Below are 144,179 nucleotides of genomic sequence, written 5' to 3'. Positions count from 1 at the left end.
ACCAGTGAAATCGAGGTCTTTTGTAAGACCTATTTATTTAAAAAAAATTCTTTTATTGATATATCTCATTAACGTGCGTCTAAAACGTTCATGAAATGGTTAAATTTAAACAAATATACTGAATAAAAGTGTCTAAAGGTGACCAAATATTTTTATCGAATCGAAAATTTTCAATGAATACGAGATATTCGGATAGCTTAATCTTACGGGGGTCTCAAACTCGCGGCCCGCGGGCCAATTGCGGCCCGCAAGACGATAGTTTGCGGCCCCCGCCTTGGTATGAAAGTTTAATGTTAGTGCGGCCCGTAAGTCACTCAGCTCAGTTAGAATGATTGATGCATTTAAAATATATGATCAGGACAAGTAGAGCAAAACAAAATATTTTGTAATCTATCCCCCGAAAGGAATATGCGGTACGGTAACCTACTAGTACCGTACCTGTAGGCATGATATTCGATAGACCTTTGACCCCAAAGAAAATTTTCTTATGCTTCACCATTGCAAATTCTTGGTGCTTATTTTAGAGGTGGCTTCGCGAGTTGAAGCCTATAATCTGGGGTATATGTTTCACCTTATCATTTTGATTCAAAACATTCAACCTGTTTTTCAACAGTACCGGTAGAGAAGTTTAGCCCAGTCTATCACAGCTATTTCTAGACTAATTTTTGATTACGGCAATTAAGCTACGACGCCCAAGCAATCAGAATGATCATTGAGTTCTTTGATTCATACTTGAATTTCTGAAACACAACCCAAAACTACCAAATAGCATGCAAAAACGAGGTAATGTTTACAAACATGCCTGAAAATCTTTCTGAGTGACAAGTGTCTGAACGTTTGCGAAAAAGTCTATTGTTACGTCACTTTTTGCGTCTTGCGGATTAGCCCATGTTACGGAATAGATGCTCGGGGAAAGGTCCATCGCGGAATTACATACATTAATGTTTTTGACATGTTTTGCGTATAGAAAAACAGTAAAAAAGATTTACCTTTTTTTATGTTTATTGCTTTTATCGTGAAAAACCGGATGCGGCCCGGACTCACTATAGCTCCGTCTCGGCGGCCCCCAGGTAAATTGAGTTTGAGACCCCTGATCTACAGTCTGATAAGAAGCCAGAGCACCGATCGATACTTACTTTAATTACTGTTGGTATTGGCGCAGCGATGGGGCCAGCCCAAAACTTAACATTTTCGGGAGACCTAGAAATTTGCTAATAAGTTAAACGAGAATATCGATCAGAGACCGAAGACTTATCGATCGAAAGTTAGGGGATCCCAAAACAGCGCTCTCGCTCCATAGTGACACCTTGTGTCCCATCACTAATTATTAACTCGCTAATTATACGACATAATTCATCCAAAATCAATAGGCTTCTGGTCCGACATATGCTGAATGCACATGCAAAATCTGGAGCAGATTCAATCTCGCTTTCGTGAGATATCGCGTGCATCTAACAGACGGACAGACAAATACCTATCAACAAACTTACCGATTAAAATCGATAAGTAATAAAAGTTGCTTGACGCGGGTATTTAGGCCGTTAACATCGTTATTATGTCGGTAAATTATCTCAAAAACTTGTTATTATGCGATCATCGGCATAGAGACGCTAAATATAATTGAGAGGGTGAATCTGCAACTAAAATTTTCCAACTGAAAACAAGGAAGTGAATATTAGGACTCCAAAATTGTGTTATAAAATATTAACAACACGCACGAACGGAATACATCGTAACTTTTTCTTTAGGATTCCGGACGTAAAAACGTTATAAGCTAATCAGTGCGTTCAGTCAAATTTTTTTTTTGTATCGAATTAAAATGTAATTTTGGGAATTTTATCATAGATCTTCGGATTTTTCTAACGTCGATAACGAATTAAGGTAAAAAGATTTAAAACTAAATGTAATTGGATAAATTTCCCACGTATACCAATGTCCGCTGATTGCCCTGCTATTTTACAGTAAAAAATAATGCTTTCATTTCAAGGTAGGTCGATGAAATCGGAAGTTATATCGAACACAATTAATTTTATATAGCAAGATATATTGAATGCTCGCGTTGGTCGTGGACTAAGTATTTTGCTCAACGTAAAAAATCATTATCCACGGAAAAAGCTGGCTCTTTCAACGAGTAGCGTCATCGCTATATCATGTTTCAGGAGCCGCCGTATGGAAATTTTTGATTCAGATTTTGACTGGCTTCGCATCTGGAATTTGAAATGATATGAAGATGTAAGAAATTTGACAGACTTCATTTCCGCCTTAGTGACATGGAGCGATGTTTACAACTGTTACAGTACTTTTTATAACCTCAGCACGGCCGCACATTTCGCCTTTGAAGGCCGCATGCAGCCGTACGGCTGCAGGCTGGGCACCCCTGCGTTTAGCACAGGGGTGACGAACAGCTTTTTAGTCATACTACCAGAATGGCTCTGATACTACCGCATGACGGTATGATACATGTTGATTTTCACCAACAAAACGAACAAATGCATCCATACAGCTGATGTTGTTATATATTGCAATATTAAATAAAAACATTCAATAAATATTTTGCTTTTTGTTTGTTTCACTAAGCGCTTTATATGAGGACAAACTTGCGATTTGTAAACTTCAATCTGATTCTGCATACTAAGATTCTCGCCAAAGTTCTGTTTTGGGTGTGTCGTCATCTCACTTGGCGCTAGCTCCGCTCGGATGTTATAGAACCGAATTTCGTATGAATACCGCAGCATTTTTGACACTAATTCTTTGGTCGACTACCGGGGTATCACTGTACAATCAAATTTTATTGTACTGAATGAAATAAATTGTATCCTTTATACAAACCCTGGCGCTTCCGTTTTCTTTGTGAAGTTCCTAAGAATTTATGACTTTACTACGACAAACACACTGAATCGCATGAATCCTTCGCGGGTCGCACGAAATTTCTTGGCGGGCCGCAGGTTTGTCATCTCTGGTTTAGCACATAAGTATTTCCTATAGGACCCGTGCAGAATATGTATATTTCAACACAGACCTGATAACTTTATTATCGGCCAACAAGGTATTTCTAATATTTTAGTAGATCTCAGTCGAAGAGATTTCAGTCAACCCTGGCCTAGTCTGATGATGTAGACGAAATTTCAAAGGACATTGCTAAACAGGATTTAACTTAGCAGTTAAGCGGGCGTCATGCAGGTCAATATAAAAAAATCGTGAGGACTAAATAATATTAAATAACATAACAGATTTGAGTAAATTCAAGGTCCCTCTCTTTATAGCACTTCAATGAAAAATATTTAAGCAGTCGCCACCTGTGGCGTATTCTGGGAAATTATCTGTTGTGGTTGCGGAGTTTGTGTAGAAATTTGGTGTGCAATGCACTGTTGAGTTTGATTGTCTATTTGTTGTCTGGCTATTGTGGCAATGTTATCAATTGTTGGCAGGTCTGTCGTTTGTCCCTCTACCACTTGGATATTTGTGCGGGTTTGAATATTGTTTGCTTGTTGCATGGACTCTGGTGTCTCCATTTGTTGAGATGATTGCTGTGAAAATGAATTCACATGTAACAATGATGACATGATTACACAATTACCCCATTTTTATATCTTTATCATCCAATTTCCAAGTTACCTGGGTTTCATTGAGCATCGCACTAGCTTGTTGCATATTTGCTATGTTTCGCATCATTGCTTTCGCATTGTCTATTTGGATTTGAGCTAGCTTATGTTTCACACTTGCTTTCTTGTCATAAAAATGAATATCCCTGAAAATAAATGCAATTACTCATCAATATTCTTGGAAACAATAAGTAGATCATGCACAGTCACTGCTGGGCATAAAATTTAATATACAACAAAATATAAGAGCTGAAAGACACTTAAGAAACAAGAGAGCAACGCTCAAATATATGGACACGTAGGCGAGAGCGAATCAGTCCTTACCAGTAACTTTGACACTACCGGCACCAGCAAGAAAATTCTAGATTTTCAGTAGCAGGAATTTTGCAGAATCAAAACATACAGCCTGTTACAAATACGAAATATCAAATTTAATAGAATTCATACAAAATTTAGAAATAAATAAAAGTAATAGCCTTCTAGAAAAAAATTCCATCTTCAACTACTGAAAATTTCAAAGCAATTGGTCCAGTAATCAAAGAGAAAAGCAACTTTTAAGATTTTCCACTAGGTGTCCAAAAAGTGTCAAAGAACAACAACATAATTTTGAAACGATCGCTAATGTCCCACTACGTGTCCAATAAGCACATGCTTTATAAAACAAGTGGGAAAATAATACCTTAGATGTCTTTTCAGCACACCCACATGTGCAAATCTTTTCCCACATTCTATACATTGGTGTGGTTTTTCCATCAAATGTACAGCTCTCACATGTTTATTCAAATTGCCCTGTAATCCAAAGCTTTTTCCACATAATGTGCATCGGTGAGGTTTCTCCTAGAAATGATAAAAGTGTTAATATCGATCTTCATAGCATAGAAGGTATCATGGAACTTTGATGTAGACTAGAATTTGATTCATGGGTCAACAGAAAAACAATGGTATGTATGTCATGAATCTTAAAATGTATTTTGTTACAAAAATATGAGGGAAAAATGGAGCTGGAAGACATTTTATACATAAGATGCTGTGTTACATAGTTTCATTTAGAGAACAAATTTGAAATGAAACGTTTCTGACAGCACCAGCACTATGGCGAGAATGCAGGCAAAATTTATCATTAAATTCATTTAATGCTCTGCTCACCATTTCATGAATTTAGAATTTTATTTCTAAAAATGGCAATGCCTTCGTGACAAATAAACAGATTTTGGGAAAGATTTTAACCAACTAGTTCAATTTTCATATACGACTTGCGATATCCTAACTAGAGGTACCACATCTATGTATGAGTTTGCCTTCATCATGAAGGAGTGTGTATTATGCATTGATGTAGAAAAATATAAATGATATTTTATAGGGTAGGATTTACCTATTTATCCGGAGGGAGGGAAAGATGATAAGACAAATTAATCATATAGTGACTAGCGAGACACCTCTACCGCCCCCCTGCCAAGTGTGTGATTAGTTGGCCATTTACTTGTTTCAATGTATGGACTTGAAGGGAGGAAGTCATACCTGGCTGATAATTTTTACATATATCAGTCTTAGTTAGGTCTATTGATTTAATTTGGCAAAGTCTAACAGAATCAGATCATGCTTGTTTCGGTAGGAGCATACCCCGCCCTACAAAAACTAAACTAGTGTTAATGAAGCGGTAATGGTTCTAAACAAATTATTAACTCAAGTGTGAAAAAAATGGGTGAATTAAAATTGCTGCGGTCATTATCCCGTTTGTCTCTCTAGTTTTGCCGAATCGACAAAACTATGGGGCCATGAATCACTTTATGTCACTCAGATTGATGACCGGGCTGTGGTGTAGCTTTTGAAATAAGACGTCGACATCGCCTAAGATAATAAAGGGCTTATCAGTTTTAAATAGGTCCCGGACAAACTAACAGCATGATAGTCCCAAAGTCAAATAACAGAGTGCTAGGATTGACAGACTAATAGGCGTCAAATATATGAAATAAGAGATATGGTTAACAAAGTAGACAAAATGTCTGAAAAGCTTCCCGGAAACCCGCTTAATGTATGGAAATTGGATATTTCTGCTGATCCCTGTGCTTAAATGCATATCAAGTATTGGAGCGCATTATGCAATGAGAAATACGGTTATTCTTTCGTTTCTGTGGTTCATACTCCTTATTCACTTGCATCAAGCAGTTACTTAAGCTTATTTGTATACCCACACCATGTATTTTGGTTTGGAAACAGCAAAAAAATAACATACCTTTAAATGAACGGCTTGTATGTGTCGCTCCAGATCAATCGGACGACCAAAATTTCTTTCACATTGAAAGCATTTGTGTACCTGAATGAGTAAACACAATGATATGATGGATGAAAAAAACGATTACATAATCGTTGGAAAATATTCTCATAATTATAGCAGAAGATTACAATCTTCAAAGATCATTCTGAACAATATTCCTGGAAATGCAAAGATTGCATCAATCGAGCATTGAAATTAACACGAATTAAAAATGCTGATTTCAGAGTAAGATCACCAAGTCAATCACTAAGAATTGATAAGTAATGTTTATAAGTCTGAGTGACTTACTGTTGGTTCATCACTGCTTTTTCCATGAGCAGCTCTGAGATGCCTCCTCAGCTGAGGCGCCATTTGAAATCGCTTTGCACAAACCGAACAAACATGTGGTCTTTCTTCTTCATGACAAATATGATTCTGGAATGATGCTTCATCAGCAAACCCTTCCTAAAAATGAAGCCAGATATTCAATAGTATGTTCCACACCCAAAAGCAATAGTTGGTGTGTTAGTCTCTGAGAGAAATAAATAAAGAGATATATAAAAAAACTGATTTTTCTCAGCGGATTCATTTTCAGAACAGACACATAATTGAGGAACAACTAGAACCAAGATTTTTTGAATACATTGTTATAGTTTTACTTAAGGATAATCATGAATTATCAGCAATGACTCAATATTTTACACTGTTTACATTCAGCTAGCTAGAGTATGATCCTGTCTTTTTTAATTACTTCATTAATTGCATTTAACTGGGGAAGATCTTTGCTTTGTATTTGCTGTAGAATTAGGGAAGAAGGAATTTATCGAAAAGGGTTAGCACCACTGCATCAATAGTTTCAGGCATGCAATGAGTAGAAGGACAACCAAGACGATGCCTAACCTGGCAATCAGCACATTTATAACTTGGCCTTCCACGAAGATGTTGTGTGTAAATATGTCTTTTTAGTTGGGATGTTTCTGCATATATTGCACCACATTCGGAACATTTTAAAGTAACAAAAACAGTGTTCTTTATATGCTTCAATCTGTGATGTACACCTCTGATGTGCCTGAATACACCAACATACAGAATTTCAAAATGAATAATGTGCACAAAGTAAAATTGTATTTTGTTATTGTGCATTCCATGAAATTATTTCTGAAGTGCCCTACAATAAATAATTTGTGACATTGTCAATGAAACCAGTGATTTTGAAAATTCAGCACAAAATGACAAATTAGGAATGTAGTACAGACTTAACTTTTCGCTAATCAATGGCTCAAAATATTCAAATCTCGATCAAGTGATTGTCTTTCAAATTTATTTCTTTACATCAGGGGTCGGCAACCTTTTGTCGCTCGCAGGTCAAAATTAAGAGTTGCAAGTCTTGGCACATATTTTTAGAAAGTTAAAAACCGAACAGATGCCCGATGAATCACAATTTGAAAGTTTAAATTTTGAGCAGCGTGCGAAGACAGCGACAACTCGTGAACTCAACATAGTCGTCTTACCCGAAGAAAAAAATTTACATATGACATTCAATGTGACACTTTTTGTTGCATCACGCAGGCCTTAGTTTGCCAACCCCTGCTTTACATGATCATACAAGAAAATTGGTCATAAAATATCTAATACAATTATTGTTCCTGGCGCTTATCAATTCATGAAGTATGAAAAAAAATTCTGTAATAACCTGTTCAAATCACTTGTTCGAGCAAAGCACTTTTCACATTGTGTACATTTGTGTGGTCGGTCTTTTGCATGAACACATCTTATATGTTGCTTCAAATGTGTTGTTGTTTTAAATCCTTTGCCACACTCACTACACAAATGCGGGCGATCTCCATGCATTGCTATTTCATTCACGATAACAGGATCAACTGCAGGATACTGGAGCAAAGGAACAAAAATAATAAAATGTTTCAATATATGATTATTTGACATTATATCATAATAGATTGGGAAGAGTCTAATGTGCCTCTAAGTTGACTTTATACTGTGTACAGGGAGGAAAAGTTTCAGGACTTTAAATTGAAGAGATTCTAATCAATTTGAATCAATTCAAAAGCTATTCAAGAAAATATGACCGGACTCTATTTCAGAAAACTTTATTCATCCAATAAACATTGCACTTATATCCCCAACTATAACTCAGAAATTTTTTTTCTGATTTTCAAACGGAGAAATTTCAATACTACTGAATATACACCAAATTTATATCTACTTGGCCCCTCGCTCAACCATATTAGTGTCATAAATCACCCGTACTCTAATAATGATATATTTATGCCTGTTTATATTTCACACTGTGCATTGAATTCATCATCTAGTAATAATAAGCCATTCTAAACTGGATGATAAGCAACACAGAAAATACTCAATGTCGATTATTTCATAATCTAAGTACAGGGTTAACTTAAGAAAACACTAGTTCATAACAACTAACCTTCTTCCAGCACATATGCTTATCGGGTGAGGAGTCATAAATCATTCCACATAGTGGGCATTTGTTTGTTTCAATGTTCACATGAGTCGGTTGAGAATCAGTCTCCAGATTATTCTGTTGTTGTGATTGCAGTCCTGTCTGGCAAGCCATAGATTGAGTAGATGTCAGTGGATCTTCTTGTATCTCCCATGACATTTTACCTAAAATAGAGCACATTTCCATGAAATATATTAGTTGAAATCAATAGATCACAATTTGGCAATTCATGCATGAGCCTGATGTTTGCATCACAGAACACAGCTGCTATAGAGCCAGAAATATTTGAATCCTTTGTTACATATACGGTTTAAGCTATTGTGAATGTTTTGAGAGTTCTCTGACATAAAGCTTTCTATACAGTTTAATATAGAATGACCCTTGATTGATCAGTTTGCAACCTTTTCGTAAGATAAAATTGCTGTATAAAATTTAAAATGAATTTTTCCAATCAAGCTAATTTAAAAAAAAAATTTCAAATAGATAGGTATGTTACACAGGATAGTATATCCATTTGATTATGTTTGTATAGTCTATTAACAAAAGCACATAGACATTAGACTGTTTGAATACACCAGAACATTGATGCCTATTCATACCATTGTTTTGCATATCAACATCTGGTACCGAAACATTGGTGCTGACTGGTGGTTCATTTGAAGTATGTCGTAGCTGAAGATGCATCTGAGAACAAGTTGATATTTTTAACGAATGATGAAGAAACTTAATCATGTAAAATAAATAACCATCAAATATAGTTAGAGGTGTGCAAAACAAATTCTTTTCAATATATAACTAAATCAATTTAGGCAAATGGCAGACAAATTTTGTAAGTCTAAGCACTAGCTCTAAAATTTATGTTTAGGATTTATTGCTTTTACAAAACTGCACAATATAATTTGTTGAATTTTTGATCTTTGAAAATCATTATTATACATTGTCGACTTAGTACAAATTGAAATTCCACAATGAATAATATTAATCAAATGTACCTGTAACTGAGATGCTAGAGAAAATCCTTCACCACACACTGTACACCAAAACGGTTGTGAATGTGTCGACATGACATGATTCTAAATTGAATTATGAAATAAAAATTATTGAATTTAGTTTAGTAGTACCAATTCAGTACAACACTACAACAAAGACAATAAAATTTTTTATAACAGCCGGATATGTAACTTATTAGTAATTCAAAGAACAACACATACCTGCAATGATTGGGCGTTACCAAATGACTGACCACATTCATAGCATCTAACAACGTGAGCTTGTGTATCAGCAACACTTATATGTAATGTTTGCAACGATATATTGTTAGGAGAAGCACTTGAAGTTGGAATCTCTATTACGGTTGGTTGTAGCTGCGGTTGACTTTCATGAGTCTGAATGGTCATCTGCGATGTCTCTCCTGCAACTTTAAAATATCCAAATTTGAACAATAGTATTATCTCAAATTTATCTCTGGTAAATAGTGTAAATTCCTTCACCACATTGCCTGGTTAATTTTTTGTGACAGATAAATTGCAGAGAAGACCAGGTGTCTTTTTTTAATGAAAATTCTGAGTGTTAGATTTTATTTGGTAGTAAACAGGCATCTCTCGTGCTAACAAGTTTGCAAAATTTTTCTAAATAAAGGTAATAACATTCTAAACCTCCCTTTTCTGCATAAATTACATTCAATCAAATTGAGAAATATGCATGAGTGCTATGAAAATGCTTCGTACAATAGACCAAAGGACATGTTTTATTGCATACGTTGGTGGCACTATCGTCTGCAAAAATCCAACAGCTCTTCCAATTTGGAAATTCATTTATCTACTAGGCAATATTCATTCAACAATACTCTTCCAAGTTGGCTCATGGATACAATCTTACCTTCAAGTAAATCTGAAGTTTTCATATTATCAAGATTAATATTGTGTAATCTTATTAGGTGTGTTCGCAAATATGATGACAATGAGAAAGTTTTGTCACAGTACATGCATCTGTAATTCTTTTCTTTGTGATGAACAGCCTGAATATGATGTTTCAGATTTCCTATCTCTGAGAATGTCCAACCACATTTGTCACATGTATGAGGTCGTTTTTTCATATGAACACCTCTCATGTGACGTTTCAAATCACTCTTGCGACCAAATCCCCGCTCACAAACAGAGCACTTCAATGGTTTATCCTGAAATTATTATTCAGATTTCAATTACAATGCACTGTGTGTGTACTTTGTAGCATTTTTGTTATTTAATTCCTCTATTACTTTCAATAATCCGATAAATTTCACAAGATATACACAACATTACCTAGTAACTTACGTGTACAGACATTATATGCTGTTTCATATAAGATTGTGCTTTGAATGCCTTCCCACATACTGGACACTTGCAATTTTTCGTTTCAATTGTGGCAGGTGTTGCTTGAACTTGATTCGGACCAACAAGTGCATATACTTGCCCACTATGAACATTGCGCATGTGTGCACTAAGAAGTGAAGACTTGATGAAGTTTTTCCCACATTCAAGACATCTGGAAAGAATAAATTTTTATTTTTTTTTATTTACTATTAAAAGTATCACCTTCAAATAGCAATAGCTTGTAAGCACAGAGTCTGTAATATTAACTGCCAGTGACTCTGTTGATTCTTTTATTCAAAGCCACAAAAATGTCCAGTATATATCAAGGACTGAGCATAAGCAATCAATTTATACAAAGTAGCCACATGAAGTAAGGACAGTTAATCATATCCGGCCTAACTACAGAGGTGGATGATGCAAAACATATTGAGTAAGGCCATATCTGGGTAGATATATAGCGATAATAATAGACAATAAAGAATTTGTAATAAAAAATGGACAAGTCTTCATATGTTACAGAGTACACACTGGAGATATACACGCTGACCAATACTTAATTATAACTGATTTTGGTTAAATTCAATATTTCACAGCAATGATTAACACGAGCCCTTTGAAATGTGGTATCCGCTGCGAGCTGGCCCTGCATCTATCTAATTAATCCTCAGTGGATGTGTTTTAGTACAGGCACCACTATCACATTAATAAAAATATAAGGCTTTTTCAATTTTTTTTTCTGAATTCCATCGTTTGCTATTGAAGTCTAAGTTTAGCATATCAGTATTGAGGATCACATAAAATCTGAACAATTCATGACAAAAAAATATTGTGAAAATTCTTTAATTTCATTATTTTATCAAATAAAATCCAATGCTCATTTTCAATTGAACACAGAGAGTAATACAATTTTGCTTTTTTAAATTTTAATCCAAAAATATGCTGGGGATTTCCCCCTTTTAAAATAGAATATGATTCGGTTTTCTGGATAATATTTAAGTATTCAAGAACAGTAAATTATTTCACATTATAAAACATCCCACAAAACTTGTTTCCTAAACTTAATCTACTTACGGATACTTTTGAATAGCCGGTTTTGACCCTTGAATTGTGTGGGCCATGTATAAATGAAAATTGAGATTTCCTCCATCTTCGAAAGACAGCATGCATTCACTACAAGTATATGGAGATCCTCCACCTTGCTCAGGAGGTAAGTGAATTGCTTTCATGTGATCCTGAATATATGAGGGAATAAATTAGAATCCAATGTCTGCTTAATATTTCAAATACTTTTGTTTTGAATATCAACAATATTTTACCCTCAAGTGATGATCCATGAGAAAACTCTCAGGACATGCTGTACATTTATGAGGTCTTGCTTGAAGTTCACCATGTGCAACAAATGTATGATACCCCAATTGTCCAGAGCTTTTAAAAGTTTTGTTGCATTCAGCTGTTGCGTGAAAACAAAATTTAACGATTTTTCAATTTCAAAACAATTTTGTGCGCTTGTTATATAATATTTTATTTAAAATAAGCAAATAAATGTTAGCCAACATCAAACGTCTGCTTTGTTTAATGCATAGCACATTGGTTCTAGTATGCTAAAAATTATTTAAACTAAAGAAAAGATTCGGCCACTTTTTTACTGAAGCACCTTACATGAATTGGAAAATCAAAAAGGCATTAAATTATTACAAACGATAACAGAATATGAGGTATAGCGATACCTAACTGCAATGAACTCAGTTTGCATTTGTAGCTAAAGATCAATTTCCACTAGTATTTATAACAATTTTCATATCTTTTCTATGAATGGTTGAATTTTGAGGATATATTCAACATTTTATAGTCAAAAGAATTATTTTAAAATGTTGTAAACTTTGAAACTTTTCTTCCCTATGGGATATTGAAATAGAGTAGATATCACCACCTACTAATGATTGCTTTTTATCGAAAATCACTGGATACAGGAAACAGTTTTTGAAAGTGTAAAATTTGAAGATAATCGTCTATAATTAATACTAAAAACGAATACTTACAACATTGATAAGATGCCTGAAGATCAGCAGATTGTTGGGGTACAGATAATGATGGGACAGGCATTGCAGCCTCTGATTGCTGAGGAGTGGTAGCCAAGGACGTTTCTACATAAAAACCAACAAAAAAAACTCAAGAGGAATGAGCAGTTCACCAAGTAATCAAAATCAAATATTTTGAACAAATTATTTTATTTTGTTACATTGCATGAATATGACTTTACTCAAATTCATTGTTTTATATGAGGCTACAGTCTCGGTAGCTAACGACTCGATACTCTAACAATCCTGTAGTCAACCAAAAAATTCCAGTCAAGATTCTGCAGTACTTGAACGGAAATTAGGTGCTCGAACATCCGAGTGCACCGCCAAGTGAGATGATGTCACCCAAACCATGCATCTAGGCTGCCTCTTGACCATTCAACAAGAGAGCAATGCTCAAATATATGGACAAGGTACAAAGTTCATAAATACCTTTCTGAGACTGTGATGAAATCAATATATTGTTGGTGACAGGAGAATGAACCTCGCCCGATGCAACGTTTAGGCCACTCGCTGCAGCAGCCTGTTGGATAAAGTTCTTTGGAATCTGGATTGGTTCAGATGGGAGAGGCAGTGTGTAAATTGTTGTTGTGAGAGGGGTAATATCTAAACAAATTTTGCAAAATGTGTGAATGAGTCTTGATTAGATTTACAATGATTTTTGAACAATGCTTCTATTCGAAAATATAGGGACTTTCAAGCGATACAATTTATTTGAAAAATACAATTTGTTATATTATATATAGTAGTGGGATTCAGGGGATTCACATGAACCTATTTCTGATTTTTGATTTAGACGTAAGACAACGACATTTGGTGTTTCAAACTTATGTATTAGATTCATGTATATTGTGTGATGTAGCAAGGAATAATATGCAAACAAAACTTACTGTTCAGTGAATTAACAACAGCACTAGAAGTTGATATAATCTGCGCTTGAGGAAGAGGTGTGAGTTGGTTTACAGTTGGCATACCTCGAAGATTTCCAATAGGAACAAGTGTTGTATGTTTGGAAGGTGAAACTCCAATCTGCGTGAGCGGTGGCACCCTTTGGCCATTCTGAGATATGGAAAACATGCCTTAACATTTGGCTATAGGCTGAATTCACCAAATAAAACATTCTGAATTTGAGTCGAGTAAGTAATAACTGAACATATCTCTACATACCAGCATATTCGCTGATCCAGATGAAGCAACTGCTGCAGTTGCTCCAGCAAAAATACTTGCAAAATTTATCATAGTTGACTGATTAAACATGGATGCCAGATCAGCATCTTTATTCTGTTGATCATTCAAGTCATTGATATTATCAGGAGTTCCTTCTGTGGTGGCTGGAGTAAGCCAGAATGTTGTGCTGTGTTCCATGGCACGTGTATTCTGCAGAGTCCGAACCGAAGATCCCAAGTTGACCTTAGAATATAAAAATGATAGTAAAAATGATATTAGCCTATAAGTAATTAAATTATTAAAAAAATTTGGGCAAATCATTCAATCTCATTCTAATGGTTTTGAAGCAATTCAATAATTCGGCTAAAGTAAGGGCTTAACAAAGCAGTAACTTCGGGTCTCCTGAAGTATGCGGCGTCAAGTACTAATGGGCGTAGCATAACAATTGTTCATAATTTAAGTTCAAATTTCTAAGAGAAATTCAGAAAGAGTAGAGTAGTGTTGCATACTACAACACTACCCACAGTCAGACAGTTTTTGTTTTTAAAATTGTGTTTTTATGAGTTCGGATCTACAGCAAGTCAAAAATCTCTCAACTAGGTACAAAGTCACAAGGAGTACCTATTACAGTATTAGGCTGTTGCATATAACAGTATAAAGTCACACTCCCGCAACTCATGTACCTTAATCAGACAAATTTTTAATCTTATTCATTGAATACTGGAATATGAAATCTTATCTACATTTAATGCTCACCACTACAAACGGTAGGGGTGCTACTTCTGTACGAGCCCTGCGAGGCAGCCATTTTTAATATTATCAGCCTTTTGCCATTACATGCAGCAGCGGGCGGATTACGTACCCCGGTACAGATACCGTACCGGTACCGGTATTGGGATCCAGGAACACAACTATTGCAAATGGGCACTGCCATCCATAACGCACACCTGCACACGCTAACTGCAAAATGAATCCAAATGCCAGCTACGCTGACAAAACCTTTTGGGTGAATGAGCGCAAAGGGGCTTCGACGCAAAAGTTGCATGCCTATGAAGCACACACCCTCGCTGTTTGAATTCATTTTTCTAAGTTCTCGCACACTCAAGCCACAAGTTATCGTTATGTACGGTATGCTTAGAATTTGTCGCCTTCGTCAACTTCTTGTTTGTATCTTATAAACAGCATCGCTGAATATATCTTTAGAGCACCTAAAATTTAACAAAAAAATAGAAACACGTTAGTCTATCGTACCTTATTATAGTAGGTTTGTTCAATTAACAGCGAGCAGGCACAAACACTGTCTGCGACCGCTCAATCATTTCCTTTGTGGTACTGCGTGCGCAGCACATCCACATCACGTGAACATACGTCATTAACATTACATGAGTCGAATTGCCAGAGCATAACATTCGGATCGGACCCTGGCCATGCCTGGACGCATGATGCACGATTCCTGGAATTCTGGTGGTACTTGACACCCTATGATTATAACTTTATTTCGACTCCAAAATCAGCAGAATAGACGATAAGATAATTGATGAAAACTAAATGAATAAAACTGATTACAGAATTAGCAGATCGAACAAATAGAGCTTTCGTAGTTTCGCTTGTTGCGATTTATTCAATTTGTCAAAAAACGTCAAAAAACACGTGAATAAAAAAAAAACATCAAAGAACACTAAAATCCTTGCTAAAACGTTCCAAAATTGTCAACAACTCAAACCTTGCTGAAACGTGCAAAGACCTTGAAAAATAGAATTTGGTTTTTAAATGTTCCTGTTTTATAACAGGAGCTAGTTTTAAACCAAATTTTTGACTCCCACTCCCAGCGCGTAACTTTATCGCCAAGGTATTACCTGCACCAAAATCATTAGATTTTAACATAAATGCTTATCCGAAAATACAAACATAAAAAGACAACGAGTCTCGGAGCCAGTCCAAAGATATTGTTGACTTATTATTTTACGCTGGCGATAAAGTAGATTGAAGCCGACACGAATGAAAGCAATCAGAATGAAAGTAATTTGCAAATTTAGGCTAAGAATTTATTCGTATAATTGCGCTCAGTGTTCCTCCCTAATGATCGCACAATATCTTTGGAGTTTTTCGCACAGTTCTACGAGAGATACAAAAAATCTAACGTCGATGTCCACCAGGGCGCAAGACTTGACACGTACGTGATAATAATAACAGGCATTTGGATATAGATAGATGGCAGGGATAATCGCACCAAAATCCCGAAAAATACTTAAGACTATATAGCAGTGGCGGCGCGTCAATAGGGCCAACCGAGGCAATGCCCCGGTTCAGTGATTTCCCAACACCCCCCCTATAGGGGGTGAACACCCCCCCTAAAATTTCAAACACCCCCCCTAATTTTGAGGTGCGATTCCACACTGAGGGGTTCTAAACCGCAGTCTGCGGGCCAACTACGGCCCGCGTGACGATTTAAAATGGCCCGCCGAACTTGAGTGAAATAGTTTAACCCTTCATGTGGTACCTTTCCAGTTTTAGATACCGTCTATTGTTACATCATTATCACAGTTTAAGCACGTTTATTTCGTAACAATTGGATTATTCCGGTATCTTATGTATAGGTATGGGTATTATGATTACACACTGCAGTATTTTAGATATCAGCCATATATTAAGAAAGCTTAAAGATGTCACAAAACGAAAACTAGGCACTGAAAACAGACGTTTTTTAGATGAATGACAGCGTTTTTATTTCTTTATTGAAAAGAATCAAACTTCAGCGATTTGTCTTCTTACAAAATATTTCAGTTCTGAAGGAATACAACATTATGCGACATTATGATCAGTTGACGAGCGTATTTCAAAATTTAATTCATACAAAAGTCAAACAAACATGTTCAAAAAAATTAGAAATGTGTAACAAAACAAGCCATAAGTAGCCATTCATACAATGCCAGATGAGCAAGTAACTTCATTAGTCACTATCAGTTGCAAATTACTTGTTGAAACGTAGTAGTATATATTTACGGTTGAAAGCCGTGCTTGTTATCTTTTCCTCGGGAATTCTATCAGCTAAATTTTATAAATATTGATTTTATTGCATAACAAACTGCGATGCTAGGTGTATCTAAAATCAAGCTTAGAGCCTATTTTGGTGCCTATTTCTCAAAATTTTCTCAGGGCGCTAAAGCGCGCCCTGAACCCCAGCCGTGTCGTCCCGCACTTTTCCTCGCTCCCCTTTTCTGGCCCTACAATTTCATTCTGCTGTGGATTCTGGCTGGCCGTCAATCAACTTGGGGGGCCCCCATGTACATCGTTTCTTAAATACATACCATTTTTTCAAGAATACAAATAGCCTAGTTTTATCTCTAATAGCAAATTATTTACCACCCCCTAAATTTTGAAACACCCCCCCTAAAGAGAAAAGCTTGGGAACATACTGCCCCGGTTGTTTTTTCGGTATAATAAAAAATATTCGAAAAATACCTCAATATCGGTTGCACAGACTGTCTACATACACTAGCCATATTCTCCCGACATGATTCATTTTTCGCTCGCAAAGCCTTCGCCGAACGTCGACGGGGCGACGCCGATTTTTCCCCGGTTGCTCATTGTATATCGTATTCTCTCTTTTATCTTCCACTCGCCGCGTTTGTCTCGTTTGTTTTCTGTTTCTTTTACTAAATCATCGGGGCCGATCGGGGCTAGCCCCGAAATTATGACGACACAATATCGACGTTTCTTACAACAACGTGTTGACATATTCACGCATTCCTTCTCGTTCGTTGGTTGCTTGAAGAGTTGATAGTTTCCTCGCCTTCGTTTTTGTCGCTTGTTTTGCTATTTGAATCAGTTAGAGACCTTTAGTCCATTTGCTTTCGATTTTCCACATTCCTTTTGAGCTCCTCACTTCTTTCCGGCTTCGCATTTCTTAGCCTTAGACCTCATAATGAATAAGGTTGATGCACTACTTCGCACTCCGTTTTCGCAGCTGCCGCTGGAACAAAAATTAGAGGTACAACGTCTTGGGCCTTATCAACCAAAAAATTGTTCACTGGAACAATCCCATGACGGAGGAAAGCGTCGGCGTACATTCTGCGCAGAAACTTGGTATAAAAAACACGAATGGTTGTGTTACAGCGAGGACAAAAATGCACTTTTTTGTTTTTATTGCCTACATTTTGCGACCGCCCGTGACTCACGTTGGGTGACTCCGTTTAGAGATCTTAAACATCTTTCCGAGCGTGCCAGGGATCATCAATCTTCTATGGAGCATCTGGACAATGCAGTAAAATACCGAACATTTAGAAATGTTAATATTGCAGCACAGTTGGATGAAGGACGCGCGGTTTCTATTCGTCGGCACAACCAAAACGTCGAGAAAAACCGCCATGTTCTCGGTCGATTGATAGATGTTTTGAAGTTCATTGGTTGTCACGAGCTGTCCCTCCGTGGGCACGATGAACGGGCTGGCTCTTCTAATAGAGGGGTATTTTTGGATATGGTGGAATACACCGCATCCCTAGATACAGTATTGAGAGATCATCTTGATGCCGCAACTGTTTCGAAAGGGATATCTAAGGATATCCAAAATGATTTGCTCGACTCAATGTATAAAATTTATTTACAACATTTGGCTCTGGAAATTGAGAATTGCCAGTTCCTTTCGATTCAGTCTGACGAGACAACTGACATCACGTGCGTTTCCCAACTGGCTGTGATTTTTCGGTTTGTGAAAGATGGTAAACCTACCGAGAGATTTCACAGCTTTGTACCAATCGTTGGTCGCACGGCTTGCGGGATATCGGCTGTACTGAAAGAAGTGTTACAGCCTTACAACGCGCAGTCAATATTGATAGCTCAAACTTATGACGGCGCGGCAGTCATGAGTGGGTCGAAACATGGTGTTCAAGTTTATATAAAAGAAGATTTTCTCATGCGCATTTTTTACATTGTTATGCACACCAATTTAACCTCGTTATTAAAAATATGTGTCTTGATACCCCTCTCGTCCGTATATTTTTTGCAAATGTTTCGGGGTTTTCTTCATTTCTTTCCGTTTCGCCGAAGCGCTCTGACCTCCTTCGCCAGATATGTAGCCGCCATCTCCCAGCTTGTGCACCAACACGTTGGAACTTCCAATCACGCGTGGTGCAGGGCGTGTCCGAAATTAGGTCTGAGCTCATTGAGTGTTTCAATGGCATTCAGAGCTCTCCGGTTTGGGACGAACGCTCTGTGAGGGAGGCGGCAGGTCTAAAGCGTCTGCTAGAGAATCGTGAGTTTTCATTTTTTTTCCACAATATTCTATCACGTGGATGTATTATACGGCGCATTGCAGTCAAGGCTAATGGATGGAGCGTCTGTGCAGTCGTGTATTTCAGACTTCTGCGATGCTGTATCTCGTATCCGGGAAACAATAAAATACGACGACACATGAAGTGCTTCTTTACGCCGCGGGCAAACAACGCAGCGTTTGATTTTGTCTGCAAAGGAATGCTGTGACATTCTGGTGAATCAAATAGGCGATCGTCTGCGCACTGAACACCTTGCCGCGTTCTCTTTGATGAACCCCGAAAATTTTTCAAAATTTGCACGTCAATTTCCCATCCATTTGTTGGCTACTGTCTCCAAATTTTACCCCATGATAAACGTGGGTGAATTGGAAAATGAATTGCGATGTATATACACCAATCAAACTTTTTTGAACATCACATCAACTTGCGCGCTCTATGGGTTCCTCATAGATAACACTCTAGTAACTACCTTTGCGGCGTCTGCAAAATTTCTGGACATCATTTTGACGACGCCTATTTCTTCCGCCGACGCAGAGCGAACATTCAGCACGCTGAAGCGTATTAAAACGTATCTCAGAAACACAATGAAGCAAGATAGATTAAATTCCTTGGCTGTTTTATCCATTCACAGAGACGTTATTTCTGGGATGCATGACTTTAATCAGCGCGTTATTGAGCATTTTGCTTCTAAGAAACCGCGGCGTGTTGCATATATGTTCAAGCAGTAGAAGTCTAGCAGCATATATATCTATGAGTGAGCGACGCATGTCCTTATCTTTGCATTACCTTTCCCTTATTCATAGTAACGTTTTAAACCTTATTTTAGGTTTTGTCTGCTTTCCCGAAGTTTCTGTTAATATGTCATTGTATTTATCTGGGTAAATATTGCCTTTCCTTTTGAAAGAGGTTTCAAAATAAACTATGTCTATATTTATTAATCCCTTGACTTGGACCGGTTTTAAAGACACTTTCTTGTCGTTAAAAATGGTCGCTTTTGCCGATTGGTTGTTACCGATGGAATGGTTTTTATACTCATAAAATGATGGGAGAACTTACAGCGCTCATCCTGTCCCCGTAGATGGGGGTGACTTGGTCCCGCAGTAGCTTGCCCCGGTTGTCAAAATGACCACGCGCCGCCACTGCTATATAGCATAGCAAAGATTTAAAAAGTCTGCTTGGTTCACGTAGTGGCTTATCGGTTGCATCTTTTTGGCCAACCACGTTTGCGGTCACAAAAAAGACCATACTATGCAATTCAAGAGTCCTGCAACAAGTTCTTTTCTTGTCATTGGCGCGGCGGTTTGGCTCATCGTGCTAAGCGTTAGGAATACGCTCTCCACCGCACCTCTGATTACTCTGCGTGGGTTTGAATCCCATGCGGGGATAGATTCAGATTCGGATATTTATTTTCGTCATGCAAAAAACAATGCGCGATATGAAAAATGAATAAATAATGTAACAAAATGACAAACAGTTATCGGCTTGTTGCAGTTGGCGCGGGGTCGCGAAAAGACTCGGAGAGTCATCTAGTCAGCGACAACTTGCAGCTGAAATTAAGTAGGAAATATAGCAAACAGGACACTCAATATTACACATTAACTTAATTGGAAACGATAGTTATTAACGGATAGTTATGTGCGAGAGGATTGCTGGACTTCTCGCCGGCGTAGGTTGGTTCACGTAACCGCTGGTCGGTTGCGGCTTCCTCCACCATTAAGTCCGAAAACAAAAAATAACTAAATAACCCCATATCCGACTTGTAATGATAACCGGACGAGAGGCCCTGTTTCGCCATATGTCTATGAATAAGCCGTCTTATCGGCTTTCTCTCCCCCGGGATAAATATGTAAATCCTATCCATTGTTGTAAACTGCTTGTCTGAGGAAGTCTGATTTTGGTCAGACGAAACATTAAAGAAATACATTTGTGTTAGTGTGCAGAATGACTCTTATCCTGCATTGTGGTATTTTTACTTGCGTATAACTAGATAAAAATTTGTTTAAATCGATAAGCTATCTTTTTGAAGTCATGTTTACAAATAACATATAAATCACTGCAGATTTATTGATTACTAAATTTTGCTATCAGTAGACATGTGATAGCCAACCTATGCTGATGGTATCCTCATTTGGTATTAAATTTTCTATTAGCGGATATTCCCGACAACCAAGTTAATTAACACTTTAGGCTAACCAAGCACACCATTTAACTCCGCTGGTTGTCTCAGTTCGCCATAGTACTAGCGACCTAGTCAACTCAATGACATCAGTGATGTACAAAATGCCAAAAGAATTTCAAAGACGAATCAACAGCAAATGCGATCTTTTTGTTGATTACTATTCAGCAAATGTGACGCGGGCCACAGATAATGATGCTGCGGGCCAGGTTTGAACCACCCTGGACTAGGCTATAGATAATAAATTAGACACAGGCATAGTAACCTTTGCAACTCAAACTGAGGACTGAACTTGCTCACACGTAACAAATTAAACTAAAATAAACTCTCGTTTCGCGGGCCGCACACCATTTAAAATTGGCACTTGTCTACGGGTCGCGCAATTTTCATTGCGGGACTGAATTGGCACGTGGGTTGCAGTTTGCATACCCCTGAGCTAAACCAAAGTTCAAGGATTCATCAAGCTTGAATTTAGTTTGGGGCACGAAACTTAGGGCCGTAGTTTGAAAGGCCACTTGAGTACCCAGTCGGACTTGACTTGGTCGTGAGTCGGACTTCGGTGTAAAATGGGTATTCAGAGACCAAACTCGAGTTTCGAGTTCGAGCAGGACTGAAGTCGATTGTTATTGTTGTCCACGTTTGCTTTTGTAAAACCGTTATTCATTAAACTTAACTTTTACGTCAAACTTACATGGCCCGCCCGTCCAAATGGGAAAACTTTTTTGGCCCTGATCCAAAAATATGGCTCATCCCTGATCTAGAGAGAGAGAGAGTGAAGGGATGCCGCTAACGGTCGCTGCTATTCCAACATATTTGGGCTTTGGCGCGTCTAGGGGAATTCCCCTTCTTTTATTTTGGCGCCTCGATCAAAATCGTGTGCAAATATCATGTTAGGTTACCAATATTTCACGACAATTTCGTATTCACTCAATATAGTTTATTTATGAACTAGAGGAATCCTGATAATTGGGAGATTTTGTTCAAAATTTGTGATGTCTAAAAAAGTATTGAGAAGTAATACTGGCAATGCTATGAAGAAACAAGGTAACGCACTCATCTTATCATGGTTCGTACAGGTATCGTGGGCTGGGGTAACTTTGGTGTATCAGGGTACGGTATAATCAGATAATGGTAGGCTACTACAGTTCTAATATATTGGATTCTGAACAGTACTTTGTTGCGATAATCGCTGAATTCAGAAATTTATTTGCAAAAGTCGGTCTGTTTAAAGTAGATCTCAATTTCTGTTGATGTATGGCAGTATGGCCAGGCTTGTCCAGTCATCGGATTCCTGGACATTTAGACATTTCTAGCCTATATCTCAAACTCGCTATTGTTATATTTAACTGGTTTTTCTCTTCTGTTTTCATATACTGATATACCTGCTGTAGTGCAGTAGTGTACACATATCAGCATATTGAATACAGGGATATCAAAATGAACAGTATTATCAAAATATCACCTTATTTAATATTCGCCTGATTGTTGCTGTGTTGATTCTGCAGAATAAATGTTAGCGAATGATTTTATATTTTGGTACTTCTGGAATATTTTATATATGCTGATATCTGTATATAGGTACAGAGGTATATGCAGATGTCTGGATGTTGTGATGTTTATATTCCATCATGGAGCAACCAGCATTCTTCATACAGTCATACAATAATATATTTTTAAAGTATGAAAGTAGAGTTATGTAAACAGGAACTTTCTTCACAGGAAGTATTTCTTCATTTGTTGTCAAGCAAACAGCATCTGATTTGTTGAGAAGTAAGGATGGTTTGAAGCAAGGAAGAATTGAATCATTTATGCAGAAAAAAAGGAAAATCGTGGCAAGTGATGATGGAGATCATAGGTTAGATAAAAATTGAACGTATTTATTTAAATCTTTCATTAATTTTCTGAAAGAATTATTAATTAACATTATTAATTTTTTTCAGCTCTCTGATCTCAAAGAAGCGAGTTCATGGTGATGATCAAAGTGTGAATAAAGTTTTCTCCGATACTACAATGCATAAGAAACCTTGCAGATCTCCATTAACCAATAACCTTGGGAGCAAAATAGAACCAATAGAGAAAATTGTTGATCTTACTGACAATGGTAATTTTAGCATTTTTGAAAATTGGATATAACCATGCTATATTTCAATGAATTCATAAATTGAATAGCTACTTCAGCTTTAGATATTGACATATATTTCAGTTATTGTCTAATATTATTACTGCATTAATTGCAAAAATTGTTAACTGGTTATTTTGTCATAAAATAAGACGCAAAATACAAATTAATTTGTTTCAAACTAAATATCTTACATTGTCATTCGTATCTTATATTCACCAGGTCGTATATTACTTTATGTAATTTCACAATATTCTCGTATCATTAAAAAGTATTTTTAATCATTTTAATTTTCAAGATAATACAGGTGATATCACTACTGATGCCTCTGTCAAACAGTTCAACAAAACTTGCAACTGCTTTCCGCTTATATCATTCATGTCCAAAACTTTGTTTGAAATTAATGACAAAATGTTTGGGATATTTATTGAGAAAATAGAAACTGGCCATTTTTTTAATAGAAATGCCTAATCCAGACGTAGAATTCAAGGAAAATGTCGAAAATTGTGAACCTAAAAATGATAACAATTTGTTACTGAATTGTGGTGTCACTGAAAATAATGCAAAATCAGATGAACTGAAGAATGATAATGAAACAAGTAATCAATCATTTGATGAAATGGGATTAAATGATAGCTTTTTCGATGCGGCTTTGGATGGAATGTCTCCTATGAAAGCACGGGATGATACAGTCAAAAAAGAACTATCTTGTTCCATACAATGCTCGAGGTAGTATATTGCAATCTTAAATCTGAAGGTTATTTTAGCATGAGCATACAAAAGTAGAATAATGATCATTGATGAACTACACTATAAAAAGACTGTGTAATTCTATGAATTCATGATGCTGTTATGAACATTTATCAATAGCCTCAAACATTTAATACATTATTGTAATTAGGACACATCTGTTTTTTTCTGTCTAGCTAGCACAACCTTGCTAGCATTGTCCAGTTATCGGATTCAGCCTCGCCGTAAAGTATAGAAAATCATTTTTTTATCACGAACATGGTTATGCAGTTTTTTAATAAAATCCTATTAATGTACTTTTGTTATATACGGTACCTACATATCGTATTATGGTAAATCTATTAAATCAGTGATTCTCAATCTTTTTCGTTAATTTCCTCCCTTTTCCTACTTTGGAACTCTTCATTCTATCACTTTTTATTTATGTGTGCATATATATTATAGTAATAATGATGAACTAAAGTCAAATAGTAATACCACAGCAAATACTAACCAAAATTCTTCCCCAACAACACCAATATGGGGAGAGATTTCTCCCCGGTCTGGAAATGTGGTATTAAATGTTTTAACGATTTTTTTTTATATTTTTGATGCAGCACTAAATTTGCTCTTGCAAAATATCGTTTTAATGTTATCGATGTTGAAGAAAGTAATGATGAGCATGGATTTCCTTCAAAGACACTCTCTTTAAAAAATGAATCGTCAAAAGCCGACATAACTTGTGAATTAAAAATGGGCTGGTATGAGGTTTTTGATTTGTATTTTTCACATAACCTAACCTGTTGTTGTTTACCTATACCTATATAGTTGCTGTGATATTCATATTTGATATTTATTGAAAGGGCTAACACGAAGATTTCTAAAGACGATATCATAAACATGATAATAGATGATGGATATGAAGCTAACAATCATAAAATAATAATTGATTCACAAAGCAATTTGATAGTTACACATCCTGATCTGTTAATCAGTGGGACAACAGTATCTAATGCAATTGGATGTAAGAGGAGAGCGATATTGAGTGAAAGATTTAAGGTTCGTTATTTCTCCATCTAAAATCTTATGGAGGAAATGGTGTTGGTGTATTAGAAATTTTTTGATGGTATAATAGAATTTATCTCTGAGTAAATGCTTAATATATTATGGACTTGGAACCATGTTAGACTGCTCCCTTTGTTAACTCCCCAAGTTCTTCTCAACCAAAGTCACACCCCACTACAAAGAGCATATGGTCACTTCACCTTAACAGCTGGTTGATCATGATCAGTCATCTGTAACAGGTCACTGGTCATGCTCAGCCATCATGGAAAATGCTCATTGTCAGAAATATACCGGTAATAAAAATACAGTTAATACCCATTCCCATACAAGTCAGGTTGCTTCACTGGATCAGCTGCTAAGTGTAAACCCCAAAGTGTAGAAATTTCAAATTTTTTCTCAAAAACATCTGCTTTTTGGATTTCCCCTTCAGCAATCTATTTTCCTGACAGTGAAGACTTGAATTTTCTCAAGCTTAACCATGATCTATCTGTCGTGTGTGTCTCTGATCTCAAGAAAAACTTACAGTATATAAGTAAGCAGTGTTCAAATTTTTTTTAAGGCACATGACCTTGGGTGATGAAGTCATATATGGGTGTTTTCACTGATTTGGATCATTTTAATGGATAAGGTGCCAGTACAACTATTCAAAATGTAACATTAAAACAAATAGTATAAGATTGTATTGTTTTAATATAGAATACAGAGAGTGGAGATTGTGAGAAGCCAGTAATGTTGATTGGTACAATTGTTCACACTTTGTTTCAAACCATTTCTCAATCAAATGATAAAATTACTTCAGAACAAATTGTAAAAATGGCAGAAAATATTATTGGTAAAACAAACTTTCTAAAGGACCTGTGAGTATCATTGATGTAAAAATTATTACATTAGTCCAAACTGATTTAGTATATTTTAATGAATGTTTGAGCCAATATGGTGAAACTTGGAAAAACTGTTATGCAACAGTGAGGAAAACATACATTTTCAATTTTAAACATCTTTGGTGAATACAGCCCCAAGCATTATTTAAAAAACAGCTCAAAAAGCAGGTTTTTCTTTGCAACTTTTCCAATAATTTTTTTTTAAGTATCAACCCTTTTTGTCTTGAACTATATTAAGTAGCGGGTATGGTTTTGTGTTTTGTGAAGTTAACATTTTGATATCCTGTTCTTTTGTTTGTTTCATTTGTCTCCTCTGAAGTTTTTTTGTTGCTCACCCCTCATGTTTCAGTGTATGCTCAACTTAGTGTAATTAGATAGGTTTTACTTAACATAATCTGTTCTCATTTTACTAAATAATCTCAATGATTGACTTTTAGTTTATCTGTTGGAACTACGCAAAAACAAGTTTTGGATGGAGTGAAAGAATTCATTCCTTCTCTTCTAACTTGGAAAGGAGATTTTATTCGAAACAATCCAACGATGGGAATTGGACGAGTTGATATGAATTTACCACCAGGATATGAAAACACTGAGATAGGACTTAATGGCAAAGGAGGAATCAAATTTTCTGCGAATCTTGCTCTGACCGAGGTAAAAATATTCGGATGAAAATGCCATTATAGCCTTATACCTGCTTTATTTTTAAAATCAATAAGGAGTAAGTCTTTGTAAAATTCAACACCTATTCTGGCGAGGCGGTGTGGCTCTTTATGCTAAGCAGTGTTCACTATTAGCGCACTTTTTTGCGAAAATTGCGAAGCACTTTCGCAACTTTTTTTAGGGACTGCGAAATAGCACTTTTTTCGATTTTGAAAAGAAATAGCACTTTTTTCCGATTTTGAATGGGATAAAAATTCAAAGTTAACAAATATTTTCGAGTATTAAGTTGACAAATAAGTAACATACTAGTACTTTTGTAACTCAATTCTGCATATCATAACGATATTTACCGGAATTCTAACCTATGAGATGCAGACATAGGAGATAAAGCTTTTGCATTAACGGCAAAATTCTTGTTTGTAATATGATTATTATACAAGCACACCGATTCCGCTTCTCCCGCAAAAAACGCTCTCGGGTGATTGAAACCAGATGTTGGAATAATACCCAGTGCGTTTCTTTGAAGAGAGTGGTCATGTGACTATCAATGATATCGATGTATTCAAAATGACTATAAAAGTGTTATGTGTTATAGTCACTTTGGATGAATTGTGACCAAACTGCAGATTTTCAAATCAGACGAAACTTTTAGCAGCATGTCACAGATTTGCAAAATCACCAAATTCACAAAATACCATTAAGTGCCATTTTATTGTAATCACAATGTTCAAAGGAGTGGCATTTTCGTAATTTTGCGATATTTACACAACTATTTCTCATTGATATGCGAGGACGTGTGGGCAAAATTCAATATTTTTTTGAATCGAATATTTTTAAGGAGTACCGAATAAACGTGGTGGAAACATTAAAGAATCGGCAACAAAGCCTTTTTACTGGTTAATTCCGTTGTAATCGCTAATTGTTCTTGTCACCGATCGTTTTGGCGGCGATATCCAGGTTTTGGGTAATCTATATTCCCGCCCTCTCTTTTTTACAAATATGAATTCTTGTGGGTCGGCGGACATCGAAGTTTTATATTTCGGGTTTACCCGTTGGTTCACATCGGCAACAGCTGTTGAAGACTTTGCGTTGGCTTTAATATTACCTATCAAGATTTGTAAGTCCCAATTTTATGCGAATGGTAATATTATTGTCCATACCGTGATGCAGATATTTATTATGACGATAATTAACTTTCCCATGTATTTCTATGATGATAAACTTCGCAAATCTGAAATTGTGCCAATCCTGAATGTTGATTTAAAATAGTGATTGAATAATTCGGCAATAAAGGCATTTCTGCGTGGTCATAAGAGGAGATGACGTTAATGAACAGCACTTCTTTTACAGGATATTTTAGGTATGCGACTTAATGCTAAAAAGATTGGGCTGGAGTGCTTTTTTTTCGAGTGCTCGAGTGCCTAATAGAGGTCAGGCGCTAATTGTAACTAATTTCCTCAAGTTTCAACGTGTTTTCAACAAAACAATACCCCGGCGATAATTATAGCTAAAATGTTACCGAGCAATTCACAATTTTATTTATGGAATTTGCAAATTCACCAGTTTCTTGACGATTTTGATATTGTCACGCCCTAATTATTAGCGCAAAAAATACTCCCCTTCTTCCGCGGCGGTTTGACGGGTTCTTTGTTCCATTCTTCAGAAAGTTCTGACAGGGGGGATATAGAATACTGAATCCGGAGGGTTGAATCCCTGTCCACTTACTGGTGATTTTCCGTTTTGAAATGCGTGAAACATTCTCTATTTTAAATTAAATGACGTTTCGCGGGCTAGAGTTCTCCCCGAAAATGATGTGTTCCAGACGTTAGTTAGACGATAGATAAAACATTAGATTAATAATTTTCGTGACGCCCCGTTTTCGAAAATACAAAGTTATATCGCAAAAAATGCGTTATGATACATTTGGAATGAAACATTATTTATGGTTAATTCAGATCATATTTTACTCTCCATGACACCCGGTATCCGAAAATACAGTTGTATCTCGAAAAATATGTTTTGTTACATTTAAAATAAAACATTTTTGCGATTAATTTAGATCACATTTTACTTTTCAGGACACCCGTTTCCGAAAATACAAGGTTATATCGCGAAAATGTGTTTTGTTACATTTAAAATAAAACATTTTTGCGATTAATTTAGATCAAATTTTACCTTTCACGGCAACCCGTTTCCGAAAATACAAAGTAATATCACAAAAAAATGCGTTTTGTTACATTTATTTTGCATTCCCAATAAAATACATATTTTCCCTAATTAAGGTCGTCGATGAATCTGTTCCTGTCGTTCAAGCTCGACACACGTTTGGATGAGTGTGGGGCGGTTTTTTGGTCGACGATAAATTAAAAAGTTGCCACACGTTATTTGTATAACGATAATAACTGAAAATTAAGATTTCATAATAGAAGTGAATTTGTCTCAAGATGGTATTTTACGATTCCTGCCAACAGAAAATAAACACGCTGACAGGCTTGGTTATAACTGATATTCGTTTAATTTATTTTACACTATTAATAAACGCGCCAGACAAATTGCGACCATATAAATTGCAGTCGCATCGGTATGGACTGTATGTTTTTGGCGCTCTCACATTAATAATAATTTTCAACAAAACAATACCCCGACGGTCATTAAACCTGAATTCGTTACCGAATAATTCACAATTTTATTTACGGAATTTGCAATTTCAAGATCTCACTTGACGATTTTGATGATGTCATGCCCTAATTATTACTGCTTAAATGCCTCAAAATACAACAAATGTAATCATTTTCGACGATAACAGGGCAACAATTCGTAAACGAGCCGTTATAACAAAATTTGCGATTGATTTTACCTCTCTCTTGTTTACAATTTGAACATCCCGCCGGCCACGTATGGTCGAATAAAATGTTCACATTTTCGAAACATGACTTGGCCAAGGATTGAAGGGATCACTAAAGAGCTAATAAAAAGTACATACGCGAGGGTATGATATTAATATCGAGAATATTTGTGAGCATATCACAGGACGGAAATATTTTGCACCCGGGTGTTTGTTGGCAGAACAACGATACGCTAAAGTTAATTGATCGAATACAGGGAAGTATTTATTTATCATTTCACTTGCGAACATCGAGGTTTTGGCGGAATTGTACGATCATGTTGTCTTTCTTAAATAATAACTTTTTCAATAAATGTTCATTTTACTTTTGCGTCTTTATTATATGTCGGGTTTTCATTTATTTTAAATTCGAAATTGTCCGAAATACTCCAACAGGTGTATGAGTACAATAATAATAGTACTTACCAAAGTACTTACCAGGGAAGTTTAATACACACGGTGTGTAAAGGGCGTCGTAACTCCCGTTTATTAATTATAAATTTTTTTACATTCTGCTTAAAAAACAACGGCAGTCATCATACGTAACTCTCGCGACCAAATCTTTTTTGTTTTGTATGACATCGTCTTGGCGACAAATTTATTGCCGACTAAATTTTAATTGTGTTTTAGGATAAGTTATTTTCTGTTTGTTGGTTTCTAAACTTTACAAACTTGGGTAGCAATTACTATTAATGTGAGATTTGTGCAAATGAACGATTGAATATCGCGACTGGATGTCCGATACCTGAGAATGCGTAATTCTCTTTCAACATTAATTTTCAGGATATCAGCGTTCATGTGGTCGAATGAAAATTATTTATCAAATGGATTGGTATTTCGAGACACTCTCAAAATTATTTGGGATCCACTATCATATCATTCGTTTATTTTTTATATTCATGTTTTTCTCAAGAATCACCCTCGTTATATTTCGTGTACCTTCGCAAAAGAAAACTCTTTGGTGTCATCGTTCCTATTAGTGTAATTGAAATATATGGAAACCTCGCGTTGTATATATGGAAAGTGGCGTTGTGATGCGAATATTTGATACTAGGTCAGCAGCATTACAAAGTGCTATTTATGAATGCTGAAAGTACATGACATTACTAAACATTTTGCCAATATATGAAGTTTTCTGCCCGATTTAAACTAACTCGCACACAAACCAAGGCATGTCGACATTTAAAAATTACTTGTCTTTGGGTAAGCTCTGAAATAGTATAATATAAATGTAAATGAGAAATTAGGTCACGCTAGCTCACGAAACGGGCGGATTTTCAAAGTGATCTTGTGTAACATTCCTGAGAAAAAGGTTTGAAAGGAAAGTAGGTCAACCTATCTCATAAAACAGGGGAGTATCCTGCGTAATATTTCGGAGGGAACATAGGTTAACTTATCTTTTGAAACAGCGGGTGGCGACTTTCAAAGTGGTTCAAAATCACAAATTAATAATTATCAGATTAGGTTTAGGGATAAATCGAAAAGTTGAATTTCCAGCGCACCTAACCCTAATTAGTTGATTGCTATTTATATTTGGGGGGGGGGGGGGGATTATTTTGCACAGGATTTGTACAAACGATCCACCCTGTAACTAATATGGTTTCCAGCCTGCCTCGTGTCTGTTAGATGGAAAGAGTAAATGATGTGAAAGTCTTTGCTGTTTACGCGAGTAAGCAACTGACACCTGGATACATTGCATGAAAGTTTTGTCTCGGCAGGTGTTAGCAGATGCCATTTCGTTGCCGATGAATTCGCTTGTTTTAATCAAACATGAATTCGCTTAAAGGGAACTCGGTTAACGAAAAGGCTTCTCTTTAATTCATAATATTAACCGGAGGAGCGCTTTTTTGAGTATCTATGCCGTTTTAAATGGGTTATATGAATAGCTAGGGCACCTAACTTGTTAAAATCGGCAAAAGCACTTTCGCACTTTTTTTTTCGACTGCGAAGCACTTTCGCACTCATAATTTGCTTAGAGTTAACACTGATGCTAAGCGTTAGGATTACGCTCGCCACCACACCTCTAATTACTCTGCGCGGGTTCGCATGTTCGAATTCCATACGGGGATAGTTATGTGCGAGGGGATTGCTGGACTCCTCGCCGCCGTAAGGTGGTTCACGTAACTGCTTGTCGGTTATGGCTTCCTCCACCATCAAGTCCATGCTTCTGAAAACAAATATCTAACTAATCCCATACCCGACATGGAATTGATGATAATTTCTTTTGTAGCCTATATGACTCTAAATTTGCACCAGACCTTTCAATTTCTAAGAATATATTTTTAGGTGAAAGATATTGAAGAAAATGTTTGGTCTCCTTTGTATGGATTAAAAGGAAAAATTGATTTGACTGGAGGATTTCTTGTCAGAAGACAAACTCATGATAAAAAATCAAACTGTATGAAAATAACTTTGCCCCTTGAATTGAAAACAGGACGAGAAAGTCATTCAACTGAACATCATGCTCAAGTATGTTTGGATTAATCTAGGAAGCTGATCAACAGCTATGAATTTCAAACAATATACCGTAGATAGAAATACTGCTTAGTTGTCTATGCATTTTCTCGTACCGTACTGCCTTACTTCATATGCTACAATTAGATGCTGTTCTACTTGTTTCAAATTAGTAGAATGTAATGTAACATGTAGTTGGAAATTTCTTTGTCCAACGTGAAAAACAATCAGTATTTAACCTTTGAACCCAATGATACCTGTCGACCCTCTTTGAACATTTATTTGTGTTTTTGTCCAATGATCAGATTAATAACAATCATAATTAGAAATGATGAAAAGCATACTTCGAAATACTGGACTTTAGACAGAAATATATTCTAGTAAATTCGATTCTAACTTCTTCCGTTGAATTACCAAAAGTTACAATTAATTATAAATTTCTTATTAGCTCTCATTAGTTCATTTTCGTGACAAAATGTGAAGCATTTCATTCAAGTATAAACCACTTAAGAAAGAACAATTATGTTGTGTTTAGGTTGCAATATATTCAATGTTTTGCGAACTGAGAAGAAAAATCAGTAGAGGTGAGTGTGGTAATATCAGTCGATTAAATGAAGTTAAACAGAATAAGTTTTTAAAAGAGCAATTAACACTTGAGTTTCAGTGTCTAACTTCGTAAATAGTGACTGTGGCTCCAGTGGCTTTTTTTGCGAGTAGTTGTTCACAAACACTCGAAATATTGCGAATAAAATGTAATATTGAACATGTATAAGATCCAAAAAGTTAAAACATAATTGAGATAGAAGTTAATTCTTGGTTACTTTTTAGTCAATAAATTCATATGTTATGCAAATCTGAAAATGATTCATTGATTTAACTGTTTACTAACTGCCAAGTTTTGCTAAGTTCATAGATATTTTCTGACGCATAATGAACATAAAACCGTCTAATTGTACCATAATATTATGAATTATTCCTATTAATATGCTGTTATATTGTTTATCATTATATAGTAAAATTATATTATCAATTTAGATGATTATACAATACCTGCAGGACTTCTGTTATATCTAAAAACTGGCAATTTATCCAGCATTGCATTGAAAAGAAATGACAAAAGAGAGCTCATTATAATAAGAAATGAGGTAGGTTGATGTAGTTCATTATTTTTTAAAAGGTGAATTTAAAGGAAATATTTCATTTGTTTGTTAGTTAATTCTCAGTCATCTATCTTGTACTTGCTCGTTTGACTTTATAGCATCATGGAGAGAACGATTGTCAAGTAACAATTTCGATAGACCGCTTTTCTTAATCAACAACTCCACACACGTTTTCTGTATAAAGTGATCTAACTGACGCCTAAGATTGCTGACGGCAGCTAACAAACTTTTGACAATTCTTTATTCATTTGCTTTACCAGGCGAACAGACTGGCTATACATTTTTGAAATGATTCAAACATGTGTGCTGTTTTGATAAAAACAAAGCCAATATCCAAGTAACCATGATGCATAAATAAAGTAAGAAATAAGGTTCTAAAACTTCGGCCTCCGATTATGTGATCATACAATAATAAATTTTTGACATTATCTGATTCGGAAATCTATGGTTATACCATTTCATCGAGGCATCTATTAGTCTGCCGCACTGTGAGTGGCATAAGATAAACATTTTTTGCAGTGCCAAGTGATAAGAACGGCACTGCACATTCCTACCCTGATTAGCGGCGGGTTTCTTTTTGACGGGCAACTGCATTTCGGCATTTGAGAAACTGTTTCAGTGAAAGGTTGACACGAAACTTTATTCAAACCTTACTGAAATATGCGATTCAAGAATGGAAATATTATCACAAAGTTTTAAGCTCTTAAATTCATCCTCAGTTTCATTATTGGAATCAAACAATGCCTTCATTCGTTTCATCCATGTTTTCTAAGAATTCATTGACCCCCGATTTGTTGCATTCTTCCGATTCAACAGTACAATGATCCGACCAAATCTCATTATCCTCGGTTTCATTCATTACATAGCTGATACAACACTTCTTGGAGCTGTAATCAATAATTCGTTGTTGATGTTCTGGTTCCTACTTGATCTGAAACTGCAAATCAATACTCTCACTGGATGTTGTCGAAATTGTACCAGTTTTGCTTCCGATCAGATGCGGATTCACATCTTTTGCTGGGTATGACAACTGCCAGGAGGTACTCAAACGTCTAAACCCTGTTTTCAACTTTATGTCATATTGTTAGATTCTATTAGCTGCATCTGATAGAAAAAGTTAACTGCACTCATAATATGTTCAGTGAAATCCCTCAGCATAATCTTGCTGAAAGATGAGACATCATTGGATTATTTACAATGCATCTTCAAATGATGTTGATTGAAACTGTAGAGTAGGGATAAAGATGGGTGACACGTCTAGCGTTGATGTCTGAAAATGTAAAAATTAAAGTAGGAGAGAAATCTGGAACAAATTTTGCAGAATGCAGAATATTTATGAAACATTGAAAAAATACAAGAAATTGTTGACATAGCAGAAATGTGAGCTGTTCAACATGTAAACCAGTTATAATCCAGCTATCCCTTCACCATGCAAAGGAGTTCGCTGCTGTTGGTACCATGCTAGTCTTTCTGTGGGACCTTGGTCTGAACATGGAGATTCAGACATTTCCTCCCAAATGGCCTCTAGAGATTTGTCTTCCTGTGAAAATACTATATACTGCTAATATTGTGATATGCAGCTTTAAAAATCACATTTAGGATCATAGAGAAATTGATGAGGTCATATTTATTATAGAGGTTCCGCTTAAAGGTTTTTTCGCTATCCTTTATTCCTTCATATTTAATACACCAACTATTGGATATAAAGATGACAAAGAAAAATATTTGTCACACTGGAGGGATATATTGGTTGAAGTTTTTATCGGACCTTTATAACTGGACAAGCTTCTGAATAATCAGCCAATGAGCAGCACGATGTCCTAGTCTAGCAGCCCGATCATGATGAAAAGTTGATATATATTGTCTTATGAACCATTGATGAGAGCCGGTCTTTCAATCAGGTCGTCAGTAGATCCCGACAAGTGGGACAATCCATTATCAAATTATATCCTATACAAACATGTAAACAAGTAATAATTGCCACTCCAATACTCCACTTCAATATTTTTATCTAAACTTTTCTATATCTTCCCGTTTCAGATTGCTAATTATATGGTAAGAACAATTTCTGAAACAAATTCGAATTCTACAATATTTTACGATCCTTTGTCATTTCCACCAACTATTGATGACGAAAGATTATGCAGAAATTGTTCTCAACTCAGGAATTGTTCACTTGTGTATAAGTAAGTCTATTATGTTTTATTTTCTTTTTTCGTTGAATGATTTACCGTTACTTAGCGCAACGGTTCCTAAATGGGGCGCTGTCACTAGTGCGCCCCGAGAATTAACAGAATTGTGTTAATACACATATCTAACATACGATTAAATATTTTACATATTATAAATGTATTGTATCTTTTTAAATGCTCTGTATAGGAATCAATAAATTTATTTTAATTTTCTATGTCGTTTACTTTCTGTTACGTAAATTACAATAGAGGTAGACACTACTTGCTGCAATTTAGCGAGCTGCAGTTTCTTTATTTGCGGAATCAAGCTTAGCGAACATGAGTGATTATTTCTGTATTTCGAAAGAAAAGCATGCAGATATGAGGAAGAAGAGTTTGTAAACCGCTGACTTAGTGTATTTTTTTTATTTCAAGGGCAATCGACAAAAAACAGTCGTCATTCTTTCCTTCATCTTCTATAATCAAATTAATGGAAGCAGAATCATCTCATTTGTCTGAAAAAGATGTTGATTATTTTAATCACTGGATGACGTGCACTTTATTAGAAACAAGAAAATCAATGAGGAAACAGACAAATCAGTATTACTGGCTGAGGACACCCCAGGAAAGGTTTCTGCCTTTTGTCCTTTTTTTAAGATTTTTCAACATTCCTATCTAAGGCAGATACTACTAAAAAGGGCAGCTTTGTAATTCATACATATGTGATGCAGATGCTTATCTATTCTCGTGGGTGTTGTTTTATCATGTAAATGGCATATCTTTGTCAAGTAATATGTTCCCTAATAAATTATGAAAAGTGCAATGTGATCACACTCACCTTGTCATTAAACGATACTTTGAGCAGGAAAGCTAGGTCAAACCCTATTCAGCCTGTCAAAGTATGTTCATCAGTGTTCACTATTAGCGCACTTTTTTGCGAAAATTGCGAAGCACTTTCGCAACTTTTTTTAGGGACTGCGAAATAGCACTTTTTTCCGATTTTGAAGAGAAATAGCACTTTTTTTCGATTTTGAATGGAATAAAAATTCAAAGTTGACAAATGTTTTTGTGTGCGTATTAAGTTGACAAATAAGTAACATACTAGTACTTTTGTAACTCAATTCTGCATATCATAACGATATTTACCGGAATTCTAACCTATGTGGTGAAGACATGGAAGATAAAGCTTTTGCAATAATGGCGAAATTCTTGTTTATAATATGATTATTATACAAGCACACCGATTCCGCTTCGACCGCGAAAACGCTCGGCGGCGTCTTTGAAACCAGATTTCCGAATGCAAGGCAGTGCGTTTCTCTAAACGAGAGTGGTCATGTGACTGTCAATGACATCGATGAATTGTGACAAAAGTACACGATTTTCAAGTACTGGTTTGACAGGTCTGTGTTCTCTTCTTAGTGAATTTACTGGAGCCATTCAGAAATTTCTGATACTCGACACGACATTGTTTAGTAATGGAATGTAAACTTGGGCCATTGTTTGTTAAATTAGAAGAAACTTTTAGCAGCATCTCACAGATTTGCAAAATCGCCAAATTGACAAAATACATATGTCGTATTAACATTTAACAGCCATTTTATTGTAACCACAAATGTTAAAAGCAAATGGCGTTTCGCGGAATTTTGCGATATTCAGTATTAGCTAGTCTAGTCATTCACGATAAATCAAACTCAGACCAGGGTCAAAAATCAATCTAAACTATTTCCTCATTAATATGCGAGTAGGGGTGGGAAAAATCGAATCTTTTTTCGAATTGAATATTTTTAACAAATAAGGAATATTTTTTATGGACAGCAGGAGTCTAGAACGTCGGTCGAAAAATTAGCAAGAAAGTCTTTTCTACTGGTTAATTTCGTTATAATAGCTAATTGTTTTTGTCACCGCAATCTATTTGGCGACTATATCCTGGGTTTGGCAATCCAGGCTTACGCGTGCGTTCACATCGGCAACAGCTGTTAAGGGCATCAACGACAAATTTCAAAACCAAAATAAACATTTGGGTTTACTTGATATTACCTATCAACGTTTGTAAATTTACTGTCCCAATTTTAAGCGAATGGTATTATTATTATCGATGCCGGAATGCAAATATTTAATACGATAATTAACTTTTATAATTTTTTTATGGTGTCTGTATTAATTTACAGATAAATCTCGCAAATCTGAGATTGTGCCAATCCTGAATGTTGATTTGAAATTGTGATTAAATAATTCGGCAATAAAGGCATTTCTGCGTGGCCATAAGACGAGATGACTTTAATAAACAGCACTTCTTTAAGGATATTTTACATATGCGACTAATGCTAAAAACATTGGGCTCGAGTGCTCTGGTGCCTAATCAGGCGCTAATTGCAACTAATTCAACTCAAGTTTCAACGACTTTTTTCATCTTCACGATATGTTATCTTTTTTTTATTCGGTACTGATAATGATAAATAAAAAATGTGTAATTGTTGATTGCAATTCCGGAAAAAGAACGAATTTAACCGCGGTTAACCGCGCATTGGCAAAGCAAACACAATTTATTAACATTACTTTACAATGAGTTACGGGTAAGAATTAACCAGACGGCTATCGCTAACATGTAGAAACAATAAATTTGAAACGATTTTGTAAAAAGCGTGTCAACATCGTTTTTGTAAATTTAGAAACGTCGATAAGTAAGACAAGTAAATAATGTATTTTATGGAACTTTCATGAGATATTGGTGAGAAATATTATTTTGACCATGTCGAAATGCCATTATTGCCGATTTATTCACGTGTTTAGTTACTATCAGTGTTTTAACCCAAAGCTGAGTTACGTAAATACTTAACACTGAGTACTCAAGAAATAACCAATTTGCGGAGTTTTTCAATTATTATTTAATACGAAAGTAACACAGACACGATCTAAAATTAAAAGCATAGAAATGTCAACTATCTGCTTCACAAATATCACATCCCGGGGTCAGTAATAATATTATTGTTCGCTTAAACTCGGGACGGTAATTTACGAACTCATACAAATCCTACACAGAAGATAAAAATCAGAACAAAATCAATTTTCGTTGTGAATGCGCTCATTAATAGTTGTCTTTAAAATCTTCGCCGATGTGAATTCACAATTCTATCCGAAATATAAAAACCAAACTACGATGTCCGCCGTTAAGTGAGAATTAATATTTGCTAGTGAATAAAAACATGCTTTAATATAGTTTAACAACACGATCGCGGCGACAAAAAATTTACTGCAGCCTTCGATTATGACAAAATTATGAAATAATCATTGAATGGCAATAAAAATTTAACTTCATTAACAATAATTCTCAAGTAATAGTTTCACATTTTCAAGATTTTGATCGTCGCTACATGCGAGCGTGTTTTTGTACATATAAACCATGATGACACTACTGACATCTGCGAGTTATAGATCTCTCCAAATTTAATTTTCGCGATTTTTAATGTTTCATTTCTAGATGCGGATGCCCGCTGACTACGGATAAATGGTCGATGTTTAAAAATAGGACTTCGGACCGTTGGGCAAAGAAAGGCGGGCTACACGTAACTGCGAAATTTCGCCGTGAACGACCTTACATTTTAGTTATAAACGCATTACGTCGTCGCGAATTGCAGTTTTGGTGTAATGTTTTAACTTCCCCCTAATCTCCCGTTGAAAAATCCTGGCTGCGCCCCTGCCCGGTGATAATTCTAGCCTAAATGTTACAATTTTATTTACGGAATTTGCAAGTTCACCATTTTGATAATCACGCCCTAATTATTGGTGCAAAAATACTCAAAATATCACGAATTTAATCATTTCCGATGTTACTAGGCGCAATTCATGAGGGCGACAGTGTGCGTTGTTACATCGAAATTCACGATTGATTTTACGTTATACTCTTGTTCACGATTTCAACACTCCACCCGCCATGCATGGCTGAGTGGAAGGTTCACATTTTCGAAACATTACTTGGCCAAGGATGGGAGGGATCACTAACGAGCTAATTGAAAGCACATTAAAGGGATTATGACTAGTCATTTTTTTCTGGTTATAGCCTGTACATGTTATACCATGTGTGGGCTCTCGGAACGTCAATTTAACTTTTAATTTTCGACAATCAATTGTATGTGCAATTGTATGTATCAATTGTATGTCAATTGTTCCTACATGAAACGGCTAATTCATGCTGCCAATATACGGAGTTTGAAATCTGGGATATTTATTTCGAATAGTCTATTTATTTTGACTCTTCTAAAATTAGGAAGCTTTGTTGGTACCTTTTTTGGCGCAAAGTATGAAATTGAAACGATACGAATATTATGCCCAGTCCTCTAGGCGAGGTTATGATATTAACGCAGAGAATATTTGTAAGCATATCACTGGATGGAAATATTTTGCACCAAGACTGTTTGCAGAAGTTGATTTATCGAATACACGGAAAGTATTTATTTATCATCTCACTTGCGAACATCGGGGTTTGGGTGGAATTATACGATTATGTTGTTGTTCTTAAATAATAACTTTTTCGATGAATGTTTATTTTACTTTTGTGTATTAATTATGATATGTTGAGTTTTCGTTTATTTCAAATTCGAAATTGTCCGGAATACTCAAACAGGTGTAATAAGTGTAATATTGATAGTATAGTGTAATCGAGTAACCAACTTAGAAGTCTTTAGAGATGTCTAATGAACTTAATGTGTTACGGGTGTCGTAACCCCCGGTTTTTTTTTTTATTAAATTTGATTATTCTACCTTCCGCTTATAAAACAACATCGTTATACGGTCATCTAAGGTAACTCTCGCGACCAAATCTTTTTGTTCTGTATGGCATCACCTTAGCGCCATTTATTACCGACTGAATTTTAATTGTGATTTATGATAAGTTATTTTCTGTTAGTTGGCGCTGATAATGTGGCTAATTTTATAAACATTTTTAATATGTTTAATTTTAAAATTTAAAATTTTTTTTAAATATGTTCCTTACGTCTCTGCTATAATTGACAAGCGATAGCACAAGATTCAGCAGCAAATGATAAGCAAAGCTATTTTATAATCATGGGTTGCTTAATAAAGATTTGCTAATTATGGCAGGATATAAAGAACATGGCCTGAAATATATAATTAACAGAACGATGTTTATTTTTCAGTCGACGAAAACCCTTAATAATAACGATTGCCGAAATCGCGAAAAAAATGAATACGGATTTTCGATTGTGATCAGATGACTGAGAGGGCACATGCTTTTTTCTCTGTTCAAAGCAGATATAAAACGAATACCATGTTGCCGAAAAGCGGTTACGTGTTATCTTTCTTTAGCCAATCAAAATAGTGGTAATGGTATATACAAGAGGTTTCTAAACTTTACAAACTCGGAACGCAATTAATATTAAAATTACAAGTAATGGTGCATGGAAAAACGAATTTGATTTTATTGAAATTGAAACGCACACACATAAGAGTTTTACATTTCATGCACAACTAACCGATGCTACATGTGAGATTTGTGCACATGAACGATTATATATCGCGATTATTTATGTGAGAATGCGTATTTCTCTTCCAACTTTAATTTCCAGGATTTCGGCGTTCACGTGGTCGACTAAAAAAGATTTATCAAATGGATTGGTATTTCGCGTCACACTCAAAATTATTTGGGAACCACTATCATGTCATTCGTTTATTTTTTACATTCATGTTTTTTTCAAGAATCACCCTGTTGTATTTCCTGTACCTTCGCAAAGGAAAACTCTTTGGTGTCATCATTACTATTAGTGTAATTGAAAGTGGCGTTGAGATGCGAATATTACATACTAGGTCTGCAGCATTAGAGAGAGCGTTATTTATAAATGCTGGAAGTACATGGCATTTCTAAAAAAAATTGCAAATATATGATGTTTTCTACCCGATTTGAACTAACTGGCACGCAAACCAATGCAAGTCGATATTTGAAAATTACACGTCTTAGCGTAATACGTGAGACAGTATAATATAAATTAGGCCAAGCTAGCTCATGAAAGGGATTTCAAAGTGATCTTGCATAATATTTCGGGAAAAAAATCTTCGACAGAAAGTAGGTCACTCTATCTATAAAAACAGCGGTACTCTCATGGTGATCTTGTGGTATTTCCCAAAGAAAAACTGGCCGGAGAAACATGACGTTAACCAATCTCTTAAAAGGGAAGAGTGCGGACTACTTTCAAGCGTGTTATACTAAAGCGATATTGGTGATGGGTCATGGGGATGTCATTTACAAATGATCCCCCTCCCTAGCTATGGCCGGTAGTAACTAATATCTGCATGTATCAATCGGTGTCTGTTAGATGGAAGAAACAAGTTTGCAAGGCTTGTCTGTTCAGGCGGGAGTGCGCTTCGTTACTGACGCTGGTGGTTGATTGCACGAAACTTTTATTCCCGACAAGTGTGCTTATCAGGTGTCCTTTGATGAATTCGCTTGTTTTCAACAAGAGTTTAAACGAAACTCCGTTAACGGAAAGACTTCAATTCACAATATTAACGGAAGGAGCGCTTTTTCGAGTATCTGTGCTGTTTGAAATGAGTTTAAACCAAAGCTAGGGCACCTAACTAGTTAAAATCAGAAAAAGCACTTTCGCACTTTTTTTTTCGACTGCGAAGCACTTTCGCACTCATAATTTCCTTAGAGTTAACACTGATGTTCATTGATCCATTTGTTGAAATTATAATATGCTGTGCCTCATTCCTTACTTTGATAGACTTGTCAAGATCAAAATCCTCAACATAATTATAGATAAATTTGTTATTCAAAAGTTATTAAGAAAATATGCCTATAATTGTTGTGACCATTTCCATATCACAATTTGGTTTATTTATTCCATTGGAACTTTGTTGGATTGAATAATTGGAATATCATAATATATATACAGGGTGATCAGACCAAGTGTAGACAAACGTTTATTAAAATATCTACAATATAAATGTAAAAGGTATTGATTCATCTTTACCCTCTTTTCGATGAAGAAGATAGGCGTCCTCTCTCCAGCTGTGGTTACCCCGACTCAGACCATGACGGAAGCTGGTTTTTATACGCCAGATCTGCTTGCTCCACATTTAGAAGCCTAAAAATTTGACTTGGGGACTTTCCCGATTCAAACAGTTGCTATATTGCGGTCGTTACAGATGTCATAGTATACTAAATTCATACAAATAGTGGAACTGTCCTGATCCAAACCATGTTTTTTTTTTCAAAATTAATATTTGTCTACACTTGTTCACCCTGTAAATATGTATACTTAAACAAATGTTCTATTCATTGAGTATACTGCTTGAATCCGATTTCTAATTTATATGTGATAATTTCCAGACAAGAGATTTATCACTGCGTAACTGACCTTGTGCTGGCTGGACACGGAATATCAAATGAAGATGGAATAACATCACTCCAAACCTTCAAAAAGTGATTTTTTTTGTGTGTTTTGGGGTATTAAGAATTATATTTGATCTGATGTATCGAAATTTTGGGATCTTTATTGTAGAATATCAGATGTACAGAATTATCAGCGTTTTCAATAAAAAAATTTAGCATGTAATACAACAACATGATTCTAATGTACCCGATCATATTACAGAATTGTTATAAATTAAGAGTGATTGTAGAATAGTGTGCACTTCATACACACGTAGTCAGGAAGCACGTTTTCTATAAAGTTATATGTTTTCTTCTGGACAATTTTCGTGAAGTGTTCTTGATGTTTCATTGAATTCAATTACTTCTAGATTTGATGGAAATAAATGACAGATGAGGTTCAAAACTATTGTGATTCTTCTATATATTCGATCATAGTAATGTGCCGAACCAACTCTAAACCATAGAACCTATGTTGTTTTGTGTGATTTCTCTCTATTTCTGGATAAATTCATTATGAACTTATCGCAATCATTGTCACAATGTCTGCATGCATTTTTTTCTACAATCATTGAATATTTTTCTGATCATTGATTGTCAGAAAAACCCATCTGATACTTTACCATTGAAAAATTTCTATGCTTCTTTTGCAAGCACTTATACAGGTTTGCATACAAATTGGTTTCATATGTCATTCTCTATCATTCAGATTAGAGATATTTAGCCGCCTGTATTTCAAAAGTACTGGTAGCTGATACTGACCTTCTGTTTTAGGTCATCAAAACTCAACACTGCCTTCAATTTCAATATATTTGAGAAAGATGAGATGGTTGTTATAAGTGGAAGTGAGCATGAATTTCTTGCGATGGCCAGTGGAATTGTCACCAATGTTACGGAAAATTTTATCACAGTTATGACTGACAGGTAACTGATTGACTGATATTTAATGCGCCCATCGTTTTTATATGACTACTAGGCAATATTGAGCTATCATCCATACCTTTGACTAATTCATTTTTTATTTCAGAAATGGTATGTTTTATTTTCAGAAAATTTGAGGGATACCCAAAAGACATGACCTATACTATTGATAAACATGAATGGCCGTCCATAAACAGTTTCAAAGCATCATTCCATAATTTATCAGTCCTCATGAAATCTTCATTATCTGCAAACAATTTGAGGGAATTGATAATAAATCACAGGTATGTTTAGATACCAATGGAAGAAGCGAGTTGGATCTTTTTTGTCTTAGTATTTACTTATTTTTTTCAATTTTTTAAAGGCATATGCTTAAGTGACTGACAATTGGTACATTTAGTTAATTGAAATTATGAAGTGAAATTTACACTTAGTGAGACTTATCTGAAACGGAAAGAATTGGTAGTTCTTAATCTAATGTGCTTAAATAATCCACATTCCTCGCTTGTACTGCCTGGTCAATTTGTTACTTTTGTTAGCAAGATGCAACAACTTTCCTCATTCGTTTTAAATCTTGTTCAAGAAGAATGAATACAAAACTTATAATTTAATGTATCGAAACTTCTAAACAATTTGTTTTGGCCAGAAATGTCATTGATCAAGCTGATGTTTTTATAAATATATTTCTCACTTCAATCTGAACAAAATTTTGACATCAAAATCTTCCTAGTTTAAAAGTTCTGTTATGAGTGAGTCAACGTGTACTACTTCTTATTGGTTTAATTTTTTATTTAATTATCAATCATTTTATTGCCTGTTATGCTGATTATCAATCATTTTATTGCCTGTTATACTATCAATATACCTATCTCACATGTTCAGGTAAGCCTATGCAATTTATTACATGCATCTCATGTAGATTGGTATTTGCTAATGTGCAATTCAACACAATATTTCTTTATAGTCTGAGTATCTTTTGGCACTTTAGTGGTGGCTAAAAACTTTTTTCAGAGATGATTCTTTATCTATCTTTAATTGCAGGAAACATATTTTTGGTTGAAAAATATATTATCTTTCTAGAGAACCGACATTCACAACAGATCTTCAGAAGGTAATACCGAGGACTTCTAAAAATGATGTTGCAAAAATGTTGAGAGGGTTGAATAGGACACAACGACAAGCTATAAAACGAGTCTTACTATCCAATGAATATACATTAGTTGTTGGTATGCATTTGACGTAGGCTTGCACGTAATTTACGGATTTACGGAATTACGTAATTATTTGGAGTTACGGAAGGGAAGTTACGAATTACGTAAAGTCGTAATTATTGCCTTGAAACGAGCTTTCTTCAAAGCAGTCAATTTAGTCGATTGCGAAAAATGAAAGCTCAACAAGTAGAAGAAGTTAGAGTTCCGGTATTCGCAGCCGTTGTTTTCTTTCTTTTCTCTCTCTTGTTACGTAGGTGAAGGAACGCGTGACGCGTTGCCATTTACTAACCTATTATCAACTTATCTGGCATGGCCAATGTAAATTATTAACGTAGTTAAGGGGGAAGAACTGAGTAGGGCTGTTTGACGCCAACACACCTGGTCTTAACTTCTCCCGCAACTTAACCGTAAGGGATTGCGTTGAGACCGATTGACGCCAACACACCTGGTTTCAACTTCTCTCGCATCTTATCTAGCATGGCCATGGCCAATGTACATAATAACCGTAGATAGGGGGAAGAATTGTGTTAAGACCGATGGACGCTAACACGCTCGGTTTCAACTTCTTCGGGTGAAATGACTAATGAACGCATGAGATCAATCTATCAAACATTTGTATCCATTTTACTTTTATTTATTATTTACTTGTTCCAGTTTTCCGTTACTTATGGTATATATGTTCCGTTTCTATTTTATAGTCACGCGTTTAAATAGTGGGAATTCCCCACCAAGTGTGGATTAGCAATGCTTAACCATTCTTTATTGTTAATATCAACACTTGATATACGAACATGGAATATCATACTGTTTTTGGCTGTTTTATTTCAGACTTGGGGTATAAACAGGAAAATATCCATAACCTTTCAACACGACGATCTTGTGAAATTTAACGAAGAGCTTTCGCGACGAATTGGAACCGCGGACCGCTAAAAATTTAACTGCTATCAAATATGAGCCAGTGTGTTTATTCTGTGCGAGATCCATTTTCTATTACAAAATCTTGATGTTCTGTTAACGGTTTTATCGTTATATATCAGGTCGGACTTGGCCTTGCTCATGATGTTTTTCACAATTCCTCTCAATATTTCGGCCATATATGATTAACTGTCTTACCAAATGCGGCAACTTATTTTGATTTATCGTCGACTTGAATACCACCGGCACTCGACCAAATTTGTGTCAAACTTGGTCGATAGGATCGCCGACTTGAGTTAGCAAATAAATGTCGTGAGTGTAAAATAAATGTCACAAAATGCATTGTGTTGCGATATAACTTTGTATTTTCGGAGAAGGCATATCATATAAGTTCGGTATTTAATATACGCAAATAAATAATATTTGATCTAAATTTATCGCAAATAATGTTATAAACATTCAGTCCGCGAAATGATTAAATGTAAAATGAAGCATGGTAATCGGAATATCGTCAATAAGTCGACATCAATATTTATTATTATAAAATGCTAACAAGGCAGTAATGTCGGATAATGCAGAAGACGCTGCAAAAACAAGTCTTCGTCGCGAGGAAATCGCAAGCATAATCAAACGAGAGAATACGCTCGTCGTTGGTTAATAAATTAGAAACCCGTAATTTTTATTCAGTACTAAGGTGGTTTTAAAAAACTATCGTTTTCATATATATCCGTATACCAGTGTCGGTAATGATAAAATAAAATTGATCGCATAAAAATGGGACGGTTAATTTGCGAAGGTGATAAAGGAAAACCAAAGCTAACACAAAGATAAAAATAAGAATAATATTAATTTGAATTCACTACTTGATATTTGTCTTTAACATCTGCCGCCGGCGTGTAGTACTGCCAAGAATATGAAAACCCAACTTCAATGTCCCATTCGGAAAAGAAGTGGATTCAATTGGTTGTTATGATAGGTTTAAATGCGTGGAAAAATATCGCAATTACGGGGTCATTACGTAATTGATTTTGCCGTAATTACGGAATTGATTTTTGTCAATTACGTGCAAGCCTAATTGACGAAAAATAATTGTTGTGTTATGATCAGAGTAACTAGTATGTACCAAATATTATATTTTTGAAGTTCAATATTACAATGTGATTCATTATTCTTTTTAGGGATGCCAGGAAGTGGAAAAACAACAACCATTGTTGCCATGGTCAGAATATTATTGTTATGTGGATGTCGGATATTATTAACCTCGTACACACATTCTGCCATTGATACTCTCCTCATTAAACTAATCAAATATAAGGTAGAAATTTCATTTTTTGTGAAACTTTTCTCATCATGCTTCTCAAGAGGCGTCAATTTTAACCTACTTTTTCTTATCTTGCCATATATAGTTGCTATTTGCTGCTTATTTTGAACAATTTGTGTAATATATATGAAGGATTAAGCACTCATATTAATACTTAGTTAAGTTATAATTTTAAGTTATAGTGTTTTTGTCAGTCATCATACTTTTTCGGTTACATAACTTAAATTCAAATTTGTGGGTATACGTATATGTGTTAAATTATAAATTACCGCTATCATACTTCTTGTAAACATGATAATCCAGCCAATATCATTTTTTTCATTTGCAATCTGAAAAACTGATTTTGGTTAAGCAAATTTTGAGATGCTTATTCCATGTAGTTGGTAGGTAACAATTCTGACCATCGTTCCACAATTGACATTGGCAATATACGAATTTTTTGCTTGGCTAGTGTTGACACTTGACAATCATCAAATTGTTAGAGCCATGGAGTGTAAATAATAAATAAATGGAAAAGATCCGGATTTAATTCCGTTCCGATGTGGCACAATGTATGAAGTTCAAATGTACCAGCACTACTGATTATCTCGTTAAATATTATCCAAAGTACCACGGTAATAATTTAATGTATTCATTGTTGTTTCAGGTGAAGTTTCTACGTCTCGGACGCAAATCACAAATTCATTCATCAATACATCCATTTTCCGAGGAAGAATTGTCAAAAAATATGAAAACTCCCGAACAACTGGACACTCTGTATTCAGAATCAGTAAGTTGTTATTAATTTTTATCGAGATTTAAAATGTGTCAACCCCAGCTCTAGACCTCAGATTGATGGAAATTTCGACTTCCGGCTCCAGGGAATTCAAAATTTTACACAGTCTTGGGAAAGTTTGTAATTTGTCACAAACTTCACAGCCTTATTCATTCGACAGTTTGGAGATTTTCTATATTCATTTCCCACTTTTTGTTCAGAAAATTGTGGCATGTACCTGTCTTGCGGTAACATCTCATGTGATGTTCACTTCACCTGGATCGAGACAATCAACTCGATCAAGTTTCGATGTTTGCATTGTAGATGAAGCTTCACAAATATCACAACCAGCATGTCTTGCACCACTACTTCATGCTGATCGATTTGTATTAGTTGGTGATCACAGACAACTTCCACCACTTGTTCAAAGCAGGAAGGCAAAGTATGAGTTTTAAGTAGTTGTTCAGGTTGCATTTTGGTGCTCCCGTAGTATGTGGACCAAGATGGCGGACACCGGGTCCGGAATGTAGTATGTGTACAAGGTTAGGGTTAGGGCATAACTTCATTATTATTTTCCTCATTCTAGTTCTATTGCGATTTCAAGGACTAGCCAAGTGACTTCCGTAGTATTTGTACCTAAATTATAGCTTAACCCTAACCCTGGTTCGCATACTACGTTCTGGTGTCCGCCATCTTGATTCACATTCTACATGAGTACCGCATTTTGTATATGTGTATATGGTAGTTTAGCATTAATTCATGAAACTCTATGAACTCATTTAGTATGTTATGTATTTGTTTTTCAGATTTATAGGAGCAGACGAGAGTTTATTCCGGAGACTATCACATCATAAATCATCATTATGTGAACTTACCCTACAATATAGAATGAACAAGTAAATTTTGTTTCTTAATTTTCAAACTTGATTTTTTTCTTTTCCTAACTTTTTGGATTTCTTTTCTAATATATTGATCTAACCTATAAGCTGCATGTTGAATACAGGAATGGCCTAATAATAAATAAAATTCAATTTATCCAATATCCATAATCAATTTCATTCCACACAACAATGATTTTGCCACAGTACAGGTAGATTAAACTGTTGAATAAGTAATATGTTGTGTAAAACAGCATTAAAATATTAATTGATTCAGAAGACCTTATACATATACAGTGATACCTGGATAGTCAAATATAATTCGTTCAGGATTGGTATTCGAGCACCGAAACTTTTCAATTCGTTTATGAATTATTTTAATTCATTCCTACGCATTCCAAATAACCCAAAATATTGACAAAATGTGTACCAAAACATCAATAATTATTTATATGTGTTGTTAGAGTATTGAACAAAGCTTAATTTTATGGTTTGTAATATCACAACTTCACCTTGGCCTAGGGATGGGCCGGGATTCGGATCCGGACTCGGATTCGAGTCGAATCCACGCATTTTTTGGACTCGAATTCGATTCCGAGTCCACGTCATTTTTACCGAGTCTATAATCAATTCTGTTTTTACCAATTTACGTCTATATTTGTACTTTTGCCTCTATAAATCTCACTACATACCTTAACGAGTTAAAATTCAAGGTTAAATCTGTAACAATATCCCTCGTGTGTACTATTAACACTCCTAATAAAAGCGACAACAGATATCCAGATAAGATAACGCATGTTAAAAACTATTAATCGCTTATAACAATGATGTTGCGCCAGTCGCCTTCAAACTATCTATCCTATTTGGTACACAATAAAATATGTGTTAGCGCAATATACCTCTTTTAAATCGAGTTTATTACGTGCAATCTTTTCTCTGAAAAGGGAGCAATGAAAAGCTCGGAGAGTTTTTGAACGTTTACATGAACTACTAAATTGCAAGCAGATGTAGGCTACTACATTGTATTCACGACGAGTGGCATTTCTTTACCATTTGCGCACGTGGCATAGTAAATTTAGGGCTAGAAATATCTGGAATTATGGGAAAGCATTGCAGTCAAAAGCTTCATATTTTTCATATTGACATGTATAAATTTCTGGATAGCTGCCCAGAATTGACGCAAGGTGATGGGCTGGAAATCCAGTTCACAGCCAAGGCGCACATCCACGTTTGTATTATGGCCGCCAAAGAAGGGGGAAAATATATTTTTAAGATGATTCAACAGCCATCTTCAGAACTATTGGGCAAAAATATGACCTACGACGTATGTGTGTATTGCGAGCGCACGATGTTGTAGCGTCGCCAAAAACGTGTTTTTCTGTTTTTACATTGTGACGTCACGGACTCGGTGGATTCGATTCGAGTCCTTGACCTATTACTCGGATTCGTCGAATCTCTGTAATGCCGGACTCGTCCCATCCCTACCTTGGCCAAGACTGGCCAAGGCAAACAGTTACTGATCATTTCAAATTTGATTACACTAATTTCTTGTTTCTTTTAGTATAATAATGCAAGTTAGCAACTATGTGACATATGAAGGAAGACTTGAATGTGCTTTGGAATCTGTTGCATCAGCTAGATTGCAATTATCACATTGGAATGAAGTGTCGAACAAAGTGAAATTGTATGAAAATAAAATAATGCCGATGTACGACTATCAGATTCCTGTATCACAATGGCTACTTCATGCACTTCATCCAGAAAAACCTGTGTTATTTTTGGATACCTCAAATGTAAGTTTTTATTATAAAAACTAATTTTATTTGTGTGGAAATGCGGAATGGATACTATGTTTTCTCTGTATGTATCATCATGAATCTGTACCACTTACTGTTACAACTGAAAACAAAATCCGTCAAAACAATCTATTCACATATGGACATCTTGTGTCTGCTTTGGATAAGAATAGAATTTACATATTTATCCCGGGGAAGAGGAAAGCAATTTGAAGTTCATTTTATAACTATGGATAGGCAAGCCACCCATTCGGGACCACCGTCGAGGGGGGCATGAAGACAAAGTAGTTATAACGTTAGACTTCAATGTAGATTATACAAATTTCAGATTGGTTCAAATTTCAGCCCAAAGTAATGCCGAACCAGAAAGATTCCAGTCTTTTTCAAATAAAATTACACTTCGTTTTATATCAGTGGCTGCTTATGTAGACCCTTGTTCAGAGTGATGGATGTGAATGAGCATTGTGTGAGAAAAAAGTGTGGTTAGGTTTTATATTGTATTTGCCAACTCGTTTTCACATAGTTTCAAACAATTTGCAGGCTAGCAATATTTTGAAGTTTGAAACTGATGACTTGTCTTTTTGATCTAGGAGTATTTTAAAATAAAATACAAATTGAATGTGAAATGATCTGATAAGCACGTTTTGTTTCAGTTGCAAAATTTTGAAGAAGAAATTGAAAATGGAATTTGCAATAAAACTGAAGCAGAAATTGTGAAAATTATTGTTGATCACTTGCTGCAGGTATTGAAATCTCTTCTGTATAATGATAACTTTTAAGTTATTTCATGCGTATTATATTTTCTTGTCAGGCTGGTTGTAAACCAAATGATATTGGTATCATTGCACCTTTTCGAAAACAGTTGAAGACACTAGAAGATTCTCTCATGAATGTGGTATCGAGTGAGTATTTCAATTATTACACTACAGCTGATTTGAGGATGTTAGCATAGAATTATTAATACACTCAATACACACCAAAAAGAATATCCATTTCTACAAACTAACCATGAATTGCTAACATCTGCACTGTTTCTAGTGTTGATACACATACTCTACTATACTTACTGTACTTAGAAGTGCAATATTTAGTGTGCCTCAATATTAGCATATCATTTTTTTATATTTAATGCTCTGCCAATTTACATATTGATATTTGCAACATACACACAGAGTAAACCTTATGTTTCATTTTACGAAAATGCTTTCAGTTCAGTAGTTCATAGGCATGTCCAATATTACTTTGCATCCAATGTAATTTACTTTTTGAGCATGTAGCCTAAATAGGATTATGCTTATGAAAATGTTTTATTGTTGCAAGATATAGTGCATTGATCCATTGTTGCATCACAAACTTCTCTATTGCCAAGCGTGAATATCCAACTGTCTTACATCACCCTGTTTTAAATTGATGGGTAAGCCTTGTAACTTTTTTCATCAGAACAACCGGACAAGATTGAGATTAGTACTGTTGATAAATATCAAGGAAGAGATAAGAATGTTATCATTGTTTCATTTGTGAGATGTAGAAAAGGAGATTTAGGAGAAAAGGTAATATGGCTTATTGAAATATTCTTGGGAGATTTGAGCATTATTCATGCTATAATACATTGCAGTGACGAATTGAAGATTATTGGCATTCTATTTTTGTCTGACTATACATGATGCTGAAATGCAATCTGATTGGCATATACACTTAAACTATTAGGACTAGCAAAACAACGCAAACATTTTTGACATCGCACCTAACAACAGTCAATCTTTTTAGAAAGGAGAACTTCTCAGTGATTGGCGAAGATTGAATGTAGCTTTGACTCGTTCAAAGCATAAACTAATACTTATTGGATGCCAGAAAACTCTATCACAATATGAACCTTGCCTAAAACTTCTCAATTATGTGAATGACAATAAAATGCTTCTATCCATATGAAATACCAATATTTTGAAAGAAGCTATCTTAAATGAGCACTGCATGCTAGCATATCTGAAATATGACCTTTTTTCAGTATGGGCCTGGGATCGGCCACATGTAAGTGTTAGCATGTACTTACTCTATATTGGACTATGCTTTGCAGTCCTGATAAACTGCTCAATTTGTCATGGGATTCTGCCTCTTTGGTGCAAATATTTGTATACCTCGGCAACATGTTTGAATAGGTATCTTCACAGTTCTTACAAGAAGACAAGTTGAGCAAAATTTCGTCTTGTTGCACTTTATGATGTTGCAAATATTAAACCATTTCATTTATGAATACATTTTCTTCCACATTGATTACGACCTTTGAGTAGAAATTTCAATAATATGGATCGAAATGGGTACTATATTTTGAATGTGAAGCTTTAATATACACTAATATGCATGCATTCACACAATGGAAAAATAGAAATATTTTATGGCCATTCCCAACACACTGGGTGAAAAGAATTCTTTCAGCACGGTGTCACCAAATCGTTTGGTGCATTCTGTTGGGCGTCCTGCCTTTTCAACTTCGAGGGGTAGTAGAGATTTTGAGTTTGCACAGTTGCAAAAACCTTTTGTTTAAGGATATAGTTAACTCGAATAAGTCTTGTCGTACTTGTGTCTCCCGAAAAATTAAAAAATGGTATTTCAATTTTAAAAGAGCGACACATGTATTTGAACAACGAAAATGTCGATATTTTTTATGTACTAAAGACAGAGAAATATTAAAATGGCGCCAAAGTCTAGTCAAGGCCGTACGAAAGAAATATTGCTGGAATCAAACTGGCCCCCAAGTTTAATATGGCGTGAATCAGTGATAACTGCAAAAACAATGGTATCTGGAAAATGCAAACCATTTCGTATAGTCGAAGAAACGCTCATTATCCGTTTGGTACATTGATTCTTAACCAGCTATTGTGGGCTGGTCACTGCTCCTCAGGTGTTATATGTGCCCAGCACTGTCTTACCAGTGACCGCCATTATTTTTCTACTGATCTTTGGGGCTTTCATTGCCGTATTTGCCCACAAATACCTCGAACTTGGTTGATGCCAATATTTAATATTCACGGGGTTAATTTTCCAATGCTATCAGTTTTGTTCAACCTGGCGACTATGAAATTAACAATTTATGGCAGGTGTTCTTGACTGCATAGCGGTCCCTGTATTTTTCCTGCCGGTCCCAGATGATATTTGGTACCCCACGTGTCGATAGGCGTGTTAGGAATCACTGTTTCGGTAGATTCACTCAATTACCGTGCTTTTTTGACATGTCCAAGAAATAGCGGCACAGGCACCTTTTATTTGGATCATATAATTCTGATCAGTCACATCACCACCAGGGCCATGGAGTTGAAGAGGAAGTTGGCCGGACCACCAGAGCAATTATACTGTTTCAATAATTTTAACCAAACTTGTCTTATTCAATCATTTAAAGCCACTTGGCCAGTCTGTGCTTCCAATTGCCTGATTAAACAGTTACTTTCAGCCACAGTGAAGTAAAACGATTCCCATAACACGTAGTCTGAATTATCGCTAAACATCACAAGAGAACTTTACTACAAAAAAACAAAAAAATTGCGGCATATTTGGAATAAAGTAGTTGCATTGACGCCTATATGATCAAAGCCAAAATAGGCCTATAAATTGGACGAGCACATTTTTGGCAATTTTTTATTCGTTCCTCTATAAATGGCGAATATATATATATCAACAAATGAGCAATATTTCCTTATATGTTGTTTTCAAGTCGAGGTCGTTTCTCTGTTTTCTCTCATCCACGTTTATTTATCATTTCTCAGGGCGACCAGTTGTCGTGAGCAATGCATTTATTTGTGACCATTACTATACACCAACGTGTATTAACCAAACGCTGTAATGGGGTTCTGCTCCTTTGCGGTAGGTACTCATATTTAGGATACAGGATTTATGATTAAGGCTGTACATGTGCGTTATTCCGCTGAAAGAAAATCACCTCGGCAAGGGTTAAAGTGCAAAAGTTCATTCGGGAAGAAATGTTCAAGGGAGCACCATATGTGGTGATAAAAGTAGATACAAATGTCTTCAATATCCATGGGTGCAATACAATGTTCAAATGCACACTTTTTAATAATAATCACATATATATATATATATACTGTAGGCTTTATCATAACCATTAAACATTTAGATCAAGCGAAGGCTTTAGATTTTAATCATTTATTTGAAACAGATGTGGAAGTGTTTTCTTAAAATTGCATATATAGGCTGTATCTCATGAATTGACCATCTAGCTCAGGGGTCGGGAACTCATGGCTCGCGAGCCATATATGGCTCTTTTGGTGACGGCATATGGCTCCCAGAAAAATCTAATATTCTAAGACTAAGCTTACTATTGTTACGAGATTTCAAACACTTTTATAGCCAATTTTGGCAGGAAATTCCCAATACGTTTGAGAACGCGCGCCCAGCACATGTCTATGTTATGTAAGATAATCACCAGACAGGCATTGTGACAAACAAGGGGATTCTGGAACATATATTGTGACATCACAAAGCGATAGAGTTTTAAAAACACTACGGAGATGCCTAAGCGAAAAAGGGTGATGAGTACCGTAGATTTCAACTTGGGCTGCAAGTGAGCAACCGTTCCAAGGCCCGCAGCGACTACATGCAGCATCAGAAATCACATTAAATGTATATTGACATTGTATGTGTTGACTTTTGAGTAAACATTTCAGGCCTGATTAAGTGAAGAAATGTTATATGGCTCGCACGGAAATGCAATTGAAAATATGTATATTTTATGGCTCTCTTGACCAAAAAGGTTCCCGACCCCTGATCTAGCTGTATGATTAAATTACCAATACGTTACGTATCTTCTTTCATCCAAAAACTACAATCGTGACCCTGGTATTGGCATAAAACACACATTGATCAATCTGTTACTGAGGAGCATACATCGGAGTTTATATTTTTGTATTATTTTTGTTAGAACATAAGCTTGACAGAAAATAGGGTGCTCCCGAAGTATGCGAACCAAGATGGCGAACATCGGAACGTAACATGGGTAACAGGTTAGGGTTAGGCGATAATTTTTTTCCAAATTTTCTTATTTTAGTCCTATTATCAGTTCAAAGACTAGCCAAGAGCCTCCCGTAGTATTTATACCTAAAATTATGGCCTAACCCTAACCTAGTACACATATTACATCCCGATATCCGCCATCTTGGTTCGCATACTTCGGGAGCCCCGAAAATAGTATTCTCAAGTTTGTATAGAAACATAACAAATAACAATAAAAAGGGGAAAAAAACGTGGACTCATAAACATGATTCATTCCTTATTATCGAGCCCAAAATATCGACTGAAGAGATGAACAGAGACAGGAAAAAGTTGAGCTATATTATGTAAGACAAAAAACTTAGCTTGAAAGATCACATATCCAATACTGGCAAAACTTCACTTTTTGAAACCGTGTAGCGCATTTTCCCAGGGAATGCATTATGAAGAATTAAGTGTAAAATTACGTAATTTTACAGTCTTATCTCTTTCGGGTTTTTTTTCGCAACTTTGTTACAGAGTGGAAATACAGATAGCCTACTGCACTAACCCCCAGTTCGGAAATATTCAGTTATATTCTATCTAGGTTATGACTGCTTGCGTACTATGTAACGGAACAACCATATTCGAAGTTGTATTAGGGTACCATGTGCACAGCTGGATAAATAATGATATGTTACAATATTTACAAAGATATCTGGACTATGGTTGACTAACTAAATTCAAAGAAAACTATTTGAGGATTGCTTTAATAAAACTAGGAGCTGTTGGACCGTCGTCGCTTTCTGTCCAATTCTCCATCATACTTCTCCATCTACAGAATTCACTTGCATCTCGGTCAAAAGTCGTTCGAAGTTTCAAAATTGCAAACGGAACCAACTTCGCTGTGTGCTTAGGAGATGACGATGGCGTTGTATCTTTTTCATTCTTGTCCGCGGGTTCTTGATTTGATAATTCCATGTTTGGTTGAGTTAGTGGCAGATTGAAGGTCTGTTGTACTTTTGTACCAGGAGATCTAAAAGTAGAAATGTAAAACTGACGAATAGTCATTGAGGCAGCCAGTCAGTAGTTTATTTTATCACATGCCGAAAGCACACAATGGGCGAACACAGTTAAGAAAGATAAGAAAAAAATACGTTTTAGTGTGAAAGGAGATGCGATAACCCAGAGATGGTTATCGAGCAGCGTCACCTATGAGGGAGTGAGTCTAATATTAAATCATACCGAGAAAAAGTCAAGTCGAACATCAAATACTAACAAAAGCCAGGCTTGGAGACACATTTAAGCGACCCGGTATCCCGGTGTCATTCTAGTTAATAGGAAAAAGCGCCTGCAGACACCACGTATGCATAGAGTGAAAACCCATGCAAAACAACTCACGATTGCTGCTGTAATCCGTCAAGTTTGCACATCGGTAGAAAACATTCTCCTTCTAAATCATTCTTTCCAATGACATCATGATCAAGAACAGTAAAAGCGATCATTGTACCGTCTTGCTGTGCATCTTCGCGATTAACTTTAAACGAAAAACTCTCTCCTTCGAATATTGGGTTGAGTGTTTTCTTTTTGTGAAGCGTTTGAACTTGTCTATGTGTAGGAAACATCATCCTGGGCATTAATCTGAAAACGCAAGAAAGCTGACTATATTTAATTTATTCGTTGAGCAGAAAAGTATTACGTCGTGAGTAAATATTTACGTTAACTGCACAAAAGGATCACTCAGGCCATTTATATCTCGCGGTACCAGGTTTTCAGCACTGATTATATCAACTTTTATTTCCATTGCTTTCGTATCATACCAAGCACAGACATTGAGTGTCCCATACGACGAAGATTGAAGAGATTCCTGTTCTTCATACATCTACGAAAATATAAGTTAAGCATGTTTAAAATTTTCAGTACTACATTTTGCCCATAATATATAGTATATTTTCTTTCATATTTTCTCAGTCCAACCAGCCAATCCTGGCTGGCTAAGTGTTCATTTTGAACCAGAATTTGGAGTACAATGCTACACCGTATTTTTTGTATATACATGTAATGTAAATATTGTAACCAGTGGTGGGATTTCAAGAACAGGTTCTCTTTTGTATCGGGCCATGTACCAACGGGTTCCCTCAATTCAGAAAATATATGTATATTACCATACGTAGCTGCACTAAAATGACACGATCAACATAAATCTAATTCATAACGTTCGGAACATCAGATTTTACGTTAGTCAGCTGCGTTGTACGAGACTAATTTTCGTGGGTCGTCTAATATTTAAAACAAGAACGGATTGCGCTGATTATCACAAATTCCAAGAACTGATCTTTGAATTACCCCACTGATTACAACAATATACATTACAAGATAGTAGACGTACCTGTGCAAGGTACAGTCTCATCAAATCTTGTGATGAAGCACTTCTCATTTTTAACTCTGCATTTACAACGATGTATTCATCAACGGAGAACATGTCTTTCAATTTCATTCCCTCGTCTTCAGCATTGAAAAAGGGAGTGAGATGTCCTTGCAAAATATATCTAAATTGACCAGGGAATTGGGTAAGTTACTGACCGCACTTAGCTACAAATTAAATCAAAAGATATTACTTTGTTTTTTTTTTGTCGCCGAGGTCATTTCACAATATTTGCTACATGGTATAGTAATAGCCTACAACGCTTTCAAACCAATTTAATACAACATTGGCTTATAAAATGTAGAATGGCTTGATAAACTAAATATCCATGGACTTCCCAATCTAAAAATTTGTGCCTCATATTCGCAGAGGTTATTAAGGTGATTGATGTATTCTAGTATAAAACTTACTTTGCCTGCGAAAATAGATACGGTTTTTGAAATTTGTATTTCACAAGCACAATCTCTTGTAAGCTCCTCAAACAGACTTTCCATAGAACGCTGAGCAATATTTGGAAATTTGACTGAAAAGGAAAATAATGTACTTTGAGTAGTTTGCTATAGCTTGGCCCACATAACGTCTAATGATCCATCGACAGTGAAGCCCGTCGTGCTGGCAAATATTTATATATATACTTATGGTTAACATACACAAGTAATGGTATTCCCGTAGTGTGTGTACCAGGTTAGGGTTAGGCCATTATTTTATTCTGATTTTTCTATTTTTGTTCTATTATGAGTTAGAGGACTGTTTGTGTTAGCCAAGTGAATATACCCCATGCCCATAGGTTTCAGCCCCTTTACACAACTTGATGTAAAGTAGGCGAACAAAATTAGTTCCCTTCTTATTGGTACACACACTTCTGGAGCGCTCAATTAATCACAAACTAAACATTTACGGTAAACATTTTTTTCTTTCCCATCCATCAAATTGTCCCATTAACTTCAAAAGATTAAAAACACTAAAATTGTTTTGAATTATCATAATACCACAATGAAAACATTTCAAATTCGCTGACATCACGGCATTCGAGTCAACCGGAAGAATGATTTCATATATATTGTGGGTCAGATAAATAAAGGTATTATTTCATCAATGAAAAGTTTTAGTGAGTATGCTTACGTCACAAAGCCATTCTTTTAAAGTTATAATATTCGTTGTTAAATATTGCATGAGAGGTCCTGCAGCATCTTCGGCAAGATTTTGCCATTCTTCTCTATTCAGATCATAGTCAGAATCATGCCCATTCAAAGTCGTACCATCTTTATGCTTCGGCGTGACGGACAAAATACTCTGCGTAAACTCTTGTATGTATTTCTTTATATCAGTCTGAAAACATGATGTAGCATAGATTTGCGAAATGACTGGTGTAATGATTTCACGTGTGGAAATGATCACAAATGATATTCAAACCAGAGAGTAAAAAGGCATGCAGAATTTTTGCTAATAAACCAGTAATTTCTGCTGTTATTAATTAGAAAGTTAATAGATTTTTTTTTAATTTTCAGTATGTATGTATCTATATTGGTATTTGTATTAAACTCCTTATTTATTTAACTTACTTCCATTTTTTTACCAACTACAGATGTCACTTCCATAATTTTTCTCCGCATTCCAACATTTGCATTTCGCACCAAAGATTGGAAGGAAGCCATCAATTTCTCACCCGTAGGCCCTTCATCCACTTCATCTAAAATAAAAATACGTGTTACAATTTAAAGTTTTGCATTTTATCGGTGGGAAAATTCAATTACAACGTTATAATCAACAATGATTAAGATATTTTCTTCTGATAGCTTCATTATTATGTAAAACATACTTATTTTCCTTGCTAGATCGTCAATTTTCATATTGTGTAGAACGCTGTCCAAAAACATGTTCACTTTCTGCGAAATAAATAGAATACTTTGTATATATGAATTGATTTATCTATTTATATATTCACAGTCTTTCTTCTTTTTCACCTCAAGATTATTTAAAGCAAAACAAAGCTCTTCAGTGACGTCAAATTGACCTTCGTCATCAAAATATCCAACAGCTTTGAGTTTGTCATGAACAAGATCGGCGTATAATTCAGCGCCATTTGATATATCTTCAGCGATTCGCGTGGCAATTAAAAATCCATCCATTAGGTCGGGCCATTTGATTCGCAGCCAGAAAGTTACCACGTGCTGAAAACATGGATTGCAAAGTTAATTATGGAACCCCATTATGTGGAAATAAAAACTCTCATTATGAGCCATTTTCCACTTTCATCACTAATCGTTATAAAACCTATATTAACTGATTTCGAACATTCCGATGTAGCCCCCTGAATTTATTCATTTTCGATGCTCCAATAACTATAAATGCACCAACAAATCAACAGCCATTTTAACATTGAGCTAGCAATTCACGTTACTCAAATTACGCTCGACTTTACAAAATTTGTTTAACAGTACAAAAATACTTATCGAATCTAAACATGCAATCGCATCGACTGCAGATGAGCTGTGTTTAACAATATCGTCCATTCTTTGAACTTTATCTAGTTGAACAGCTGCGGTTAGACGTAGGACAGTTCTGCCTCTGGACATCTGCAACCATCGTAAAATTGTTGGGCGAAACCATTCGTGAAACCCTGAAATAAAAGGAACAATAATGCACGACTTGGCGAGAGTAAGGAGAATTGGATAATTTGTACTGGTGGAGAGATGCAGGTATTTACATGAATGTCGCATGTCATTTCGTCAGAAAAACATTATCCTTGAACGACTCGACAAATATTTGTCGTTCAGCCATTATGGCATTTAAATGATTGCTTACGCAATGCCAACAAGGACCAACTGATATGAATGGTTTGAAAATAGTTTTTAAGTACAAACCTTTCAAGGCATCAATGTGATTGATAACTTTTTCTTCGCCATTAGTAAGCTGGTTCATCGACATTTCGCTGTATTTATCTGATGTAAAATATAATTAAATTTTTACTTATGGAATAATATACCCTAGTTGTGTTAGAGACTCAGTGGTTCCCAACCTTTCTACCCTCGCGGACCGGCAAAAAATTGAAATGACCGGAGCAGAGAAAAATAACATATATTTGCGTAATATAATGCAATGTCGGGCAGTCAGTATGCTTCTGAACGAAAATGGCACACTTAAAAACATTTCACACGAAGAAAAACTGTCAAATAATGTGCCGGCAAAAAATTGGAATGGGTGAAAATAAAATAATGCCATATAGTGCTGGGCACTCAATACGCGTAAGAAAGGAACACATAAAACATTCCATATAAAAAAACCTGCACGTGCCAGGTCATGTGGCAATACAATTAACTCTAGTGAGAATTTTGCTGCTGTTTCGTTTTCAATATAGGATTGCAAACGACGCCCCAAAGAAGTTTATGCAAGACGTAGCTCTCTCTGCAGTGGAGTGCAGCCGATTTCTTTGCTTCGTTTTAATTAAAGCTAGTGATGAAAATGTTTTTTCGCGTAACGCATAAGTAACTAGTTGAAAATACGGTTTGAACAGTTTGATTGCTCGATTACTTAGCGATGGGTATTCGTTATCAAAAGATATCCAAAATTGTGACAATGATTATTTTTTTTAATTCTGGACTGTAAAGTAGGATTACAATTTGAAGCAAACTTTTTTTCGTCGGGTTTATTCTATTCCTTCTGCAGTTGACCGACGCCTCAAGCGAAATGAATTTACATTACAATGACAAAGTCGTCGGTAACCTGGCACCAGGCTAAAAATCCCACCGTGTCTGCTCAAAATACTGGAAAAGATCTTTGTGGCCCATGCTCCTTTGCGCGTCTCGTGAGTCGTGACTCGTAACCCCTACAGGGTCGCAACAAGTTCATATCTCACTGGAATATTATAATGTTCTCCACTGTTTCCTGGTTTAAACAAAGAAATATGCATAACGTTTTATATGGATGTCATATTAATCAGGAAAAGCACGCAGAATAGGGAAAGCACGCGTGCCGATTTTTAGGTTTCTGAATTTTGCGAGATTTGATGGAGCGCATTCGCGATGAATCGGAGCCGAAAAAAGCGAAAAGTGTGATTACTCGGCGCGAAGATGTCGCGAAAAACGTCGCAATATGACGGCGAAAGAGAAATTGCGTAATAAACCAACGCAACCTCGTCCTTGGTAAAGCAATTGAGACGGCATAAAAACAACAAAATTTCGCGCGGACCAGCAAAAAAGATTCGCGGACCGGCGGCTGGGAACCACTGTGTTAGATGATAAGCCTGATCTCGTTATCGGAAAATTAAAATCTTGCCATTGGTTTTTCCTCCTTCAAGTAGTTGATTCATAAATTCAGAAAAATCTCTTAAACTCAGATAGAGTTGAAACATTGAAGTACTTTGGTCCGAAGATTCTTCTTCGACGGGATCTAAGATAAGAGAAATATTCATATTAAAATTTTGGAAAACGTGGAGAACACCAAAGACAAAACAGTGCCGAAACATCTGCTAAATGGGGAATTTTGACTGAATCTTATGTATCTATGCATTTTTATAGTTCAGTTGTTTGTCTTTTTGATCAAAAAATTCATTAAGTTAATAAAAATTTATACAAGCCTTCACAAGTTAACTGCCTCAAAACAACAAGAAGTGGAATTACCCGATACTGCATTTATGGCATTGTTGACTTTGTATAAAATATCTTTCATATCTTCTGCTAGCTTTGTGCCTATTGCTCCCAATACAACAGCCATGTAGTCGATTTTTAGAACCTTCTTGAAAACAAGATGATAATACTGTCGTCCATTCATCAGAGCGGTGTGGATATCATCAACAAGTTTCACAAGTCCAGCGACGTTGTATTCCACAATGGGGTCATCTGACGATTATTATTTCAGTTAATACACACTAGACCAAAGAGTATGACAAAGTCTAAAATAGAGCAATACCATATTTATGACCTAAATAAACATGAATTTTATCTGATTACACTACAAATAGTTTTTTCATCACGTACTACAGTCTATTATTACCGTGACAAACGGGGTATGAAGCATAGCATACTGTACTGATAATGCAGAAATAAATTGACCTTTTTTACGACATTGTATTGTAGCTGTACTATATACGAGTAAAGTTTTCGTATTATTCAAATTACTTACCTTCGTCCAAATTGGCTACATTGGCAGATATAACTTTATGATCCAAGCATAAATCTTTGTACATTTTTGACATAGAACTTCTCAAGGACATGGATATATCTTTGCTTATATCACCGGATCCAAACATTGTCGTATCAACCAACTTTGCTGTGAGATATACTTTCATCTCTCGAAGCGTTTTCAAACAAATGAGAAGATCACCAAGCCGTATTATAGTATCGTTCTGAAGTGAATAATATTTATGTTTTATTTTTCGTTTTTAATTTCTTTTTGAATTACTGTACATTCCCTTGCTGTATAGTTATGAATGTTTTTCCGGCAATTTATTTTGGAAGCGATATCAGCTTACTGTGAAAGCTTTATTGTAATCAATTCTGCATGACTATTAAAACCAAATCATATTACGCTTGATCGCGTCTACACTCATTCATATAATTAATTACCTTTATAATAATATAATTTGATAAATGAGTGTTCTAATCAATATTAAAGAGATTTATAGCATAACGACCCATACATTATGAAGTCTTCTGTTTGGTTGAATATATGGTTAATTGAATCAGTTTTTTTGTTCGAATCTCGCAAACCTCTTTTATGGGATACACAGCACGATGATTTTCAATTTTTCCGTGGCAATGGCGTAAAAAGTTGTCAAATGATCGTGGAAGCATTTCAAACGTGAATATTTCCGGATCTTCACCGGGTCCGGCTAATGGACGAAGAGGTCGGAAGATTTCTTTGTCTGTCAGCAAACAGAGAATAATAAGCATTGATGCATATTTTCATAATTTCATTATTTTATCAAAATTTGCATAAATATTAAATAAGCTCTAATAATACAAACAACAATAATATCATGATGTAAACCGCACTCAAAACGGTTGTTGATAAGTTACAATATGCGCCCACTACGATTATGATTACTCTCCAGTTTATTACCTTTTCCTTCATATCGAGATTCTACTTCTTTTAGAATGGATGTCATACATTTCATCTGGATTCCGTCTGGCATCTATGAAAAGAATCAACAGTTAGTTGTATTCTTCGTTTTTTAAATTTCATTGATCAGTATCATACAACTAGATTAACTAAGTGCGCTTGTTGAATGTGTCCAATTACAGATTGTTACCACCAGTGTTTCGGGAACTGATGTCACCTTGTGATAGGCTCAACCAATATTCACATTTAATAATGTCTTTTCCCGAATTGTAGACGTTCTCTAATTTTGGACGTTAAACATTCGGCGGGCAATTGTCTTTGCCTTAAGAATTTTAAAACGACTGTATTCAAATTGTTTTGCAGGATCGAAATCCTAAGCCGACCAGCCTTTATGTTACATATTTGCCATACTTTGGTGGATTCACCTGAACGTGTTCGATGCAGTAAATTTCCCATTTTGCGATAGCGCAAGACAATCGATTCATTTTTCTTTGCAACTCAAATTCTCTCAGCAAAGTTTCATCAACATTTTGCAATTGTCCGTCCCAGCCATCAAGTTTTGAATTCTGACAACAAAACTTGAAAACTAGAAATTGACGTAAGTAAACAACAATCGATAGCTATTATTCGTTTTCTCCATCTAATAGTGAGTAAGAAGCTATTTCTAACATATAAAATCTCGTTTTAATGTTAAGTCTTATTGTCGAAATCCCCCCTCTCTGTTCACACTGTGTATCGAGTTCATGTCACATTTACTTCAACGTGACACATCCGAGAATCAAAATATTTCACCAAAAATAGATATGTTTCTGAATACATGTTGCCAATTCTGAGCTTTTTGTTCATCGATATACTGTATATCCCGCCGAAATCTGCTTGCAGTGAAGATCAAATTCCTAATTTTCATTTTTATCCATCTTCACTGGAGTTTTGGAATCTTTGAAAAAAAAACATGTTGAATTTGAACAAACCTCATCTTCGCTGATAAGATCTTTGTAAATACTGTGTCTTCCGTTGACTATCAGTGTCATCATCCCTCCGTATATTATCTCGTTTGAAATTTCATTTTTTAGTCGTCGTCCATTGATCTGGATGGATGATTTCGATTTTCCCGGATGACTCGATTCTGCCATTAACATGTGAGGACAAATTACCCTCAGTCCAATCTTTAGTCGGCCAGAAATTCTCTGAAGTAAAATTTTAGCGGTGATGACAGTTTACAAGATGGTTTTTTAATTTTCTTCTATATAGTATCTTATCCACTGAAAATGAATACACATTTTTAAGTGTTTTAGTCAGTGGAGCGGCAGTCTAAACTCTAAGTCATTCCCTTCTAAGACTGAAAATGGTGCTGATTCTGTGAATATCAACCTATCAAGGTATAATTAGAATAACAGACTTTTTGATGATGCATTCTTTCAATGTAAGGGATGGTGAAAATGTGCCTCACCTGCAGTGGTCCATTGGCTCGTAAAGTATACCATTTGTCAATACCTTCCAGAGGAATATTCTTCAAGGGTATGGAACTGTAACCCATAAAATCGTCGCGGGTATCTTTTCTGTGCGACATAGTCTGTGCGACTTCTTTCACGTATCTGGTAATTTGGGTTACAGTATTATAAACGGTTCTATTACATTTGAACCCACGTACAGTTGAACCCATGACAATTGCACCTGTATGCTATTGCACCTATGGATTTTTTTTTTGTTTTTCGGATAGTTGAACCCATACTAACCCTAACCCATGGGTTTTAGCACCCGAATATAGATTGAACCCGTGGATATACGCATGGGTTCAAATGCACGGTCACCGATATAAACTTACTCCGGCTATATATTTACGACTGTTTTTACAGGAACCTCAGGTGCAATGCGAATCTTTGAAATCAAAGTGACACCGAAATCTGATAAACTCGATTTCTTTTTAAATTTTCACAAAAAGTGCGAACTGTGTGGCGAGGTTTAGATAGTGGTTACGCTGGGCTCACGTAATGTTGAACGTAATTTTGAGTAAGTCATAAATGGTATCAAAAACTTTTAAAAGCACTGTTAATTCGAACAACTATAACTATTCTCTTCTAGTGGCAATACCTTCAAAAAATAAGTTCGTGTATGTGGAATTAGCAGAAACATTGGCCAGCCGATTTTATGTTCACGTTTACAAACTTATTATCATATTTCATATTCACATGTTTCATTTTACGAAATAGTCGACCTTGGTTAGCATCGGTTGCCTTAATCCGACCTCGTAGGGGATAGATCAGAATTATTAAGATATGCCGTTTCAAACATTCAGGCTAATATTGTTAGATGCAAACTGACCTTCCAACTCCCCGAACCCCTTTGACGTCTTTTAAAGCTCCGATGGCAGAAGTTACGCTTTCTTCGTCATCGTGATCCCAAACTTGAATGTGTAAGTATGTGTTTTCGATTTGTTCCCTTTTTATTGGAATCTCAAGGCATTCGTTCCATTCCGGGTTGATGTTTTTCATTTGTACTGTTGTAACATACCGTGCAACATGTTTCTTGGATTGTAAATTGGCGAAAAGGTCACTGGGTTCCAATCCCATTACGCAATAAGGATCTGAAGTGCCGGAAACATCTTTTGGTGCAAGATTTTGAGCTCTGTGGACTCTGACTTCTAACACACATTTTTCAGACTGGATGACTTCGCTCGGATGCGGATTGCTTCCTAGATCCGTCTCCAAGAACAAATTACTAGCATATTGGTGCAAATGTTCATTTGGAACCGACCCTGCTTGGCTTTCGATTCGATTATCTATGGTGTCGATAACGTGGTCATAAATCACGTTACGAAAATGATCCTCGCTGTTAACTTTAACATTGTGTTTGTGAATGAATTCCTGCAATGGGTTAAAAAGCTCCATCGGGGACGTTGCGGACATTGTCATCGAAAGACGCGAGAAGGATTCCAGCTGACCTTCAGTGTCAGAAATCAGCCTATGAGAATAATCAATGTAGTTTGAATCACCACATTTATATCTTATAGTAATGTCTTATTAAAATTTAAAATAAAAACAAAACTTTTACGGTCAACATTATACCTTTCGCTAAAAACAATATTTTGAATAAGCTAGTTCTGATCGTATTTTGACTTTCTACTTTGGACCATTACTGCGTTGAATACTCTCTCAATTTCAATTTTTCAAAGTGAAGCGTTCGGTAAAACTTCCGCCTTCGTGCGAATGAATTAGGTGAGTCACTTGGTACTATTACAGTGCCCGTGACGACATTCCGATTTAGGATATTGGGCTTCATGTGACATAATTTACTCTACCTTCTCCATACCACACTGAACACCAAATTCGTTGTCAAATGACGAATGAACTTTTTTCTAATTGCTGCGAAACTTCTAAGTGTTACGTCACTGTAGTAATAATAGTGAAAATCTCAGGAGGCTCAGCTATCACCATTAATTTTACAAGACATTTAGGATTAAAAGTATCCCTCAATAGAGTCGCGACCTAACTTATGGGGTGATAATTTACACATGAACTGCACCGTACACTGACATTGCTGAGTGACTGTTTGCTCAAGGTTTGCCAAACAAAACTCCAAACAAAAAAAGTATTTCTCTTATGTATGCGTTACCCCAATTTACCCCTTTTCAGTCTCAATAGTACGCGAATATCACGCACGAGATAAGTCACTGGAATTAGTAACACGGCCTTCTTAGAATGAAGATTTGTGCTGTGTTTCTGACAAACCAAATCTCACAGTTAGGGAATTGCAGCAGAGTGACATAATTTTGAACAAAGAAAAATAAGAAATTCTCACGAAATTTACGCTGCTAACGCACGCCGCAAGATGCACTTGCTACAGTCGTGATTAGATCTGTTTGCGCCCTTTTTCAAAATATTCTAAAAGGCACTATACTTTTTCAAACTTTCCCAAACAAGAATTTCGCAGCAGTACTGAGCAGAAATAAGACACGGTTGTAACTAGAATATGTCATGACAGGGCTTATTGATTATGACTTCCTGTCTAAACCTCGCTTTGGCATGAAAACATAACGACGGCACTCGTTGAATTGCATCATATTCGAAAGTCCTCATAACACATCTTATAATAACATTTAAATGAGCTGTCACATCCTTTATATGAATTACACTAGTTTCTAATATGTCAGCCACCGATTCTTGCTCCAAACTAAGAGGTATTAATCATCTTGTTAACTTGTTATTATTTAATATATTCATTTCTATTTGGGTTTTCGCACGGTTTTTATAGAATGACCAATCAATAAAACGTTTAGTCTACCTTTCAGCATCACTTTTTTTTTAATAAATTTACCCGACAGTCAGTATTGCAAATGTATTATATTATAATCCCAGGTCTGTCTCATTCACGTATAGATTACTCTCCGGCAACGAAGTAACGAATAAAAATAATTTCCAATATAGATGGCATTGTTTGAAAAATAGCGTCTCATCATTATGCTTTCTCAGTAACTATAATTCAGTACAGAATTTACCTCTTATTTCCCTTAAAGTCTAATAACTTCTAAATGTATCATTTTCCTATTATATTGAAGGTTCGTCAGTTTGTTGCAAATTCGTTATACAAATTCACACATTTTTTTCGAAACAGAGTAAACGTTTCGATATTTATTATCAAAAATGGAGGCTAAAAACAGGTAATACGCCATCTAATTAAACAGATATCCGAACATTGAGAACAGCAATCGTGCTTATATTAGGAGGATTCAAAATCGAACCAAACTATATATATATATATTTAGTTCAATATATACTCAATGCAGTCACTTGCGGTAGGGTGTATATTGTCTACCACGTCGCAATGAACAGTAAAAGCCCGCGATAATACACTAAGTTTCGTTTTTTTATTTCTATTTTACCGCTTTCCTTCAATGCTTAGTCTATGGACGCGTCCAATCAAAGTCGACTACCCGGTAGCCACCTTGGGGGTAGATCTACGCCTAAAAATTCGCACTATCGCAATAGTATAATGTAACTCCAATCTGCTGCCTCATGTCAATGCCTAATTTTATCTTAAGCTAATACTATACAATTCGAAATCATGCGCTACAATCCATCTTTAGGAAGGGAGTATGGGCCATCGACGTTACCTTACAACTGAAACGACGTTCAGACTAAATATACTCGTCGAATCACTAAACCGACTTCTTAGTATTCATCGCTTGAGCTGAGCTATTGTTTGCTCTATACGTATTCAGACTTAGTTGTTGAAGGGCACGCGCTAAATTCAGAGCGATAATGGAAGGTAAATACAAAATCAGAATAAAATTCAATATGATCAGCATTAAATATTAAAGACTGAACAACATGCACCCAAGAAATTGTTCGACCATGATCTTACTTTTCAATTTATGAGCTCCAAACCAAACAATTTTTTATCAGAATTTTTCAGAAACGTGCAGGTTTTTCAAAAAAAAAAAAAATTTGATAAATATACAAACGTTAAAAAAATGCGCGCCAAAGGCTCATCACAATAATGGAGTGCAATCACTTTTAGATGTAACAATTCTCATCTGGCGTCGGGCTCAAGTATTTTTAATGGCATTTCAAAAAGCGCGCTTTAAGGACGAAGAACTTGTTACCTGATTCTCAACACAACGACTCCGAGACTATAAATCAATTCCAATTCATTCAGCTTTATACACTCCAATACGTGCCACACTGTTTGTCGTTAAATAGTTCACAACGCCCCTCTAATTTTACGCCTCATCTATACAGCGCTACAATAAGCGTGAAGGGTAAAGAACGTTTAATTCGAATATACTTCTGGAATCACGAAACCAAATTAACGTATTATTCACTTGAGTTGCGCTCTTTGTGTACTCTATTCCGTATTCAAACTTAGATATAAAGAACACAAGCTTAACGCTAAAGATAATGAAAGGTAAATAAGAGAAAAAATAATATAATTTTCACAATATGTACGATACAAAAATGAACACTATTTTATTAATACGATTAATATAATTATTAATATATGTAATAAGTGTTACGAACATAAATCTAATCAAGATGCACTTTGTGAATAAGATTATATGCGTCTCATGTCTATTTTTATTAGTCTCGAGTCCCTTTTCAGAATATCCTGAAGCCCAAATGACAATTTCAAATATCCTGATAGCTACTGCAAAGCGAGATATTTGAATGACAATAAGGTGATATAATATATTACTATAATATATATAATAATAATATAATAATAATATATAATATAATATATATAATATATTATATATTATATAATATAATATATAATAATATAATATATATAATATAATAATAATAATAATAATATAATATAATACTATAATCATGGGAACTCTACTCCGTATGCGCTGTAACAAAATGACGGGTTTGTATGACGAATAATAAGGTAACAGAAAGGATGTACGTCGGAGACAAGGTTGTGACGCGCCGGGTTAAAATTTGAAATATTCGAAAAGTAATTTAGGGACCATTTTATAATAGGTGAATTCGCTGGCCGGTATAATTCATTTCCCAATGCATAGAAAATGCTTGTAAATTTATCCAATTTTAGGAGGCGACATTGGGGTATAAAATGTTGTGATATTAATGTTATTATATTTTATTTTGTAAAGATTGCTAATATTGGATATTTTCAACTCGTTCCAATCCAATAAACTTGATATAACCGGAAGATTTATTTGTAACATTATCGTTACAGTTACAAATTAATTTCGTTGTTTCATGTTGTTTTATGTATCAGCGATGGTAGAAGTAAATGAAAATTTCCAAATTATTTATTTTATACACAAACATAGTCGAAACACATTATCTATTTCAATGAATAAAATCTACTTCAGCTTACTGAATGAGAAAACGCAGAATTTTCAAGTGTTATTTGTTGTGCTGACCTGATATATGCATTATTTGGAAGCAACGTTAAAAAGTGTATTCATTACCCATTATAAATCTAACATTATTCTATTAACGCACAATAAACATGGATGAATGGTCTATTCTCCGGGCTATCCGTCTTACCATTATACATGCTACGTATGGTATACTGTGTAAGCTTACTGAATGAGAAAACGCAGAATTTTCAAGTTTTCTTTGTTGTGCTGACTCGATATATGCATTATTTGGAAGCAACGTTAAAAAGTGTATTCATTACCCATTATAAATCTAACATTATTCTCTTAACGCACAATAAACATGGATGAATGGTCTATTCTCCGGGCTATCCGTCTTACCATTATACATGCTACGTATGATATACTGTGTATGATGCAACAAGCATTTTTGGACTAACAGTGAATTATTGACCTGTCTAGAATCGTGCATTTTGAACGTGAATTGACCTGAGCAATTGATTTCTGACACCGGACTCAGAAAGGAAGCTAGGAAAAGGAATTTGAATAAAATTGCTGGGTGCGCCCCTAGTATTCGTACCAAAATGGCGCACAACCTTAACATATTATGTGTACAAGGTTAGGGTTAGAAGGTTGTGAGCCATCTTGGTACGAATACTACGGAAGCGCCAATTGCTGAGCATGCGACATATTGAAATTGTTTTTCGTTCCGTTGGATGTAGTTTTGTGTCGTTATTGTTTCTACTCAGTTTTAACCAATAGTGAATCTATTACTGTATAGGTATTCCAGCATATACCATTCACATGAAAATATAATGATTGACAACAGAATCGATATTTCTAATAGATTGGTTTGATTTTGGGGTATCAAAAAACGCAATCAAATTATTTGCAGTTTTTCGTGTTATACTTTGGTGTCCTTTAGTTTGCATTTTCAAATCAAAAAATTACTATCAGCTCATTTTACATCTTTGTAACAACTATCAAAGAAATATCGCATAAAATCTGAACACCTTTTCAAGAACATATTAAATACTTTCACAAATTGCGCAGCGTAGACTATTAACTAAATGTATATTAAGATATAAACGATAGTTGTCAAATTCTCGCGAACAATTTGTGCAATACTGTCACCCTGAGGCTTCTTCCGGCATACAGTATTTACTTTTAAACAAATACACCAGCTTGGCGCTTTTTGATATACCGCCGCGTAACCCTCTCTTGGAGGTCAGGACCCAAATGATTGTTAATAAAAATGAGAAACACTCTCGCGGTTTACTTGTAATATTTATTTTATACCAATTGATTTTAAATTTATCAAAGGGTAAATCTCGAGCTTTTATTTTAATGTTAAGTTGTAAAATCCGACTCATTTGTCAAACGTTTTTTTAAGCAAAGTTATGTTGATCAGTTTAGCCTCACTTACATACAGTGATTTTATAACTGATATACCAATATAGAGTGAATAATTAAATAACTGAAAGAACCGCGGTATACAAAACTTTACGTATGCTCAAAGGCCCCGTTAAGTTTTAATAAAACTGCATCCGACTATATAACAATATTTTACGTATATATAAGACTGTTCGGAAATTGGAAAATCGTATGTTCGCACGATTACGTTGCCAATTAAAATAATTCGAATCCAATATGTAAACATTGTTTAAGTGTTGAACAATAAAAATAATACTTAAACAATACTGGTACTAATAAATTAATTAAGACAAAACATCAATAAAGCTAAACAAATTACAAATTTATTAGTAGTAATCTATTTTAAAGGTTTTTAAACTGACAAGCAGTTATCCTATCAGTAATCTATCGAAGAAGCCCTAAACTAGCGATTTGAAACAACATTGTTTCCATGAACAACTATATCTATCGCTAAAACATTTAATTAAAAAACATCATACGTTTCATTTCGTCTCCTGTCAAAGGATTTTCTGAAATGTTTCGTGAGACTTGGACAAACCAGTGAAGAACAACATGAGCGAGACTTCTTCAGCATATTACATCTGACCTTCCTCAATATTTACATTAGTTTTGTATTTTCAGAAAGTGCTTGGTTAATTTTATTTAAAAAAAAATACTCTGAAACTTATTACCATTGTTACGCCACAAATAAGTATTTTATTGTTTTAATTTAAAAAAAAATCCATTTCGTTTTGATGCAATGACAAATTTCAAAAATGAATAATCTTCAGAATGTTTATAATATGACTAGTTTGTTCACTATAAACACTGCATTATATGATTTATATTTTGCACTAACGTGAAATAATTAGCTTTGTTTATATTGGCTTTGCGTACCGCGCATTTATGCAAATACCTTTGTTTTACGTATTAGGGTTTTGAAAATTTCACTCAGATTAAGATATTTATTTTTATTTTCGTCATGCAAAAAACAATGCGCGATATGAAAAATGAATAAATAATATAATGTAACAAAATGACAAACAGATATCGGCTTGTTGCAGTTGACGCGGGGTCGCGAAAAGACTCGGAGAGTCATCTAGTCCGTGATTCCCAAAGTGGGCGATGTCGCCCCCCGGTGGGCGAAAACGATACAGAGGGGGACGAAAAAGTCAAAGGGGGCGATTTCGCGAAACCTGTTTTTGCTCGGCGCATCGTGCACTTGATTACTGTACTCTACGTGCTTTCGTAGGTTTGAATCACGTGGGCGATGTCACACGCGAAAGGATTGCTGGACTCGTCTTCGCAGTAAGGGTAGTTTGCGTATCCCAGTGGTCGGGAAATCTGTAGTAATCTGGCCCGGGACGCTTCACTGAATGGACCTTTCCCGACCTTTGACCCCGAAAAATTCTCCCCATACTTTACCATTCTGAAATTTTCGATGCTTATTTTAGAAGTGGTTTTGCGAGTTGTTGGCTATAAAATACAGTTTTTATTACAAACTATCATTCTAATTCATACCATTCAACAATCTGTTTTTTAAAAGTACCGGTAGAGAATTTTAGCCCAATCTATCACAGCTATTTCTACACTAATTTTTGATTACTGTAATTTAACTGAAACTCTTGGAGGACAAGGTGATCATTGATATATTTTATTTAATTTTCCAAAAAACAACTAAAAACTAACATTATAATTCAAAATCGCGAAAATGAGGTAATGTTCAGTGTTCACGACCACGCCTGAAAGTCTGCCTGAGTGAGGAATGTGCCTGAGTGGATGCGAAAGGGAGCAAATGCGTTTATTTTTGCACCTTGCTGATTGGCCAATGTCACGAAGTAAACAAAGAAGGTATGCCAGAGGAAAAAATTCAAACGGCGGTTATAAGGATGAATTCATTTTATTTATTATCTACGCCCGAGGAGTAAACTATATTTTTCTCACGTAACAGAATTTATCGTGAGACACGTTTAGACTAAATTTCATTATATCCTAAAAACTATATTGAACAGCTACTCGTTTAACGAGCCTACAATTTAATTATAATTAGACAAATGGAAACACGCAGAAAAGATGATGCTGAGTTCAGGGGTTCGATAACGCAGTAAATATTCGAATATATTGCAATGCAATAAGGAAATAAAATTTATATCTATTCGAGGCATTCATCACTGCTTAATTGTTGTAAGAATGTATCTTCTTAAAGAAAATTTTTATCAAAATTTCACAAACCATGCAAAAATATTCACTTCGATGTTTGGAAGTACATATTTGTGCAACCAATTATTTTCGAAAATGAACATTGCAAAGAACAGCAAAGAACTTGGATTAGTGATGCCCATTTAGAAAATTTTCCAATCTTGGCGTCGTAAAGCTATCTAGCGTGATGCAGCAACAAGACAGTGTCACATTGAATGTCATTGTAATATTTTTTTAATAAGACGACTGGGTTGAGTTCACGAATTGTCGCAGTTTTCGCACGATGTTTCGTTTTTAACTTTCGAAAAATATATGCGATCCGCAAATGAATAGCAACCCTAAATTTTCTCCTGTGAGCGACGTAAAATTTGCCGACCCCTGGGTCATCCGAGTCCACGAATCCCAAACAAATGGCTGATTAAATCTATGGACTGGTGATCGGACTGGAGGACGTGGTAGGATGAGGAATCGAGGATGAATTTTACCGGAGACCGTTATATATCATGTATTTTGGTGAAGGTCATCAGGTTGTAGGGATGAATGAGATGTACGGAAATCATTATTATAAGTTTTGGATGCAAGAGTACACGGCGGTTTTTGAGGAGGTAGAACCCTGAATTCTTTCATTTTTGACCTCTGATATGGTGAAAGAGGTGTTTTCAGCCGTGCTACTATTGCTATCAAAACAACTAAATTGCCTTTCCATCGGTAAACGGGGTAATTTTAGATATAATGAAAAGCTCGCTGAAGAACACCAAGCTCATTCATCTTATTGAAAAACACTATAAACTATGATTTGTCTCCTTATTTGGTTTGTAATATATTCGTTTCAGACTTTCAATTTTTTTTGCAGTGCCGGGGGGCGATGAAGTTGCTTAAACTACTATAGGGGGGCGATGGTACAAAAAGTTTGGGAACCACTGGTCTAGTCAGCGAGACCTTGCAGCTGAATTAACTCTTTGAACCCTGAAAGCCACTATAGCGGCTTTCCCGAGAAAGTCTTCTGACGCTGAAAGCCGCTTTAGCGGCTTTCGCATCCCGTGAAAGGTATGCAACTTTGAAACCTCATATCTCGCGAACCATTTATTATATTTAGACAAATTTTACATCGTGTGAAAGATAATCTACAGGACTAGGTATAATTTCAAAATTGAGATAAAATATTGTGATCATCTTATGAAAATTGGCAAAATTAAAAAGCATAAAAAACTTCTGAAAATTGCTCAAATCTAATTGACAAAACTTCAATTTGTTTTTGATTAAACCTAGTACATTATCGACAAAATTTGTAGAATTTGAAGATAGCTTTCCAGTGATACCATTAGATTGAACTTATGTTGCACCATTCAAATTTTAGAAGCATTTTTATTCGTAATTTTGTTTGTCGAAAGATCGAGGCGACGTCAAAGTGAGGTAAATAACGACCTAACACATTTACGGCGTTACGCAGCGACGTTAATCAATTACGTTGACACGTAGCACGTTTACGTTTCATACGAGAAACACTTTTCCTCGCATGCTCGTAACGTCATTTACTTAAGTTCGTACTCGTGAAGCGACTAACGACTTGTAAACGATACACGGGGAAATTTACGCATTACATCCAGCCTCAAAATCTGCCGACTGAAACACACAATACGCAGTGTTATTGCCGTTTTAATTGCATAAAGATATGAAAAATACGCATAGCAAAAATAAGGATTTCTAAAAACGGAATGATGGAACATATCGATGGATGCATTGTTTAGCGCCATTGCTGAGTTTTATTGTGCCATATTTTCTTCTTCCGATAGATGAATACTATCCAATATTTCATCTGGACAAAGCTTTCGTTTAAAATCCATTGTAAATATAGCGATAGCAGGAATGTAGCGTATATGCAGTAATTTCGAAAATCTAATGAGACCGCAAAATGTAAAACACTGACCAGGTGAGCTACTGGTGCCACCATGTCTTCCGTGTACCCGTTATCAGTTTTTTTTTCATTCAATCTTCATGATATCCAACGGTGAATAATTAGCCTTGATGTTTCCGGCGGAACCTCATAAATGCACGAGGATCAAATTTCGTTTTGGCCATTCATTTTCGTCCCATATCCAAATAGTAAACGTATATAAAATGGCCTTTATATTCTAGCAATTTTACTATGTTCGATCAAAATTCGTCTGAAAGGGTTTTATCTGCGGCCGAGGATATAATACTGATGCAATGATGACACAATCTGAACTCAAGCTGTGAACGACCAGATGTGCAATTGCGCAATATACCTCACGCAAAGGGTTACGCACGAAACGTCGCATGAACGTTATCACGACAATGTCGTCGTCGCCCTTTGCGTCGTTACGCAAACTTGGCGTCAAAATAGTTGATCAATTTTGTTCGCAAACCATTTGAATCGATAGTACAAACTCTGCAATAAAATAAGTTATGGGTATGTTAAGAAAGTCATCCGTATATTCTCCGAAAGGTAATTTTGTATACTTTTCAAAATTCTACTTATATTGATGATACATTTCCAAAAAATGTATTAAATATTACCAAAATACAAAAAATAGTAGATGGGGCTAAAAATAGGCTTACACATCTCATCAAAACATCTCGTGAAAAATAATGCCTGTTAAAAATAAAAGACTAGATAAGCTTTCATATGACATATTACAGACCATCTGATATCTAATGGTTTAGAAGTTATTTTGATTTGAAATTAGGGATATTACAAATTTTTAACGCGTGTAATCGATGCGACGCCTTGGGAGGTCAGGGTGAAAGAGTAGCGTCGTTCTGGGGATTCAGAGTTCAAAGAGTTAATAAGCAGGAAATATAGCAAACAGGACACTCCCTATTACACGTTAACTTAATTACAAACGATCATACAGAAATAGAAGGACAAAAAAATGAATAAAACTCAATAATACACATTGGCTTATACACAATCGTTCAAAAAAGGAAAAACAAAAGAATTCGAGTAACTACGGGAAGCCACAGACACCGTGGAATATCAATCATTTACTCAATTAAATACAATCATATAAAAAATTGAATATATATAAAAGAGCAACAAAAAATTTGAAATAAACCACTGGGTGCCACAATGAAGTTGGAATGAAAAAATTACTTTAAATTTAAACACAATACAGAGAAAGAACCTCAATAAATCGAGAATACACCACGGAATGTCACGATGACTATAGGGTAGTAGAGGACGCAACGGCGACATGCCTGATTGAGCGCGGAGCATTCAGTCTGTGCCTTCAGTCTCACTTTTATTCTATATTAAGATCGCAGGATCAAATCAGACAAAAAACAAAAATGAGCGAGAAGATCTTTTGGCGCAGAGTGGTTCACTCAACCACATATCACTCACGGAATTCTTCTCTAAGGTTATATCCCGTTTATTATCTAATATCGTTTGTCACTACTTCATCATTTTCGGCCTCTATTGCTCACTGGTCAACAAATTACGCCTGGGACATTTCCAATGTAAACGATTACAGTTCTAGCCCACCTGCTCTGTCATTTGACATTCTGAATATTAAGGGCTAATTCGAAAATCACAATTCGTTAGATCAGGGTTGACAATTCCGACCTTGGTACCCACATATGATTTTTCTGCCGAAAACATCTGACCACCTTTTATCCCGGGCCCTCGATACCAAATTTAATTATAGTTTTATCGAGGCTCCCGAAAATATTAAGAATGGTGTCATTTTATGATATGATTGGTTACCCAATAGAAAAAGTGGGACTTTCTTTATTTGTGCCAAATGAAAAACAAAATTTTTGTGACTTGTATTAACGACCACAGAAATCTGAAATAACAATGGAGCAGGATGGTAGCGACTTAGAAGGCCAATCGAAGAATATAATTCACTCGGACTGGAATTCTCTTCCAAACCGCTAGTAGCCACACGACATGAGAAAAGCAACACTTCTGATATCGCACACCCCACGGATGTATATCGTAACAATGTAAGAATTGCGATCTCAACTCAACAGTGGTATATATAAATTCATTCCCGAAAGACTCAAAAACGAAGCAAACCAATCTCCGATTGGTCAAAGAAAGACCTTTTTTACGAAAACTCAAGAAATAAAGATAGAGATTTATGTATTAAACGGAAAAATCCCAAACCCCTTTTCAATAGAATGACCTAAAATTCTATCCAAGGTAAAATTCTACACTTTATGATTTATTTCGTGCTTTCTATTTTAACGTTGCTGAATCAGCCGTTTTTTATATTTAAACGGAGCAATAAAATCTTTAAAGTTGTGAAAAGGTTGTTTGTCTGTTATATTCTTCTTATTTTCCACAATCAAAATGTATATTTTTTGATCCATTGAATAAAAGGTGCGCATTCACTGCAAAAGAACCTAATATGCGGTCAGGGAGTTTTCGATAAGGATCTCACGAAAAAGAACGCTACGCAGAAGAGGCATGTCCGCTTCAAATAGAAGCCTCTTCGGCGTTATAAACAATGTACAAATGACAAAAAAGTTCTCTTTAATACAGCGGGTATCGTATACAGTACTACAAATCAAAAATAACAGTACCATAACTGCATAGGATACTACAAGCTTTGGTTAATGATCCTAGAATGAGATTCAAACTATGCGAGAGAAAAATTGGAAAATAAATAACACTATGAACTTCCGGTAATATTATGTCGCCTCTGAATGGATGTATATTCTTCCCATATTTTGATTCATGACTGTAGGGATGTAAGTTTCAGAATTTCGAATAAACATCAATTTAAATCGTTTCGAAGCAATTTCAGAAAAAGAAACAGCTTGATTCTATTCAAAAAAAAAAGTAAAAATTTAAATAACACGATTCGGCGATTGTATGTCTCGACATCGACCAAAAGCGTTTATTTTTGTTGCGTTCACAAGGCTTTCCTTACTCAAAAATGTAAAGAAGTTTAATAAACATGTCGTTTTATAAACGTTTTTCCAAATTACCTATATAATATCATTATAATGATAACAACATAATTGCTTTTAAAAAAAAACATAGTTCTGCGATGCTTCCCTCGTTATCATGTGCTTTTTATTACATCATCGCGCAAATGGTACTAACGTACATTTCACTGGCGTTTTTCATTTGGCTGACTTTCACATGGCAATTTTAGCACATCACGTATTGTTTGCAAACGTAAATTTATGTGATAAATATATATGCAACAGAGTGTTACCTCTGTAAAAAAAATTCTCAGCGCTGACAGGCTATATCAGGTAGTTGATGCATCCAGTCAGTGTGGTTTTTTATAGCTTTATTCATTATTTAAGTTCATTATTGTTATTTAATCACAATTTATAATATAATTCTTTCAAATTTAAAGAAAGTTAACGATAACACGATGTTATGCTTAATAGAATCAGATTCGGTAATATTCGAATAGAAACATTCTGATTCAAAATTCGATTCAAACATAAAATATTTGAAACTTACATCCCTATTCATGAGTCAGATACACAATGCATAACTCACTTAAAGTATAAACACAGAAATGAACGATAACATTACATATCTTAAAATCCTAACTTATGGTGAAATATTTTCTATCGATGTTGAACCAGATTGGAATAACATTACAGTAAAATGAGTAAATAGTCATAGACAATCGGGTGCGATTAGAATAGTCCTTATGCAGTCTAATTGATTTTCGTAACCACATAATAGAAGTAATTTGAATGAAGGCAGACTCAATTTTCATAATGAGTGATTTAAGTAAGAGTGAGAATTATTTATGAGTCATTTAATATCAAATTAGTGATGGGGTGAATATGGAAATAAAAAAACATATGATGTAAGAATAAACAAATTTATACAATCAATATAAACGAGATGATGTAGAAATAATGGCTAAGTTGAGTAATGTTAATAAATCTATACAGTGGTAAATATGGTCACTTTACAAGAAGCTGATTAAAACAGAGAAATATAGATATTTCCTAACCAAACCTTTTGTAATTGCATGCTGTTTCACACCTAAACTTAGGAATAAACGAAAACGAATTATTGAACCATTGAATATTTATCAAATAAATATTGCATAATCGAATAATCAACCTGACTGAAGTGAAAGGAATTTGATAGAATGTATGAAAAAGTGAACATCGCGCACCATGGCTGACGCGATATAAACAGACAGCTTATAACCAGAGCAGGTTGAATTTGAATGTGGCCCACCTATCTATAACTTGTATTATCATATCAGGTTATCAAATCATATATTTTAAAACAGAGATTAATAAAAAGTATGAAAAAATATTAAACAAAATCCCTGACTATCCAATGCAATATTATTATGATTTATAGAGGTATAGAAACCATTGACAATAATCATTCACCTCTTTTGTTCAGCTTTTCAACACAAAAATTGAATCCATAATTGACATTCCAGAAAATGATAACAATAACATTGTTCAGTTGATTGTATATTTTACAGGAATGGAAGGAATGGAAAACTTATAAATCAGTTTCTTTGAGTCCTTTTAAATGTGGAACTTTATTTTGTTTGTCTTCAGATGACAACATTTTACCATCCAAAGTTAATTGCTTAGCTTCAATCGCAGGCTCCTTATGTTTCTGTTGAAAAACGGCCAATTACAATCATTAAACTATGTTTCTGTAAGCAAATCAAAATATTTTTTAATTCCGTAACCAGAGATAGATTATTCGAATACATTCAAAATTCAATATATTTAGTACAGTATAGTAAATTTTTAAACAATTTAGGATATTTTTAATCAAAAATTAAGAATTTTAGGCCTTCAGACAAGCAGATCAAAACATAAAATTTCTTGACTGGTGTCGTCATTATGTTCGTGTCGTAACTCTTAAAATTTGATCAATATGAAGATATGGTGATTTATGTAATTTTCAACATGAACTTGCTCCCAATTTAGAATGTATTCGAAATAGTGAAATATTCAGTTTTGACCTCCGTCTGTAACAAAGTTATCTATGCCGGAAAGGACTACATATAACAATTTGAAAATGCCATTGAATTTGTGGTTAAATTCAAATTTTCAAAACATTTTTAAATACATAATCTAATAAGAACATTGAGAGACATGACTACTGTGACATAAGGATATAATTATTTTGTAAAATTAAAATAGGGTATTTTCGAGATGATGATTTTCTAATCAAAGATGCAAACGCAAATGCTGATATGTTTTAGAATAGTATAGCCTTACATAACTTACTATTGTAGCCAGATAAAAAGAAAACTAGAATAATCAATAATCACACATGCTAAATTTAATAAACAGAACAAGGAAGTGAAGCGACGTGCACATACTTATTCATTCGTATTTATACCTGACGTAAAGGTGATGGAGACCGCTTCCCCTTTTTCCTGAAAAATACTTCATGTGTCAACCTTGTTACAATTGAAGGGATTTGTTTCTTTCCATGAAAATCTGGATTTCCTTTTGAATAAGATGTGAAATCATAGGCAACCATCCTGTTGACTCTGGTCATAATCTGAAATATAGAATGCAACTAACGATAACATAATAATTTACGTCAAATGAGATAACGCATTGCAAATCATAAGATTAGAATTGAATGCAGCCAAAAAAAGCCAATGAAAATTGCAACATAACTATCACATTTTGTTGATGATTCAATGGTATATATATACGTCCCTTGAAACTTCCTGCTGTATTCTGTAGTATTTATTATTTATATACCGTAATAAGCAAAAAATTGACAACGGCTGGTAAATGTTAACAACAGTCCACTATTGGTTAGAAAGTGAATAAATGTATCTGTACATACATGAAATCACAAACCTGCATTAATTCAAGTCTATCTCCAAATTCTAAAAGGCATTTGCACAATGCTTGGATAAACCAAGAGCCACATGCTTGATTTCTCCATGCGTAATATCCTGAGAATGAAATGAATTTTGCTCACATTAACTACAAACCATCTTTAATAAAATCAAACTGAACAAAATATACTCACCTGGAACAGTTGAAAATGCCAAAAGAAAATCGGCAGCATTTGGAATAATCATTGCTTCTTGTTGGGCTTGGTTTGATACTTTATTGATTACAGCATCAACAGTGTCTCCCGTAGTATGTGCACCATCATCTAACATCACTCCTCTACAAGCCTTGAATAAAAAAATAAACAAAACAGTAAATTTACTTTCCCGAAACCTCAGTTCAAAAAAGGTAAGGATACACTAAATCAAATTTGAAAAAACTTCGAAGAGTTTTGATCTACAAAATATTAAGTCATCTGGTTATAATCCCATTGCACTAATTCGTAATGTTGCAAACTACTCAGCAATTGAAAATAGGCAAGTTGAAGGGCCTAATATCTGAATGGATATTATTGTTCGGCATAAATATAGTAATATTATTTTCAGACATAGAATGGTAATCAGTTTTTAAATTTTTTGTCGTTAACTTTAAGCAAACAAATTAACTAAATTTAATATGTGTGCACATTGCACAGACAAAAATGTAATACAAGTAATACACATGACAAAACACACACACTCAGGCAATCATTTTCAAGGAGCACTATGTCGAAACCAACAACAAGCCAAATATATTCATCATGCCTTTCCTACCTCAGCAAGTAGAGCCGAATTAAAAAGAAGAAAATCTGCATTACTAAGTTGTATTTGTTGAGTAAATTTCTTACATGGCATTTTATAGGAATAATCACAGGAAAACTCATTCTAAAATTAGTATATAATATATATCATACTCGTAATATATAGGTAACATTTTATTTCTAAATACCAAGAAAATGGTGATAAAACTGAATTACAAAATGAATATTTCCTATCAGAGGAACTAGGACAGTCTGTCGTTTACTTGAACAATAAAATACGATTTTCCCCAAATTTTGGTAACTACCGATATTTGTTTGCAAGCGCCCTCTCTTGTTGTTCTGTATATACCAGAACATGTGTTTCAGTAGCATCAGGCTTATAATTTGATTTTAGTGGTATATTCCGTCAGGATAGTAGGCTACAAACCCTACAATACACAAGAATGGATTTTATCCGAGATACACTCAGGTTGATTCTTAAATTTTATAGTAATCGGCAGGTTGAGGTTCGATGACAAATCTTCCCGCAGACCGCATGAATTAGCGGGCCACGGGTCGGACATCACTGCGCTAGGACCTACATATAATAGAATGATTCACATATTGGACAAACCTGGATGAAAAACATCTTTGGTTTTCTGGCAAGTGTCGGACAATTAGAAGCCATGAATGGTTCAGTAATGTCATCCAAATGATATTTTTCATCATGAGCATATAAAATATCACCTTCATCACCATGTGTCAATATTGCCATTGCAAAGCAATCATAATTGCTATGATCTGCTTTGGACACTAGAAATAAGACGATACATTAATAGAAATTAAACAATCTTAAAAAATTATAATGACCGGTAATCCTGCACCCAAGGGTATTTTGGGTCCAGAGTATTTATTGGTCGAAGAGGTGCAATCACTTGGTAAGTTCACAGTTCACGAGTAACTCTGTGATAGGCTGTTATTGAAGTTTATGGTAAATTTTTCCTTTTTTTATATAAGCAAATCAAAAGTAAAATAACTCATTACATACATTAAGTACACTCAAAAAGTACATTATCTGATACTAATTCATTGCTAACAACTTTTGTAAGGTCATAGTGGCTTCTGATTACTTTTATTTGGTATATTGTAAGTAACCCATAGAACTAAACAACCTCAAAATAATTGACTAGAAATTAGGCATTCGGAATACTTACTGGTAGATAAAAGAGTATCTGGAATTGGAACATCTTTGGTGAAAGGGTAAATCATAACAATACTAACGTTATAATAATAAAGTCTAAACACATATTCATTCAGTTGAATGAAGCTCAGACTTGTTTAAACAACACAGGCGTTATTTTTTTTGTCATAAATTTTTTTGTTCTCGTTGTTAGATCATTGAGATACAGGTAGCCTATATATGATAAAGGTTGTTATAAGGACCTCTTGCGACCCAACTCCTGATGTCCTTGACGTTCAAGTCGTCAAAGATACGAACATACTCAAATCCAAGTTTTTTTGCAGTTTTTTCAAGATTTTTGGCATCTTCATGAGTTCCTTTCCGCGAATTGACTCCCAAGTGTGGAAGAAAATACTAAACAAAGAGAATGGAGACAAAACTTGTTATATTCATATTAACAGTTGAATTGAAAAAATCTCTGATACTAAAGGCAACATATAGACATGACACAAGAATACTCGTTGTGGAAAGCAACTTCATATCCACAAGTATTCAGCATAAAGATAAATCTGTGAGCAAGAATTCAAGTAGGTACTGAGTAGGTACTGCAACTTTGTAGTTAAATATATTATAATGTGCACAAAATATATGTCTTAACCTTTTTATAGTTATGATTGAAAATTGCTACACCACAATTGAATAAATTTTGTCATATAATTTGTTATTCTCCTAGAAAAATACCAATAGGCCTAAGCATAACTGTATGTCCTACAACAGTGTAATAAATACATTCAATTGGTACATGCTGCGTACTGATTAGTAACTTGTGAATTGAATAGGTTGTTGCAACTTTCGATGCAAGATTCTCACCAGTGTACAGGATTGTTAATTTACATTTATGACAATGTTTGAGTATTGTTTGATATACAGTGGACATGGCTATGTGACATGATTAAAGTGTCTCAAGACTTAGCAGCCAAGTCTGTGCCACCACATATGAAAACATTGTTTGGTCAGTTACAAAAGGGGTGAACAATACCATATTCTATATGCAGTGCAATATCTATATATCTCTTGAAAGATTTAAGACAATTTCCCAAAACATTTCTAAAAAATCTAACCGACATTAGCAAACACTTAAACTCTGATAATATATAATCAAACGATGATTCACCATATGATTGAATATGAGGAAACAACCGCGAGCTTTATGTTTCATATTGTATTCATAACTTGGTCCTGCTTCGCGTCCTGCATCCACTGTGTCTTTATCACTTCTAAAATTAAAATAAACTCGGTGTGAATAATCGACACCTTTAGATGAGTGATAAGATATTGTTTAATATGCAATGGGTACTAAAGCATGTTGAAATTTCTTAGTCAATTTCTTAATCAAAGTAGAAAATAAAAAAAATCTAAAAGGTTGTTACTTTGTATTTCCAAGTTGTCATCGTGAACCAGAAACATTACATTGGTAAAACAATTGCCATTGTTGTTTAAAAATTTACATATAGACATGAATCATATACATACTATTCCATAGTAATATGGTTTTGGTAGTTATAATTTTGAAATTTTATCAGGATTCATTAATAGATATTATTAAATGAATATTCACATTAATATTCGTCAAATAATTGACAGTGATTGGTTGATTGAAATGTTTCGTAATTCAATATGACACATGATGGAAAATGATAACCGAATATCATGAGCTTGCTATATCTATGAGCATGTAAAAGTCTCTTTGCAATCTATTGCTACTCATTATATTGATTGACTGGCAATAGTTGAACAAATATTTGAAATTGTCTTAGATATTGTTTGAATAAGTATTTCCGATCTTTATGATAACAAATACAATACCCGAAAAAAGCTTTAATGCTTTCAGATGTTGCACTTTGGTGGACTTCGACTTCATTTTTGCCCAACAGATCATGGACAGAAACATCCTTATCTTCTCTGACTTCTTTTTGTCTAAAAAAGTGAAAACACTGAAATTTCATGACAAGAAAAACCAATAACTATTCTAAACCGAATAAATATCTTGTGCAAAGAATGGACAACATGGTGGTCAGTGAGGTAAAATTGTATAAAAAACTAAAATATTTTTTATACAATTTATAAAAGAAGGCAACACTTAAGGCCAAACTCATGGCTGACCTTATCCCAGTCATTGTGGTGGCCAATTGGCTGTGCATGGCTTACATAATTTAAGAAAAATATCTATAAGTTCAACTAGACCACCATGTTCCACAGATCCAAACTTTTATGCTCACTTTTTCTGATTGTCCATTGTAAGAATATTGCCAGCATTCATAGTTTCACTATTGTCAAAGGCAGATGAGGAAGCTTCTCTGAATGCTGGAACCACATCAACTACAAAAAAGAACAAAACTGACATAAGATAGAATTCAAATGTTTTATTAATACTGTTGCAACAATTTCCCTGTGATGAGAATAAACACAAGTTTTATGAATAGCCTATTTTAAAAATGAAAACATAATATAACATATTATTTTCCATTTTTACCATTCGATAACAATTCAAAAAGATTAGTAATCACAACAATTTAAAGATGACATTTGAAGATATTAAATGACTCGAACAAAGACACATACATACCGATCTTACCAAGGCATATTGTGCAACATGATACAAAATATTTTACACACCTGTTTTTGAATGCTAAAGGTTTCAATTTGGGTATGATCAACCTTCACTCTATGCTGAGTCATATTGCAAATAACAGCTTAAAATTGACACAGTCATAGTAATTAAGAGTGTCAATCATAACATCTGTAGATATACATATTTTAAAGCAAATATTTGTATATTTACCATTTCTTATTTTTGGAGGTAAAGATGGAGCAGCTTCATTTTTAGCATCAACTTTATCTCCAGTTTTACTTGGTCCTGAAAATTTTGGAGTGATTTATAAAATTTGTTTTCTGGAATTTTAAATTTATATTATGCCATAAGAAAGTTACATACTTCTCAATTTTATAGGTTCTTGATAGAGATCTTCGATTACATGATCAAACTTCTCATGATCATCAATGATTTTGTCATCTTTAACGTTATCGTCTTCTTTGGAACCTGAATACAAAGTTTAAATGCTGAACAGAAATATCAGATAAGTAACAGAGTATTCTCAAAATGAGTTTTCTGTTTTGTTCCACAATGTGTGAAATTCAACTTTTTTGTATTCCAGTATTCATTATCAATCACGCATTACGATATTCTGAAATCCAAATTCAATACCAAACATTCTGCAGCATAATAATAATCTAACAACTTTATTGAATGACTTCACAAAGTCATGAGTAATTCCAACATCAAGAATAATGAAAGAGGGTTCACTGGTGTACTGGCAGACTGGGTTAGGATGATGCTAGTTCTGCATTATGAATTACTGGTGTCTGGGTGTGTTATCAAAGCTTATTGAATTTATAACGACGCGAGTCAGTGAGTTTATTAATATTCTATGATCTGATAACAAAATTTATTGTTTTATACCTTTATCATCCATGATCCAGGAACGTTACTATATAGCCTATTTAGTTTTATTCTTCTTATAATTTTATCATCCAGTCATCAAATATCTGTAGATATATAGACTATAACTTCTATATTAAACTCTATGAAAGGCCAGAGAGAATATGAATTAACTCATTAAATCAGTAACTCATTTTTGCACACACCGAAAATATAAAAGTATACAAACAGTAAGGTAAAACATAAAATAATGTATTTTAGCGTGTAGGGTGACGCGATAAACCAGTCATGGTTATCGAACAGCGTCACCTTTGAGGAAGTCTAACATAAAATCATAAAATAAAAGGAAGCCGAATAATATTTAATAACAGAAATCGGCCTCCAGTATCGCTCATATAAATTACTGTCATCTGTATTCAAATTGAACACCAAAGATGAACAGACAGAAAAATTACGAATAACTGATAATGAAAAAGAAGTGAGCTAGCCAACTTTTTCTAGTCTTCAAATAACTTAATAAGCCTGTAAGCATAGGCTATACGGTACCGGAACACAAAAGTGGGTCTAGCGAAATCAGGAAGTAAACGTTGAAACTGCTTAAATAAGGCCAAACAAAAAGGTGATGAAACAGTACATTCAGACATTCAGACAAAAAGCTGAACGCTTAGGTCTTTCTGTAGGGTGGCAGCCGTTCTTACCACTTACCGGTACCACACCACAGCTCCTGTCACGAACAAACCGCGCAGCTCTTGCTATGGTTTTATAGCGCTATTCAGTAATCAGTATTAACGGTATATTCACAAATTAATGTTCCAGATTTTATAACTGTATCTATAAGAAAAACGTTCCAACTTACTCAATATTTGTCACCATAAGAGAAAGCCCTGTCTTTACAGTCCACCTGCCGTGGTTACGGCAGCAAAATTTTACCTGCCATTGGTTTTCCATTTGCTGCCTCGGAACGGCAGCTTGTCATTGGTTTGTGGCAGCTAAAAAGTCAGACGCCATAGGTTTGGCGTAGAGGCCATGGTATGGAAATACCGCCATGGTTTTGCGGCAGCTGCAGACGCCACAGAACACTTAAAACGACACTTGAAAATAACACTTCTATGTTTCGCTACCTAGCGGATGCAAATTTAGCACCCAAGAACAAATTATTTACGCGATGAAATGATTTTGGCCGTAAAAAAATTAAAGGAATAAGAGCCTCAACATAATGAAAGATTTAATAAAATAAAATATTTTGATAATTCTATATCTGATCCACACAATTACGGCGAAAATAAATAAAAAGTTATTTATACAATCCTTCTCGTGTTTTTGAACATGTACAGTACTGTGACCGTAAATGTTAGTCGTTGCTACTGTAAAATATCTTGTGACTTGTTGAATCATGTGATCTTAAAGTATGGTGTATGGTGCTAAGTGGGGATAATTGGTGTAGGTAAATAAAACCGGTGAAAATCAATATGTCAAAATCATGTTATCCATGAAACTGAATGACACGTTTTTGTCAATTCAGTGAATATAACCGTAGTAGGCGTTAGTCGTTGCGTAGTAGTATATATTTACGATATAACATATATATATATATAGTAAGTATAGCATAAATTATAAAAACATTGATAAATATATAATGTACTGATGTAATGTGTTAAAATATTAAAAGCACTAATATATTTAACAAGACATTTCACAAAGTCGGGATCATGTAAATACAAGAGTTGACCACATTTAACATGTTTGTTTCTCAAGTTCTTTAGCGACGGAAGTTCAAGTGCTTCCGCTAATTTTCCAACAGATAACACAGCTTCTGGTCAATAAAGTTGAAACTTATCGCATCGGAAATGTCACTGGGCCGTTCGCCACGTTCGATTTTTTGCGACGGGAAAGCACATACCGGTAATTAATAATTTCGAACAAGCCTACTCGCACCAGCAAATAACATCGTGGTTTTATATATATATGTACGATTGTAAAAAATATATTTGCAAGTTCGGACATCTTGTATTTTAAAATTTGGTTGCATCAAAGTTTTCAGATATGGCTAAAGTTTACTACAAATGACAGACATGGTTTCCATATTTTATTTAAAAATGTCTTTGTTTGCAAGACGTCAGACGTCAAAAAATACTACGCAATGTATGGTGTATTAAGATATAAATGTGCAACCTGTTGTGTTCAATGCATCGAGTGCGAAATATATCGATGAAATATAACAATTGCTTCAAGTTTTGAGAGCAACCTGAAGTAATTATTGAAGCATGGGACAACAATGCAATTTGCGAGTCTGCTGAACCCCTATGTTACTCTGGGATCTTACGGACATGCCTTATTGAAGGGGTATCAACTATCAACCACCAACCCCTTAAGTGTGCCACTGGTTATAGCCACATAAATTCCACCAATCAATCAATCAATCAATCATTTTATTTCGGCTCTCTGACTAAAACGAAACAATACAAAAAAGTAAACAGACAACAAATACAGAGATACCTGGAAGGCGAGCATAACTTAAAATAAAGTTAAAAAACGTACAAGTACGTGCCCACCCACCAAAAAATAAAATAGAAATAATACGATTATACAAAAAATATGGACACGATTAAAAATCAGGCAGTGCTTATAACACAATTTAAAATGATAAAAGCCAAATAATTGCTTGAATCAGTGGATAATTTACATGGAGTAAAATAAGCGTTGCGCTTGAAATAAGACATGTAATCCCAACGACCTCCTCCGTCTCTGATAGATGTTTCAAATGTTCGTATACGATTATGGTAGCTGAGAAATCGCCAGGATTAGCCTTGCAGTAAATATATATAAATAAAGCTGATCTCGAATTCTGTAAATTTCGGGTCTGAGATTCCTATATAGCATAGAAATATACAAGTCAAAATTTATGGGAGACATCAGTTTAACAACTAAACATAGTTATCCGAACACGTGTCGTTCTTGATTGACAAACGCATTGCAAAGACTTTTTTTTAATAATACTTAAGCTGAGCTAAACGCGGGATAGTGGATATTCACGGTGAAATATAGTAATTTTCATCTAATAATGATTGATAGTTTCACTCCAATCAATGACATTAAATAACATGATGCGCAACTTCGGCATTTTTGGCCGAAGATCGTATCCGATAGCACGCTCCAATGCACATACTTGACGAGACGAAAACGAGCGGATGTGTGCTGCTTTCGAGGCATAGCAGTGGCACAAATGGTGTTCGTGCCTGCTTTGACAGTTGTTGTCGATTTTAATGATATTTTGGAAAATTGAAGGTAAAAAGAAATCGGAAAAAGGTAAGGTAAATACTATTGTTGTATATCACACCCGGGCATAGCACTGTTAAGTACATGTGGGAAAGCCAGCTTTTGTCAAATACTACGAAGTTATCAAATCAGTACGGTACGTAGTTGCCCATTTGCCGAAATTGCATATTTACTTACCCCTTATGGTTTCAAATAGTTCATGCACCTCCATTTAGATTTTTCTAATCAGTGTAGAAATATATATTCATTGCTGTAACATACTATTGCTCATTCACTCTTGTTTGCGTATTGAATCAAAGGGTTAACAAGTTCACCTAACATTTCACTCATACCGGTCTATATTGTATAGTCTGATCTCTCAGGTATTTGCCACGAGTGCTTGTAATTTTCTGACTAAACCCTTTTATTAGTTGATTTATATACCAAATTCAGTAAAACATTTTTTACATTAAACATGAGATTTATTAGCTTTTCCATTCTAAATCATATAGACTGCTTTATTTATTCTTAACGAAAATTAATAAATCTCCTCTCTTTCTTCAGATGTGAAAGTTGTGGACAAACCTGTCTAAACATTGTGAGACTCCTGCAGCACAAGAGGCAATAGCAAAAATAGTAAGTATATCAATTTCAAAAAATTAAGCCGACATAAAGCAAAACTTTCAACTATTCGTCTAACCTCAATTTCCTATTATTTATTCACAGGATAACTGTAGCAGAAGGGGAGATATCAGAAGTCTGGCGACATATCAGTGACAGTGTGATTCCAAGAAATATAATTAGAATACTCCATAGATGTTTGCAATAGAAGAACAACCTATGGAGGCATGCAAAGGCATTTGACCCTCCGGTAGAGTTGTGTATGGCCCCTACATCCTGCAAGGCTTGAAGAAAATGACTAAAAATTCCAATGCGTAAGATTGCATAAGCGGTCTTATTTGTGAAAAGGCATTAAACATGCCAGACATACTTGAAACAGCTTTGAAAAATAAAGATTACGGATCACTCACCTGCGTTATATTTGGTTCATCAACTTTTGGTAGTACTATAGAAGAAATTCAGGAAAGGGTATAATCATGATTCATGATAAAATACTGTTATATATTTTGGATAACTTCAATCTAGACCGGGGATGTCAAACTCGCGGCCCCAGAATACTTACAGTGCGGCCCTCGAACGCTTAACAATAATTGTAATAGTATTTTGGAAGTTTTTTTATCTAAATGTAACAGATTTTTTAAACTTTTCAAAGTGGAATTGAATATTCACACAGAAAACAATTTACTGAGAGTAGTTTTGAAAAATTAATTTTTTTTTGTTTACATTTTGACCCATTTAAGAATACACATCAAGCTAGCAAAAGAATACTTGAATAAAACACTTGAGTGACTAAATTAAACGCAAAGTACATGAAGAAGATGGCATTTTCGAAAAAAATGGGAGTTGCAATATTTCTGCATTTCACAAAATTCTCTGAAGCACATTGTTCAATTTGTCATTCATTAAACCAATTCAGCCACTCGTTATAGTCAGTTACACCATTAATAGGAATTATATACAGCAAACAATTAATGAGAATTATATGCGAATCCCTCAGAATAAATTTGTCTTCTAAAATCGGAGGAAGGCAAAACATATAGGTAGTTTCCATTTACACAAGTCTTCCAAGAAGACTTGTTCGAGCCAAACTAAATGAGCATCGTCAGGTGATCGGTAAGGCTGCAAGTTAAATCTGCCCTGCAACCTCCTGCATAGAAGATAATATTAATTAGTGGGCTATGAGCTAATTTCCTAAATTTAGACAAAAACCTATCTACGAGGCATTATGTACCAGCAATTTTACCTACGATTAACTAAATATGTCTAAAAAAATTCACCTACTAAAGCAAGTTCGATAGGTGCAAACTTTGTGTTATGGAATTGTATCACAGCAGTTTTGCTGTTTTGCATGACACTCTCTTTAAATGAAATTTCAATGTTTAAGCCAAACATTAAAATTACTAACTTTGAACTTTGTCATTATCTGCAAAATGTCCCACATAAATCTTTACGCTATCGCGTATGCAATCTTCTCTGATAAAAAAAACGTCTATGATGTCCAGAATTACTCTTTACAGCTTGTCTGCCATTCCAGCTTTCCAAGTGAGCAAAACTTCTTGGATATAGAGATTATTTTCTTTCGTTACAGTCTCAAAACGGCAGGTACTACACGTAAAGAAGACGCCGAGTAGCAAAAGCGAGTGGAAAACGGTCGCGAAAGACGACGAGAAATATGTGCATTGGAGCGTATCATGAAATACAATCTTTCGTATGTAGTCTTATGGAGTGACGTCAGAGTTGCCTATCATGTTGTTTAATGTCATTGCTCCAATGTGCCGTACGTTGAACACGATTTACATAGGTTTAACCGTCTTGTTATACAGAACACAACACTATCGGGGAAATTCACGGCTGCTTACACCATTCGAAATGATTTAAAATCAGGAGTTTATCGACATAATTTTTGTGCATCTAAAAAGCAAAATGATGATGATCGGGTTGTGACGTTTAAAAGAAATGATGCACACGTATGGCTTTGGTTCAGTTATCCAATCACCAATTCAATCCCAGAAACGAGCGCCAACAATTTCTCAAATAGGCCTCTCACTAGAAAGGTTCGTGGCCGCGGCGTTAGAGCACGCAACAACCAATGACAACAGTAATATCGACCCAAATGACGATTCCTTCAACTGCCAAAATTGAAAATATTCATAACTGTTGTGACGCTATAAACCAGGCACGGCGTTGCTTTCAGAACGTGACGTGACAGAACGATAGTAAATTTTTATATGTAACTGGAACTCAAGATGACGAAATAATCTTAATCTGATACCTGTCCTCTTTATTACCGGATTACAATTTCGCCAGAGTTGAGAATCAAATGTTAACTGAAAAATGATTTTACAGGAGTATAAACGAGTAAATAAGACAACTCTAATTTTGTAAACAACGGATATTTTGGTTATCTGATGCAGATTTTCTCTTTCGTAAACAAAGTAATCTCAGAATTTTCAAGTCATTTGTCACTACCTCTACAGCACTCACATATCGGCGCGACAATATGCTATAAAATAAAGCACGAGACATGCCTGCTGTATACCAGCATTCGGGATATACAAAGTTTTCGCCCTATGGGCGTTTCATCTCATAATACAAGGCTAGTTATAATTTCGACGACTTCACACAGACCAGCGTACCGAGGTGGCATTACCTCGCGACTGGAATTGGGAACTATGCCGGATCGAAAAAGCGATGAGCCGGTCTTTACCGTTTCGGATAAAGCAGTTCATGATAGCTTGAATTATTCATTTTCTGCCGCTTGTAGTTTGGAACAAACGATACTATTAAAAGTGTCGAATTTCATAACTGCCGTATAAAAAGACACTTCTAGACCACCTGTTTACAACAGCCATGATTTATTTTGCAATGATCAATTACTTATTAACCATCCAAAAAATAATAAGAGAATGACAACAAATGTGAATAATACCATAATGCTGAAAATAAGTACAGGCCCCATCAGAAGTTGGCCAAGATGCGTAAGGCAGTCAAGCATTTACCTTCAACTGAGGATGAAATGAATAAAGGAACATATAAAATATCATGTGACCGACTATATTTAACAAGCGCTTTTTTACATAATCATTACAAATTTTATATTGCTTAGTCCCAATATTAGTAATCCTCTGTTGTCATCAGTTTTTAAAATTTACGTTGATTGGATTTTTCAAGACATTATATCCAGCACAATGCTTGAGCATAGGACAACCTCTGATAGGGTTAGGTAATAAGATATAGTGCAACATAATGAAGAAATAAAAACTCAAAAACTTATGGAAAACTCAGTTGGCAAAAATGTTCAGTATTACTATTAGGTGGCAAATGAACATGAAAAACAAGTATGAACAAAATCACAAGCATTACCAGTCACAGAATATATATTTAAGTTTAAGAATAGCAAATATCATAAAGCCAAGAATCACTGGGCCTATGCAGGGAAAATAACATCAGAACTGGAATTGACAAAATAGCTAAACTGTACTAGATTGATCAGTGAAGATACAAAATATGTTGCACAATGATTTCAAACCGCTAGTAACTATTTGATAGCCAGTCAAGAATGAATTACACTGGTAAAGTAAGAAAAGACAAGTCTAATTTATTTATCAGAAATGGTCCAGCAATGGTAATACAGGTGCTATGATGTTGTCATTGACCAAAAAACTGTCGACAGGAACAGAATGAAACTTGGGTATCATTGACATGCTTCACAAGCACACACATATATGTACAGTTGGAACTATGGATTTCTTAAAGTATATTCTGTTGATATAATTTATTTGATTGGTAGGTCCTGCATGGTATTCATAGTTCAATCGGATATCGCAGTTGAAAGCATTGGACAGATTGCAGCTGAATCTGAGCCTTTTTATTTTGAATCATGACTTTCATCATTACTTTCAATCATGTGGATGCGGTTCGGCAATTGGCATGGTATGGAGCACTTCATCTAGAAGTTGTAGTGCTCTACAAAAAATCATATGAAATAGGTTACAGTGGATAAGGTTTGCACCAAATGTGACCCTGCTTTGTCGCATACTACTACAAACATGTCATACCTAGCACTCTATCACACATAATAAATACAATGAAGGGTGCTCCAGAAGTGTGTGTACCAATACGGAGGTAACTAATTTTGTTCGCCTACTTTACATCCAAGTTGTATGAAGGGACTGAAACCTATGGGCAGGGGTATATGAACTTGGCTGACACAGACAGTCCCCGAACTCGTAATAGAACTAAAAAAAATTCCGAGTTTGACCGGGAAGCTTAAGAAAAAACAGAATAAAATTATGGCCTAACTCTAACCTGGTACATATACTATGGGAGTACCCAATGAAGAGATATAGAAGTTAACTCAAACAAACTCAGTTTTATTCGAAATTGATTTCTTATTTAAATACACATTGATAAATGACGAAATCATGTTCTCTGCAACAACCCACATTATCTCAGTACTCCAGGGGCCACTTAACATCAACAATTTTCCCGCTTCAATATGAAAGCTTGTTTGAAAAATTGCATACCTATGAAGTTGAATTTCGATCCAACAAGGTGTCTGTTTGATATTTTGTCGTGGATAATCAGGCCCCCAACCTTTAACAAAACTCATTCTTAATATGCAAAGTCTTCTAAGATCATCTACTCCAATTCCTGCAGCTGCTGATAAACCAGGTGTACCTACATAAAAAAAAGTAATGTATCACACACAGAATCCTGAATGATTTTTTCATTTCAAGCATCTAAGTCAGATCCGAATGGTATGGAAGCATTTCTGCTTTTGCTGTCGAGAAACAAATTTTACCTAAAAATTTATGTTATGCCACGAGAATATTTTTCAGCGAATGAGATAGATTTAGATGTATAGAGTTATATATATATTCTGCATACCGACTGCTTGTGCAATACCACCAACTGAAGCAGAACCAGGTATATTCCCTGACACTGCTGCCGCCTGTACTTTTGCTGCTTCTTGTGCGGTACGTGCCTGTTGTTGCATCTGTCTATAACATTGTCGTAGATCAAACACCTAAATGAAATTAAACTAGATAACTCAAATATTCATCAATTTAAAATTGCTACATAAAGACAATTTGTGTGGAAATTCCATTTATGTAGACTTATATTTCAGATTCATCAGATTATATTTATCATTTGCATTCATTCAGGATCAGAATCTTTTGTAAATATGATGACATTTGAATGTCATCGTATTTAATTTGATTGTCATTTGTTGTTGTTGATTTCGATTATAGGGTTGAATTATTGAATGACAAATTAATTTCCTTCATGAATATTTCACACATACTTTAATATAGGCATTCGGATAAATCTTATGAACGGCATCTCCAGGTGCTCTCCCAGCTTCTCTGTCCAAATAATAACTTTGAACAAAAACAGCATGATCGCTCAGACATTTCACCCAGACATCTCCTTCACCATGACATACTAGCTGAACACCTTTTCCTATATGTAACCTGAGATATAAAAGGAAAAACATATTGCACAAGTGTTCACCAATAGTCAAAACACACCAAGCTAAAGCCAGCTGAACCAGGCTGCATATTACAGAGGAACATTTTGAAAAAAACAGTATGTGAAAAATTCTTCCTATGTAGTAAGATTAAATGAATGTTTCTCTAATACAGGGGTCAGGAACCTTTTTGGTCAAGAGAGCCATAAAATATAAATATTTTCAATTGCATTTCCGTGCGAGCCATACAACATTTCTTCACTTAATCAGGCCTGAAATGTTTACTCAAAAGTCAACACATACAATGTCAGTATACACTTAATGTGATTATCTGATGCTGCATGTAGTCGCTGCAGGCCTTGGTTACTCACATGCAGCCCAAGTTGAAATCTACAATACTCATCGCCCTTTTTCATTTAGGTATCTCCGTAGTGTTTTTAAAACTCTACCGCTTTGTGATGTCACAATATATGTTCCAGAATCCCCTTGTTTGTCACAATGCCTGTCTGGTAATTATCTTACATAACATAGACATGTGCTGGACGCGCCTTCTCAAACGTATTGGGAATTTCCTGCCAAATTTGGCTATAAAAGAGTTTGAAATCTCGTAACAATAGTAAGCTTAGTCTTGGGATATTAGATTTTTTTGGGAGCCATATGGCGTCACCAAAAGAGCCATATATGGCTCGCGAGCCATGGGTTCCCGACCCCTGCTCTAATAGAATGTTTCTCAGGCAATATCACTTCGACTAGCCCCAAAGTACCAATTTTATCAATCTCAATTACGAAACAAAAATAAAATTTCCAGTGACAAAAGTAATGTCTGAAAGATACTATGGTTTGAATAGATTTTAACCACGTTCAATTAGTTGTGATTTGTCGTCATTGATGGATGTTAAATTGAAAACTGACCTTGCTCTCTCTGACGCTTCCGTTCTGTGAACATTCGACAATTGCCCGAGACAAAATCTATCACCACCTAGAATGTTAAGACATCTTTTGGCATTTTATTAAAACTTATCAGCTGTCATAATAAGAACTATATTGATATAAGATCACTCGCAGTCTTCTGAATCCTGAAATTTTAGCTGTTGTATAGTAGGATTCAATTCCAAAAAATAAGTAATAAATATGAAACAAAAGAAATATAACGCACCAGAAGGATCCACATATCCATCTACGGTAACAGCTGGACATGATGCAGGAACTTTGAATGTTTCACCCACTTGTACATCCATCTCATATGAAGTTATTGAACACCAAAATTCTGGAGCTGGTTAATAAATAAAACAGGTTTTATTATCATAAATAAATAGAAGTTAAATATTATTAGACAAGTATCTTATTTAGGCTAACAAAAGTTTGATTGCTCACGTGGGTGATTTGAAATTGGCATATAATTCATGTCAGATCCGGGTGTGTAGTATGGTGTATTAACTGGTGAAGACATGTCAGGTGTGTATCGTGCTGTGCTGCTTGACCAGTTCATTTGGCCATCTGTTAACAATAACGAAATTCAATTTTATACGGAATGAAATATAATTGAAGCATAATATATTATAAATTGGATATTTTTATTTTGAGTTTTCAGCTCAATTAGAGCAAATATAACTTTCTAGTACTTGTATAACAAAGTCAACAACATGTGCGTTTTTTTTATTTCAATGTCTTGATTTGGAAATAAATCAAAAAATACCAACAAAGATACCTCGAGTGATATACGAAGTTCCATTCCTAAACTGCACTATATCTTTGAGAAATATAGTGAAGTAGAAAATTTTGACCATTGATTGGTTCAATAAGAATAATATTATGTCAATTAGATAAAATTGAAATTATGTCTGCTAGAGACTATAGTTATTTGATCAAGCCAATATAACAACAATTAATCATGAATAGATTATGAAATAATGATAAAACAAATTCGTTCAAAATTCTTTATTAGCATCCTGTAATATGATAATACGTTATGCAAACAAGACTGCTGACAGCTCTAGTGGTATAGTACTATTTCCGAAGTATCTTTCTTTAGACTTCAACATTGATATTTGCAAGACCAGGCTTACTCAGTGTAGGAACGTGTCTATTGAAAGTGTACATATCCATGGAAAACTAATATTCAGAAACAATAGATGGAAATTGTAAGGTTTGTAGTCAGCATTGTGGATCTGAATTTATACAATCAATCATTCAATTTATGACTATATGCTGTGAATGAAACTTACTTCTTTGACTATATTCCATCAATTGTTGTGATGCACTGGGGACACCCTGAGAAGGTGGTAGCATAGTATTGTTTGTTGATGCATAACCCAGTGTACTTGATGAAGTTCCACCCAGTCCACCTGCAAAATATTTGTTTATTTAATATTAATTAAGAAGTGAAAATCTACATAATTATTCCAGTAATAAATATTGAATATACAGTATGATTTGATTTTGAGTAAAAAAGCACAGTACGCCATGAATTATTTCACATAAATATAACAAATTAATAGTCATAATATTATATATGGTCAAAAATCAAGAAAAGTTTACGAACATTTCTGAAAATGAGTTTTTCAATAATTTTTTGTGTGTTACTTTTGTAAAAAATGATAAAATTAAATACCAGATAACATACACAATTTTTCAAGCATAACATTATACAATCAGGCATTTCCAATAGATGTAAAAATTTCGCATCATAATTTATAAGCAATACTCAGAATATGAACAGACATAATCAATCGACTCCTGCAGTATTACCATCAATTATTATTGATTGATTAGCGCTCGAAACGAGAAACTGGTAAACATAGTTCCAAACATACTTTTGCAGTGAGAAAGAAATCATGGTTTGTAAGAAAATACACATTTTTTTACATAAATTTAAATGTTTGTTATTTTAGAACTTCCAATGTATTTCATTAATTCCAGTCTGAGTGAATATTTCTCAAAGCAACCTGTACTGGAGCTTGTTCAGTGATATTAAACAAAAGATCACGATACTGTAATGTTACATATAGGCCCTCCTATGTAAGTTAAGAAGTTAAAAATTAGCTTCATTTGAAAGATAATTTTAAATAGGTTCAAAAATCATTGGCATTTCCACATTTACAATGAAAAATACCTGGAACATTTTTGTAATCATTGACAGAATGTTGTATTGTGTTTCCTGAACCATCTGATGTTCCCAGTATATGAGTTGCACTTGATTCAGCCTTCATGTCTCTGTAGTCTATAGACATCAACGGTGCTGGGGGAGCTAGAGTAAGAAAAGTAAGTAATGAAGATGAAAAAAACACAACATTCTGTTTCCATATGCAATGAATTTATATAACATTTAGACAAGGTTGCCGAGTAGTTGAACCTATATACATTGGCATTGCGCAAACACTAAAATGTTATAAACTGTCAAGGCCAATCCCACTCGAAATTGAACATTTGCTAATTCACACATTTACGATTTTGTTTTACTACCATAGTTGTATTACACCTTATTTTGATAGTTGTATTGATATTAGGTAATTAAAAAAAACTAATTTATGATTTTAATGGAAATGGTGGTCATAATATATCAAAGTTTTCAAAAACATATCACAGCTAGAATCTACATTGTTTGGATTAAAAATTTTGGTAAATACAATATTAGGTAAGAATAGTGTGCGATAGGCTACTAAATATACAAACACATCAAATTTTTTCCAAACTAGGTTTCTCTTAGACTAGTATTGGTATATACCGCCATTTGAAGTGAAATTTGTACATACAGGGTTGCGTCAAAATACAGATCCCATAACCTTCTTACTTTTAAGAAAATAAAAAATAAAATTATTCAAAACTTTATGATTGTTTGTGTACGATTGTACCCGAAAAGTTTCAGAAATCTAGAACACTTTGCACAAAAGTTATGTTCTCTCTAGAATATTATCAAATGATCTGGGATCTGTTTTTTTGTTACCCCTACATTATCCAATAGCTTTGAGTTGACATCTAGATCCTCTAAATGTCTAAAGTCTGTACATTTCTAGAAGTGAAAATATTTTTCAAACCTGTGTGTTGCAGTGTTAGTCCAGATAAATCAATCCCAGGTGATACGACTCGTTCATAGTGATATGGGTTGATGCATACAGAATCACACTTGAGATCAAATGCATATTTACAAGTCTTCAAATGCTTAAGTTCATTTTTATGAAGATCAGGCCATCTCCAAAGTCTTGCATAAATCACATGAGGAAATCCTTTCCTTCCTGCAACCTAAAATAAATCAGCACTGTCAGCACTATACCATTATAAACAAAAAATAAAATGATAAGTTGAAGTTGAAATAAGTCAGGTATACAATCAAAGTTACAATTGGATAAAAAAAAAGAATATTTGAATCAGTCAATATAATACCATTGCCCGCTTAAGTTACTCAGCGTGGGTTCAAAGGTTCGAATCCTGTAGGCTATAATTAAGTGCAAGATGATTGCTGGACTCCTCACAGTTGTATGAGTGGTTCATATAACCACTGGTCGGTTATGGCTTTCTCTATCCTCAAGTCCATGTATCTGAAGCAAATAAATGGCTAACTAATCCCATACCAAGAAAAGACTGGTAACCGGACGAGAGATCCAGGTATGTCACATGATTAGGTCATCTTATCGATTTTCCTCTCGCGGATCCTGGGATAAATATGGAAATCCTCTCCTATTCCACTCGATATTTAGCAAGCAATCAAAAGTGTTTTAGTGAAGCTTTACCTGAAGTCTCCCATCTAAAGTACGTTGAATAGTGACACAAGTAGTAGGATGCGCTCCATTAGTTGTAATGGCATTTATAAGTGCTTCTAGTTCATCCTTCTTCTCTTTTAACTTTTTAACTAAACTTTCAATTGCTCTTTTCGCAAAACTTTCACTTTCACCACCTTGTCTAAATGGATAATGTTGCATTTAACTCAAACAATCTTTTAATATAAACAAGATTCATTTCTTGACATTGTTATAAACTGCTTGTCCGACATGTATGACTTTGCTCAGACAAAATATTTCAGGAATACATTTGTGATAGTGCACAGCAGGGCTCTTGAATTACTTAGCATAACGGGGTGAAAACTCAAAAAAATCAGCCACGAACGCGAATATAGTTCTAAGTTTCCGAATTATTTTCAGAAATTGATGAAATAAAAAGATAAATAAGATTACATCTTGCCATTATACCACTTTACGACTCACCTGTGACACATTAAACTATGAACTATACTGAGGCAGGCATCATTGGATGTGGCAGGTGCATGCTGTTGCTGATGTATCGACATTGTATTCGGCTGAGGTGGAGGCAGGGGATCTTTATTATAAAGCGAAACAGACATTTTTGATAGTTCAATAATGCTAAATTATGGTTCTGCTGCACAATTATATTAATTGAGAAATAAAAATAAACATTGATGAACCAATAAAACGATTTATACAAATATACAGAATATATACCGGTAATAGGCCTATTTGGAAAAAATATTACAAAAAATAGACTTTGGCTAATAAAGTAAAAAAAGAAGAATCAAAAAAAAAAAAAATTAAATATATCTAACCTTATCTAATCATGGAAACCCTACATAATATATGGGGCAGTAATAGCCAAAATCGAGTTAATTTTGAAACATTATTTATTAATAAAAAAATTTCATTATATTTTGAATTCAATCAAGTTCGAAAAAAATATTTGAATTGTACTGTATGGCATCTTCATTATACATTGAAAGTCATTTTAGTAATGAAGAGAATCAGAAATATTTTGTAACTTGTTTTACACTACCACATTTCTACAGGTACCGGTATACTAACTACGCAATTCCAAAACTAAATTCAACTTGAAAACTTAGAGGAATGTGATATACATTAGTGTAAGAAACTATCGGAAAACATTAATCAATAGTCTGATAGTTATACCTTGCTGGCTAACACTTTTTAAAACATATCATTTTTTTTATTTTATTGATTCCATTTGGCAAGGTCTGTTATAACTTGATCACTGCTTGTTTGGATAAAACATAACAGTGCTCATTAAATTGTTTTTTTTTTCGCCCAACATAAGGTTAATATAGTGGCAATAATGATGGCTATAAGTAGGTTCCATTACATTTGAAACCACGTACATTTGAATCCACAACAATTGCACCTGCATACTATTGCACCTATCAAATTTTTTTGTTTTATGGATATTTGAACCTACACTAACCCTAACACATGGGTTTTAGCACCCGCATATAGATTGAACCCGCGGATATACACATGGGTTCAAATGTACGGTCAACCAATAAGTATAAGTTTATTTCGATTCCATAATCAGAATAATAGACGATAAAGTAATTGATAAAAACAAAACAATTAGAACTGATTATAGAATCGGTAAAGCAAACAATACCTCTAGTAAGGTTTGAAAAGTACAAATTTTAGATGAGAAAATATTACGCGTTCGCTCACCCAATCCTTCTGAACTACTCATTTAAGCGCTGCAATAATGTAATCAGACTAAAAACTATGAGCATGTAAGAAGATATAGAACAGGGGTTCCCAAACTTTATTGGCCACGGGCCAAAATTACAATTGAAAGGATGTTCGCGGGCCGGAAGAGTACAGTATAGCGCCTGGAGGTGTGCGGCGGTTTAGCTGGGATTTAGTGGATTCACAGTTGACATTTTATGAAACATGCTTGTTTGACTCGTAATGACGCATTATGTCGTAGGTATTGCATGTATTGCTTCAAAACTAGAATAGTTCGTTGGCAAAGGGGACAAATCGCTGAAGTCTGAGTCATACGGTAGTCTAGTTCAGGGCTACTCAACAATTTCACCAAAGGTCCGGTATGACAACGTTTCAGTTGTGTAAATTAGCGCCGACTTGCTGAAAAGATTACAGATACGGCATTCGACCCCATAGAACCTGTATACAATACAGATATATATATAAATATGTATACGGTAAGTCTTCCGGCGACTTGAATTCAAAATCCAGTTGTTTGAGTTTCATGATCTCCCGTATTCCCATATGCTTAAAATTGTTCATGTTTTGTAACTTATTGAGGAACCATCTTAATCCTGTAATCCAACTCTTATGTCCAGTAGACCTATGTCTGTACCGGTATGTGCGCTTAATTCAACCAAATACCGGTACCGGTACCGGTACTCCAAAGTCCGGATTCGCCAGTTGAGTTGCCCTGGTCTAGTTTATGTTTATTATTTGACATCTTTAACCTTATTTAAATGTCTGATTACTAAATTACTGCCCTATGCAATCTTAATACTGTGATACCGGTACCGGTACGTACCGGTACCGATTAATTGAGATACCGGTGGTACCGGTACGGTAGTACCGGTACGGAGATACCGGTGTTCGAATTGCTATGATAAACACAAGCTTAGACTGTGATGATGACATAACAATCTGACAATTGGCAGTATCTTGATTCAAACAGGTAGAAACAAAATCTGTTTCACTAATTCACTTAAGCTTGGCGGGCCATTTTTAATCGTTACGCGGGCCGGATTTGGCCCGCCCCCTGCCCGCGGTTTGGAAACCCCTGATACCGGTACAGAAGAATGAGAAAATCACAACTGTACACTTTATTTTTATTTGGTTCTTCTGTATGTCAGTAGCCTAAGTACGGTACCTCCAGACCTAGCGTACCGTACCGTACACAGTTACAATATAAATTCAGAGCCATGAAATATCCCAATTTCTGTTTTCTCTCCGTTTCTTGGCGCGGCGGTGTGACTCGCTCGCCACCGCACGCACCTCTGATTACCCTGCGTCTACGACCGGCAACTAATTTGCCTAATGTTAAACAAGTTCATGGACGCTATCTTGTGCCAATGACATTAAACAACATGATGCGCAACTCCGGCATTTTTGTCCGAAGATCGTATTCGATAGCACGCTCCAATGCACATACTTGACGAGACGAAAACGAGCGGATGTGTGCTGCTTTCAAGGCGTAACACGAATGGTGTTCGTGCCTGCTTTGACAGTTGTTGTCGATTTTAATGATATTTTTGAAAGTTGGGGTAAAAAGAAATCGTTAGAAGGTAAGGTGAATACTATTGTTGTATATCACACCCGGGCATCGCACTGTTAAGTACATGTGGGAAAGCCAGCCTTTGTCAAATACTACGAAGTTATTAATTCAGTACGGTACGTAGTTGCCCATTTGCCGAAATTACATATTTACTTACCCCTTATGGTTTCAAATAGTTCATGCACCTCCAGTTAGATTTTTTTAATCAGTGAGGATATATACTCATTGTTGATTGCTGCTCATTGTAACATACTATTACGCATTCACTTTTATTTGCGTATTGAATCAAAGTGTTAACAAGTTCACCTAACATTTCACTCATACCGGTCTATATTGTATAGTCTGATTTCTCAAGTATTTGGAGTCACGAATGCTTGTAATTTTCTGACTAAACCCTCTTATTAGTTGGTTTATATACCAAATTCAGTAAAATATTTTTTAAATAAAACATGAGATATTGGATTTATTAGCTTTTCCATTCTGAATCATATAGACTGCTTTATTTATTCTCAACGAAAATTAATAAATCTCCTCTCTTTCTTCAGATGTGAAAGTTGTGGACCAACCTGTCTAAGCATTGTGAGACTCTTGCAGCACAAGAGGCAATAGCAGAAATAGTAAGTATATCAATCAAGAAATTAAGCCGACATAAAGCAAAACTTTCAACTATTCGTCTAATCTCAATTTCCTATTATTTATTCACAGGACAACTATAGCAGACGGGGAGATATCAGAAGTCTGGCGACATATCAGTGACAGTGTGATTCCAAGAAATATAATGCAATTGAAAATAGAAAATTGCAATAGAAAAACAACCTATGGAGGCATGCAAAGACATTTGACCCTCCGGTAGAGTTGTGTATGGCCCCCACATCCTGCAAGGCTTGAGGAAAATAACTAAAAATTCCAAAGCGTAAGATTGCATAAGCGGTCTTATTTGTAAAAAGGCACAACACACGCCAGACATACTTAAAACAGCTTTGGAAATGAGGATTACGGGTACCTCACTGCACCTGTGTTATATTTGGTTCATCAACTTTTGGTAGTACTATAGAAGAAATTCCGGAAGGGGTATAATTATCATTCATGCTAAAATACTATCATATATTTTTTGAACAACTTCAATCTAGACCAGGGATCTCAAACTCGCGCCCCCAGAGAACTTCCAGTGCGGCCCTCGAACGCTGAACAATAATTGTAATAGTATTTTGGAAGTTTTTTTTTTTATCTAAATGTAATAGATTTTTCAAACCTTCTAAAGTGAAATTGATTATTCACACAGAAAACAATTTACTGAAAGTAGTTTTGGAATATTAATTTTTTTTGTCCACATTTTGACCCAATTAAGAATACACATCAAGCTAGCAAAAGAATACTTGAATAAAACACTTGAGTAATTAAATTAAACGCAAAGTACATGAAGAAGGTGGCATTTTCGAAGAAAATGGGAGTTGTAACATTTCTGCTCTTCACAAAATTCTGAAGCACATTGTTTAATTTGTCATATTTCCATCAATACAATCAAAAAACACAATAAGCTCAGCAGTCAATATGACAAATTCGAAGACCAACTTCGAACAGAAAATTTCCATGTGTTTGTATATTAATATAATTATACGACTTAGTTACTAAAAATCAATATCAATAATAATTCAAGCAATCCTATGCCACGCAATGTAGTGCGAAATGTCTTGTCGAAAAAATCTGTCATTTGTTTTTTTACTGATCTATACATGAAATGATAAAAGTAACTTTTTTGCATTACTGGAATTAATTAAACATTCGTAAAGATCCAGATAAACCCATGATCATGTGGCCTCGTTAGTTAGAGTTGGTACTATAAAATCATTTCAGACTGGCCTTAGTATGCTGGTGACACAAAAAAGATGCCAAACGCCAGGACAAATGTAATTATTAAAAAAAAGAGTTTATACTGTAGTATTTTTGTTAATTTTAGGTTCATATATTTAGATTAAGTTATTTTTAGTGTATGTATTATTCTTTCCTTATTCAAAGCTTGTTCAAAAATGATTTTGATGGTTGTACATAGAATTTTACGATTTTTTATAATAAATACTGTAACTTGCAAATGTTGCAATAATAGTGGAATGCAAATATTAATATGTAATTGCATTTGAAATTGAAGAAAATAATAAAACTTAATCCAACTGTTTAGTTGCATCACAATATATGTCACAAACTAAAACTATCTTAAAAATATCTTTTAAGTATACATTATCAAAAACTGTTTGCGGCTCTTTTTACAATTTTCAAAATGCAATGCGGCTGTCGAAAACCCATGAGTTTGACACCACTGATCTATTCTAGACGATTCAAGCATTGCTTTGGGAAATTATATCACTTCAATTAAATTGAAATAATCTCGCTATATTAAATACAAAATCGTTGCTATCATAAAGGTAAACCAATTCAGCCACTGGAAATATATTGGCCTTCACAAAGCAATGGAGGCAAAATTGAGAGTTCATGAGCTATGAACATTTGTTCTTTTCTTTGTCTTGAACTTTCCATACTCCACAGCCCCTATTAATTTTTTTTAATTTTAATTACCATGTGATGGTCATACATATCTTTAACTTGTATTTTCTGTCATGATGTATTATCTCAATGTGCCAAACTATTAATTAGTGTGCATATTTTGCTTCCAGATGACATAAATGTATTGTCATGTTTATTACCTCAGCTTGGAGTATTGACAAGAAAAAGGTGCCAGTAAATTAGGTAAAAAAATTTTCAACTCATTGTAATAATCAGAATTCACAATCAATAGGAATTATAAACAGCCAACAATCAGTGAGAATTATATGCGAAATCCCTCAGAATAAATTTGTCTAAAATCGGAGGAAGGCAAAAAATATAGGTAGTTTCCATCCACACAAGCATTTCAAGAAGACTTGCTCGAGCCAAACTAAATGAGCATCGTCAGGTGATCGGTAAGGCTGCAAGTTGAATTCAGCCCTGCAACCTCCTGCATAGAAGACAATATTAATTAGTGGGCTATGAGCTAAATTCCTAAATTTAAACAAACCTATCTACGATGCATTATGTACCAGCAATGTTACCTACGATTAACTGAATATGTAATATGTCTAATAAATTCACCTACAAAAGCAAGTTCGATAGGTGCAAACTTTGTGTTATGGAATTGTATCGCAGCACAGTTTTGTATGACACCCTCTTTAAATGAAATTTCAATGATTAAGCGCAAACATTAAAATTACTAACTTTGAACTTTGTCATTATCTGCAAAATGTTCCACACAAATCTTTCCGCTATCGCGTTTGTAATCTTCTCTGATAAAAAAAAAACGTCTATGATGTCCAGAATTGCTCTTTACAGCTTGCCTGTTATTCCAGCTTTCCAAGTAAGCAAAACTTCTTAGATATAGAGATTATTTTGTTTCGTTACAGGCGCAAAAAGGCAGGTACTACACGTAAAAAAGACGCCGAGTAGCAAAAGCGAGCGGAAAACGGACGGGAAAGGCGACGAGAAATATGTGCATTGGAGCGTATCATGAAATACAATGTTTTGCCTGTAGTCTTATGGAGTGACGTCAGAGTTGCCTATCATGTTGTTTAATGTCATTGCTTGTGCCATATTTGGGAAACGCGAAACAATGGAGTCCTATGGGAAATTTTCGTCGTGTTGTTGTACCAAATAGAATAAGTCAGCTGTTATAAGGACTAGAATGAAGCCGAAGGTTAAGCTTCATGCTACCTAAATATATAATGCAATTAAGAATAAAAAAACTATCTAATGCGTCAAATTTGACCTCAAACACAACGTATAACCATTTTTGGTCATTTTTACGAAGATTTTATAGTGATACACCAATTTAACTCTGTAAAATGTCTCCACAACAATTCTACAATGTCATTTGTTCATCTAGCACGGCTCGGAGCTAAGCAGTAGGGCATTATGGAGCTTGCCAGACGAAAAATGTTAACGAGAAAATAGAAACGGCCATTGAAGCGAAGTTGAGTCAGCCGGCAATTTCATCGAATAAATACAACTTTTCCTCCAACGATTTCAGTTATAAAATTTACGATTGTAATATCTTTCTAGGTCTATCCTTCCTAGAAGTTACCGCACCATACCTATTTAACAAAGTTATATGAGCTAGTGCTCAACTTAAATTGCTATCCATGGTGAGAATCTACAAGTGTTTAATTGCTTACTCATAATTTTTAACATCGTCTTAGCATAACTTAACTTATGATAACTCAAAAAGACAATGGAAAGGCTACCCAATTCAACGCAAGAGCGAGCAGTACAAACTGAGATTCATCCAACCGTCTACAACTGATAACATTTTAATTGTTACGTCACGCAGAATTCTGCGTTCATTGGCCAATGTTGCCGGAAAAGCAGAGAATATAAGACAGATGATAGCATATATTTCTTGTGGTAAAAGCGTTTTTTCGTAAAACGTGCAACTTTTGGAAATGGGAACAAAGTATTATTTATTACTATATTACTAAGGAACATTTTAAAATTGTTTCCAAGTAGTTCCCTTATGTGCGCTACAAAACTGAAAGATAAACGGCCTCGTCTCGCGGCCTATATTAGGAAGCATATAGAATAGAACGTTTACTGAGCTCAATGAGCATATATATATACAATGAGTGGACACTTCCAAATATTTGCTCATCCCTTGCTTCGGCCGCGCCGGTTGCGAAATTGGCCGTATTGAGGCTTTTAATTTTTAGATTCTTGTTCGGTTTTGGGTTTCGAAGTATGGTAAGTTGAAAGCATACTAACTATAAGCATATGCTTATTGGAAATGCATATCTATTAGCTATAGCACAGAATATGAAGTCAAATGCGGTTATTTCTGATTATAGCATGGGGTTTAGGCACATATTTATCCATGGGAAAGGAAAGGGATAAGAAGTCCTAAATATATGGCGAACCACAGCTTCTCGCAATCATAGATTATAAGGTGCTCCATACGAAGCCCCAGGGCTGTCCAATTTCAAATCATTCTGGCAGTCTGGGATATCTTGACAATAAAAACGAAGACAAAAATTAGAAGAATAGCAGGGAATCGGCTTATCGGCTTTCCTCTCCACATGAGTGAATATGTTAACCCCATCCTATATCAATGAATACAAAGCCCCACGTCCCCCTTTACATGGGTCGTAACGAGTGGTGGGATTCAAATTTTTGTCAGCTGGTTCCATCACAAAAGTCATAGTTTTCGGCCGGTTCTGTTACATGTTTTTTTAGTAATGTTGACCGATTCGCTGATCACATCAGCTTCACAAATATCGCATCCCGGGGTCAGTAATGATAATATTGTTTGCTCAAAATTGGGACCGTAACTGTGATACAAATCCAACACAGAAGATAAAAATCAGAATATAATTAATTTTTGTTGTGAATACATTCCTTAATAGTTGTCTTTAACATCTTCGCCGATGTTCGTTAAAATATTCGAATAATTTTATATAAAAAAAATACGGTTTGCCCACCACTAATCACGGCGCATGTAAATAATCAATAAATGACAATAAAAAATCAACTTTGTTAGCATTAAATTCCAAGTAAAATTTCCACATTTCATGATTCGATCGGCGCTACACGCGAGCGTGTTTTTGTATATATTCACCAAACACCGCCAAGAAAACAGAGGCGAGCTACACGTGACTGTGGAATTTCGCTGTGAACGACGCATTGTTTTTAATTTATTACACGCCTCACGCAGTCGTGAATTGAACTTTTGGCGCACTGTTTTAATTTCACCGTATGCCCTCCACCCCGTTGGAAAAATCCTGGCTGCGACCCTTGTTCGAATTCTATATCTCACTATTGATTACAAAAATATAATTGCATCCAAACCAACAGTATCTATATATATGACTATATGAAGGATCGTTAAAATTAAATAATATACATGCAAAAATCATGATTGATAACAAAATGTACTCTAAATAATGAAATAAAAAACAAACTTTTTTGTATAAATTCACAAGACACGAAAATGGCAAATTTTAAATTTTAATGGCAAGATATCCTAGAGTAATTTATAGTTAAAATCAGTATTTTTAATAAGTATACGACTAGCTCACAAAGTCCAGGCAGCCTGGGGGTTCATAAGGAGCACAGAGCTATTTGGAGAGGCCGTGGTTTGCCATTTTATAGGCTTTCGGCTTTCCTTTCCCCCTGGATAAATATGTAAGTCCCATGTTATATCAATGAATAAATACAGCAATAACCGCACCCCACGTGGCGACTGATTCATATTCTGTTCTGTAGCTACGTTTTCTACCTAATAGATATGTATTCTAAATATGCATATGCATGTTAGTATGCTTTAAACGTACCATACTTCAAAACCCAAAATCGAACACGAATTGAAAAATTAAAAGCCCCAATACGGCCAATTTCGCACTCAACCCAGCTGAAACAAGGGATTTTTGCAGCGAATGATGTGCTTTCTTCATATGCAACGAACCATTTAGCTGGACGACGTAAAAATGCAGGGTACAATGGATTAATGAGCAAATATTTGGAAGTTTCCACTCATTGTATATATGCTCATTGCTGAGCTTGAGTCACGCCACATTAATTGTTTGTTCATTAAGTTTGTTGCATCGTTAACTTCAAAACGGAAATAGGATTTCTGATTAAGAAGCTATGGAAAACTATAATAGTGCATACGTGGTACATCATAAAATTTGGGTTTTTGGGAATAATTGGCAAGATATGATGTTGGAGTTTGATTGTTGTGAAATATCATGTTTTTAGGACATTTTCAGTAACGGATTACACATAAATACAATTTTGTTCTTAACACCTAAAATTGCATGATATACAATGTATTATACTGCAGTAATTTCTGCAGTAATAATAAAAGCTCGCCCTTCGTAATCAGGGGGACATGATGCCGGGCTTTGAAAATTGTAAATTTTTTTGGTATATATATGTTTATAGCGAGGTTTATGATGAAATAATATTTGACAGTGACGTACACATAAATACAAGATTTGTTCCCAACAACAAATTCTGTTATGTAGATTTTATGTATACCGTATTTGCTCTTTTAATAGCCCAGGCGCCTATTTTTTTAAACATACTCACTAACCGGGCCCTTATTCAAACCGGCCCTTATTCAAGCAGGGGCGCTTGTTATTTTCAAAGTAAAATTGCACACAAAAATACCAGTAGATGATTTGATCGATCGTTACTGAATAATTAATACCGTATATTGTCATTTTCAGTTCTCAAGTATGATTTAAACAAGAATAATGAAAATTTTGACGCAAATCCGCAAAAAAAAAGTTTACACCGGGCGGATATTCAAGCACCGGCCCTTATTTATTTTCATGTCCTGTTCACACGGGCGGCTATTCAAACGGGCCCTTAATCAAGACCGGGCGTTGAAACGAGCATTTACGGTATATCTGATATTTTTCCACTAATAAAATATTTTCTTGTTTGTACGACAGTGTTGGCATTATTTGAATTTTGACATTTTAGGTTTTATAGTAAGGAAAATCCCGTGTTTCCCTGAAAATAACACAGTGTCCTATTTTTTTTTAAACGGGGTTATTTTGGGGGATTTCTTTGATTTTTATTTATCAAAAAACAAAATTACAAAGTCGAGAATTTCAAAAATACCAAAATCGATATCCATTTACTTATAAATAACACGTTTTTATTTGAAATAATAGATAAGACATAGATTATTAAAGAGAGTAGAAAACATTTCATGCTATCGACTAGGTCAAAAAGTTTTGCGTTATTGACTAGGTCCTATTGTGAGGGAAGCCACTTTTTTAATATCATTTTTTAAATTCCGGATTGGTCTTATTTTTGGGAAAACACGATCTCTTTTCTTGCAGTTCAAGCCTATCTAGGTATAAGTAAATTTAAACTTGACTTTGAATTTGTTGTTCGATAATTTTCAAATTCACCGTTTTTTCGCTGTGCTAAATCCTTGAATATTATAAATGTGTTTTCTTTATCAGGGATGATATATTCGCATGAAAAATTGTGATATCAAATATTTTGAACGTTTAGCTTGGTCTCACACATAGTTCACCGTGGTACCAGCTTCACAGTAGCAGGGTTGCCGCATTAGCTTTTTTAACGCCAAACTAACAATTTTGGATTTTCTAAAACGCGTTTGGCGTCAGAATTTCCGTTTGGCTTTTCTATGTCTATTCTAGTATCTAATATTAAAATCATATAAAATACAATATTTAGTAGTCAACAATAGAATAGCCTATTGCTTAGCTACTGAACATTTAGATTTTCCCGAGCATTGATTTCCTTGTTTATTACCTTAACCATAACCAATCAAAAATAAGTCAATTACAATTGCAGTTTTTGCATCCGCTCCGGCAGATGTTCCAGCAGGCCACGTTTTCATAGTTTTGCGTGTTTTTTTAGTTCTATTTTCAAAACCTAATTGACATTAGTCCTAAGGAGCTTCCGTTTGGTTGCAGTAATCAAAATTCACGTGGTTGGATAATTTTAGTCAAATTGATGGTTTCAAACATGTAAACCAGTCAATAATCTTCAACGCTCCAAAACAATATCAGAATAAGCATAAAAAAATTTAAATAGTGAGGTATAGGTAGAATTGTCTCCTGAGGTATATATATCGCAAGTTCAAGTAGAAACATGTGCATATTAGATATAGAACATATGTACATATATTCGGTATTAGATAGATATTAGATGTCAGCTTTACTGTATTGTGTCAGATGTACAATCTAGTTTTACCATTCAATATTTATTCTTTCTTACTTTTAAATCCTTAATCGTGCTGAAGTAAAAATCGTCATGATAGCAACCGAAAATACAACCTTCAGTGAGTAAAGACATTTAGGGTCGCTCACTAAATCAACTGCTGGCTCCAAATCGGCAAATTGCAAACTGTACAAATCCACTATTCTACCAAAGGTTTCAAATCATGTGGCTTTTGTACTTGGCAAAATTGTTGGCGTTTTTGTGACTTAATCTGACTTTTTCATCATTAGGATCTGACGACCCTGCACAATAGTGCAGAACAGCTGAGTCGCACACGACTTCTTTCCTTATTGCGATGCCGATATAGTACTGATTAATGTAATAATGTGAATTTTTATTGTCTACCACAGGCTTTTGCTAACGGCGATATTTTGAAAAGAAGCTTGAGCGACTCAAATTTAACAAATTACTAATATCACAAAATGCGAATCAATTCTAATTATATTCGGGCAGTATACCATATATTGGATCTCCGCTTCTGGGAGACCCTTAATCTCAGTAGGCCTCGGCGAATGGATTTAGATATAATTTTTCATGTAGGTTATCTTGCAATCCTAGAAATATGGAAACAGCAAAAAACGCGCCGATCGTAAGAAAATTTCAATTTTTTTTACAATTTATCGCCGTTTTTTCGTTAACCAAGTTGAAAATTGAAATTCAAAGAACGCTACCTTTCGCACGGGAAATTACTTATTCCAACAAGTCGGCATTTGTCTCGATACTTCATAAACTGGAGAAGCCTTAGGGATTGAAGAGAACAATATGTTATTTAGTTTTAAGCCATCGTATATCAGTCTACAAAACGCGCAGCTCTTAACCCTATATTCCCCGACAATCTACGTCCTTCTTGACACCCCTAATTAAAAATTGTCATTTCTATTCGTTTAAAAATGATAGCAACACCACTTTGGTATGTCTGAAAAGCCGTTCTTGAACGCCCGCTGACATGCGGCGCTCAAAATACGCAGCCTGTTCTCTCTAATTTGTATGGCCGGGGAAAGATAAAATTTCAAAAATTTTTCAATTTTTTTTGTTTTCAATTTGAGCCCTGTAGGTAGTATACACGCGCGAGAGACTCGAATCATGGTCAACTGAATAACCACTCAGTTAACCATGCTCGAATGTATTATGTCTGCTGTAAAGCGCGTTACGTCATATTTCAAACGAGTGCTCAGTGAAGCTTGTAATGCGAACCAGACGATAGATATACGATTGATAATCTTCGCGTGTCAATACCGAGCTGTCTCACTTTTGCGCGTTGTCGACAAACTAACTAGTCTGGAATTCTTCAGTTGCGTCTCGCGGGCCAAAGATTGATCGTTTGCAAAGTAGTTTCGTATTTATAAACTTAGACACACTTGCACTAATAAAGAAAATCACACTATAATTAAAAAGAAAAATATATACACAAACATACATTACATTTATATACATAAAAATCATAATAAATGATATATACATAAAATGGATGAATATACAAAGGTAACACAAAGTATCTATCGCCAATATTCCACTTTTTTATGATAATCTACAAAGCAACTTTTGCCGGTTGATACGCAGAGATGCACGTCACATTCTATGCAAACAGTAGTGCTTCTCGAAACCGATCGCACTCGTTATGCATAACAAAAATAATAGATAAACGCTTGGTGCAAGAATTTGTTGACTTTGTTTTATATATTCACGAAATTATTGGCGTAAAGAAGGCCTTAGATTCTTTGGTCGTGCTTTTTCCATCGAGAGTTTTTTTTTCGTCGAGGGAATGTAACAGCCGCCAAAACAAACTTGTTTACGATCACAATAACAAACTTGTTTACGATCATAACTCTGCACGTGACGCAGAGATGACCTCGTTATGCATAACAAAAATGAATAGATACTATCGTGACCCCACGCTTGGCGCAAGAATTTGTTGACTTTGTTTTATACATTCGCGAAATTATTCGCAAAGAAGGCCTTATTATACGCAGCCAGACTAATGGGCGCAAATAAGCGTATAATATGTCGATACACCAAGTAGAAGAAACAACAAAAAAAAATTATTGACAAATGTGTCGCCGACTGTAATTTGCACAGGTGCGATTACAAGTATACTCTGATCAAGCATGGACCGAGGATAAACACACATTGGACGCCGTTGTAACAACGAACTACTCTGAAATAGTTTAGACATCCCCAAAACAGTAAATTAGCAACCTATAGCCGGATTATCACCTGGGATAAGGTGATCATCTATATTCCTCCTTTAGGGGAGAAAAGGGTTAAAATGAACTGGCCTTTTTGACAACCCGCTCACTTGTTACTGAATCGCGCTGCCTTCAGAGATCTCAAGTTTCTATCGATGACAACCGGTTGTTGAGTGCGGGCTTCAACTATAAGCGGAGATCCTAGGAGCCTACCGACTTGTATATTTTTATTTTTACCATAAGTAGTCGCAACGGCGAGTTTTCTTGGGTCACGTTGACTTCATAAATTAAACTTTTCGTTCATATACTTGTATGACATTAGGTCGGTGTTATAAGCAAGGAACGGACGGAGTGAAGGATAGATAAAACTGAAAGTCGCAGTAATCGTATAATGCAGAATGGCAGACGCAGGAATTGACCGAAGCAAGTTCCGTGTTCTCTGTTATAACATACTTGCTGAGTTTCATGCGTGGACCGATGTTGGACGTTCATTTAATTATCCTTATTGTCCTGAAAAATTTCTTGAATCTGGTTACAGAAGGAAGCTTGTTCTTAGGCAGTTAGCGGAATACAATGCTGATATATTGTGTCTTCAAGAGGTTGACGAGAATGCTTACAGGGCTCTGTTTCTGCCTGAACTATCAAAACATGGATATTCGAGTAAATTTGTTAGAAAATTGGATATCCCTGAAGGCTGCGCAACGTTTTACCGCAAATGCAGTTTGACACTAATTGTTTCCGAACAAATAGTATTGGGCGATGCACTAAGATCTAAACGCAATTCTGATTTGTATAATAAGATCAAGTGTAACAAAAAATTGTTGGATACCGTAATTTCTCGGGGAACTTCTTTATCAATGATGCTACTGGAAACTACTTCTAATGAATTGCTTGTTGTAATCAATGTCCATCTCTTTTGGGACGACAGAGGAGGGCACATAAGGGCAATACAATCGCAACTCGTAGTACGGGAAATGGAACATTTCATACAACGTTGTATAATTAGTGATACTAACTTAGCTAATAAGTTACTTGCCCGGATAGTTGCAGGTGATTATAACAGCGACTCATACTCCGCCGCTGTACAACTAATGACAGATGGAAAAGTGCCTCCAAATCATTCGGATTGGTTTGCGATGGGCAAAGAAGAGTATCAGCCAGGGATCGAATTAGTTGGAAAAATTAAATATCAAAGTGCCTGTGGTTATCCCACCTACACTTGCTTTGTTCCAGAATTTCGTAAATGTATTGATTATATTTTCATTGATCCAAAGGTCCTAAAAGTCATCGAAATACACCCCATTTCTCCATCATATGAATAAACGACTCGATACACAGCTTTACCAAATGAGTTGGCCCCATCTGACCATATTCCATTGGTCGTCGATTTAAAATTTAATTTGCAATGTAAGTGATTATGTGCAATAAAAAGTATACACATGAGTTGTAAAGTATATTATAATATATGTTTCAATTCTGTGATTTACAATTCTGATAGTTAACTATTGTTTGCAATATTTTTAGATCACAGATTATGTCATGAACAGAGGGGGGGGGGATTGCAGCTGCAACATTCTACTATTACCATTCTATGTCGGGATTAGTTAGCCAGTTATTTGTTTTCAGAAGCATGAACTTGATGGTGAAATGCTGTCCGCAAACAGTGAAACACATGCGAGATGACTTCTGGACTTGACACCAAGCAGTCCTGCCAATAGATGATATCCACATTGCGCGACCTTCCGGATCTTTTGAAAACAGTGCAATATAACTGAAGATCCATTTCGTTGTCTATACTATACTTACTAAACTGGAGAAGCCGTAGGGATTTAAAAATACAATATGTCTATACTATACGTACAGTCAACGGAACAATACGAAATAACCATTTTCAACAGCCAAACAAAACGGAAACGTATATACCGACTTGTAACAAAATGGGAGCCAGTTCAACGTTTTTGTTTTTTTGCCGTCGAGTAAACAAAGTCACGTGACCCGTGCAAGTCCCCTATACATCAATTTTTCAGAAGAACGAGAACTGTCATTGTCAGCATTTTAGTTCCAATTTAATCAATGCATGGCAGGTAAAATTTTGCACATCAGGGAAAATACCTTCCATTTTGGTCACGTGTTTTTTTTTTATATCGGTCCACTTGGTTATGCTGTTGAGTAACTTGGATACTATGTATCTGCAACGCATTCTTTCTATTGCGCAATAAACGGAGGAAATATTCCGAATTTCATACATGGGTTGCAGTTTTCGCGCAGGGCAGTGTTGCAAACTTGGATTATTTTAATCTAGATTTAATTTATTTTCATATGATTCAGATGTAAGAAATACCCATTTAGATGTTAGATTATTTTCTAGATTGTTTCAGCATTCATTTTTAGATTATTCTGACAATTGTTATTTTGCATTGTTATCTAGTGACAAAGAAGTGCAGTTCACCAATACCCGTACCTAGCAGTGGCTAACATTCGTAGATATAGAATAAAATACATAAAAGTTTTCCAATCGAAGTTTGGTAATTGTGCTCAAAACAAGCTGACTGGGATATGCGCCAAAATATTGGCTATTATTAATATTACTCTGAAAGTTTGAAAGTAACGTGAACTGACAGACTGAACGCTGTTCTTATGCTAAAATCTGAAGTCAGGAAATACTGTTGTTCACTGATTCTATCCCTATAAGAATGTCTAAAAAACCAAATGGCAAACGATATGATCAGAAATTTTGAAAACAGTGGCTAATGAATGATTTGCTGAAAGAGTGGATAGCGCGCGCCCATGACTGCTGATGCATCTAAGATTTTAAGGCATTCTGTAAATGTGTAATCCAAGCAAAATATCAAGATTTGAAGCAGCATACCAAGAGCCAGAAACATTTGAAAGCTTGTCCATTCACTACCAGAACTTTTGATTTATTTATGACTCTTAAAAACTCCGAAGCAGCAGAGCTGGAAGCGTCTATTTTCATGTTGCCACTCAGCTATTTCTAATTGTGACCATTTAGTTGTTTTATGTAAAAGTAATCCCCCTACAAACGAAACAGTGTCTCAAATGAAAATGCATCGAACTAAATGTACCCATATCATAAGAAACACTCTGTGTGAGCATTTTAAAACAGATCTTATATAAGATATTGGTGATGGCATAAATAAGGGTGTTCATGCACAACTGAGGGCCGAGATTCAACCTCTTATTCCTATAAAATGTGTTTGCCATTTTATTCAATTGGCACTCTCACAAGCATCGGCAGATAGCCTGCCAAGATACCTTAATTTTTTGATTACCGAGACTCATAAATAGTTCTCACATTCATCTACCAGGCAGTATCGGTATAAGACTAGCTGTATCAAACTTTGAATGATGGCACATCACCTTTGAAAATTCCTAAAGATTGTCAAACAAGATGGCTGGCTATCTATTCAGCCAGCTGTTCAAAGAATCCTAGAACAATGGCTGGAACTAAAAACCCACTTTGAAGTTTCACGATTGTCCGAAAAGTGCTATACTGCAGAAGTTCTGTATGGAATGTACTCAGATGAAAAAAAGTTGGCTTGCTTTTTATTTCTTAGTCCAATTCTGATTGAAGTACAACAAGTAAACAAACTGTTTGAATCCAAAAACATCGAAAAAGTGAAACTATTAAATGATATAACAATGCTGATGGCATCAATTGCAAAATAGGTACTCAGACTTCTGCATGACGTAACAATTACAATTTTATCAGCTGTAGGGGGGGTGGATGAATCTCAGTTTGTACTTCTCGCTCTTGCGTTGAGTTGGGTAGGCTAGCCTTTTCTTCGTCTTTTTTATTATCGTCAGTTTGTACTTCTCGCTCTTGCGTTGAGTTGGGTAGCTTTTTCTTTGTCTTTGTCTTTTTTATTATCGTCACGTTTGAAGAGGTCAGCAGCAAACGTTCCAAGAGGAAGAGTTAGAACATTCCACGTTGATGACTCTGTTTTTACCACAGAATACATTGGTTCGCATTTTTCAAGTCGTTACCTGCCACAGTAACTGAGGTTTTTGGCAAAATATGTCGTGTTCGATAGAGCGATGGCAGAATCTTTAGACGTCATCTTGATCATATTCGACATTGAAGAATCTGTGGAATATCAAAATGACAGAGACAATATAGACGAATAATTTTTCGGAATTGCCCAGTATCTCAAATGCATCTTATAAAACACAGATCTGCAGAATATCAAAACCGCCTGACGGCTATCTCTTTAAGAAGATTGATAATTTTGTACTGGACAGAAATTGTTGTAAAAGTTTCTTTTCGCTGGGTGATATCCATACAATTGTAAAATTTCCCTTGTTTTCGGCCGCATGAATATTTGCTATTGAAAAACTTGCTCTAACAGCTCGAAAAATGTTAGTAATGACAGAAATAGCTATATTTACTCCAATTTACGATTGAGATCGAACTCATCAATTATTGTAGTCTCCACGGTTTTGCTTCTATGATGTTCTCGACCACCCCAACCGTTTTGTCTAAAATTGCTGATATATTTATTTCCCCACCAATTTCACTAGCGTGTTTTACTGAGTGAACTAGAAAACTTAATTTTTTACGCTCTTGGGGTCTTGCAGCATCCGGAGCAGGTATCACGCTGTTATCTTTTTTCCTCGTTTTTTCTTTTCCAGATTTTTGACAGCATAATACGTCCCAGCATCTTTTTCATGTTCATCTCCCAAGCTCATCTCCAAAATATGGTAACATTTTCCGGTACTAGGACATGAGCATATTGATGGTTCGGCAAGTACCTAACCCTATTAACCGAGCGTGGGGACTAGAAACGCTAGAACTTTTTGTGATACCTGTAAATACTACCAAATTGCGTTCAACGCATATCCGAGCCAACGATTTTTGAGTCACCCTCTAGTTTTTTTCTATCTTCGTTCGGGACGTAACTTGAATTGATAACATTTCCTCGAGTTTCACTTCGGTATGATGATTTGCCATGTGAGTGAATTCATCTTTGAGATGGTAATCGCCAAATCCAGTGAGCGCTCTATTAAAATCGGTATCATAAATATCTTGAACGTTTTTGAATGTCATGATAAAGATATCTAGGTGATTCTCGAAATTTTAAAGCGGATTTCAATACAAAGTTTATTTTTATGTTATTTGTTGCATCACCGTGAGCAAATGCTGAAAAATTGCTAGTTAAAAAAATGGCTTGTGTGATTCAACAAGTCATTCAAAAGATACTTGTCAAAATACGCCCTGAATTCTGTTGTCTAAGTACTTGACAAAATTTCGTATTGCTCCATAAATAGTTCTTTAGAAAACGAACCAATCAACGTGTCCACATATATTTTATTGAATTTTATTCCAATGGGAATCCCGTGGGATGGGACTGGGACAGAAAAATATGTCCCATGGACAAGCCTGTATATTAGGGTATATATATATACAAATGCCTCACAAAACTTTCCGTTTGAATAGCATGTCCCAAAGTACTAAAAAATCTTATCATTACTTAATGTCTCTTTCGAAGTTAGTCCGCATTGAACATTTTCGCATTGTTTTCTGTCTCTTGGTCTATTAACAGCTATTCGAGCGTGATCGTGCAAGATGATTTTTTCAGCTTAAAACGCCTTGTTGTGTCATACCAACCTAAGATATTTGGAAGCCATAAGCAGAAAGCATCTAAAAACGCTAGCATAGATGAGTACACACACCAAAACGCACGACATCTGTGAAGATACGAGTTTTCGATGAAATGTACTGAAACACCATTAGTTTTGCAAGCCACGATCTGTGACACGAAAGAGCGGCGACTCGACTTGGAACTCGCGGTTGCAGTGAATCAATCGCCTTGACTTCATACTCAATTTTCAAAATTTGTTGACGCTCGAACTTGACTCGGGACACGGAAGGCCCTTGAATCACGACTCGGAAATTATGGACTTACTACCCAACACTAAATTAGGTTCAAATTTTACTGAAGTTTGATGTCAGTTTTTAGTGAATCAGTCAGATTTTAGAGCAATAATTTAACTATCAGGCCCAAAGTTTGGCTAAATATCAGCTTTTCTCTGTCTCTATATCATTGTCGTAAAATGTTGAAATTTGTTGCTGTTACGTATACTTTTGTCACCCTGAAATTCAACCACATTTTGCAACTTTAAGATGCAAAATTTCTACCACCCACTACATTTGCGATTCACTCAATTTACACACAACACACTTTCTTCTTAGAATATTTTATTGTTACGTCACAATAAAATAATAGGGTTCTGTTCTAAGCTAAATATGGTTGGAAACGCATTTGTACGGTAACAGTTTAAGTTCTATTTTCAAGTAGCCTAGTTACTTTATTGGTATAAATAAAATGAGGAATTTAAATAAACACTTCAGCGACACGTCAATGGCTTCATCCGGTATAGTAGAAGAAGCAAATCGTCAAGTACAGGCGATTAAAGACATTATCGGAATGAAAGGTATATTATATTAATTTACGACAGGGTTGAAGGCTTCACAAGACCATTTTCTATGCCGACTCTGCCTATATCCCGTCAATATACTTATATCACGGGCGCCCAAGAAGGTAATAGCACATTTCAAGCTCATAAAGTCATAAGCCTTAGAAGTGATTTTTAATTTAACAAAAGGCCGTCTGATACATGAAAAATCTCAAAAGTAATATACCTGGCTTAATAATATAATAATCAAAAACATTGTATCACTGGCTCTATTAATGACTTCTTATTCAATTTTTGATCAGATCAAAACGAAGAGTCTTTCTGTCGAGCTTTATCTGAAAAACTTGGGGTCAACAAGCATGTTATCGAAGTCATGATGTCGCTGGAAGAAATGGCAGCGATGCGTAAAAAAACTTCCATTATGAACAGTTTAGAAGAATGCAAATCAAGAATTATATCCGTACTAGAAGATTGTGATGAAGATGCAAGTTTTCAAATTTATATTCTTCAGCTAAGATAAATATAATTATGCTGTCTTCCCAAATAGAGGATGTTCTGTCAAAAATAATTGTGGTCGGATTTTATAAAAAAATGTAAATTTAAAAGAACAAATAACTTATTTGATGGCGATACGTTCTCGTTTCACAAGGTCATTGATTAAAGCGGTGAAATGATATTTGTTTTACATTGCATTATACAGCAGAACCAAAAAAACACCACATTTCAATTTCTTACTATAGCAATGCTGTTGCAGTTACTGATTTAGTTTATGCAAATTTATGTTGTTAATGAACTTCCATTTTGTCTAGTTTTCTAGAAATTTCAATACCAAGTGATTTATTACAAATTTCATGAAAATCTTTGGTAAATAAATATGGTTTGGATGAGTAAACTGTCTTTAACTGAAAATGTTTTTGCTAATCATATTCTGATTACGAGGTACGAAGCTCACTTTCATTCATCTGGTTTTGTCAATAAGAAAACATTTTGGAATTGTACAAAAAAAAATGCAAGCATTGATGGACTGAAATGTACCATTTGCAAACCAGCAAATGATATTTACGTGAAATGACTCAGAATGTGATGGAAACTTTAGGATATTCTTACAAAAATGTATTTCAGCTGTATGGGACAATCTTTTGAAAAGTAGTTTACACAAAATAGCAATCAAATGCCCTATTGAGTATATGTAATAAAAACTTAACAAAAGCTATTCTTTTATATTTTCCGAAAAATCAAATTAGGGAGTAATTCTGCCTCACCCTGTATGTCTGTAGTTTAAACATAATTTGTCTACGACTGCACCCCGACTTGCCTAATTTACACGCAAATGATCACCATTTAACAAAGAACAAGTCTACATAAAACTTTTGTAGCTGCCCTAAGAATTGAAACTGATATTCACGTGTTCCAAGTCCCAATAGCCTGGTCAGAGAAGACCATTTGATTGGAGATTTGGATATTATATATATATATTCTCTCTGCTAACATTATTATGTTATTATTAATATCGTAACATCTCATAATAAACAATTAACTTCATATATAAACCCAAACAAATGATTCAGAAAAAACTGGCTGCTGACTGTACCCCCACATAAGGGGCTGACTCTAATTTATTTATTTAAAAGGAAAATATACCTTGGGGACCGAATGACGACCCTGAAAAATTGATAAAAGAGGCACACAGATCAGAACATATTCTCCCGTTCATGAATACAGCAGACGATATGACAGATGCAATGAAAAGGAAGAAAGAGCAATCACAGTTCATGGCGTCAATAGAGCGATACATACAATCATGCAAAACCAAGTAGGATTATTGTTCATTAGCTATAGATATTTCTATGCATTTCGGAGAGCTTTCTTCAATAAATAGCTGATTCGTTGGAGACGTCAGTGGACATAACGATCGTTTCAATATTATGTTGTCGTTCTTGTTTTTTTTCTCCTTCGTCACGCTTTTCTCTTCGATTTCTGGACCAATTGCCTTGAAATTTTTAGTGGTTAAAGATTGATTTTTTTGCCAGAAGGCTATTACTTTTACTTATTTCAAAAAATTTTGTGGACTTCAAGAGATTCTTTTTTTTGTCAGAATAAAAAATAGCGACACCTTGTGACGTGTTCATATATTTGAGCATAGCTCTCTTGTATTTCTAAAAGCATCATGTACCCTAGGAATATGGCTTATCAAACCAAATAAGCATATAGGTAAATATATTGAAGTTTATATACAATTCGATTCCCAGGGTTATGGATATGCAAGAATTGATCGAATGGATGTCGAATTTTTCTTTTGAAGTTACCTGGGATGAGGTGGGAATGAGTCCGGTATTGCAGAGAGAGAAAACAGAAGGAGAATCATATAGGTATTATGATATATATTAAAAAGCTTGTAAATTTGCTGTGATTTAAAACATAATTTATCACTGTGTCACCTATCTAACCTATTCCTCCTCTATTGCTTTTTCAGACAAATGGTTCAAGCACTCCAAAAAGCATGGCAGTGCGCTCGAAAATTCCAACAACTGATTGATCTCTTGGCTACTGACGATCCGTATGACGTCATTTCTGGAAACTTACCACCACACATTGCTGCAGCTAGACGAAAAAGAAAAGGAGCGGCCACACTAAACAAACTTTGGTGCAGGTAAAATCAAACTTTATTGCTTTCGTTACTTTGCTTCTTCTCTGATGATTTGATGATAGAGATTTTGAAAAATACATTGATGTAATAGTTCAAAATATATAAATATTTTGAAATCTAAGTTTTAGCAAACTACAGTCATCATAGGAATCGAATCCGCCTTCCATTTAAAAATTTATAGCAGTTATTTGTTGCAAATTTTTTTGTCGTATATTCTCCAAACACACCATGTTTGCTTTATGTCATTGCATATGCATGAGAAAATTGTACGAAATTGCATTCATTCTTATTCACTATAAATGTAAATGTTGCGTGTATAGTAGTATTAATACGTATATTAATTAATTTAGCTTTCTGATAGCATGATGCTGTCGGTATATTTTATGTTCTGTATTATGAACTGAATTTATTAGTGTTTCTTAATCACATTTTTATACCGTAGTCGTAAGCTCCGTGGCAAACTTGACGAATATGAAAAAATGCGAATAAAAATGGAAGAATCAGAGAAGAAATCCATGAATGACCAACACAAATCTGCTAAAGTCGTCGCAATGACGACCCAAAGACAAGTCACAGTGGTAGCTCCCGGTAGTTTAACTTTTTGTACCTTTATTCTAGTCTGTAGTATCCCAAAAACTCGACAAAGGTACACTTACGTGAACCTAATATTTTTAAGCTCTTAATAAATTTTTCAACTCATGCTATCCTTTGCTAATTGCTTTTGAGAAGACGAATATTTTTTATGAAACAGCAATTTGAACGAGCCCTGGACAAGGTCAGTCATATTTAACGCTTTTTAAAAAAAATAGGAGAAGATTCCGGAAGTTCCAAGAATCCTTACAAAGAAACCGAATCAACAATTTTGCGTGAAATAAACAGATGCTGGAAAGAGGCAACTGACGATGTCGTCTTCTTTATGCAGGAAGTCAAAACTCACAGGTTTAGCAAGGTGGATCTTAGATGTTAATTTTTTAAAATATGTTGTTTCTCATTCCATGTTTAAGCCATACAAGTCTTTTACTCTCTGCGACTGTGTGAGCTATTAATTAATACGTGACATTTCACACTTTGCATTCTAGCATATTTTATATCAGGGATGAGATTGTTCTGACGCATCACATCATTGATTTACGGGTTTCCAGCAGCTCCACTCACGTTGGGGGGAAGGATCAATGCTGTCTTGTCCAATTTCCAATAGCCTACCGAATAATAAAAAATAATCTGTTTAACAGAAATCTTGTCGCTTGAGATTAGATAGAGCGATGCTTTTGCTTGAATTTATTCGTGCTGCAATAGAAGGTAGAATTTTAGATGCAGAGCAAAAAGAAAAAATGTTGGAGGATACAAAAGCTCATGTGGCCAGGTGGGTAGCTGAAAATCTTTCTTTTGCATGTCGACGCGACCAAAATAGAGAGTAAACATTTTCATTATATTCAGGCTTCAAGACGAAACCTATCAACTGAATACGAAATTAGCTGAGGCCCACAAAGCAACACAAACAGCTCAAAGAAAAATAACGAAACTGAAGCGTCAGGTGTATTTATTTGCAGTCATACATGTCACATAAACGATAAACATATATTGTAACGATAAATGCCACTTGTTACATTCATCAATATCAGTCAATCAAGAAATATAGCTATTTTACTGCTCAACTAGTAAGAGTAATCTGAATTTGTGAAGTTTCGTACGAGGCAAGGTCAAACCTTCAAGTCAAATCTTGATGAGCGAACCTCGATAGTGATGGAGACACAAAACAGCAAATGTAAACGAATTGAACGACATTGTTGCTTGAAACGCTGGTACTTTATCTGGTATTGGTATCAGTTCTAATAATCTCTGACCGGATATGAATTTTTGAGTAACAGTGGCATACAAGATTTTAATAATTGCAGGGTTTATACATTCCAAAGCCTTTTTCATGTTCCAAGTTTTTTCTCAAATCTTCTAATCGTGTAACAAGTTTCGAATAGTTTATTAATATTTCATCATGAAGGGTGCGTCATATTTTGTGTTGAGGAATACATAACTAGCACAATTCGAAATGGTTGCTTGAATTTGACTTCGACGTACCTGGACATTTGGTAAACTTTTAATCCTCGCAGATAAAATAACGCATCTTAGTCAGAAGGTTATGCGTTCGTCTAATTTTAATTCCTTTATCAGCTCGAGCTCGTTACCAAGAACAATCACAAACTCCAGACAAGAATAGGTCAAATGAAAGATAAAATAACAGAACAAATGAAACAAATTGAAGAATTGCAAGAATTACCAAACCAACAAGAGTTTGAAGGTTAGAATAAGGCACTCTCTGTGAACTGTGAAGTACCGCCCATATCATAATTTATATTGGTTGGTCAAGTTATATGACCGAGAGGCAATTACATTTATCAAAATTACTGAATTGCATTGTTCATTTTACTCTGAAAGTAAGTGAAAACTTGTTTTTTTCATCAATTACATTATTCTTTATTGAAGAGAATTTACAGAAAATTGAGGATCTGGAGCAGGAACTTAACAACGCTGAGAATCAAATAAATGAAGTTCGAGTAGAACTAGAGGAGCGAAATAGGGAATGCAATGTTGTGAAAGGATTGTAAGTTTGCGTAATTTTTGCGGTTGTTGATATTCTCAGCTGCTATTCTCAATTACTCAGATGTAGGTTACCATGCAGGGAAATATTCGTTGAAATATATTGCTGTACTAGATGACTTCAGCTGTAATTTAGCTAATTAGTTCATTCGAGTAAGTCGTTTCAATTCTGGTGTGCAACCGTTTTCTAGCGAGCGCACTATGAACTATGATATCTGAGATAATGATAAGCAGATTGCAAAATTATTATTTTGCAGAATCCCCAAATTTATTTTACGAAATTATGGGCCTACAATTTTTTTAAGCAAATTTATGAAACAAGTTATGATATCTTCGCAGAATAGGTCATAAATATTTTGAATATTTGGTTCTTTTTTGATTCGATTAAATGGCATCTCCAATAACTGTTGTCTGACTGATTCAAGTTTCTTTTTTGGTAAAAATTCACTGTAACCCTATGTTATTATATTGCAACGACTCAGTAACTATTCTACATATTCTGATATTGCATATATAGCTTTGGTAAGTTCAGCAATCTGTCGTAAATGTTGCCCCAACCCAACTGCTGCATCAACATCACACTCATACAAACAAATAAAATGGGCTGCCGCAGAAATCACGAGAAATAATCACTTAGTTATTTAAATTAATAAAGCCCATTACACGAGGCTATAATAATGAGAGCGGACGCATTCATTACGTTTGTTAGGGTTTGAAAAGTATGTCCAGGTCTCTAGGTATGAGTTGTTGGAGAGAATGAGTAAACAATACATAATGCATAAATTTTGGCGAATGCTGCGGCATGTTTTAGCGCTACATTCTGTACCCCTTTATGTACAGATTGATCTATGTTAGTATAAGTAGGTGTAGAATTGGTTCCGAATATATGGGTGATTTTAGTTGGCGCACTTTGGCACAGAAGCTGTGTTCGTGTGCAGTTTATTGAGTACAGTAGCATCGCTTGTAAAACTTGCGCACTATATGAACAAAGGTGAAAACAGTTTTCCATCCCAAGTTCATTTGCACCCAGAACATTTGCCCATGTATGTTCCGCATCCACGGCTTTAACCACCCACGGTCATGTGCACCCGCGCATATTTCGCACGCACAGATACAGGTGAACCTGGTATATAACCCGCACCAAAAAAGCATATATGTGAAGAAGATTTATTATATTAATTCAGATTAATTCAATATTCAACGACGATATTCCTAGCATGAGCCGAAAATATAGTTTATATTATATATACGAAATTCAGAATACATAATTGCAGTAATGAGAATAATTTTGTAAGAGGTTTTCACGATAATTGGATAACTTGGAGGTATCCGATGTCGTTACATATTACCTTGGCACAACACGTTGGCTTTGTATATAACTATCATGCCAACGTAAGGCATCAGAATTGTTTGGATATTTTTCGAACCGCATTTTATTTAATACATTCATTTTTTCTTATTCTTCAGTAAAATAAAATTACGTTGTTACTACGGTTTGTAGTTTCCAATTTTTTTCGAATCCATATTTTAGGCTTGTTCAAGAAAAGGAAATGTCTGCATCACTCTCTGAAGACATTGTTGTACTGGAACAAGAAAATGCTAAGGCTCAAGTAAAAATTGCTGAAATTGAGAAGAAAATGTCAGAACAAGAAAGCAACGTTATGTCACTAAGACTCATGGTTTACTATAAAGATGAGGTATGTGTGTGCCTAATTATATACATATATTTCTCTCGAGGTATTATTCACGCAAAATATAGTTGCAAATTGCAACGCTAAAATATATACCGTATTTGCTCGTTTAATAGCCCAGGCGCTTATTTTTTTAAACATACTCACTAACCGGGCCCTTATTCAAGCAGGGGCGCTTGTTATTTTTAAAGTAAAATTACACACAAAAATACCGGTAGATAAGATCGATCGTTACAATAAGTAATATCGTATATTGTCATTTCCAGTTCTCAAGTATGATTTAAACGAGAATAATGGAAATTTTGACTTTTTCTACGCACCGCAGGTACAAATCCGCAAAAAAAACCTTTCACCGGGCGGGTATTTAAGCACCGTCCCTTATTTATTTTCATGTCCTGTTCACACGGGCGGCTATTCAAACGGGCCCTTAATCAAGACCGGGCGTTAAAACGAGCATTTACGGTAATTGAAATGAGAACCACAATATCAAATGCCCACCGATGATCATACAATAAATACCAAATGGTCACAATAGTCTGAATAGCTGTGATATATACTTTACTGAATCATAATTCATATAAAACAGTAGTAATAATCCCGTTTTTTTTTTCAAAATCTATTGGAGGAATCAGGTCCATAAAACTGCATTCCATAATATCGCACAGTTTTGTTTACAAAGTTTAACAGTTTGCTAGTATTTTACGAGTAACAATTGGGATAATAACGTCTAAAATTAGCAAAAATGAACAGCATAATAGAAACAGAATAATAGTTGTTTAAAGAGGATAACAGAAGATTTAATGTTTTTGAACATCGCTCCATCTATGTATATATATATGGACAAAATGTCAATGCTCGCACAGGTGATCAGAAGACTGAAGCAAGCAGCAATTGAACTTAAATCTAGCGAGAAAAGTAGGCGAGCTCCGAAGAAACCACCACCATCGCCTGAAGATGTATCGCCATTGGAATCTAAAGAATCTATTGGAACAAAAGACACCATTAAAGATCAAAAACCAAAGGTATATTTTTGTTGCACTTTTATATTGAAATAATACATGGCTTTGTTGTTGTCCGTCATTCGTTTTGCCATCAAGGTTGAAGTTGTTCAGACGACTGAGTCGACTGCAGATTCAAATGCAGATAAACAGGAAACCAAAGCCGTCGTGTCAAAGGTGAATGTTAAAGTACCAACCGAGGGTCAGCAGTCAGAACCACTGAGCAAACTAAACGAATTTCCATTGTTACAACCACAACCTTCTGTCGATGTTTGCACAAGGCTTTATCAGGGTAAGAAACCATGTCCGGGGTTGTATATATGTAATAATAATTCGACGTTTCAAGGTTTAAATTTATTCACACAAGCGGTATTTTTATATTTACCACACTGATGATCCGTAACTCTAAAGTACTTATGGTTGACTGATGCGCTGTTGTAAGCACATAATATTTATACACGTATGGGTTTTTTCTACTCGTATCCCAATTTGAATTTTAACGGTATTGTATATTTTTACTCGCTTAATAAATCATATGAAAAATTGTATGCTGTTCAACAGAGAAATCAATCGAAAGAAAGAGATGGTTATTATTTACGCAGTACTTCTTATATATATTCTAATATTAAGGTTTTTGTATCTACATGCAAGGATTTTTATGCATAAAGTCTTAATTAAGCTATGCACGCTTGTGTCCAGCATATCAAGTCATCATAATTTGAACCAATCACAGCATCATTTTCGGTATCGAAATGTGACATAATGGCTCTTTAGGTATACATGAAGCCGTTATTTCAAGTAACGTTTGGTAGTTGGTTTGATTGCTGTCCAAGTCTTTTGGTCATATATATATTTTTATGTGTAAGCGTTGGTGGTTCGTCTTTTGAAACGATTGCACATACATTGTGTAAACATTATATTCCTGATACAAAAAGTCTATGATTTCAAAACGTTTAGATAAGTCTGCATAAAAAAACTTCAAGGTAACACGCAGTAATTCATCCAAGCTATCCAAGTTTAATTATATTATATTCAGGAGTACCTAAACGTGACCGCCAAGAAAAAACGACGCGAGTCATCATCGTATCAGAAGATTACAAGAAGTTACAAAACGAACACGATAAATTAATACGCGATATGAATGCAACAAAGAGACAACTGCAAGAAACGAGAGACAATTTTGACTACAAATTACGAGAGGGTTTGGAAACTGAGAGACACAAATCGGTCTATTTCTTATTTTATTTCTTACCGAATTAATATAACACCTAAGCTTTTATAATTAATCAGACACGCGGACGTGCTTATAGCTTAACACATAGGCTTTATGTTTGGTAGAACCTACTACATTTATATATTACATTTGTTTATCTTAATAATACATCAAAACCGGTAATAAAGCAACAATTCGGGCTTCGTGCAACGATTGTATTTCTAATCCAATAAGAGGAATTGACATGAAAAATTGGGCACTTCCGTTGTGAACCAAGATGACGGACACCGGAACGTAATATGTGTACCAGGTTGGGGTTAGGCCATAATTTCAGGTACAAATACTACGGGAGTCACTTGATTAGTCACCGAACTCGAAATAGAACTAAAATAAGGAAAATTGGAATAGAATTAAGCCTAATCTTAACTGGGTACACATACTATGTTTCAGTGTCCGCCATCTTGGTTCACAAACTACGGGAGCGCCAAAAATACAGTGAGACAACTTATACCCACAGAGTGAGGAAAGATATAAGTGCAACGTCTTCTTTTTATTTTTGTAAACACAATTTTACATTACATGCCCAAAATTAAGGTATTGGAGTCCATGAAGACGGAAGAAGATTTGCAGTTTTTGTGTTTTGCTGTGAAAGACGAAACCATGAGAGTACAAAAAGAAATGAGAAAATTTATGGATAGCGTTAGCGAAGAACTAGGTTCTGTTATTGGATTCAAAGGTGCCATATATTTTATATTATGCTCTCAATGAATAATATTGTTTAATGTGGCACAACCAGGATTTCTGGAATCTATTATAACACTGTTGCATACATTAGCGATAAATAAGGAGTGAAGGAGAGTAGCATTTGCTGAAAGTCATGGGAAAAAGTCGTATAAAAACACATAAATTGTAGAAAACGTGTTCTAGGTACCAGACCCGCCAGTTATGAGACCTTAGAAACATCAAGTATTTCGTTATATAGGCTGAGTTGCTCACTTTATCATGTATATACGATTGAAAATAGTACTCTGCCTGCTTTATTTGGTAGTGCGTGTGTACAATAGCTATGATGTTATGTGCCTATACAGGAAGGTTGTGTGAAAGCATTTTACCAAAAACTGGTGACCGAACCACTGGCGGTTTGACAACAAACGTCAACATGGAATTCGGGATGCCAATGGGATTTGACTTTATGCTTGGTGGTGATCTGGGAATGTTTGGTACGGGTGAAATGATGCAAGATTCTGGACAAATGATGAACCAAATGGGACCGATGATGTTCGGCCAAGGAATGCCTGGAATGGAAGGCTTGGGATTTGGAGGTGCTCAAATGGGTCCAACAGGTTTATCAATTGCTGGTAACAATCAGGTTGAAGCGGAGCAAGGTTTGTTAAAACTTTCATTCTTTTATGTTAGAAGATATCCCTAGCTCCAATGAAAATGACTTCTATAGCATCAATGGTAAGCGTTTTGTGAGATTCCCAGTTAGACTTCAAATTGTCCTATTTTGTGATCAACTATGTTGTCTGGTGTAATCAATATAGTGCATAATGGTTTCTTGGTATTCCGTGCTTTTCAATTTCTCAAAAGTCTAACAAGCTTACAGAAAGTAGTGGAGGTAAAAACATCAACTACTGGAAAAGTTTAAAAACTGCCTTGACTGGACCTGGTAAGTCTAACGACGCTGGAGAAAAAGCAAAGGAAAATGAGCAAATTCTAGAGATATCTGATGTTCTTGCCCAGCGACGTAAAGCAAGAGAAGAAAAAAGAAAATCCATTGATGAACAGAGTCGTGGATCCGATGCATCTCTTGCCAATACTGATTCTGTTCTATCAAATATAGCAGCTGAAAAATTAGCGTCTCCGAGTCAGGAAATTTTCAAAACTAAATCGAAACGTTTTCCGCAACCCTCCGCTTCTGTTACAAATGAAAAATCTGACGTACAAAACGAAAGTATGGAAGACAACAAAATACAGAGTGACAACGGAATGAAGACCCAGCATAATGATGAGACAACAAGTCATAATATGGAACAAACTTCTGGAGAAAAATGTGAAACATCTGAGCAGAATAATGTAAAAGAATTGACGGGTGCTCCGATAATAAATGTGGAGTGTGGACCTACGACTGAGTCATATATTCAGCCTTCTCAAATACTTGAAATAGTACCAGAATTAGAAAAAGAAGGGCAACAGACAGAAAAAGACACTCAAATAAATCAAGAAATTAATGAAAAGACCAGTGACGAAGATATTTCAGTGAAAAAAATGGCCGTCAAACCAATAAACATATTGTTGCAGAGGTCAGAGCGAAGAGCCTCGGTTTTTGTAGACGATAAAAACACGTCCGGTCTTGGGCTATTGATGGAAAGAAAGCGAGCTAGGTTTGGTGATCGAAGGCGATCATCGGTCATACCATTTCGCGCTGCTTGCCTCACTGTTGATGCCAGAAGGCCAACAATTTTTGTACCAGAGCCCCCGAAAAAGGTAAAATTAAAGGGATTCTTTGGTCTCGGCCCAGCTTTTGATTCCGACCTCAGCCTGAAGAGAAGCGAAAAGACGTTGCCGGCACCAAAACCGAAACCTCCGCCAGAACCAGAGCCAGTAAAACAAGCGGAAAAATTTGTTCGCTTGATATCTCAACAGGTTAGTAGATATAACATCTATTTTTATTTGCATTTCTAAAGTGAAAGGACATCATAGATTATTGTTTAACAAATTAATTCGAAACTTTTAGGTAGCCGATTTTCTTCAAACCGTGAATTTGAACCTTGCGGAAGCGCTGAGAAAAAATAAGATAGAAATGACATCTAAAATGGAAGCCATGGAGAATGAAGTTATGCAAGAGAAGGTCAAATTTAAGGCAGAATTAGCGGCTGTGAAAGAAGAAAGGGACAGAAAAACCAAGGAACTCAAAAAAGCACAGCAAACTTTAACTGATATTGGATTCGGACTGGTTAGTATACAGCGAATAAGTGTAGAACGTGTTCGTTGCCGTCAATATTGGTAAATCCTCAAAATATTGAAATCGTATATGATGAAATGTTGTTCTACATTTCAGTAACTTTGACTCAATTTGGACTCAGGATTTGAGGAATTAGTAAGCAAGATTGTTTCTAAAAGTTTGTTTGTATTTCCGCATTATTGGCAATTCATTCACAATTTTTGCCATATCTTCGTATATACCATATTTTTTACCACGTATTCGCCCATACAAAGTTATGTACAAGTAAATGCTAGGCAGAACACGAAACGTGTCATCCAGTGACGTCCTATTTCATTCAGGGATCGACTTCTAAAATAGACGTCAGAAGTTCTCTTCCACAAGATTTAATTCAAAACTTGAAACAAGCCGAACATGACATAGACTTAGCTAGAGACAGGTTGGAGAAAGCAGCAGTAATGCACAGACAGAATGCTGATCAATATCAGTAAGAAATTTGACTGTTTATAATTTTCGGGTCTGACAACAACTATAGGATGGAGTGATATAGTCGATGTTCAGAAACCGTTTGAGGTTTCAACATCCAAGAAACTTCCTACTTAATTCGTCGAATTCCTCAAAACTGAAATACTCCCACAAACTGGACAGAATATTTAGAACTGAATTGCCTTTTCAACATACTTCCATGTTTTTTTTCGGGATGAGAATAAGTTATTAGTACAAATACAAAGTAGCATATGAATAGAAGGGCTTATTAAGAGTTAAAACTTAGTTGTAAGTTATTATGCGAGTTCAGTTTTGTGTAGTTATAAACATGAATAACCACACACATCACGTGTTTAATGAATTTATCAGTTCACCCCTGTATATTTATTATCATTACAAATAAATATACAAACATAAAATGGCTCGAACATTACATTTTCTACAAATTAACAATATGGAAGGATGTTAAAATGAACCAACAAAGTTAAACCCATGTACATCACATACAAAAGCATCTTTTGAATATATATATGCAAAGATATATGTTATGTTCAGAAAACTTCAAACCTCAGTGGAAAGCCGAGTGAAACAAGTCGAAGCTGAGAACACAGAACTAATGAAGAGTGTGAAAAAAGAGAAAACATTATCCAACGAACTGCGAGTCCATTTATGTAATGTACTGAAGATGCAAAAGCAGAAATTATTTTTGAGCTTGAAAAGCCACAAGCACAACTACCATGTATTAGATAAAGCTGATGGCGTCGACGGTAACGTGAAAAACGTCAGTATACTAATCCAAATACGACACTTATAAATGTCCAGTATGCTCATACCAACAATTCTTAAATTTTTTGATTCTGTTGTTTTATCCTAATTACATCCAATGATGACATTACTTCGTCGCCAAGTTTGTGAAATACTTGGCTCGATAAGACACAAACACAACATTTCTCAAGTTACAGTATAATTGATAATTCTACCACAGAAGTCGTAGTTCAGTGGTTAGCTCTTGTCGACCAAAAAAATGTGAACTTAATTAACGTCAATTTTGAGTTACGGCACGAAGTTAGCGAAACTGTTTTGTATTAATAAACCTCATTATGTCTCTAATATTACATATTGTACACTTTATGCAAAATTTTCAACCACGATTTCCCTTCATGTATTGATGACAGATGGTTACGAAATAATTATAATTCAAAAGTATAGACTAGACTAGAGTGTTGGCAGTTTATTGTGTTTGCAGGTTGCGCTCAGCCTGCTACGTAGATCTATGCTCTATCCAAAAGAAAGTCTGAGTTTGTTAGTCAGCCGTTATTGTCACCATGTCAAGATCACGGATTGTCAACAAAGAGTTAGAAAACAGATTACAAAACGAGAACAAGCTTTAAAAAAAGAAGCGGTAAAAATAATCATAAATAGGAGCTTATTATTTCATGTAGCCTACATTGTTTTGTACCAGTTTTTGAGTGCGCATTTTTGGTATCTTGAAATTAGCGAAAGAGACCTTGAGTTGTTTTGAATTGAGAAGCGAATTTCTACTCTCACACTTCTGGGAAAATTTATGAAAATTGTACCCCTCGTTTAGAGCCATATTATGCAATCTCAAATTAAGATATTAGATCTTATTAAGGGTTACTGACATTATAAAATGCTTAACTAGTTTTTAGTTAGTTGAAATTTATGTTTCTGCTTTTATTTCATTTAACATGTAAAAATAGTTCTGATACGTTGCACATTATGTGGTGAGATTTCCTTGTTTGTTGAATTAAATATTCTCAACTGTCATTTTATTTTAACACGTTTTCTTAAAGAAAGTATGATTATAATATCGCTATAATATGTCACCGGTCATATTGAAGTTTCATATATATATTCACGAAATGCAGTATCAAAATATCGGAACATGGACAAGTCGTCCACATATTTTTTATAATATTTTAAAATGAGCAAATTTTTCATAGTGGTTTTAATTATATTCGACTCTGAAACCCATTCCCGATTGACTTTGCAAGGCAAAAGCAGCTTTCCTTATATGGCGCCATTTGAATTGGGAACGAAACAATGAAAAAACTAATTTGATAGTCGAATAAAATCGGAGTTGAGAGTAAAAGTTATTTACATAAAAAGCACCTTATAAATTTTTATGGTTTAATTTTGCAAGTGTACTCAAATTTATAGATAGCATCAGTTTCATATTTTCTTTATTATTAGAAAGCTCCAGTCAGTCCTTGATTGTTTGCCATCGACTTTGGACATCTAGTTTAATATGACATACACATTTTCGGTCTTTCATATTTAAGCGAGAAGTGGGAGCAATTTAGTATTTGATATCGCCTGCTGTTCTCCTCATAATAAGGTCGTTCAGCTGGTTGTAAATTATGGTTAAACATACTACTAATTCCAAAACAGCAGCGATGTATGCCTAAGTTGCGTTTTTCCAAAGTGCGGGACCTTGTTAAAGCGAGTTAACTAAATATGTCCGCATCAGTAACACAAACGATTGGTGAGGTGGTGACTAAAAGTAACACGTCATAACATAAGACGCTCAAATTAGAAGTTTTCAAATATTCCAGAAAATAGTTATAGAATTAAACAATACATTTTACCTTCGACCCGTAGAACTGAGAAACCGTACAAGAATTGAGCTACCCTCTACTGCTAGATGTCATCACCAGATTTCGAATCAAATTGGTGAAGACTGGAGTTTAGTTAGTTTTGGCTTATTCATCGCAATATAACAACAATATTCTGCCGTACCGACGAAATAGCTGAAGTTGTAGAAATTCTATCAAATCTGACATGATGACTAAAAGATTCTAGAATCTAGATAGTACTTGATTAATTTAAAGTGAGGATCTTTTTGAATCTCTAGGCCTAATACCAAAATGTTATAAAAACAGATCCGTGGCGCAAAGACAAGTCAACGTGAAATGGGCATGCTAACAACTTTTCTTGCCGGGTTAGCTATCAATAAAGAGCTAACCAAAGTAAGGAATGCAGAGAAAAAAAGAAAACTTGATTCTGAAAGGCAAAAGTTGTTTATCAAAATGTCGTTGGTTTTGCATAAAATAAAAAGTGATAGAAAAGATCTTCATCTGATTCAACCTACTATTCTACAAGGTAAGTTTCGAAGTTTTCCAGAAAGGCAGGCTACAAATATTGTAAATAGGGAAAAACTGACTGTGATTTAAAATACAGATATACACAAGCTCAATATACGGTGCGATACCTGGTTATGGTGATGCCCAGTCGTACATGCCATGTGTCTTAATTGACTGAAAATACTATGAAAATGGGTGTAGGTATATGTAAATTTCCTAAAAATTATAGAGAGGTATATGGTCATGAATGATATAGGAGATATTCAGAGGTCATTTTGATTTCTTTTTCGCACAACAATGATTTTTTACTTCCAGAGTACCATGCTAGTTACTTTTTTCAGTATATGGTACAGGATGTGGACGATCACACAACAACACGCCAGTGATACAAGATTTTCCTGATCTTAGATTTTTGTTGCCGAATAATCGAACAGAGAGCTTGCCCAGTATCAAATCATCTGGTTGTGAGTTGCACGGCCATAAGCATAGACGAAGAGATTTCGAGAATACAATATTGAGAGGACGGAAACCACCAGAAGATTTACAACGCCTCAAGACAACAGTTCCACATTGGTTTCCAGAGGACAGCTTATTTTGTCCATTTTCTGGGCGGTCTGGAAACGTGCCCCCGACAAACTCACATGCTTCAATTGGCAGAAGTCACAGAGAAAACGGCTTTGTGGAAAAAAGTACAGCTGCTAGTTACTATCAGTCTAGTGCCACACGCATTGAAATTCCTCGTATCATGGAGCTAAGTATACAATCCGGCCTACGAGAAGCGAAAAAGTCAGTTTTGAGGCGCTTGCAAATTAGAGAGCAATCTTCAATATCTTCCTTCAGCACTACTACAAACTCACCAATCAGCGAGTCTGCATCTCTTACGTCAATAACTCGTCACTACAATACCCCAATTGCCCAGCACCAAATGAAGTATGAGAGATATATATGGCAAAACGTTGAAACACTGGGAAAATTTACAATTAATGACAACACCGGTTTAGCAAACTCCACTGAAAGTAAGTATACAGAAAGTCTAGTATTATTTTGTGTGTGGCAGTACCCTGATATCTGTAGAACCTTGGGAGATTTGGACAAATTATTGTATTATTCGTTTCAGGTTTTTGTCCCTCCAGACAATGTCCGCTTCCACCTATTCCAACACCTCCAGCGACGTTGATGGGCGAAAGAAGATCGTCACCTCATGCTGTAGTCACGTTACCGTCGGTGGTAGCCGAGTCCGAAAGCGCATACGATTTTGTCGCAACAAGTGAATCCTCTAGCAGCCTGTCAATGAGATCTTCAAACCGGACGACGCCCGGTTTACCGAATTAATTTTTTGTTACAACTATAATCTTGCAGTTAATTTTACAAGATCAATACAACATTTAATGACTTGATTAAAGCTTATCTAACACTTTGTTTATTATTTTAAATATGGTAGATAGTAAAAAAGTACCTAGAAACCTATGAGATATTTTTAATGTTAGTATTTTGATATATTTAGGTATATATTCGGTGATTGAAAAAAACATATAACGGTTTAACAGTTGGCACATTATCTGTCTCGCGTGTATAAATGTGTTGAGGTTATGCCTCAATTTTCATTAGGGTCAGGTTGTAGCCTTTATAATAATATTATTGTTGTTGTGTAGTGAAGGCTGATGGAAGCGGTCTAATCCTTAGCTCGATCTCTATTGCACCCTCTTTCTGATTTTGCCTGATCTCCACTTCCAACAACGAATGCAAAGATATCAGAATTCACCAGCACACAATTGATATTTTATTGCCAACTTGATCGTTACAATTCTCCAGTATCTTACGGATAAATACTATTACTTTCTGACTTGACACTCCCGTCTTATCTTTTTAATACAAACCATGACGTGCTTATATATATTAATTTGAGTCCCTAATTTAATGTACTATCAAGGACGGCACGAGCTTTAATCTATATTGTCCGATCAAAACAATATGTTTTGTCCTCGGGCTATGGTCTGCGACGCGAATGACGCACAACAACTAATAATTGTTATGACCAACTGGTTTTGCCCTAATTCAACGAATCTGAGTTAAACCCGATTTACAGCTAATAATACTAGTTTTGCCCGAATTACCGAAACTCAATCAACTTGATATTATTGTCCCTACAAGGTTGTGTCTTTATTCTGATAAGGGCCGGATTCACCATTAGGCGAGAGATGCTGAAGCCAAGGGGCCTCAACAGACAATTTTGAACTATCATCCACGTTTGAGTCGAATTGTAAAGGCTTGTTCCAGAATGAAACTGGTTCAAATAATAATTTCTGTCCCAAATATTTATCGTTAAAAAAATTAAATACACCGAATAAATGAATTCGTTTAAATTTTAAAAAGTCTTACTTCTTTAACATTAGAAACAAAATATACCAATTTAAACAGATTGAACTGTTTTAATTGGGCCACCAGCACGGCTACCCGACAGTAAGGATGCCAAGTATGAGTACTTACAAGTATTCGATTCTTATTCTATTCCTAAATTTTCGATTCCGATTCTCGACTCCTCGACATATCTTACCGAAAACACATACCTAAGCAATATCATATGAAATCAAACAAGAGCACGATGTTCAAATTTTGGACGGCCAAGGAGGCCAAAACTAAGTAAGTAGTATGGGTATTCAATCTGTCACAGGAGACAAAATCGCACAAAAAAACGAATCCCTCAGAACCCACAAGAGATTTTTAAAATAAATAAATGTTAAAGCCTTCTATCGAAATATTATATATACTGTAGTGAAGTTTGCGTCGTCGTAGCAACTCAACATAGCAGTGAAGCAATTTATACATATATGTGAAGAAATTGCCACAAAACTTTACACATTCTTTTCAATCCAAGTTTTAACATCGAGAAGCGATTCCAATGCATCGGAATCGATTCTAGTCGATTCCGCAAAGAATCGATTCTGTAATCGAAACGGACTCGATTCCGCCATCCCTACCCGACAGCCGACACGCGAGCGAGCCCTCACGTCTAAATATTAGTAAACATCTTGGGGAACCATCGAAGCATATAGAGCAGGGCCCCAAAACACTCACTTTTATATCGAAATAAACCTAAATCAGCATGTTTATTGACATATTGCTAGCTCGTATCTCTGGTATAAGAAGATAGCAGCCGAAAATAAGTAGGAAACAAGTAGGCCTAGTGTTTTTGTTAACACCGTTGCATTGTTGAAACTGAACTGACACTGAAAAGTTATTTTTTATATAGTTGACAGTGATTGCAGCAATGAGCAGAACCTTCCGCTGCAAAACAAAAACGGAAACTAGGCTAGTTGTGAATTTTAAGATTCGTGGACGACCGACTACATCGAATGGAAGCAAAAGACCCTGTGCTTGATCTGTGGTCAGGGCCGGATTTATCATTAGGCAAAGCAGGCTCTAGGGTTCTCAAGCATTGAGGGCTTCGATGTCCAATTTTGAATTTATTTTTTGGTCGTTTTCAAATTTTATTGGCTTTTTCCATGAACGGCCGAGGAACTGCCACATGGTGCGCAATTTTTAATTTTGTGACGCCATCGCACGCAAACACGAACTCCATGGAGCAGGGCTTAACAATTAATTTTGCTATGGGGCCACATTGCAAGCATGCATCCACTCAGCATGCAGTGGCGTGTCGGACTAAGTAAAATCAATCTACATTGCGCCTATTGTTGTATTTTATTACACATTCAAATAAACAAAGCATAATACAAATATTACTTTAATGAGATGAGTGTATCTGTTGCTGCGACTTACCACGTCCTTGAATGTCAGGTTCAATGGCAGACGTATTTATAATGTTTAAAATACTGGGTAGCGCGGAGCTGATCCGCCTGCGATACCCCGCTGTGTTAGCACACGATCCGTGGGTAGTGAGTCATCCAAACAATACGAGCAAAATTCACGCTTCGATTACTGTATTGATAAGTGATCACATGCAAAACAAGTGCTGGTCATTTTCACAGAGTTGACTGCAGATAGCAGATGGTACTATGGTAAATAAAACATCGCTACTAAAACACTGATTTTTTACAATAACAAAGTTTACAGTACATCATGTAAAGCATATTTTATATGTAAATAAAAAAGAAAGTGTCTAAATCTAGAAATCTGCTTGTGGGCCGGTAAAACGTTACCACGTCCCGGATGCGGCCCGCGGGCCGCAACTTGCCCAGGTCTGCCATAGAGCCTACTGAAATTTTAAAAATAAATAAAAGTAATAGCCTTCCACCAAAAATAAAATCCCAATAAAATTCTAACAAGGAAATGAACAAGAAAAAGAGAGCCATGCTGAAATACATGGACACGAAATCCAAAACAGCGGAAAATACAATATTTAAACACTGAAAATTTCAAAGAAATTGCTCCATTAGTAATGAGAAAAGCGATTTTTTTCATAAGGTAACAAGAAGAACAACCACAACATAATAAGAATAACAAAACGATTCATAGGTCCATTTCGTGTCCAACAAGAGAGCGATGCTATAATATATGAACAAGAAAGCCAAATCAAAGTAGTTCGGGTATGCAATCAGTTCGACTAGACTACCAATTTTTAATTTTGATGGCGTCTCGCAAAAAAACGAATCCTATAGACTCAATAGAGCCCATAGAAATTGCTGTATGCTGTAAATATGCTGACAAGGAGTGCTCAATATACGACGATAAAAGATTGACTTACCACTGGGGCTGGACATCGAAATCGAAACGAAATTTGTGGAAAATAAAGCGAACACATTACAACCTTGTCGGCTACATGTAAATGTAAACTGGTGTACAGTTAGAAAAACGTGAGAGGAAGGTAGCCACTTTCCCCTAATTCAGCGGTTCCCAAACCCTTTGATCGTGCGGCGCCAAATTATCGGGGGAAAATTCACACCGCACTTACTCGCTAAAAATACACATATTATTCGTGAATTTCAACTCTTCTTATTTATTTCTACTAATCTTGTGGAAAAATAAAAATGAAACTAATAATTTTGCTGAATAACAGCCTCCAATATTCTTCATTAAACGTTTGTTAGAGTATTTTTTCCTGATATCGACCTCAATGGTCTGGTGTAATAAACGAGTGAATAAACAAGGGAGCATAGTAATTTAACTTAGAAGCACCTAAAGCGTAAATATATACTAATACGCCCAAAGTGACTATACAGTGTGAGTAGTCACTTTGGAAGCACCTAGCGCGTCAGCGCCACCGAGCGGTGAAAAGTGAACCTCTTTGTGATACCATAGCAACCACAAGCCGCTGCTGCACAATTTCTTTAAGATGATTGCATATTACTGTATTATAAAAGGACCTATTACTGTATTAGGATAGGATAGGATTTACATATTTATCCTGGGGGAGATATTACCGTATTTGATTTGTTAGTTGTTACTTTCGGTTGGTCTTGTAGTGTGTCATGGAGTATGTAATGTCTGGATGCAGGAATGTGCAATGAAGAATATAATACAGTAATATGGCTCATAATATTTGTCGCAGTATTACTATCTGATTCCTGCTCATATCTGAATAAATTTAGTGCTGGTTTATCCTTTTTCGCAAAGTTTTAAAATCTTTTTGCTCTAACAAGGCTATGTACAAGCAGCGATTGATATGTCAGTAGGAGAAAAGAACTATAGACTGGGCTCAACGGGCTAAGCGTTAGGAATACGCTCGCCACCGCACCTCTAATTACTCTGCGTGGGTTCGCAGGTTCGAATCCCATGCAGGGATGGTTATGTGCGAGAGGATTGCTGGACTCCTCGCCGTCGTTGGGTGGTTCACAGAACCGCTGGTCAGTTACGGCTTCCTCCACCACCAAGTCCATGCTTCCGAAAACAAACAAAACAGTAAA

At 35.3% G+C, this 144,179-nt stretch overlaps 7 protein-coding genes and 1 long non-coding RNA gene across 13 annotated transcripts; 4 read left to right on the top strand and 4 right to left on the bottom strand.

Annotated features, from left to right (window-relative positions):
* Positions 1–2,498: 2,498 nt before the first annotated feature.
* Positions 2,499–15,431, bottom strand: LOC120347751 (uncharacterized). 4 transcript variants are annotated; one of them, XM_078117763.1, is made up of 20 exons: positions 15,186–15,431; positions 13,935–14,177; positions 13,658–13,826; positions 13,200–13,373; positions 12,729–12,833; positions 12,006–12,139; positions 11,761–11,921; positions 10,651–10,861; positions 10,217–10,514; positions 9,550–9,755; positions 9,331–9,411; positions 8,938–9,022; positions 8,303–8,502; positions 7,550–7,746; positions 6,757–6,925; positions 6,166–6,321; positions 5,836–5,916; positions 4,282–4,439; positions 3,616–3,748; positions 2,499–3,527 (listed from the first exon to the last, which is right to left on the bottom strand). In XM_078117763.1, exons 2-20 carry the CDS (start codon positions 14,130–14,132, stop codon positions 3,282–3,284), a joined length of 3,162 nt encoding a protein of 1,053 aa, XP_077973889.1. In that variant the 5' UTR covers positions 14,133–14,177; positions 15,186–15,431; the 3' UTR covers positions 2,499–3,281. The 4 variants fall into 4 exon arrangements, with proteins under 4 accessions (XP_077973889.1, XP_077973887.1, XP_077973888.1 ...); XM_078117761.1 differs by lacking the exon at positions 15,186–15,431 and adding an exon at positions 14,797–15,141; XM_078117762.1 differs by lacking the exon at positions 15,186–15,431 and adding an exon at positions 14,691–14,936.
* Positions 15,432–22,219: 6,788 nt separating this feature from the next.
* On the top strand, positions 22,220–53,090 carry LOC120347775 (DNA replication ATP-dependent helicase/nuclease DNA2-like). The gene is made up of 26 exons (XM_078117609.1): positions 22,220–22,424; positions 23,100–23,235; positions 23,321–23,481; positions 23,961–24,228; positions 24,846–24,989; positions 25,092–25,287; positions 25,990–26,150; positions 26,612–26,825; positions 32,005–32,187; positions 32,708–32,756; positions 33,208–33,317; positions 35,373–35,518; positions 35,939–36,133; positions 42,849–42,941; positions 43,665–43,814; positions 43,940–44,095; positions 44,892–45,037; positions 47,116–47,252; positions 47,905–48,027; positions 48,234–48,454; positions 48,819–48,908; positions 50,452–50,683; positions 51,340–51,429; positions 51,498–51,588; positions 52,127–52,236; positions 52,454–53,090. Exons 1-26 carry the CDS (start codon positions 22,373–22,375, stop codon positions 52,613–52,615), a joined length of 3,816 nt encoding a protein of 1,271 aa, XP_077973735.1. The 5' UTR covers positions 22,220–22,372; the 3' UTR covers positions 52,616–53,090.
* Positions 53,091–53,239: 149 nt separating this feature from the next.
* On the bottom strand, positions 53,240–73,044 carry LOC120347750 (protein unc-13 homolog D-like). Its single transcript, XM_039417826.2, has 21 exons — positions 72,915–73,044; positions 66,471–67,109; positions 65,599–65,743; positions 65,120–65,335; positions 64,574–64,714; positions 64,149–64,221; positions 63,797–63,951; positions 63,210–63,432; positions 62,708–62,926; positions 62,364–62,477; positions 60,953–61,030; positions 60,542–60,708; positions 60,053–60,256; positions 59,908–59,974; positions 59,651–59,778; positions 59,211–59,417; positions 58,499–58,611; positions 58,053–58,212; positions 57,382–57,545; positions 57,065–57,304; positions 53,240–56,699 (listed from the first exon to the last, which is right to left on the bottom strand). Exons 1-21 carry the CDS (start codon positions 73,007–73,009, stop codon positions 56,417–56,419), a joined length of 3,831 nt encoding a protein of 1,276 aa, XP_039273760.2. The 5' UTR covers positions 73,010–73,044; the 3' UTR covers positions 53,240–56,416.
* Positions 73,045–77,432: 4,388 nt separating this feature from the next.
* LOC120347763 (caspase-3-like) lies at positions 77,433–88,502 on the bottom strand. Of its 3 annotated transcripts, none has more exons than XM_039417846.2 (13): positions 87,874–88,502; positions 87,349–87,453; positions 87,196–87,270; positions 86,633–86,732; positions 86,220–86,330; positions 85,528–85,627; positions 84,617–84,767; positions 83,808–83,986; positions 83,208–83,318; positions 82,592–82,742; positions 82,417–82,514; positions 81,941–82,105; positions 77,433–81,202 (listed from the first exon to the last, which is right to left on the bottom strand). In XM_039417846.2, exons 1-13 carry the CDS (start codon positions 87,884–87,886, stop codon positions 81,083–81,085), a joined length of 1,479 nt encoding a protein of 492 aa, XP_039273780.1. In that variant the 5' UTR covers positions 87,887–88,502; the 3' UTR covers positions 77,433–81,082. The 3 variants fall into 3 exon arrangements, with proteins under 3 accessions (XP_039273780.1, XP_039273779.1, XP_039273782.1); XM_039417845.2 differs by having other exon boundaries at positions 85,528–85,630; positions 87,874–88,029; XM_039417848.2 differs by lacking the exon at positions 83,208–83,318 and having other exon boundaries at positions 85,528–85,630; positions 87,874–88,025.
* Positions 88,503–90,931: 2,429 nt separating this feature from the next.
* Positions 90,932–92,858, top strand: LOC144429684 (uncharacterized). The gene is made up of 3 exons (XR_013478976.1): positions 90,932–91,158; positions 91,672–91,743; positions 91,834–92,858. It is a non-coding gene; the product is annotated as an uncharacterized LOC144429684 (long non-coding RNA).
* Positions 92,859–94,566: 1,708 nt separating this feature from the next.
* LOC120347761 (mothers against decapentaplegic homolog 4-like) lies at positions 94,567–102,590 on the bottom strand. The gene is made up of 12 exons (XM_039417842.2): positions 102,400–102,590; positions 101,929–102,097; positions 101,236–101,440; positions 100,314–100,448; positions 99,427–99,546; positions 98,576–98,698; positions 98,358–98,474; positions 98,114–98,180; positions 97,037–97,205; positions 96,619–96,757; positions 96,255–96,408; positions 94,567–95,694 (listed from the first exon to the last, which is right to left on the bottom strand). The coding sequence occupies exons 1-12, from the start codon at positions 102,534–102,536 to the stop codon at positions 95,628–95,630; spliced, it is 1,602 nt and encodes a 533-aa protein (XP_039273776.1). The 5' UTR covers positions 102,537–102,590; the 3' UTR covers positions 94,567–95,627.
* Positions 102,591–116,389: 13,799 nt separating this feature from the next.
* On the top strand, positions 116,390–117,666 carry LOC120347838 (2',5'-phosphodiesterase 12-like). The gene has a single exon (XM_039417942.2). The coding sequence runs from the start codon at positions 116,604–116,606 to the stop codon at positions 117,525–117,527; it is 924 nt and encodes a 307-aa protein (XP_039273876.2). The 5' UTR covers positions 116,390–116,603; the 3' UTR covers positions 117,528–117,666.
* A 4,828-nt stretch (positions 117,667–122,494) lies between these two features.
* On the top strand, positions 122,495–140,472 carry LOC120347749 (uncharacterized). Its single transcript, XM_039417825.2, has 25 exons — positions 122,495–122,661; positions 122,946–123,127; positions 124,275–124,456; positions 124,893–125,012; positions 125,117–125,293; positions 125,733–125,878; positions 126,100–126,239; positions 126,523–126,653; positions 126,728–126,824; positions 127,457–127,583; positions 127,769–127,886; positions 129,414–129,579; positions 130,437–130,595; positions 130,671–130,863; positions 131,608–131,798; positions 132,379–132,520; positions 132,873–133,169; positions 133,391–134,430; positions 134,522–134,740; positions 135,070–135,215; positions 135,770–135,995; positions 136,461–136,616; positions 138,118–138,337; positions 138,660–139,334; positions 139,436–140,472. Exons 1-25 carry the CDS (start codon positions 122,553–122,555, stop codon positions 139,648–139,650), a joined length of 5,574 nt encoding a protein of 1,857 aa, XP_039273759.2. The 5' UTR covers positions 122,495–122,552; the 3' UTR covers positions 139,651–140,472.
* Positions 140,473–144,179: the final 3,707 nt, after the last annotated feature.

Source organism: Styela clava, chromosome 11 (assembly GCF_964204865.1).
Source record: "Styela clava chromosome 11, kaStyClav1.hap1.2, whole genome shotgun sequence".
Lineage (NCBI taxonomy): Eukaryota > Metazoa > Chordata > Ascidiacea > Stolidobranchia > Styelidae > Styela > Styela clava.
The sequence above is the reverse complement of the archived record's forward strand: the minus strand, read 5'-3'. Positions and strand labels throughout refer to the sequence as shown.

Excerpts from the sequence above, each read along its gene's own strand:
- LOC120347749 (XM_039417825.2), top strand. The coding sequence starts at position 122,553 with ATGAGGAATTTAAATAAACACTTCAGCGACACGTCAATGGCTTCATCC. Across the intron at positions 135,216-135,769 it reads CAGAATGCTGATCAATATCA|AAAACTTCAAACCTCAGTGG; the intron begins GTAAGAAATTTG and ends TGTTATGTTCAG. Across the intron at positions 136,617-138,117 it reads AAGCTTTAAAAAAAGAAGCG|ATCCGTGGCGCAAAGACAAG; the intron begins GTAAAAATAATC and ends TTATAAAAACAG.
- LOC120347838 (XM_039417942.2), top strand. The coding sequence starts at position 116,604 with ATGGCAGACGCAGGAATTGACCGAAGCAAGTTCCGTGTTCTCTGTTAT.
- LOC120347750 (XM_039417826.2), bottom strand. The coding sequence starts at position 73,009 with ATGCTGAAGAAGTCTCGCTCATGTTGTTCTTCACTGGTTTGTCCAAGT. Across the intron at positions 62,927-63,209 it reads TGTAGCCAATTTGGACGAAG|ATGACCCCATTGTGGAATAC; the intron begins GTAAGTAATTTG and ends AATAATCGTCAG. Across the intron at positions 59,418-59,650 it reads TAGTTGGTAAAAAAATGGAA|ACTGATATAAAGAAATACAT; the intron begins GTAAGTTAAATA and ends TCATGTTTTCAG.
- LOC120347751 (XM_078117761.1), bottom strand. The coding sequence starts at position 15,015 with ATGAATTCAAACAGCGAGGGTGTGTGCTTCATAGGCATGCAACTTTTG. Across the intron at positions 10,515-10,650 it reads AGCATATAATGTCTGTACAC|GATAAACCATTGAAGTGCTC; the intron begins GTAAGTTACTAG and ends TAATAATTTCAG. Across the intron at positions 8,503-8,937 it reads TGTTGATATGCAAAACAATG|GTAAAATGTCATGGGAGATA; the intron begins GTATGAATAGGC and ends GCTCTATTTTAG.
- LOC120347761 (XM_039417842.2), bottom strand. The coding sequence starts at position 102,536 with ATGTCTGTTTCGCTTTATAATAAAGATCCCCTGCCTCCACCTCAGCCG. Across the intron at positions 100,449-101,235 it reads ACTAACACTGCAACACACAG|CTCCCCCAGCACCGTTGATG; the intron begins GTTTGAAAAATA and ends TTCTTACTCTAG. Across the intron at positions 99,547-100,313 it reads TGATTACAAAAATGTTCCAG|GTGGACTGGGTGGAACTTCA; the intron begins GTATTTTTCATT and ends AATATTTTGCAG.
- LOC120347763 (XM_039417845.2), bottom strand. Across the intron at positions 84,768-85,527 it reads TCCTCATATTCAATCATATG|TATTTTCTTCCACACTTGGG; the intron begins GTGAATCATCGT and ends CTCTTTGTTTAG. Across the intron at positions 83,319-83,807 it reads CAAAGATGTTTTTCATCCAG|AATGAGTTTTCCTGTGATTA; the intron begins GTTTGTCCAATA and ends TACTAATTTTAG.
- LOC120347775 (XM_078117609.1), top strand. The coding sequence starts at position 22,373 with ATGTCTAAAAAAGTATTGAGAAGTAATACTGGCAATGCTATGAAGAAA. Across the intron at positions 36,134-42,848 it reads CTGAGGACACCCCAGGAAAG|ACAAGAGATTTATCACTGCG; the intron begins GTTTCTGCCTTT and ends GATAATTTCCAG. Across the intron at positions 48,455-48,818 it reads GTTCAAAGCAGGAAGGCAAA|ATTTATAGGAGCAGACGAGA; the intron begins GTATGAGTTTTA and ends TTTGTTTTTCAG.